At 41.4% G+C, this 138,569-nt stretch overlaps 21 protein-coding genes, 1 long non-coding RNA gene and 1 pseudogene across 25 annotated transcripts in view; 8 read left to right on the top strand and 15 right to left on the bottom strand.

Annotated features, from left to right (window-relative positions):
• The window catches only part of LOC102715722 (EID1-like F-box protein 3), a 1,224-nt gene extending 355 nt beyond the window's left edge, over positions 1-869 (bottom strand). Inside the window, exon 1 of the mRNA XM_040520204.1 lies at positions 1-869. This exon is cut by the window's left edge and continues 355 nt beyond it. Within this exon, the coding sequence (XP_040376138.1) occupies positions 1-869 (869 nt within the window).
• Positions 870-19,593: 18,724 nt separating this feature from the next.
• Positions 19,594-20,254, top strand: LOC121053907 (atherin-like). The gene has a single exon (XM_040522423.1). It carries the CDS (start codon positions 19,594-19,596, stop codon positions 20,050-20,052), a length of 459 nt encoding a protein of 152 aa, XP_040378357.1. The 3' UTR covers positions 20,053-20,254.
• Positions 20,255-20,379: 125 nt separating this feature from the next.
• On the bottom strand, positions 20,380-26,138 carry LOC102713138 (4-diphosphocytidyl-2-C-methyl-D-erythritol kinase, chloroplastic). The gene is made up of 11 exons (XM_006644793.3): positions 25,853-26,138; positions 24,484-24,579; positions 24,318-24,386; positions 23,498-23,602; positions 23,326-23,382; positions 22,977-23,177; positions 22,120-22,212; positions 21,958-22,057; positions 21,712-21,811; positions 21,174-21,259; positions 20,380-20,759 (listed from the first exon to the last, which is right to left on the bottom strand). The coding sequence occupies exons 1-11, from the start codon at positions 26,042-26,044 to the stop codon at positions 20,647-20,649; spliced, it is 1,212 nt and encodes a 403-aa protein (XP_006644856.1). The 5' UTR covers positions 26,045-26,138; the 3' UTR covers positions 20,380-20,646.
• Positions 26,139-27,258: 1,120 nt separating this feature from the next.
• LOC102712865 (probable E3 ubiquitin-protein ligase RHC1A) lies at positions 27,259-30,075 on the bottom strand. The gene is made up of 2 exons (XM_006644792.2): positions 29,994-30,075; positions 27,259-28,570 (listed from the first exon to the last, which is right to left on the bottom strand). The coding sequence occupies exon 2, from the start codon at positions 28,563-28,565 to the stop codon at positions 27,573-27,575; it is 993 nt and encodes a 330-aa protein (XP_006644855.1). The 5' UTR covers positions 28,566-28,570; positions 29,994-30,075; the 3' UTR covers positions 27,259-27,572.
• Positions 30,076-33,429: 3,354 nt separating this feature from the next.
• On the bottom strand, positions 33,430-35,625 carry LOC121056731. Of its 2 annotated transcripts, none has more exons than XM_040529998.1 (3): positions 35,302-35,625; positions 34,997-35,225; positions 33,430-34,056 (listed from the first exon to the last, which is right to left on the bottom strand). In XM_040529998.1, the coding sequence occupies exons 1-3, from the start codon at positions 35,464-35,466 to the stop codon at positions 33,932-33,934; spliced, it is 519 nt and encodes a 172-aa protein (XP_040385932.1). In that variant the 5' UTR covers positions 35,467-35,625; the 3' UTR covers positions 33,430-33,931. The 2 variants fall into 2 exon arrangements, with proteins under 2 accessions (XP_040385932.1, XP_040385933.1); XM_040529999.1 differs by having other exon boundaries at positions 33,445-34,076.
• A 1,478-nt stretch (positions 35,626-37,103) lies between these two features.
• LOC121055703 lies at positions 37,104-37,904 on the top strand. The gene is made up of 2 exons (XM_040528616.1): positions 37,104-37,277; positions 37,692-37,904. Exons 1-2 carry the CDS (start codon positions 37,104-37,106, stop codon positions 37,902-37,904), a joined length of 387 nt encoding a protein of 128 aa, XP_040384550.1.
• Positions 37,905-38,886: 982 nt separating this feature from the next.
• On the bottom strand, positions 38,887-41,930 carry LOC102712588 (basic leucine zipper 23-like). 3 transcript variants are annotated; one of them, XM_006644791.2, is made up of 3 exons: positions 40,385-41,930; positions 40,197-40,289; positions 38,887-40,072 (listed from the first exon to the last, which is right to left on the bottom strand). In XM_006644791.2, exon 3 carries the CDS (start codon positions 39,971-39,973, stop codon positions 39,299-39,301), a length of 675 nt encoding a protein of 224 aa, XP_006644854.1. In that variant the 5' UTR covers positions 39,974-40,072; positions 40,197-40,289; positions 40,385-41,930; the 3' UTR covers positions 38,887-39,298. The 3 variants fall into 3 exon arrangements, with proteins under 3 accessions (XP_006644854.1, XP_015699288.1, XP_015699287.1); XM_015843802.1 differs by having other exon boundaries at positions 38,887-40,015; XM_015843801.1 differs by having other exon boundaries at positions 38,887-40,289.
• Positions 41,931-42,060: 130 nt separating this feature from the next.
• Positions 42,061-45,043, top strand: LOC102712310 (protein GAMETE CELL DEFECTIVE 1, mitochondrial). Its single transcript, XM_006644790.3, has 3 exons — positions 42,061-42,939; positions 43,916-44,105; positions 44,478-45,043. Exons 1-3 carry the CDS (start codon positions 42,230-42,232, stop codon positions 44,703-44,705), a joined length of 1,128 nt encoding a protein of 375 aa, XP_006644853.2. The 5' UTR covers positions 42,061-42,229; the 3' UTR covers positions 44,706-45,043.
• Positions 45,044-46,161: 1,118 nt separating this feature from the next.
• On the top strand, positions 46,162-49,581 carry LOC102712033 (probable glycerol-3-phosphate dehydrogenase [NAD(+)] 2, cytosolic). The gene is made up of 5 exons (XM_040529343.1): positions 46,162-47,198; positions 47,802-48,023; positions 48,415-48,662; positions 48,769-48,908; positions 49,258-49,581. The coding sequence occupies exons 1-5, from the start codon at positions 46,550-46,552 to the stop codon at positions 49,394-49,396; spliced, it is 1,398 nt and encodes a 465-aa protein (XP_040385277.1). The 5' UTR covers positions 46,162-46,549; the 3' UTR covers positions 49,397-49,581.
• Positions 49,582-50,331: 750 nt separating this feature from the next.
• Positions 50,332-52,643, top strand: LOC102711752 (putative glucan endo-1,3-beta-glucosidase GVI). The gene is made up of 2 exons (XM_006644788.3): positions 50,332-50,467; positions 51,473-52,643. The coding sequence occupies exons 1-2, from the start codon at positions 50,401-50,403 to the stop codon at positions 52,420-52,422; spliced, it is 1,017 nt and encodes a 338-aa protein (XP_006644851.2). The 5' UTR covers positions 50,332-50,400; the 3' UTR covers positions 52,423-52,643.
• Positions 52,644-59,647: 7,004 nt separating this feature from the next.
• LOC102711482 (bifunctional endo-1,4-beta-xylanase XylA) lies at positions 59,648-62,297 on the top strand. The gene is made up of 2 exons (XM_006644787.3): positions 59,648-60,088; positions 61,121-62,297. Exons 1-2 carry the CDS (start codon positions 60,010-60,012, stop codon positions 62,065-62,067), a joined length of 1,026 nt encoding a protein of 341 aa, XP_006644850.1. The 5' UTR covers positions 59,648-60,009; the 3' UTR covers positions 62,068-62,297.
• A 3,376-nt stretch (positions 62,298-65,673) lies between these two features.
• Positions 65,674-69,562, bottom strand: LOC102711203 (DNA-(apurinic or apyrimidinic site) endonuclease, chloroplastic-like). Its single transcript, XM_015832783.2, is given in 10 exon segments — positions 65,674-66,043; positions 66,598-66,621; positions 66,624-66,747; positions 67,576-67,656; positions 67,834-67,881; positions 67,983-68,120; positions 68,240-68,347; positions 68,515-68,829; positions 69,296-69,438; positions 69,519-69,562. Coding segments are annotated over 9 exon segments (999 nt in total). The 5' UTR covers positions 69,335-69,438; positions 69,519-69,562; the 3' UTR covers positions 65,674-65,921.
• An 871-nt stretch (positions 69,563-70,433) lies between these two features.
• On the bottom strand, positions 70,434-77,863 carry LOC102715168 (DNA-(apurinic or apyrimidinic site) endonuclease, chloroplastic-like). The gene is made up of 12 exons (XM_040520159.1): positions 77,064-77,863; positions 74,545-74,701; positions 74,358-74,455; positions 74,198-74,262; positions 73,678-73,914; positions 73,308-73,585; positions 73,041-73,151; positions 72,769-72,906; positions 72,625-72,672; positions 71,898-71,978; positions 71,427-71,586; positions 70,434-70,726 (listed from the first exon to the last, which is right to left on the bottom strand). Exons 1-12 carry the CDS (start codon positions 77,861-77,863, stop codon positions 70,605-70,607), a joined length of 2,295 nt encoding a protein of 764 aa, XP_040376093.1. The 3' UTR covers positions 70,434-70,604.
• A 6,609-nt stretch (positions 77,864-84,472) lies between these two features.
• Positions 84,473-85,070, bottom strand: LOC102710924. Its single transcript, XM_006644786.1, has 2 exons — positions 84,761-85,070; positions 84,473-84,495 (listed from the first exon to the last, which is right to left on the bottom strand). The coding sequence occupies exons 1-2, from the start codon at positions 85,068-85,070 to the stop codon at positions 84,473-84,475; spliced, it is 333 nt and encodes a 110-aa protein (XP_006644849.1).
• A 1,364-nt stretch (positions 85,071-86,434) lies between these two features.
• LOC107305167 lies at positions 86,435-88,490 on the bottom strand. The gene is made up of 2 exons (XM_040520276.1): positions 88,121-88,490; positions 86,435-86,501 (listed from the first exon to the last, which is right to left on the bottom strand). The coding sequence occupies exons 1-2, from the start codon at positions 88,488-88,490 to the stop codon at positions 86,473-86,475; spliced, it is 399 nt and encodes a 132-aa protein (XP_040376210.1). The 3' UTR covers positions 86,435-86,472.
• Positions 88,491-90,345: 1,855 nt separating this feature from the next.
• LOC107304933 lies at positions 90,346-92,549 on the bottom strand. Its single transcript, XR_001550985.2, has 4 exons — positions 92,382-92,549; positions 92,164-92,310; positions 91,961-92,037; positions 90,346-90,794 (listed from the first exon to the last, which is right to left on the bottom strand). It is a non-coding gene; the product is annotated as an uncharacterized LOC107304933 (long non-coding RNA).
• A 3,185-nt stretch (positions 92,550-95,734) lies between these two features.
• LOC102710639 (nucleotide pyrophosphatase/phosphodiesterase-like) lies at positions 95,735-100,748 on the bottom strand. Its single transcript, XM_015838057.2, has 13 exons — positions 100,103-100,748; positions 99,857-99,944; positions 98,633-98,902; positions 98,271-98,379; positions 98,053-98,170; positions 97,810-97,942; positions 97,498-97,685; positions 97,220-97,406; positions 97,067-97,134; positions 96,759-96,852; positions 96,451-96,642; positions 96,155-96,235; positions 95,735-95,960 (listed from the first exon to the last, which is right to left on the bottom strand). Exons 1-13 carry the CDS (start codon positions 100,414-100,416, stop codon positions 95,898-95,900), a joined length of 1,905 nt encoding a protein of 634 aa, XP_015693543.2. The 5' UTR covers positions 100,417-100,748; the 3' UTR covers positions 95,735-95,897.
• Positions 100,749-102,573: 1,825 nt separating this feature from the next.
• On the bottom strand, positions 102,574-104,704 carry LOC102710350 (pentatricopeptide repeat-containing protein At1g33350-like). The gene has a single exon (XM_006644784.3). The coding sequence runs from the start codon at positions 104,635-104,637 to the stop codon at positions 103,315-103,317; it is 1,323 nt and encodes a 440-aa protein (XP_006644847.2). The 5' UTR covers positions 104,638-104,704; the 3' UTR covers positions 102,574-103,314.
• Positions 104,705-107,976: 3,272 nt separating this feature from the next.
• Positions 107,977-112,993, top strand: LOC102714606 (protein MICRORCHIDIA 6-like). Its single transcript, XM_015839519.2, has 17 exons — positions 107,977-108,363; positions 108,453-108,527; positions 108,604-108,638; positions 108,735-108,813; positions 109,140-109,229; positions 109,320-109,395; positions 109,489-109,567; positions 109,644-109,778; positions 110,153-110,251; positions 110,475-110,576; positions 110,647-110,793; positions 110,961-111,053; positions 111,196-111,359; positions 111,463-111,910; positions 112,262-112,338; positions 112,439-112,481; positions 112,613-112,993. Exons 1-17 carry the CDS (start codon positions 108,018-108,020, stop codon positions 112,709-112,711), a joined length of 2,187 nt encoding a protein of 728 aa, XP_015695005.1. The 5' UTR covers positions 107,977-108,017; the 3' UTR covers positions 112,712-112,993.
• A 132-nt stretch (positions 112,994-113,125) lies between these two features.
• Positions 113,126-116,464, top strand: LOC102710070. The gene is made up of 2 exons (XM_040520310.1): positions 113,126-114,261; positions 115,889-116,464. Exon 1 carries the CDS (start codon positions 113,257-113,259, stop codon positions 114,250-114,252), a length of 996 nt encoding a protein of 331 aa, XP_040376244.1. The 5' UTR covers positions 113,126-113,256; the 3' UTR covers positions 114,253-114,261; positions 115,889-116,464.
• A 691-nt stretch (positions 116,465-117,155) lies between these two features.
• LOC121055671 lies at positions 117,156-118,331 on the bottom strand (annotated as a pseudogene).
• Positions 118,332-126,954: 8,623 nt separating this feature from the next.
• On the bottom strand, positions 126,955-129,809 carry LOC102709787 (metacaspase-4-like). Its single transcript, XM_006644782.3, has 2 exons — positions 129,291-129,809; positions 126,955-128,085 (listed from the first exon to the last, which is right to left on the bottom strand). The coding sequence occupies exons 1-2, from the start codon at positions 129,637-129,639 to the stop codon at positions 127,181-127,183; spliced, it is 1,254 nt and encodes a 417-aa protein (XP_006644845.2). The 5' UTR covers positions 129,640-129,809; the 3' UTR covers positions 126,955-127,180.
• A 5,019-nt stretch (positions 129,810-134,828) lies between these two features.
• On the bottom strand, positions 134,829-137,509 carry LOC102709508. The gene is made up of 5 exons (XM_006644781.3): positions 136,767-137,509; positions 136,603-136,660; positions 136,417-136,500; positions 136,179-136,314; positions 134,829-135,265 (listed from the first exon to the last, which is right to left on the bottom strand). Exons 1-5 carry the CDS (start codon positions 137,392-137,394, stop codon positions 135,008-135,010), a joined length of 1,164 nt encoding a protein of 387 aa, XP_006644844.2. The 5' UTR covers positions 137,395-137,509; the 3' UTR covers positions 134,829-135,007.
• Positions 137,510-138,569: the final 1,060 nt, after the last annotated feature.

Genomic DNA, 138,569 nt, shown 5'->3' with positions numbered 1-138,569 from the left:
TCGGATTCGGAGCCGGAGTCGCCGTCGTGCTCGCCTTCGCTCGAGGTGAGGCGGGCGAGCCAGCAGCTGCCGTGGAGGTGGCCGCTGACGCAGACGTAATACTCGAGGCGGCCCTCGAGGCAGCCAAGCCTCCGCCACGCGGTGCGCGGCACCATCCCGGCGGCGGCCATGCTCCAGACGCGCGCACCGCAGTAGGGGCAGCGGACGCGCGGGTCCAGCGCGGCCTGGCGCCCCACCAGGCAGGCCCGCGTCCGGGACCGCATGAACCCGCGGAAGACGCCCCGGTAGGCGCCGAGGTCTTCCGCCGCGCCGGCCACCGCGTGCTCGCACGGGTCGGACACGTACAGCATGTCGCCCCTGCACCGCCTGGACAGGAAGCTCCGCCCGGACGTCTTGGAGAAGCGGGACATCCGCGTGAAGTGCCCCGGCACCCCCGACCCCGACCCCGCTGCGCCGCAGCAGAAGAAGAGCATCTTCGCGAGCGCTGGCCACCCGCCGACAATGCGCCCCGGCGGAGGCGCCGCGCCGCCGCCCCCCGCGGCTCCCGCGAGCGATGCCACCATCCTCGGAGCCCGGGAGATGCAGAGCTCCCGCCACAGCACGCGCTCCGCGACGGCGCGCAGCCGCCGGCTCACGCACGCCGCCGTGCACACCGCCTGCGGGTCCCAGTTGATCGACCGGAACACAAGGGACAGCACGTGCTCGTCCAGGATCCCCGTGTTCACGCCGCTGCCCCGCGCCGCCCCAATGCCACCGCCGCCGCCGCCATCCCGGCCGTCCCTCCCTTCCCCAATGCCAGCTCCGCCGCCGCCACCACCGCCGCTCGACGATCCGTAGAACTGGCGCGTGTTCCGCGTGCCTTCGCTCATCGCTCCACACCCTCGCGGCGCCGCGCTTAACGTATCCTGGCGTCGGGTCGGGTCGGTTCGCACGCACGCACGCACGTAGACAAAGGCCCAAGCAATCAGCGGAAGTGCGGACCGTGCAGCTCGCGACGCGGCGGAGGCGGAAACGCCAGGCGGGCGGCATATATACACGCGCGGCGAGGGCTTCTCGTGCTCCCCGAAAGGCGTGGTGTCGCGGCAGGGCGGACCGTCCAGGTTGCCGTGTCACGGTCGCGCGCTTGACAAATGGACCACTCGCGCTCCAAGACTCCTATAGCCAGCCTCTGGCTAGATGGATCGCAGATGCGACCAAAGCTAACTAAAGTCATATCCCATCGAGCAGCAACTTTCTCTGTGTCCAAATATCTCCATCTACTGTACTCCTACTCTGCTCATAGCTCCAACCAAATCAAGTACGCCTATTAACGTAAGGATGTATCTCATCATCGGTACATTAGTGCGGCAATCTCAATCACGACCACCAAATCCTTACCCAAACTGGGTACCGTTCGTCACAACCTGACAATACCCCCCCCCCCCCCCCCGGGGTCGTTGCCACTTCTATACGCATTCCATCTCTATTTCTGGGTGTCCATGTCGCTCCACGCACCAATCAAGCTCGCATTGTTTACACGAGCCGCCGCTGTCAGGTGCCGTCACGTTTACTTAAAACCCATGGCCACCTTTCCCAATCGAGCAGCTGGACGTGCCGCCGGCTGGCTCGTGAGGCGCCCGGCCAAGGGGGAGAGAGGGGGAAAAAAAAACGGGTGACGAGCCGGGAAACAGGCCCGTTTCCGTGGGCGAGCAGAGGCCGCGGGGGCTGCGGATGAACACGTGTCCGTGCCGAATCGCGGAGAGAAACGCCCGCGCGCGCACAGCCTCGGGGGCGCGCTGCGGCGCTGCTCCCAGCGGCCGGCCGCGTGGCGCTAGCCGCGCGCAGACGCCGGGGTGGCGACGCGCGGCGCGCATCCGTCTCCTCCCCCGTCGCGCCGGCGCGGATCGCCCGCGCGCGCGCGCGTGCTGCGATGATGAGTTTTTTTATTCTCCTTTTCTATCCGTGGTTTTGTGCCGGATTCTGGGCTTTTCACGGTGCGTCAGGTGCCGGGGCGCGGAGACCGACACGTGCAGGTGCAGCCGAGCGCGGGTGGGGCGGAAATATCGGCTCGGCAAGCGTGGCAGCGCCGGGTTGGGGAGGCGCGAGCACGTGTCCGCGCGGCAGAGGGAGGGGTATCCGGGGCTGGGGTTTGGTGGTGGGGGATTGGATTGGGGAATCTGGGCCGTACGCGTATACGTGGCGAGCTCGCCTGGGAGACGCTCGGCTCCCGGCCTAGGTCGGCCGACATTTCGCCATGGCCAGTTAGTGCTTTAGTAGGTTCGTTCGTTCATCAGTTCGTTTCACCCGTCGTCTTTTTTTCTTTTGTTGGCTAAAACGCGGATATTGGGGTGGCATTAAGCTGTAATCAACTGCTGTTAATTGTTGGCAATTTGGCATGATTTGCTCTTAAGGCTGATGAAAAGCCGAGGAATGGTACTGTAGGGAGAAGTGATGCATCGGAGGAGAAAATATCTTGTGTTCTATCAGGGTGATCTTTCGTTGGCAGAGAACATGGAGAGCATATTAAAAAAGGATGCAGGATAATACTGAATGATACAATGTTAGTGGACAGTCTTGCTGCAGAGTACGACGAGATTGAAATTTTGTCCGAAACTTTTACCGTATCTTTTTTTCTTGGGCGCATGCTAATATGTTAAAATTTGAATTTCAATCTTAAATTCAAAGTTGATCTTAGATGTTTTTATTCTAATTTATTTTTTAGACTTTGCTACATCACTTATTATAATCGCTCTAATAATAGTTTACTTGGTTCACTGGCTGAATTGATATGTGGGGGGCTTAATTAAAAAACTTGAGGACATGTAACAGATTGCACAAAAAATACTTGGAAGGGATTGGACGAAAACTTAAGAGCATGCTAAAGATGTAGTACTAAACAAAACACTAAGACGGTAAGTTTAGGCAATAGCCCTAGATGGAACCGGTGAGTAAGAGCATTTCCAACGGCTAATCCAAATTTCATCATCTGTATTACCATTTTGATGACCATCTAAAATAAATTCTCTATTCATATCATTTATCACTTTAATAGACCATCCATATTACATCATTCATATATGTTTTATTAATATTTATAATTATATCCTCTCATATTGTTGTTGTTCTATCATCTTGTGATTAGATATTGAGATATAGAGTGAGGAGAGAACATTCATATTTATAGTTTTTCTTTTTAATATGGATAATGATCTATTTTTGGATGATGAGATAGATAGACTATTTTTTCTTCACATCATCTAATTTTGGGATGGATAATTGGATTGATGATTCGCTAGGTTTACTCTCACGTGAGTTCTATCTGTATATATACACTATTATCATTTTGGATTACTGCTGTCTGTTACTCTGTTAGGCAGATAACAGGCCAATCAGGAGTGGAACTAGGATTTAACATCATTGGTGTCATCTCTATTATATCTTTAAATTATTTTATAAATACATATTAAAAAATATCCATTTATAATAGAGTTAATCAAAGACCATTGATACCATCTGACACCATGAAATAGGGCTGGCTCCGCCGGTGGGGCCAATGAACTGATGCAGGAGCGTATAGAAGTAGAACCAACGCGCAATCCTCCTGTACCTTCACCAACCAATTGTACGAACGAGAAAATCGCGTGGGCCTTGAAACTACCGGCAACAGAGTCACGTGGTGCACCTCGTGACCTTGTGTTGGGCCAGACTTCAGGATAAGAACCCAGTTGTGCCCACTGCCAGTGTCCACAAGAAGAAATTGTGGTTACAGTTAGCCAGTTTCCAGTAACACTATCAGTTTTGAGATTACTCCATCCAGTCATAAATACTTTACCCTTAAAATAACTTAAATAAGATTGGGTGAGACCTTTAAAATTTGGAAAATCAGTAGTATCTTAACATTAAAAAAAAGCTATACATAGACTTGCCGTAAAATCATAGGGGTGATTGCATGGAAAAGTAAAATAGAATAATTATAAACAAAAAATAAATTTTGAATAAATTTTTTATATATTTATTCTTAGCGACCTTTAAGCCAATGATGCAAAATAAATTTTAGTGAAAAAATTAAAATTAACTCCAAATTTAATAATAAAAGTTTAAATTTTGACATATAAGAATAAAAAAAACGAAAAGACGTGGGTGATACTCCGTAAGTTTTTTTTGTCCAGAACCTGGTGAAGTACTGTTTATTAGGGCGGATTACACCCAGTTGTTACAACGGGGAAGAGGAGATCTATCAAATCTAAACAGAGACTCCCGGCCTATCTTTTTTCGCTTTTAATTGTGTTTATAAGGTAAAATTTAAATTTTAACCTAAATTAGAGTTGATTTTGAGGGCTTTAACCATAGTTGATTCATTATATAATAAACAATAAAATATATAACTTTATATATATGCGAATTATTGTCGTAAGTATTTAAATTGTATTCAAAAATAATATTTATACAGAAAATATTATATATGTTACCAACAATTTTGGGATGGGAACCCCCTAAGATTTGGGGGCGTAAGCGACCGCACCTCTCGACCCTTATTTGATTCCCAACTTATTTTAATATTGTACGATCATATGCATGATTAATATTTTCTGATGAACAATTGGCTTGCGATTTGGTTTTTAAATTGAATTTGGTTTGGAAACAATTAAGGTGTTGGTGCGAGTGTGTGTAACTAATGTGAGTCAGGTTGCGATATCTGTGCTCGAAAATGGTTGGTTTGTCTCTAGATGTGCAGGTGACTTAAGGTCAATATCAGTCAGTGGTGGCGGGATCGTGACTAAGCTTAGGAAGGAGTTGAGGTCCGGACGATCGAGAATGCCGGGTGACGATATTGAATGCAAGTTGACACATGGTGGAGGAACACCGAGTGGGATGGAATCGTAACGGGCTTCACATGTTGTATGTGTAAGTGCCGGAAAAATCGGGAAGTAAATCGGATCAAAACTGGATGAGAAAAGAAAATGAATTTGCTACGGTACTCGGTTCGGATTAATGTGGCAGGCCGCGGGTTACTGTAGCGCTAGCGCCACGGGTGCTGTAGCGCACGTTCGCGGTTTGGGAAACTGGAATCTAATTGGAAATAGTTTTCGAGGATGAGTCGTATTAGTATAAGGAGTTCTACTCCTATTTGGTGATAGACTTTTCGATATAAATAGAGACCGAGGGGTATGCCCCCGGTGTGCTTTTTGTGAGATTTAGTTGTTGATTCTAGATCGATGATTTTGATAGGAGTGCTGTTGGTGCACTTTGTAAATACCAGTTGATGCAATAAAGTCAAGATCATTCAATCTACGTTTTCGGCTTTCATCTACGGGTGATTTTTTGGATTTCGACGATCTGATCGATGTCATAGTAGTGGCGCGATCCGATGATCTGATCGGTGGCACATGAGCGGCGCGATCAAAGTTGTGGCGGCACAGGAGCGACGCGATCGAGGTAGCAAGCCTTCGTCAATTTCTTCGATAGAGGTAATCCTTTATTCCGCGAAAGATTTTTGGGTTTTGTTTTTCCTTACCATTCACCCCCCTGGTAGGTTTGTTTGATCTTATTCGATTGTACAAGTGGTATCAGAGCCTCGTTTTCTATTTGATCTTCGTCGATCTTTAGATTTGTTTGCCATGGCTGAAAAGTTTTCAAACAAACCTCACATATTTAATGGATCTGATTTTGACTATTGGAAGAAAAAGATGGAATCTTATATTACATCTCAGGGTTATGATATTTGGCTTAAAGTTGATGTCACGCCCGGAGTTTTATCCAAGCCTAAATATGTAAAAGAAATTCGTAAATAACAATTGGCTTAATTAACTCAGGAAAAATCCCTCTAAAGGAATTAATTTAATTAAATCAAGGTTCCAAATCGATTAACAGGATTTAAACTCAAATTGCAGAAGTATAAAATGTGGCCAAACAAATTAATTTAAAACTCGGCAAAAGTGGGGCTTTCCTTTTTCCCTCCTTTTTCCTTTCTTTTTCCCTTCCTTCTCAAATTGGCCCGAAGTCCAATTTTCCTCCCTTCCTTTTCTTTTTCCTTTTTCTTTTTCCTCTCCTCCTTCCCGGGCCGGCCCAGCCGAGCCGGCCCAACTCCCCGCTCGGCCGGCCCAGCCGACCGGCCTCCTCTCCCCGCGCGCGCGTCTCCCCTCCGCCTGGGCTGCCGCCTCGGCCTAGCTCGCCCGCGCCGCGCCCGCGAAGTCCGTTGCCTCCTCCCTCCTCCCTCGTGCCACTGACAGGTGGGGCCCACCTGTCAGTGACTGCGCCCGCGTCGCGCCGCGCCGGCCGAATCCGAGACCGCGTCGCGCCGCCGCCGCGTCGCAACCGCCGCCGCTGCAACAGCCGCCGCCGAGTCCGCCACGTCGCTGACTCGTTCTCCACCGGCCATCCCGCCCAAGCCGGCGCCACCACCCTATAAATCCCCTCCTCACCGCCGCGCTGCCGCTGTTTTCCCTCCACCACCGAGCCGCCGCTGTGCCCCGCCGTTCGCCGCCGACGTGCGATCTCACCCTCTGATGCCCGTCGTCGCTGTCCAGCCGCGCCGTCGCCTCCGCCTCGACGTCGCCAACCCTCCTCCGGCTCCCGTCGCCGCCGGTGGGCACCCCGCGCCCTTCGCTGCCCCTTCATCCTCTCCACCACCGCGCCTCGTCGCCTCACCGCCGTCTGCCGACCTCGTCACCGCACGTCGCAAGCCGCCGCTCGTCTGCGTCACCACCTCCGCCTCGTCCTCGCCGGCGCGACGCCTTCTCCGTCGCCGCCGGTGAGCGCTTCCCCTCCTCCCTCTCCCATTCCCTCCACCGCCGCCGCCAAGCTCTCCCCTCGCTGTCGTCGTCGGACGCCACGGGTCGCCGGCAGTCCCTGCCAGACCGTCGCCCAGCTCCGCCGTCGTCACGCTGTTGTCACGCCACCCGCGCCTTCCCGCGTGGTCGCTTCCCGCGCTCGCCCGTCGTCGTCGTGCCGCCACGCCGTCGTCGTCGTGCGCCGCGCTCTGCCGCCTCCCCTCGCGTCGCCGACGTTCCCGCTCCCCAAGCCGCCGCTTTCCTCCCTCTTCGACGTCGCGCTCCTAGCGTCGCCACCGACCCTCGCGTCGCCGCCCATCGGGTTGTCGCCGTTCGTCGCCGCCCGCCGGTTCGCGCCGCTCGTCGCTGGACGTCGCCCTCCGTCGGTCTCCGTCCGTCGCCCCGAGCGCTGCCGCCCCTCTCTCTCTCCCGGTTAAACTCCCGCCCCGCTCCTCTGTGCTAGGCCGCTGACGAGCAGGCCCCACTCGTCAGCCGACCGCTTCCCCCTTCCTCTCTCGCCTCCCCGGGCCCGCGTGTCAGCCCCTCCTTCCCCCTCTCCCTCACCGACAGGTGGCCCCCACCTGTCAGCCGTTAGCCCCTCCTCTCTCCTCGCTGACGTCAGCAGCCCCATTAGTTGCGCAATAATTGATTTAGGACTTTTCTGTTTAGTTAAAAACCCAAAAAACTTCTAAAATTCATAAGTAATTCATCTAGTGTCCGTTTAGGTTCATTCCAGTTTCATTAAATCCGGAAAAATGCCAAGAATCCATTAAAAATAGTTTCTTTGTCTATTTCAGTAGTTTTATAGCCTGTTTTGTTTGTTTTGCCTTGTTTGTCGTAGGTTTTGACCCCGTCGCAGCGCCGTCCGTTCCCGAAGTCGTCGTTGAAGTTCCTCGTGGGTCTGAGCAATGCAAGTGGCACCCTTCTTTGATCATATTAAACCTATGTTTATAAAGTTCCTCGCTTTACATTCAAACATGCATTGTTTTATGCAAATCTATTTATTGTATTTATCTACTGGGCTATTACCTTTATATCCGTTGATTCCCATTTATTATTGTTATCCCAGGGTTAATTTGACTAGAAATAGGGTTAGAAAATGCTTAGCCATGCTTAGTTCAACTAGCTCACCAATTATTATTTAATTATTGATTAAACTTTGATAGACCTTTAATGGTTGTAATCATTATTAATATCCCGTTGAGGATTAATACAACTAAAATATTGCTTATCGTGGGCTGTGGGTGCATGGTTTTGAGAGTCGTGCCCGTGGCAATTAAGGACCGGTTCTTAGTAAACCCTGAAAGTCTTACACGTACTAACCACAAGCCAGAATGGGCAACAGTGAGACTCGTAATCTAGCTTGTCCCTATTCGACGTACCAAGGCAAGGGTGAGCGTGATGGAGTATGGACGGGCAATCGTGGTGTAACGAAAGCCTCTGCTGCTTCCGGATTCACCAAGGCACAAGAGGGGACTGCCCGACTTGGTGTAAAGGATGGGGTGAAACTTGAAGTGCGGTGCGATTGTCTAGGAAGGGTTAGGTGAAAGGTCTTATTATGGTTTCTGTACTGAGGTATCGTGCTGATACGTTGGGGCATGGTAACATGCTTGGGAGCCATGTCTTGTGGGTAAAGTTGTACACCTCTGCAGAGTAAAACTATTCGAATAGCCGTGCCCGCGGTTATTGGGCGAACCGACAGATTCACTGGGATTAGTTGAACCTTTAATAACTTGATTAATCTTGGAACTGGTTTGACCTTGCGCAACGTGGTGTAACGTTGGCAGTGGTTTGGGTCTGTCGCAACGTGGTTTAACGTTGGGCAGAGGGTTGATCCTGTCGCTACGTGGTGTAACGTTCGACAACGGTTTGGGCCTGTTGCAACGTGGTGTAACGTTGAACAGCGGATGTTTATTTTCAAATGTTTACTTTACTTTTATTTCAGTCTTTTTTATCTACTGTTTTGCTAAATTACTGCAGCTTTGTGCAATTTAACCTTAGCCTATCTTTGACACCCTATTGCATTCATTATTCTCCCTCTCTGGGGTGTTACTTGTTGAGTACGGTGGTTTGTACTCAGCCTTGCTTACTTTTTCCCCACCAGAGAAAGGGCCAGAGTTCCAGTCAGAAGGTTGTTTCCAAGGTTGAAGTGAGGTTCAGTCCGCCGTCGAGAATGCATGTGGTGTGGAGCCCTCTTCGCCAGCTGAAGCTGAAGATTAGATGGTTTAGTTTGTTTTCCTTTTCCGCTGCATTTCGATAGATAATTGTTTTTATTTGTTTTTAAGTCGTGGAACTGTGTATTGATTTGTCATAGTGTGTACTCGGGCTGATGCCTGGACCGAGATTTAATACATGCTATTGTTCAGAAATTTGGTGTAAATTTCTGGGCGTGACAGTTGATCAACCTTATGAGATTCCTGAAAGCATTGATACTCCGGCTCTAAAATTAGAATTTGAAAATAATTGCAAAGCACGCAATATTATTCTGAATGGCATTTCTCGCTCCGATTTTGATCGTGTTTCGCATCTTGCAACTGCTAATAAGATTTGGAAAGCTTTAAATGATTTTCATACTGGAACTTCAAATATCAAAGAGTTGCGAAAGAATGTTTTCAAAAAGGAGTACAAAAAATTTGAGATGAAACTTGGAGAATCTTTGGATGACTATTTGGCTCGTTTTAATAAAATCTTGAGTGATCTTAGATCTATTTATGCTTCTTATGATGTTAACTACTCTCAATCTGAGATTGCTTGTCACTTTATGAACGGCTTTGATATGAAAGTTTGGGATGTTAAAGTTACTTCAATTCAAGAGTCTGTTGATATGAATGCTTTAACTTTGGATATTCTTTATACTAAATTGAAAACATATGAGGTGAATATTCTTTCAAAAAGGACTGATTTGAAATCCACTGCTTTAATATTCTCATCTAGATCTTCTTCTGAGTCTATTTCTTTGGCAACCTTTGCTGTTTTTACCGCCTTGTCCGATGATCAACTGGAAGAGATCAGTGAGGAGGACTTGGTTTTGGCCGCTAATAGAATTTCTCAAGCTGTGAGTAATATCAGGATCAGGAGAAGAGGAGGACCAATTCAATGCTTTGGATGTGGTCAACCCAATCACATCCGTTCTTAGTGCCCCAAGCTTGGAAGAGGTAAACAGGAAGAGGTAAACAGGAAGAAGCTAAACCTCAAAATGCATCCAAAGATGTCAAGCAAAATAAGAAGCATCTCAAGAATATGAAGATGAAGAAGTATTATCAAAAGGCGTTGGATGAAGCTTTTGCAGCTGTTCAAGAAAACAGTGACGTTGAGTTTGAAGATGGTGAAGAAGAAGACAAGAGTGTGAACATTGCTGGTGTTTGTCTCATGGCTAAAAGTTTTGAAGATGACAATGAGGTAACTAGTCCTTCTAGTGTTGAATATTTTCAAGAAGTGATTGCTAGACTTAGTTACAAGATTTCTAAATTCGAGAAAAAAGTTAGTCAACAAGAAGTTACTATTGATTCTCTTAATATTGAAAACAGTAAATTAAAATCTCTTGCTTCTAATGATGATGAATGCAAATCGTGTGATGTTTTATTTGCTGAAGTGAATGTTGTAAGAGAAGTTAATCAGAATAATTGCAAAAAACTTAATGTTGTAACTAAGAAATCTAGAAAAATTGAATCTTGTCTTGCTCTTAGCTTTACAATGAATACTAGATTGGTTGATGAATTGTTCTTGGCTAAGAGAGCTTTAAACAAATATCGAGTTGTTGTGTTTGCTAGTTCTATGTTTAACTTGATTAGCTCTAAAAGAATCAAGCAATCTAGTGCTAAACCTTGCTTGACATGCCCTGCTAATGAGATGAAACTTAAACATGTTTTGGAATGTGTTAAACAAATGGAGGAGGTTGTTAAAAGAGATGAAGTGATTTCTTGCAATAAATTGTGCTAGTTTAACTCAAGAGGTTTCTTATTTAAAAAGTTCTTTGCAAAGATTTTTTGATGGAAAAAGGAACCTCAACATGATTCTTGATCAATCTAAAGTTAGCACACACAATCGTGGTTTAGGTTTTGATCCTCATGTTCACTTTTCTATACATACTCCTACTGTTTTAACTATTGCTCAAAATGGTGAAATTTTGATTGAACCTGAACCTAAGACCACTGTATTTAAATCTGCTGGCATCATTTCTTTCTTGAGTGCTTCTTCATCAAAAGTTGTGAGTGCTAAACATGTTGTGGATGCTAAAACTGCTTTTAATACTAAATCTGTTGTAAATGTCAAACCTGTCTTTAGTACTACATCGGTTGTTAATGCTAAACCTACTGTATCAACTTGTGCTTCAACTCATCGTGACAAGTATACATGTTCTTCTTGTGGCAAAGATGGCCATATTGTTGGTTTCTGTTTTAGACTTACTAGAAAGCAGAAAAAGGAACGGGAAATTGCTTTTGCAAAACAAAGATGGAAAAAATTGGCTTTTACCTCGAGGCAGGCGGTTAGACTGCAGCAGTACCAGCAGTCAGACCGGTGCTATAACCCCCGTCAGAACGGTAAAGCTTTGGTCAGACCGCAGGTTCCTAAGCAACTAAACCAGCCTCGGGAGCATTTTTCTAAAAGGAAACATATTGAATTTTCTACTGGTTATGTTCCTGTTAGATCTGGTCGTGTGTCTCAATACTGGATTCCTAAATGTTTATTATCTAACCCCAGTACTGAGACGTCGGCATTTGCTTATGCATAGGCATTTTTTGCGAGGAAGGAGAACGTGTGGATTGTGGACTTCGGTTGTTCGCGACATATGACCGGTGATAAAAGTTGGTTCTCCTCTCTCGTGAGGGCATGAAGGAAGGATTCAATCATCTTCGGTGATGCTTCTACTAGTATGATCACTGCAACTGGATCTGTCAAGGTAAGTGACAAATTTACATTGAATGATGTCGCTTTGGTTGAAAATCTAAAGTACAATTTGCTCTCTGTTTCTCAAATTGTGGATGAGAATTTTGATGTTCTGTTTAAGAAAAGTGGAAGTAAAATTTTTGATTTTTCTAGAGATGTTGTGCTTAATATTTCTCGATATGGAAGAGTTTCTAAAGCTGATTTTGAAAGTAGTATTTCTTCTCAAATTAGTGGTTCAGATCTTGTTCGTGGTTTGCCTAAACTTAAAAAAGATATTGATTTGGTTTGCTCGCCATGTCGTCATGCTAAAATGGTTGCATGCTCGCATACTCCTACATTTTCTGTGATGACGGATGCACCAGTACAGCTCTTACACATGGACACTGTCGGTCCGGCTAGAGTGCAATCTGTTAGAGGAAAGTGGTATGTGTTGGTTATAGTTGACGATTTCTCTCGTTATTCTTGGGTTTTCTTTATGGTTACCAAAGATGAGGCTTTTGAACACTTTAAAAGTTTGTATCTTCGGTTGGCCATTCAACTTCCTGGATCTTTAAGAACCATCCAAAGTGATAATGGTGGTGAGTTTAAAAACGCTTATTTTGAGAGGTTTTGCAATGAAAAAGGTCTTGAACATCAAATTTCGTCTCCCCGGGTTCCTCAACAAAATGGTGTGATTGAAAGAAAAAATCGTTCTTTGGTTGAGATGGCTAGGACTATGCTTGATGAGTACAGTACACCTAGGAAATTTTGGGCTGAAGCTGTTAAAACTGCATACTATATTTCCAATCGTGTTTTCTTGAGATCAAAACTTAGAAAGACTTCTTATGAGCTTCGTTTTGAACATACACCTAAGATTTCTCATTTACGTCTTTTTGGGTGTAAGTGCTTTGTGTTAAAGTCAGGGAATTTAGATAAATTTAAATCACGCTCTCGTGATGAACTTATGTTAGGATATGCTGCCCATTCTCGAGGTTACTGTGTACTTGTTTTAGAAACTAACAAAATTATTGAGACTTGTGAAGTTACTTTTGATGAGGCTAGTCCAGGTACTAGACCCGAAATTTCAGGTACAATATCACAGGTTCAGGGGGAGGATATATTTGTGGAGGAAAGTGATGACGACGACGACGACGAAGTGTCGGCTGCTCAGACCGGTGGCACAATGTCAGTCAGACCGCAAGTAGCAGAGCGGTCAAACAGGCATGGAGGATCTTCCTCATGCGCTTCAGGTGCGGATGGTGGTGGACCTCCAGAAACTTCTAGTTCGTCAGAACAGGGTACAGAACATGAAAATTCATCTGAAGCCATTGCTCCACTTCATATTCAACGACGACATCCTCCTGAACAAATAATAGGTAACTTGGGTGAACGTACTACAAAGTCGAAGGTAATCACTCGTGATTTTCATGTGAATTCTGCTTTTTTTTGCTAATTTTGAGCCCAAAGATGTTACTCATGCCTTAACTGATGAATCGTGGATTAATGCCATACATGAAGAACTTGAGAATTTTGAAAGAAATAAAGTTTGGTACTTAGTTGATCCTCCTGTTGATCATAATATTATTGGAACTAAATGGGTTTTCAAAAATAAACAAAATCAGGATGGTTTAATTGTGAGAAACAAGGCTAGACTTGTGGCTCAGGGTTTTACTCAAATGGAAGGGTTGGATTATGATGAAACTTTTGCTCCTGTTGCTAGAATTGAAGCAATTAGACTTTTGTTGGCTTTTGCTGCTTCAAAAGGTTTTTAAATTATTTCAAATGGATGTTAAAAGGGCTTTTCTAAATGGCTATATACAGGAGAAAGTTTATGTGAAACAACCACCTGGTTTTGAAAATTCTGATTTTCCCAACCATGTTTTTCGTTTGTCTAAAGCCTTATATGGCTTGAAACAAGCACCTAGAACATGGTATGATAGGCTTAAAAACTTTTTACTTGCTAAAGGTTTTACAATGGGAAAAATTGATAAAACTCTCTTTATTCTTAAGCATGGTGATAATTAATTGTTCGTTCAGATTTATGTGGATGATATCATCTTTGGTTGTTCATCTCACCCTTTGGTTATGGAGTTTGCTGAAATGATGCGCAGGGAATTTGAAATGTGTATGATGGGCGAGTTGACTTATTTTTTGGGATTGCAAATTAAACAAACACCTCAAGGTACGTTTGTGCATCAAACAAAATACACCAAGGATCTTTTATGACGTTTTAAGATGGACAATTGCAAGCCAATGACTACACCTATAGGACCTGCTACTGTGTTCGATCCTGATGAAGCAGTTGATCAAAAAGAATACAGAAGTATGATTGGATCATTGCTTTATCTCACTGCTTCAAGACCGGATATACAATTTGTTGTGTGTTTGTGCGCTCGATTTCAAGCTTCTCCGAGAGCTTCACATCGCCAAGCGGTTAAACGCATCATGAGGTACTTACAACACACTCTTAAATTTGGAATTTGGTATTCTACTTCATCTTCTATATGCTTGAGTGGTTATTCGGATGCCCGATTTTGGAAGCTGTAGAATTGATAGAAAGAGTACCAGTGGTACATGCCATTTTCTTGGTACTTCATTGATTGCATGGTCTTCTCGAAAATAATCTAATGTTGCTCAATCAACTGCTGAATCTGAATATGTTGCTGCTGCTAGTTGTTGCTCCCAAATTTTGTGGCTTATTTGAACCTTGAGAGATTATGGTCTTACTTTTGAGAAAGTTCCTCTCTTTTGTGATAATACAAGTGCTATTAATATTGCTAAGAATCATGTTCAACACTCACGCACTAAGCACATTGATATTCGTTTTCACTTTTTGAGGGATCATGTTGAAAAGGAAGATGTGGAACTAAAATTTGTTGATACTACATTGCAATTGGCTGATATTTTCACGAAACCTTTGGATTCTTCTCGATTTGCTTTTCTTCGGGGAGAATTGGGAGTTATTCATCCTTTTGGCATCAATTGAGGGGGAGTTTTTGGCTCTGTGTTGCATTCATATTTTCTTTTTCCTCTTTTGATTTTGTTTTTGCATACATGTTTTAATTAATGCATGGTGTGTTTTAAAACAAAAAAAAACAAAAAAAATAGGAAGAGCTTTGTTTCGTGCCTTTAGTATATTGTCGTACTTGCTTGCAATACTTGTTAGAGAATATGATTAGTAATCTAGCTTGTGTGCATTTTTGGTTTATACATGAGCTTTTGATATTGCTTTTAAGGGAGATGATGCATGACACTTAAATTCTATACTTGAATTAAGTACATATGCAATATTGATGATAGCATATGGGTTGTTTTTTAAATGCTTATATATATGCTTTATTGATTTGTTATTCATCAATAGCTTTTTAAATAGCTCAAGAGAATAAAAAATATCTATGAAAAAAATGAATACCGAATCCTTGGACAGTCTTGACGACAAGGACGTATTCGATGTGAGCAAAAATAATGGGTGCCGAATCCTTGGAAACAGTCTTGACGACAAGAACATACCCGGAATAATTGAGAGAAAAAAATTGAGCAAAAAGGCTCAAGTAAAAAAGGTTAAAAATTCTCTTGGTAATTTTGTGCTAGAGCTAATTTGAGAAAGAGTGATAAATGCAATGGGTATATATGTACAGTATTTATTTTTCAATATATGTGCTTGTACCGATGTTGCATTATAACTTTTTGAAATGATGAATTCTTAATGTTGACTTGATCTTAATTGTCATATCTCAAGTTCATGGTTTTAATTTAGTGCATGCTTGTTAGTTAGCTAGTCACTTTTTCTACCTTGTTATTGCAATACAAGTTCTTGAGTTACTATTGATACATTGCAAAGCTCTCCGAGAAAAAAAATGAAAATAAAAAACCTTCATTGATGAATTCATTGTCAAAAGGGGGAGAACAAGGCAACAAAATTTCTTTTTTATAATTGTCATACTCAAAGGATTTTTTTTCTTATCAAAAGTGAGATTTTTCCTTGAAATTTTTTTTTGCCTTGCATGCTTTTTGGAGTTCACAAAAACAACAAAACAAATTTTGAAGTGTTTGTCAATGTGTTCATCAAGGGGGAGATTGTAAGATCATATGCATGATTAATATTTTCTGATAAACAATTGGCTTGCTATTTGGTTTTTAAATTGAATTTGGTTTGGAAACAATTAAGGTGTTGTGATATCTGTGCTCGGAAACGGTTGGTTTATCTCAAGTTGTGCAGGTGACTTGAGGTCAATATCAGTCAACGGTGGCGGGATCGTGACTAAGCTTAGGGAGGAGCTGAGGTCCGGACGATCGAGAATGCCGGGTGACGATATTGAATGCAAGTTGACACATGGTGGAGGAACACCGAGTGGGATGGAATCGTAACGGGCTTCACATGTTGTATGTGTAAGCGCCGGAAAAATCGGGAAGTAAATCGGATCAAAACTGGATGAGAAAAGGAAAGGAATTTACTACAGCACTCGGTTCAGATTACTGTGGCACGTCGTGGGTTACTGTAGCGGAATCAGGTTACTGTAGCACTAGCGCCACGGGTCCTGTGGCGCACGTTCGTGGTTTGGGAAACTGGATTCTAATTGGAAATAGTTTTCGAGGATGAGTCGTATTAGTATAAGGAGTTCTACTCCTATTTGGTGATAGACTTTTCGATATAAATAGAGACCGAGGGGTATGCCTCCGGTGTGCTTTTTCTGAGATTTTGTTGTTGATTCTAGATCGACGTTTTTGATAGGAGTGCTGTTGGTGGACTTTGTAAATACCAGTTGATGTAATAAAGTCAAGATCATTTAATCTACGTTTTCGGCTTTCATCTACGGGTGATTTTTTGTATTTCGACGATCTGATCGACGTCATAGTAGTGGCGCGATCCGATGATCTGATCGGTGGCACATGAGCAGCGCGATCAGGTAGCGGTGGCACAGGAGCGACGCGATCAAGGTAGCAAGCCTTCGTCAATTTCTTCGACAAAGGTAATCCTTTATTCTGCGAAAAATTTTTGGGTTTTTTTTCCTTATCATTCACCTCCTCTGGTAGGTTTATTTGATCTTGTTCGATCCTACAAATATAGCTATGATGGTTGGACATAAAAGTTTGGTTGAGGTTATATATATATATATATATATATATATATATATATATATATATATATATATATATATATATATATATATATATATATATATATATATATATATATATATATATATGTATGTATGTATGACCGTAGAGCTTACTAATGTAAGTGTAGGTAAAATTATAATTCAAAAACTTAGTTTTGGAGTTGAATTTAGATTTTTTTTTCATTATACTTTCTTTTTTAGCATCCACTTTTAAATAATTAATCTACATATATAAACAAAGTTTTATTTATTTATTTATTTTCGTTAATAAGTCACTCTACGACTTATTAGGTATAGACAAAACAGTCAGGCTCACGTCCTGTAGCCAGGTTGACACATTTATTTTCAGCCTTTTAAATAAGAGTTGATTTTAGAGTTTTACCATCATAGTTTATTTTTCAGTTTTGGTTTTTAGTCCACTGACATATATATATATATATATATATATATATATATATATATATATATATATATATATATATATATATATATATATATATATATAAGTGTTATTCATAGATTATTTTTCATTTGGATACACGTTGTTTCAATTTTTCCATTAGAAGGCCCAAAAATAGCCTCATGCTCATAAGACTCCAAAACTGTGCGGCACTGGGTGACTGGGGTTGGTCAACCGCAATTTTCACATTTTGATTATTTTGAAAAACTTATTTTATAAATAGATCTGTGAAAAAACTTATTAACAAATAAATCTTTTTGACCGCGTCAACGTCATTGGCGCCGTAGTGGTATAGGACGGCGCAGTCTATTTATAAAATAAGTTTATTAAAGGGTTAAAATGTCAAAATTCCACGTTGGTCAACCGCAGGTACCATCCTTTCAAATCAGTATCCCAAATTCCTGCTTTCTCAGAGGGCATGTAGCGTGTAGACCGCCAAACTACCGAAAATTTAATATACCGACCCTTTCAGAAAACATATTTAAATAATATATCGTATTAAAAATTAATTAAGAAAATGGACCATCAGCTTAAGGTTGGCGCCGAGCTATAACGTCTTAGCGCCACTAACATTAGCTGAGTTCCTATATGATGTGACGAAAAATTATCAAATCATCCGAGCTCAGCGCCATTGTCTTTGACGCTGAGATCTGTACTATCAAATAAATGTGTAGCTTACAGTAGTAACAAAACTAGTTTGGTGCATTGTTTGAGGCCTTCGAATGGCTGCGTTCAGTTTACAAACATTTTTGGGAGAGACATCGACATCAACACATACGATCATAAATTTAAAGTATTAAACGTAGTCTAATTACAAAACAAATTTCAGATTCCGCCCACGAGACGAATCTTCTGAGTCTAATTAATCCATCATACACACATTGGCCACTGTAGCACTTATAGCTAATCATATACTAATTAAGCTCAAAAGATTCATCTTACGATTTACCTCATAAATATGTAATTAGTTTTAATGTTCATATATATATTTAATGCTTCATTTAAGTATCTAAAGATTCGATATAATGCTTCTGGAAAAAGGTTTTGGAAACTAAACAGGGCCAGGGTCATGGTTCAAACCACCATTTCTCCATTCCCGCTGTTATACAAAAATATTAGGAAAATAAGTAGTTTGCTTGAACTTAAGTCATTGAGCTATAGGGCAATGCAGTTCACCACCGCACCACCACCACCACAAAGCTATCGATATATTTGGAAACCATTAAATATGTAGCTTTCTAGCTCAGCTCAAGCCTCGTGGCGCTCAAATTGGATGATTCGGCAGATTTTTTTTGGACGCGCTGGATATGAGCTTAACGCTAATGTTTATGGCGTTGAGACATTATAGCGCAGCGCTAACCTGATTAGTGCTAAGCTGACGGTTTATTTATTCAATTAGTTTTTGGTACTATCTAGTCTCTAAATATGTTTTCTAAAAGAGTTAATATATCAAATTTATTTAATTAGTTTTTTAATATCCAGTGAACATCAACCAGCCAAACTATTTTTATATAAAGATGGCAACAGAGAATTATCGTCGAGGGTCACCATAGCGTCCCATCTCCTGTGGCGATAAAATTTTCCCATCTCCGCCCCCGCCAACCATAAAACCCATCTCGGATCACCATAATAATTATTTTCTCGTGGCTTATAGAGTTGACTATTGTTGACTAAGGTTAGCCTTATATACCATGGATATTGGGTTTCATTTTTTTAGACCAAACCACGTATAAAGTCTATATTTTATCCCTCTACAGTGCAAACCGAACACTGTGGGGAACAGATACAGAGAGTGGTGTACATTAGAATCATTTTATTCCCCATAGATGTATATCTTTGACTATCACCATCTCCTAATAATGGATGGATTCACTATCAGAGGTCGATAGTCGGATCCCCGTGGTCACCTCTGCTCCTATACAAGTTCTGTAGTGCACTGTACTGGTTCTAGGTACCAGTAGATTGTTGGTATACTACTCCAGAGATCCGACCGACCGACCACATCTGCGCGGCTGCAACAAAGCTGCATCCGCGGGGGGGGGGGGGGGGGGGGGGGGGGGGAGCTCGCGTCGCCGGAGGCCAAAGTTGCGGATACGACACGAGGGAAGTGGACAGCGTGTGCCTCCCTGCGTGGGCGGTGTCGTCCCGTCCCACAAGGCTGACATGTCTCCATCCATCACCGATCCACCACCACCAGTCCACCACGGGAGCGAGCTCGCACGCGCGCCGCGGAATCGCAGGTGAGCTGAGCTGAGCTGACTCACCACCCCCCTCCTTCCCCAAACCGTCCGTCCTGTCCATCCACCCCCGACCGGCGGCGAACGCCGACGTCGCCGGGCCTCCCGCGCCGCGAATTCACTCCCCACCTACGCCCGCGCTGCTGGTGCTCTGGTCCCCAATGGCGGCGGAGGCTCGGGCCGAGAGCCCCGCCGCGCCCGCGGCCCCCGCGCTGCCCGTCGTCGCCGCCGCCGCGGCCTCCCCGTCCCCGGAGAAGCGCGCGCTCGCGGGGGACGCCGGGAAGGAGGAGCGGCCCGAGCCGAAGCGGCGCCGGGCGTGCGTCGCCGCGCTCGACAGCCTCCCCTGCGCCGCGCCGCCGCTGGCTCACGGGGACGGGGACGGCTCGTCCTTCTCCTTCCAGCACGCCCGCGGCGGATTCGTGGTCCTCGAGACGACTCCCAAGTTCGGGTCCTTCACCCCACCTGCGGCTGCCGTCGGCCCGAAGCCCGCGCCGCCTGCCGGGCAGGGCTCGCCGGAGGAGGAGGACGACGACGAAGGGTTGCCGTCTCGCGAGGAGGCGGAGGGTCAAGACGGGAATTCTCAGCTAGTGGGGCCCGACGGTCAGGGGCACAAGACATGAGTGTTGACTTAGCTTTGACTTTTCAGCAGCCGTGCAAGTAGCTTGCAGCGGCAGCCAACTCCTAGTCTATTTTTGTGTAAATTGGTCTCAATATTTCTCCCTCCTGGTGTCGATGCAGTTGTGCATCACCATTGTTGCTCTCTTGTTTTGTAGTCATGTGTTGTTTCATTTTCTTAGGGAATGGAAAGCTTTCTTGAGATGATGTAACGCGCGTGCCAGATGAACTTCACCTGTTGGCTGCAGCCATCACTCCTAACTAACACTTGTTTCTTTTGTAAAACCAAACCTGGTGACTTTTCTCCTCACAGAAAGTATTAACAGTGTCACTCGATGGTTTAACTTTTATTTCCAAGCAACAAGTTTCTACGCGGATGCTGCAAATATACACAGTAAACTCTCTCTCCTAAACTTAAATGGTTCAAACCAAAATAACTGGTTGCTTCAGTTGAGCGTAATGATAACATAATGCCCCGTTGACAAATTGTCAAGGTGTAATCATTCTTTTCCTACCATTTTAAAGCTAATCACAGTAAATGCACACCTGTCTCTCCTGTATAGCCGCAAAAAATGAGATCTAATGTAGAACCCACTCGATCAGTCCGCAACGGATGCTACCTCCGGTGGTAAATCTTCCTTGCTAAACGTGGCTTTTGAAGAGATTGGTTCTCTGTACCACTCGTTCTCATTACGAGTGAGGAAGAAGGCCTCTGCACCGAAAAAAAAAATGGAGCGTTCAAAATGATAAGACATGCAGGTTCCTATAATTATACTCCGTAGCTATTTTTCTTCTCTATTTAGATTTTAGAGCTCTAGTTTTGTCGTAAAGTCAGCAATTCAGCTATGCCTTTTGACTGTATTGAAATGGAAACTTGAACACAATGGAGGTGATTGTTTAGCTTATTCAAGGAAAAAAAACCAAAGGCATTTGTAAACAAAAAATAATTTGTGGATACTAAATTTATATAAGTATTCTTAGCAATATAAAATCTAAGGCTGAAAAATAAAATGCAATGAAAATACCCAAAATCTACTTTAAATTTAAGGTTAAGAATTCAAAATTTAGCTTATAAGCATAATAAGCAGAAGTGAAAAGGGGCTCAATGATGGGAAACTTAACAAACCTGACACAAAAGTATCCTTGTAGTCATCATCGTCATACACAAATGCTGGCGGATCTGGTGAACCAATTCCAACAATTGTGCTTCCACTGCTTGCAACATATAAAATATTGTAACACAAATTCATGATTAAACAATGTTCCATGAAACATAGATATACTTGATGTATGTAACACATAGCATCCACCTTAGACATGTTTATGCTGCCAAAATTGATAGATATGCTTAACATAATTTTTTGAATTTTGGCATTTTTGATAATAATGGTGATACACAACCAAAATTTCATAACTGAAGCTCTAAAATTATAGAATGACTAAATAAACATTATTTTTTGACTTTTCACATTTTAGATATCAAAAGGTAACAACATAACCAAACAATCGTATTTGAAGCTCTCCACACTTTCCTGAATCCCAGGAAAGGAAGCATACATACCACGATGAGAAATAATGCTATTTTGCGAATATGGCTAATTTGGGGGAAAAGAGACAATTAATTCATCAACTAGCTTAAGCGACCGAGAATGTGGCCTCCATACCTTCCTGACATAAAAACAGCATCATAATCTCCTCGGTTAGCTGCAATTATACGTTTCTTTAACTTCTTTAGTGATGGCAACACCTCAAATGCTGGAGGTTCTGGAAAAGGGCGGGAACATTATTTTTTACTAAATGTTAGTTTTTAGGGAATGCCTACTGAATGTAATTAAACAAAACACACTAAATATAGTAGAAGATACGGTACAGGACTAGCATACAACAATTGCTTAAACCAAATTGCATACCTAGATCATTCACACAGACATCTTGTGATATCCCGTTCTCGGTAATTTCCTTGAGCAATGCCAAGGGATCAGCTTGACTGGTGTGTTCTAACCGGAGTCGCTTCAGTGCAAGTATTTTAGTAAGCATTTCATTTCAAAACTCATACTATAAAAATATGTTACCTTGTAAACTTCAGCTGTTGAGCATGCTTCAGGTGGCTTCACTAGTACCATTGGCAAATTTGCTGGCAAGGGATTCCGAATATCTTCAACAATCTTCACACATTTAAGTCCAGAGTTGGAGATTATGGTCACACTTTTGCACCAAGGAAACATTGATCAAAGATATATATCTCCGTACCAATGTTATCAATAATAATAAATTAATAACTAAACAGGTAGTTTTCCAACCAGCAACTTATTATAATCCCTCTCTAAGAGAGCATATAGTCCGAACATAGAGCAAGGAGAGTTTTATAAATAATCAATCAATAACATAAGGTGAGCCAATTGCAATAGCATGAGCACCTCCAGCATTAATAAGTTGATACCAACATCACAAGAAACAATGTACTACCTCCGCCTCAAAATAGAAAAAACTAGTGCTGGATTAGACATTCTAGTATTATGAATCTGGACATATTCATAGTACTAGGATGTCAATCTAGTACTAGTATTTTTCTATTTTGAGACGGATAGAGTAGTTTGCAAACAGTTTCAACAAATCGATCATATTCTGGTGCAATAAGTTCCATTAGTTGACGGAAAAAAACTTGGATGACAGAACTCTAGAAGTCTAGAGCTACTGTACTTTTGAATGACTGAACTGTACTACGAGGGCAGTTATATACAGAGATGAAAGATCAATATGAAAAGATGACCTCACTCAATACACATCAACTTGAGCAAATTAGGGAACACCATACATGCTGAAATGACCTAGAAACTATTCACAGGAAAGAGGGACTGAAACTGGAAACCCTATTTCTGCTGCTAGCAAACAATATTGTATTAAATGATTAGATGCAGCTGTGAAATACCTCTCCTCTACCAGTACAATATGCTGCACCTTGTGAAAAGAAGAAGGGAATATCCGATCCAATCTCTCCAGACCACTCCTGAAGCTCCTTTTCTGAAGCAATGCAGCCACTAAACTGGTTGGCGGCCCACAGTGCTGTTGCAGCATTACTGCTTCCACCACCAAGACCAGCACCAGTAGGGACCTTCTTATCAAGATGTATCTAATTCTCAATTAAGAGAAAAGTAAACATAAGCCCCAGCATACTAAATAAATAATAAATAGAACAAAATTCACTATCTATGATAAGAGCAAACTTTGTATTAGTAGCAAAAAAGAATTCCTTGGTAAAAATACAAAACTGGTGTTACCCAAAAGAAATTGTCAGTCCCAGTTTTCTTGCGGTAAAGATTGAGTGCCTTGATGATCTGCAGATTCATGAAATAGAATAGTAAAATTAGTCAGGCTGCATATATATACATAGCATTTATTAGTAGGTCGAATAATGTAAAAAAAAAAAACTTTGGATGTTTGGCCACATACCAAATTGCTTTCATCAACTGGGACACCTGCTACATTGGTTGACAAGCGATCTTTACTCTTACTTGGTGACAATGAGAATTTGATAGTATCACCCAAACTTATCACCTAAAAGTTCCTCAACAGAAAAGACAAAAGTGAAATCAAAACAAATTTATGCTGTACAATAAGTCCATGATTACACTTATTAGAAGGAACCTGTAACATAATGATACATTAGATTGCATGCTATTATTGCAGACAGTACAATACAGACCCCTGTAAGTTATGAGTGTTATTTTAAATTGCACGAACCAAAAAGGGTGCAGATCAGCATGTGAATGTAAGTTCATAAAATCCTTGTCCTAACTCCTAACACATAAAAATCTGTTTTCCCTGCTGTACAAAGCAGGTGCAGTAGCTGAAGAGTTTAACTTAGTTTAAACACAGAAGTTGCTTGCATGTTACAAATCTTGTTTGTCATTCAGAACCAACATATTTATATTTATGTTGTACCCCATGGTAGGTTGCAAAGAGGGAGGGACAGAGTTTCATATGTTGCTTTGATGCCAGGAAATAAAAAAGAAAAAATATTTTGCACACTTTTCCCATGGTGCTCATATTTTAGTACACTACTAGTAAGTTTATGTTTTCTATGTTTTGCCTTTTGACATGTTAAATCCCATAAATTCCTGCTCGCTGCACATAGTCTCTAACAATGTCTTTTATCCTAGCAAACTATTTTTAAATACTGAAAAATATGGGCATCTTATGAACCATAAAACACCATTGTACATAACATTCATGAAAGAAATAGCTAACCAAGTATGGGGGGAAAACTCACATGAAACAGAGAAGCCAGATCATGGAACCCATCTGGTCTCTTCCCCGTCATCCTCAAAAACACGTTAATCTAAGCAAAAAAAAAGGCATATATAAACTGAGTTTAAAGCATAACATAATCAATCAAGTTTTAAACTATTCATATAATAGAATCGCTGGGTACATACTTTGCAAGGTGAAAATAAGTTGAGCCGTGTAATCCCCACATCCTGGTCAACTTGGTCTGCTAGCTTGTTGAACTTTGCTTGTGGATCATAAACAACCTAAAGTACATACCATTATAAAATACATATTGCATAGGAAAAGAACAAAGCTTCAGAAGATCTTTTAGAAGCTCCCTAAAAACATAATTCTATAAAGGAAAGAATCATCAATAAGACATTTAAGCATGAGCAAACAAGTTCACATAATTTCTAGTATGGTTACCTAAGGGGCATCATCATTAAGAAACTGGACCCATTATGGAATCCAGGAAAGGGAAAAGAAATGTGAGTGCAGAGGAACATGAAGAAAACATAATAACGCATGAGGTTTCGAAGTGTAAGGCAGCCACCCATCTTATCCATGTGGCACTTTGGCTCTGCCTGCTGATTACGATCAAATAAGGGAAGTTCTGCTCTCTATCATCGAGTTCACGCTGGGGAGAGAGATCACGGTGGGCTGTGATGCTGCGGAAGAAGCCAAACGTGGCCCTGGCTGTGACCAGTGAAGTGACATTGACAACGAATGTTCCACTGCAACCCCGAGGGAGATGGAATTCAGAAATGGAGGACTCAGGGATCGAGTGAGAGGATAGGCAAGGGAGTCCTCCACGACGGCATCCTTCGCAGTACCAACAGTTCAGCAACAGCAGATTGCAACACCTTTAGCTCACACCCGCTTAATAGAATTTATATTATTCTAAAAGAAGACAATGCCGGTGGCAGTGCCACCCCCACCATTTATTTTGTTGTGATTGGATTTATTACTACTTATTTAGTTTATTGTGATTGGATTTATTACTAAATACTTATAACTTACATTTTTGCATATTTGCACAAAATTTTTAAATAAAATGAACACTAAAAAATCAATGACTTTGTCTATTAAAATACGGAGGGAGTACCTTCTTTTACTACTAACTACTCCCTCTTTCGTGCTTTGATACTACCAAATAGCCGTGCATATTAATTCAAGTTTATTTCATCTCAGGGTGACATCTATAGGGACGAATTGTTCTAAAAACCTTGCAATTACTTGTTCCAAACAATGCCAGTACGTGTATAATTCATATTTATCATAGCAAAACACGGATATTTAAGCCTCTCCAAATCAAGCTGACCCCTACGATTATGAGATTCGCCTATGAGTTCAGCGTGATGTGGACCACCGGAAATTTCGTTCTCCGTGTTTCTCGATCGGGTGCATTCATCCTCCACTACGAACCAAAACGGATGAACAGCATAGAGAATACTACGCCTCTTTCGCTGCAATCCAAACTAATCCCTCCCAATCCCAGCAGGTAACAGAGGGAGCGAGGAACCACAACCAGCTCACCTCCACTTGCCTCCTCCCTTGCTCCGCCGACGCGGCGACTCTCAGGCCCAGCGCCCGGCGGCGACTGGCAGGGCTGGAGCCGAGCCTCGCACTGGGAGAAGCAGCGGCTGGCCGGGCCGGGAACGGGAGGCGCGTGCTGGCGCGGTGGGACGGGTAGAGGCTCTGGGACAGGAGGTGGGTGGAGCAAGCCATGGCTGCTGCTGCTGCTTGGAGATGACGGGTGAGAGGGGCTCTTGGAGATGACGGGTTTGAGCGCGGCTTCGGTCAAGAGGTCGTCGACATGTGTTTGGAATTTGGAGCTACTCGTGATCGGGTTTAGGTAGTGTAGTAGTAGTGGTCAAATACGCTGATGAGAGAAAATAATGACTAAAATTTGTACGGATATACTTTGGCCCCATTTAGTTTCCAAAAATTTTCATCTCAAAACATCACATTAAATATTTGGACACCTAAATAGAGTATTAAACATAGATAAATCGAAAAACTAATTGCGCAGTTATGTGAGAAATTGTGAGACGAATCTTTTGAGCCTAATTAGTATATGATTAACCATAAGTGCTACAGTAGCCAACATACGCTAATGATAGATGAATTAGGCTCAAAAGATTCGTCTCGCGGTTTTTATGCCAGCCGTGAAATTCGTTTTTTTTTATTTTTGTCAAAAACATAAACCGACATCCGATCAAACGTCTGATGTTACACGCAAAAATTTTCATTTCACCAACTAAACACCCCTTTCTCTTGTCAAAAGTATTTACCATTGAGAGTAAGATTTGACCAGGTTTTAAAAATTCGGATAAATAACTTTATGTTATAAAAAATATAAAATATAATAAGTTTATTATGATAATACTTTTTGAGGATAATTTTTGTGTATCATTTGTTTCATATTTAAACTAAGCGTTTAAAAATTTATCGATGGTTGAAATTTTAGAAGTTTAATCAAATTTATCCTAAACAACAAATATTTTTACCCGAGGCTGTACCTAAATATTTCATGCTTTGACCCTGCTTTGATGGTCGAAATAGATGAATTATCTGTAGAAAATTTAACTAATGATATAAATAAATAAATTAACTTAAGATGCATTCTACGAAATGAAAATCCAAAATTCAACGGGGCAAGTTTGCCCAAAAAGTAGTACTAGTAGTTTGCTTGCTGCAGCGAAGGACAGAATGGAATATGCTGAAACGGCGTGCTTTCCACCTCGTGCCAAAACTCGTGTTAGGCGTGTTGCTCAGCAATCACAAATTCACAATCACACATGCTGACGGTTCTGCTGGTAATGGGCACTCGACTATTGAACATGCATGCTTTTCTTATGCTAAGGATCGAGGAGAAAAAAAATTCGGCATGCATTATTTTGATTGGATTCTGCTCTTTAGGATTTGTTCAAGTCCAGTAGTTCGTTTGAATGATTAAACATATTACAGATCACTTGTAGTTTACTACAAGTCTATAACGGACAGTAGCATCCTTGGCAGTACAGCAATAGTTCATTGCTCAGTAGTGGATGTACAAGTTATACAGCTCCAGCACAGGCGCTAGAACTACACATGCAACACGAGGTGGGAGTTCCGGGCAAGAAGCCTTCGGTTTTCTTCGGAAAGTAGCCACATCCACTGATCCACACGACACCTGTAAACTATGAACCTTCTCTTGCAAGAGGTTGAAGGCGAGAGGAATGAACAAGATATGTTCTGGGGACTTGCAGGAAGTTCAGTAGTCGTAGTGCCACTCAGAATAGGTCATTTGGCCAGCATCATCATGGACAGTAGGCTCACCAGCACCAGCACCAACGCCTCCTTCGTACATGTAAGAACTGGAATCAGGAGTAGGTGAATCAAATGGCCAGAGAAACGAGAGAGAACCGGGACTTTCATGGTTTCTACTGTCGTCGCTTCTTGCAACATGATCAACATTAGATCCGGCAACCCCATGGCTAACGGCCTCGTTAGAGTGGGTTGAAGATGAACGGGTGCTGCCTGAATGGCGTGAAGATGACGGCAGCGGATGGCGGCAAACAGGACAAGAATTGTGCTGAACCAGCCAGGGAATAATGCAGTCAGCATGGTACAGGTGCTTGCATGGCATCTCGCGTGCCTCTGTTCCAACCTCAAACTTGTCTGTGCAAACAGGGCAGTGCGGATCATCTCTAAGGTGCCTTAGGTTTATCTTTACCACAGGCATAGAGTCAATTGCGGACTGTGGAGCTGGTGGCGGTCCTTGATGGTTATTATGCAGAAGCAGCTGCTCGAATAGAGCTTCAAGACTGGGACCGACAAGAAAACGACTGAAATTTGGACGATCTGAGCCAATTCTGCGGCCTCTCCTGAGTACACCTGCTTCTTCACTACTGCTGCTTACATGAGCAGGTGTATTGCTGCCAAATATCAGCATTGATCGAACAGCAGGCTGCCTTCTTTGATGACTGCTTGCCCCTCTCATACCATGGAAATCCAATACACGATTTCCGCCCATTTCTGCCATCCGTTGTCGCATAAGGGCAGACATAGCCTCCACCATTCCAAAACTTCTAACTCGACGCTCATCAAAGCTCGGGTCAAAGATACCATAGGTGTTCAACATACCACCCATCTCACTAATTTCTTGTATAAAACCATCATTGCAGTTGGGGCATGTCATATCTTGTCCCCTAATACGAATTGGACGGCGGCAAGCATAACACCAATGTGTGGCTCTATTTGGCATTTTGTCTGTGTGACAAATTAACCGAGCAGCATTAGAAAAAGTCTGCTAAAAAGAAAGTACCAAGGAAAAATATATACTGAAAGAAGTAATCCAAGGCTACAATACAATGCTCTACGGTATACAGATCACACTTCCTCCGAGGATGAGGGAACAATTACACCCAATCGAGGTCTGTAAGACTGCTCACTACGACCGCTAATTTTGGAAATGAAACCCAGTCCGAGCTCTGTAGGGTAAACACATTACTAGGATTTACATAGTATGATCTACACAACTATTCAAGTACATATGCATGTGTCTGGGTTGGGGTGGTGTGGGGATCAGTGAGTCTAGACGTCCAGTGAGTTCTTACTGTTCCAGTATCCATTTTTTGGGGGGGAGAGAGAGAGGCGGAAGTTGCCTCCTTTCATTTTATAGAGAAGAAATAAAGCAAATATTTACAGATAGTATTCCAGTATATTCAGCACACACTATACTCTATACTTAGTATTCATGGACTAATATATATCACTCCCTCCATATGCAAATGTTAGACGTTGGTTAGTTCAATTTTGAACTAACCAATGTCTAACAAAAACAATGGGAGGGAGTACCTAATAGTTACTGATGAATCTAAACACATATAGATACTAATAAATCTAAACACATATATAAAACATAATAGTTGATCCATAGATAAATCTACGTAGGGCTAAGTATGAAACTGAGGGAGTACTATATTTAGGGATATGATTCAGTTTCCACTTGCATAATAATCACTAACAACATGGCTCACGGCCTCACGGGACAAGGGCCAACTATCCTAGTAACCAAAAAATTCACCTTAATTCTAGCCTGATACTGCACAATTGCTTGTCTCTTGCCTCTCTCCCCCGAGCAACCTGTCAGCTAACAAAATTCGCTAGTATTGTAGTGGACCTACCGTGTGAGTGTGTGTTCAGAGATCCCGCAGCAGATTTTCCCCTTCAAAATAGTGCAAGTTGCAGCAGATAACAACACTACCAGCGTTCCTCAAACCCAGTTTAAAAGGGGGTAAAGACATGTGCGCGACGTACACAGCCTTGGAGCCACGCACTCCCCCTCAAGAGGGCGGAAGAACTCGCACCCTCGTAGCTTGGTAAGAAACCAGAACCGGTAGCCGCATTCCTCGAAGGCTTTGCGCCCCAAACCCCCGTCCAAGGAGATTACGGGCCGCCATGTTTGCATCGCCATCTAGCGAACACCAAACCCCACCCGCAACAACCAAAATCCCGCGCTATATGGCGTGAGATATAGTTAAAGAAAAAAAGAAAAATCCCCCGCAAAAAAAAATGAAAAATCGGCCGACGAAGCGCAGACGAACAAATCGCGTGCAATTCACCGGGCCAAGAAGGGAATCGGAAGGAGCGAGAAATCGCAGGAGGGAGAGACGGGAAGGGGGTTCGATACCTTGCTCCTGTCGGGGGGCGGGCGGTTGGGGAGGTGGGAGAGTGAAGACGACGAGGAGGGAATGAATGAATGATCGATCGGGTTTTCGGTGAGCGAGAGAGAGCGGCTGGCCGGCTGCGCTGGCTGGGCCTCCTCCCTATTGTAGCCCGGCCGCGCCGTGGAGTGCAGCGCCGCGTGCCGGGGCCCCACTGCGTGCGCTGCGCGAGGACGCGAGGCGGCGTGGCTCCACCCGGCACCGCACAGTCCCGCTCCCACGCCGCACGCGCGCGCGCGACGCTTTGCTGGGCTGGGCTTTAACCGGGCTTCCGAACGTAACTGTATTCTACACGGGTTAAATAGACGAGAGAACCTTGCCCCTCTCCTGCTGGGTTGGAGCAAGTTGGACACTGGGGCCACGTACGGTTAACTTAACCCATGTTTTTCGCACGCACGTTTTACGGTATATTTTTTATAAAAATTTTCTATACAAAAATTATTTTAAAAATTATATTAATATATTTTATATTATTTTAATAATTAATAAGTAATTAATTATGTATTTTCCGCATCGGGTAAGTTAATTTATCTGCCCCTTACCGAACGCGGTCTAAAATCAATTATTACGTAATAGTACTAACTACTACGTATAAGTTTATATTAAATTTTATATATACTACAAGGGAAAGGCTATAGGATGAAATATTGTTCATTCATTTAGGACGGGATACGATGGAGGCATTGTGATCAATGGTCAGAGGCAGGAGATAGTGTTCAGTACGTAGGTAAGTCGGGGTATAGTATTAGTTTTTAGAGAATAATTGTTTGAAATAATTGTTGTATGCATGAATGGTCTCTAAAATGATCGAAATAATACATGTCGTTGGTGTGTACGCGTGCAGGCGTACGTAAGTATGTGTGGCAGGAGCATGTGTTGATGTGTTAGTGGTGGTACTGGAGGCGACGCACTACTCGGTGCAGCTGCAACTGCCCAGATGGCCAAGATGGATAACGGCGCCAGGAAAGCAGGGGCACACGGAGGAGATGCGGCGGGAGACGTGGCTTGTTAACGGAATGAGGCCCTTGCCACTGCTCATCTTTCTCTTGTCTCTGTCGTCTAGTTTGTTGTCCTCGTCTATTTAATCAGTGTTGGTTCTGTATCAGCTACTGTCCAACGAGTATCAACATGGCGCCGATCAGTGTGATACTTGATGGTTATATATTCAACCCGGTAACAACTGGTATTGGATGGTACTTGACGGGTACGAGTGATACCTATGAGATATTAGATCTAATACCAAAGTAGTATTAGATATGATACATATCACTATCAATTCGTCGCGGGACAGAATACCATACAATTGCAACTCCCATATTATAAACTAACTAGTAGTTGTACACGTGCAAGATACGTTTCTCACTATGTTATTTTTTGTAGTTGTGCACGTACAAGGCACGTTTCTTACTAATTTTTTCTATGACATGTCATACAAAATATATAAAAATAAAGTTAATATGCCACATAACTCTCCCTTTATATTGTGATCTGCATATATATATATTTAACCTAGTACCATCAAATATAATATTTTTATATTGTGAACAAAATATTATAGCATGAACTATCATGTTGCTAAAGGTCAAAACATAACCATTCGGTAACACCATGGCTAATACAATGTAACAATTTAATTAAGGTCGCGTTCGTTCGTCCATATAAGTTAATTTAACACCCTCGCTTTTCGCGCGCACGCTTTCCAAACTGTTAAACGGTGTATTTTTTACAAAAATTTTCTATAAGAAAGTTGTTTTAAAAAATCATATTAATATATTTTATATTTTTTAATAATTAATAATTAATTAATCATGTATTAATCTAGTACTACGTTTTCCGCACCGAGGTAAGTAACTTACCTTCACCCAAATAAACACGGCCTAAATCTATCATTTAGCATTAACAATACACTAAATGATATCTCATGCGGCAATAGGTATGTTGCTTTCACACTCATTCTCTTGACATGTCAACGGATGTATCAATGAATGTCTCCTCAGCTCATAGCTATCCTACACATACATTTATTATAAATTAGAATGTTATGTACTATTATATTATAAATAATAAAAGAAAATATTTTGATGCTAACCTTGAAAGCCGGCAATTGTAGTTCATAATTTCTCCATGCACGCATGAAAAGAAGAACAAGATAACCAGATAGTTCACTGGCAATATTCAATAGTTATTTACCGTTGATTTATAAAAAAAATAAATTGGGCGGTTCACTGGTGAAATTTTGGAATAAAACATCCCTATTGTGAATTGGCACATTTAGAATATTTATTTGACTCCAAAGGTTTATATCTTCAGCCCACGTAGATGTAGGACATTCTATGCGCATGGCTTTTCTTAAGTGCTCGATAAGGCATAATAATTTTTTGACATATCTTTAGAGTACCTAAAAATATCATGGGAATTATTAGTAGATGAATGTATTTCCATGTTTGCAAAATTCGGTGGCTGATTGTAGCTGAGAAGTTGATGCGCGGTAGAGGAAGGGGGGTCAACACTGATCGTTGCAGATCAACCAGAGGACAGGAGGCTCAAACAACACGGCAAGCATATAGTTGTTTACAGCAAACAGTCTCTTTCAGTTATCAACTTTTGCACCGTATAAATGGGACGCCAGAAGAGGTGGATACCAGTAGCCAGCCAGGCCAAATTAGGAAAGCAATATCAGCGAAAATTGGAGACATCTGAGGTAGAAGAGGAAGAAGCAGAAGAACAGAGGCCTCGCATGGCGATGAGAGCTCGCATCTGGTAGCCAAGGATGACTTGCCTGTGGCCTCATGCAGGAGGTTTCAGAGGGATGCATTTTCTGCTTCTGAATGTGATCTCACAGGCAATCTCCTTGGCAAGCCTGGGTGACTCTTATCCATGCCATGCTCTTATCCTTCATACCATGCTTGAAATAAATAGTGGCACATGGTGTCAGCAGGCATGGAAATTGGTTGCTGGAGATCTCTTTTCTTTTTTTGCTTAAAGGGGAAAAAGAAAGGACAGCAAGGTTGCTGGAGATTGGTTGTATGTGAACCATGCATTGAATTCTTACCATGGAAATTAATAAATGTATAAAAATTCTGAAAGGGAAGGGGAGATAGCAAACCATGAGAGAACATGAGTGGAGGTATTGATACCTTCTAAATTTTTTCCACCCTCGGGGTTTATAACTAAGGAGCTAACATACAAAACCGTTTTCTCAAAAGACCAACTCTCTCAAGAAAACGGCACAACTTTCTCCCTGGAAAGAACCAAAAGGGTATTCTTTTCTGTGCAAATCCCCTCGACAGAGGACCCAAAAACCACCTTAAGATAATGAGAAAAACCACCATAAAATAGTTTGATGGTTAAAAAATTATTATAGGTCCAAATTTAGAAATTTCAAATATAAGCCCTTGAACAAGAATGGATGGTGGTTCTATTTGCTTATATTCAAGGCTGGAGGATAGACAATGCTGGTTTCTATTTACTGGAACTGAAAACATGATGCTTTACCTAGTTCAGCCAAACGAATTTTTAGATTCTGCACTTCAGTTTCACTTTCTTAGTTGCTTCACAGCATTTAAAATTCATTCATCATTGTTCTTTTAGCTTATTGATTTTCTTATAGCTGAAAAATGCTCATATCTCCAACTCCATTTGTCTGCTCACTGATGATATAAACTCAAGACATGGATAGACATTTTCTGGTTAAAGCTATTATATGAACATGGTTATTACAGGTGTTAGGTTTAAAATGACCCACTTGTCAGAATGCAGGTGCCAATCATGGTGCAGAATAGTAATAAGTAGTTATGACTATGAAAAATACAGGTGCTATGAGATAATGAGGCACTTCTTGAATCCAAAGTTAAACTCACAGAATCCTTATTGAATCCATGATCATGGTGCAAGCAAAATATATTTAGTACCTTTTCAGCAAAATGGTGACGGTGAGGCTACGACTACGATGATGGTGAGGCGGAAGGCAGGGGCGATGGTGGCACGACAGCTGCAGCGGTGATGGCGTGGCCGGCGGCGTCGGTGATGCTAAAGAAATCAACCATGATCTGAGATATATATTGATCAGGTTGAATAGATTACTTGAAGGCCATTAAACTTTAAATTATAAGCACGAAGTAATGAAATTACTTGAAGGCCATTAAACTTTAAATTATAAGCACGAAGTAATGACAATTTTGAATAGAAGATTGCTATGTAAAAATAACAATGGTTATTTTGATCAGGTTGAATATACGGACCACACAGTCAAATTATTACTAACACTAATTTCATACACACATCAAATCACTAAAAAGTAGTAATTATCAAGTCCAGTCCAGGCCAGTACTAATTATTTGGTGGTGATTTCAGACTATTTCTGTTATTAATGTACATGACCAAGCTTGGAACTAAAAATTATAAAAACATAACTGGAGGAACCCATATGTGTACAGATCAGACCAAAAATATATATGAACATAACATCTGTGAGTTCATTCACTGTATGATCAAGCTTGCAGGATATAACCTTATCTTTAACCCAAATAGTCTGTACAACATGCAAACAAATTGTACAACGTCTAGGAGAACAATAAGGATCAATTCCTTTCATTCAGCAAAGCAAAACCATCTATCTAACATATCCAATATCTTTTGGGTTGGATAATCAGTTAACCATCCTTTCATTGAGCAAAGCAAAACCATCTATCTAACATATCCAATATCTTTTGGGTTGGATAATCAGTTAACTAACACAAATGATTTTACACTTAATTTTGTTTCTGTGCAGTTGCCCATGACACATCTCTAGTTCCTCAATTATGAACAGAAATTATGTCCTGAAATAATTCAACACATCAGCAGGGAAAACACAGGTGGAATGCGATGCAATCTGGCAGCACAATCGTTAGCAGGTTGCCACAGGATACAGCAGTAACCAATTTTCCCTTTGTCTTCAGCACGAGAGGAAGCAAAATGGCGGCCTTACCATCCACAGGTTGTAGATGAGCTTCTTCCTGAGCTTGACGGCGCGGCGAAGCTCCCGCTGCGTGCGGCCGGTGACGCTGGTCTCCCTCGCCATCCGCTTCTGCACCTTGCTCCTCGTGCTCTTCCCCTTGGTCGTCAACATCAGCCACCGCCACAAGCCGCCTCCCGGCGGCAGCACCGTGGCCGTGGCCGCGGCCTCGCTCCCGCATCCCGCCGCAAATCTCCCGGAGCTGAATCGACCGCACGCGTCAGGGGATCACAGGCTCCCGGAGTGTGTGTTGGTGGGGAAAAAAAAGAAGAAGGCACCTGAGGTGGAGCGGGCGTCGTCCTGGGCCAGGCGGGGGTGGCGTCCTGTGTCGGGCAACGGCGGCAGCGTCCTGCGCTGGGAAGGGGCACCGTCTTGGGCCGGGAGGGGGCGGTGTCCTGCGCCGAGCGGAGGCAGCTTCCTGCGCCGGGTGACGGCGGCGGCATCCTGCGCCGGAAGGGGGCAACGTCCTGGGCCAGGCGGAGGTGGCGCCCTGTGCCGGCGGAGGCGGCTTCTTGCGCCGGGAGGAGGCGGTGTCTTCCGTCGGCCGGCGGTGGCGCTGGCGGTTTGCGTTTCACAGCAATAGCGGAGAGCGTAGTCTAAGGGACGTGTCCTGCGCAGGATCGCAAGAGACAGACGTTTTAAAATATTATGGGTCATTGTATCTATGCATCTAAAAATTGATATAGTATAAATCACGTGTATATTTGGTGTGTGGCTATAAATTAATTTTAATTATAAGGTTAGCTAGAGCATTCCCAACAGCTCATCTATCTCATCTTCCATCTTAAAAATAGATGATGAAGAGTAAAAGTTGAGCTCCAGCAGAACATCTATCCCATCATAGGTCATCCATATTTGGAGAGAGAAACTCTATATTTAGATGTTCTCTCTCCAATTCTTCAAATAGATATGGAGGATACCATATATACATGATCTGCTGAAGTACAAGTGGATTTGAAAGATGAAAGTGTTTTAGATGATCATCCAAATGAAGATATAGATGACCAAATTTAGATGAGCTGTTGAGTACGTTCTTAAGTATTTAATGTATCTATATTAAAGTACACATATAACTAGCTTTTATATGAGAACCAACGTAATTCATTTTTATTCTCTCCTCCACGCTAAAGCTAAGATTTTTCAATTCTCTCTCTATTCCGCGCTAAAGCTAAGCTTTTTTTTGTGGAAGCGAAGTAAATTACTGGTTAGTAGTACTACTATCGTACCGAGCCTTTCCCTTCTGAAAAGCTTGATCAAGAACCCTCAAGGTTCTATACTTCTGTATAGCAAATGGGACTTTGGTGTGTCATTGTGTGACAATGAGTGTAGTAGTGTTACAAAGCATCTTTTGCACTAATACGACATGATGACATGGATGACGGATTTCGGAGGCTACTGAAATTGACGTCAGAACCCAGAAGTCTGACGAATGTAAGAAAATTAACAGAGGAACTTTTACCCTGAGAAAGCAAGGTTAAAAGCATCTTTTGCACGGTTATCAGCTTTGAATATATATATATATATATATATATATATATATATATATATATATATATATATATATATAAGATTAATTAGATCTATATCATTACAAATATACCAATTTAAAAAAATATCATTATAATTTCTATATTTATATTTATATAAATGCTATTACAAATTTTCCTTTATTATAGTTATGCCATTTTATACGGCCTGCAGACTATTGGACCAACGTATAGGTCAATCTAATTTCGTATTGCCTAAAATATCCCGGTCTACGGCTCACTGCTGCGTGGGCCCTCCCCCACAGCCTAGCCTCGTCTCCTCGCCTGGCCCCGAGTCCACGGCGGCGGCTGTCGGCGCGTGCTTTTGGGAGGAGTCCGGAGCTCGCCGGCGAGGGATCCAGCAGCTCCGGCGCCAGCGACCACGAGCGCCCGAGCCCGCGGCCTCACCCGAGCAAGTCCTCGAGCGGCGACGACGCTGCGCAGTCGGCGGGGAAGCGGAAGGCGCGGGAGGCGGGCGGATCCGGCCCCGCGGCGATGAGGGAGGCTACTGCATCCTCGAGCGGCGACCTTACTGACATGTGGCGCAGGTGGGAATGGCAGAGGGACCCTACGCCGGCGACGTGGCGCTGTCGCTGCAGGTGGTGTCGTTCCCCTGCGGCGGCTTCACCGTGGCGTGGGGCACCAACCACGTCGTGGTGGACGGGAGCGGCCTCAGCTTGCTCGTCAGCGGGTGGTCCGAGCTCGCGCGGTCCGGGTCCAGGGATGTTGTAATTTTCATGTGGCTAACCTATCAGCTGCTGCTCTGGTCCTCTGCTTTCTGAAGATTCAAAGTTTTGGAACAGTAACTGAAGAACATACAACGATGACACACAGAAAATTTTGTGCTGCGTGAGTGGCAACTTTTCTCGATTCATCTTGCTGTTATTAATACTCCAAACTCCAGGAGTTAGTTACAACTAAAACTTCCAAACATCCCACTCAAATCCGACTGGACCGCGCCATCCCACGGTCGATCCTCGCAGAACTTCAGCTACGACTTAATCACCGAAAAACAGAAACAAAACTAAGACTGACGGACTAATTCTACTAGTACGTTCTGAAACTTTCTTGCGAACACAGCCAAGTCAAGCTTACTTATTTGACTAAAGCAAAAACAAGTTAGCTACAAGATTATACATCAGGGGAGCTCGCCGCCGGAGCCAGGCCGAACCACGACCGCTCCGTGTTCTGCCCGTCCGCCGTCGTACCGCGTCTCCCTCGACAAGGCGTTCACCCCGTCGATCGGCGAGCGGCATGTCAACGTCTTGACGAGCGATGAGAGCTTCGTCCTGCGCCTGTACTACATCGAGGCGTCGGAGAAGAGAGGAAAGTGTGGGGCGTGGGGCGTGCGCTGAGTGGTCGAAGAAGAGAGGAAAGTGTGTCGAAGCGTGGGAAGGGGATGACGGAGCGACGTAGCTGGCCGGCGGCATCGGGGCTCAAGTCTGTCGAGGAGAAGAAAGAAGAAAGGGAAGACAGGCCCACGTGTCAGACATGTTGAGATAGGGGTATTTCGGGCGATACAGAAATATAGTGGACTGAAGGTGGGTCCAGTGTCCTTTACGGCATAGAAAATGACATGTCTAAGAACACCTCCAACAACTCATTTAAATTTGGTCATCCATATCTTCATTTAGATGATCATCTAAAACACTTTCATCGTTCATACCTCTTTGTACTCCAGCAGATTATCTATATATAGTATTCTCTATATCTATTTGAAGGATTAGAGAGAGAATATCTAAATAGAGTTTTTCTTTTCTAACATAGATGACATCTAAATATAGATAATAAGATAGATGTTCTGTTGGAGCTCAATTTTTACTCTTCATCCTCTATTTCTAGCATGGAGGATAAGATGTATGAGCGGTTGGAGATGCTCTAAGATAAAGTAGGAATTGTAATGGCATATCTACAATTTGATAAATTATAATGGTATTTTCTAAACTCGTAAATTTATAATAGCATAAATCTAATTAACCCTATATAATAGGCTGCAGAAACTAGTTCCGACTTCCGAGCATAGTGAAGGCTAGACACTCAGAAAAATGTTTAGCAAGAACAAATATGTACGTAGTTGAATGCATGCATAGTAAATACGGAAGCACAACGAGCCATTTCACAGGCTCACAGCAGTTGCGCTTCAGAGGATACTTCGGCAGCGATAGTTTTTACTCGACAGATGAATGATTCTTCTCTTGCTGTGCTTGAGGAATCTAGTTCTGTGTATTCTCTAGTTTTTCCTCTTGACTAGCCTGATAAGCAACTTATGGTAATAAGAAACATAACCTTGATAGAATTATGTCCATCATGCAAAAAAAAGGAAAGAAAGACATGAACATACATTTTTGTCTCGTTATAACAGCTACCTAAACAGCGGTATATTAGTATTAGTATCTGGAGGAAAACAGGTCTAGCAAGAGAAACCAACAGAAGGAATAAAGTCCAGCTCATCTTCACACCTGCAGTATTCTGCAGAACTAAACCACATTTTCCCATACTGGCTATTGGCCTCTTCTAATACTACTATCATACAATTACAGCACATATGACACTTCATAAATCATAAGTACCAACAATTACAGTCAGCAACATCTTCATTGGTAGACTACTTTCAAACTTTTACTCATATCATAGCCACCATTTTATTTGAGAAGGCTATAAGAAGGGACAGGTATACCCGCAAGGTTGCAACATCAAGCAACCTGACCTGGCATGGATCTGGAAAATAGCTATGAAGAACTTGATAGTGTCATTCAGTCAATGACGCAGTACTCAAAAAACTTGGAATGACATCCACTGTATTCGCCATTCCGGGAATTTCAAGTTCATGGGAAACAATACCGGTTTCGTCAATCCCGCAATCCACAATCGTTGGTCTAGAGCTTTCTTCCCGGACTGCTACCTCAGCGCCAGTGTTAATGCGTGGGGAATGGTCTGTACAAGTAACAGAACCAAAACTGCACTGCTTCTGGAATGGAAAAGTGCCAATCTCTGCATCAATCTTGCCTCGGATATCAAACAAAAGGGCTCTTAACCTCACCACCTCAGCCTCAAGTGATATATGCCCCTGCAATCTCCTCAGGAGCTGCTGATTCGTGGTGCGAAGTTTCTTGACTTCCTCCTCCAAGAAGGCTGCATGCGCTTTCTTCTTCTCTCGGTACTTGCGCACGGCTTCCCTATTTCCCAGAGGTTTGCGGGTCTTTCTCAGATCTTCTTCAACATTATTTTCACCAGAGGCTAAGACTTGAATGTGTGTGTGGAGGCACGTGTGCGTATGCATAGCAACTGATGGACCCGGTGGATTGCATGTGTGTGAGTGGGTACACGTAGTTGTGTTCTTTAAGATTTCATCAAAGCCATGGGAGATCTCGGGATGTGAAAACAGAAGGTGGCTCGGAATTGGAAGGTGAACCTCTTCGTCCATTGTCACAAAATGTGCCAAGTAAACTCTCCTCCTATGGTTTAACTGGGCAAGTTGAAGAAAAGTGCCAAAAGCACTTTAACAACTCAAGAACTAGGTGACCTTGTTCCATAAAAGCTTACTGATTTAGCACAATCTTATTTGAGCAAGAATGAAACTAAAACAAATTCATGTAACCCCTAGATTATCGATTAGTGATTTAATAGTCAAAAGATCATGTAAGTACCAAATTCCCATGATGGCCAGAAGCATGAACATATGGACAACTATCACCACTAAATGGTAAGACCTCACAAGACTGCAATTAGGACAAAAGTTCCTGCATAAGTGTTTGGTGTCCAAATAAGAGAAACAGCATCAGTATTTGAGAACAGACTAAATCAAGAAAGTAAACTCAAGAGGTTAAACAGGTACCCAAACTCCTGAACTCCCGAAGCGCATCAAGATCTCATATTGACGAGGAGAACAGTCTAGAATTGATGGATAGACCTCGCAAGAGAAGAAGCCTTCTTTGCCTTTTCGCTACACTTTTCAGTCCGTCTCCTCTCCACCAATCTTCGTTAGTGTTTGCTTGCCTCCTCTACTCTTTTATTTTGGATATCTCAGAGGTACAGCAACCATAAAAATAGAGGGAGGAAAGCATTAGAAAGTGATGTTATTGGAGGAGTGGAGAGGATAGAAAGGCAGCGAATCCTAGTTCTTGTGACTATTCATGGGCATTTCTTTCCACACAGTGATTTAATGTTGAGATTCTTTTGCTATTCATTTCAACGAGCAGCATTTGGCAAGATGGGATTCAGCTAGTATTCCAGCCACTTGAAAGAATTATTATCTTAGAATATGATTCTTTTTGAAGTGTGCGACTATTCATGGGAATATTTTCGGACAAGAATACAGCAGGTCCAATGACAATTCGAAGCTATGTGCATTTCTTTTATCTTCTCTAGTTCCTTGCTACCAACTACTAACAGTTTTTTTTTTCAAATACGCAGGCGATCTGTGTATCATTTCATTAAGCAAGAGAGAAAGAAGGGGGTTTAGGATTTAATTCTAGAAGCCACATACCAAAGTCTTACAAAGGACAGAGAGAAACACAAAACAAAACACCCATGCCGACCTCCCACTACTAATAATATCTTAAAGAATTTGCCAATCAAATCATTGGTAATTAAATATTACACCGAAGGTCTCACTAACATTTGAGTCCAAGGGATGCACGCATGGGGTAAATTTCTAAAACGGTAAGAACTTGACGTCATATGAACTATTTTAGCTGTTTAGTTAGCAGTTATAAAAAAGATAGTTACGAATCTCGTGATCCCAATGGGCTCTTCTGTGTTACTTATACTGTTAGAATCCACATGGCTCCTTAATAATATCACAAAAAACAGCTAGATTGAAAGTGACATGTGACAATAACAACCAGTTGGGGTGCGGCATGCTGGCACAGTAATAATGCCCACGGCCCAAGAACCCAAACTAAATGTTATATGCAGTTTGGATTAGGATGGAGCAATAATTGATGTCTTTCTTGTATGTCGTCAATAACAGCAGTGCTGGCGTGCTGCTGAATTAGAGATATATCAAATCATGTGGCATTAGCAATATAGCGCTAAGCAAAGCACTAGGAACGCATGAGATTACTTGCAGGTTCTGATATTATTCCTCAACAACAGGCCAGCCATCACAAAGATGTAGCAATATCGAATATATAAAAGAATCTTTTTGTCCCGACGATAATCCAAGAAAAGCTACCAACTTCTGAATGAGACAATTGCTATGCTTTCTGCCAAGTGTTTATTTAAGGCGATTTCACTCGAATCTCTTACCGTGCTATATGCTCCGAGTTCGTGTGTTCTTCTCTGTCTCCGGTGACTTCTTCCTCCACCGAATCACCGGCGCATCCTCATACAGAGAAGCCGGATCCGCAGCCGACGAACAGCACACAGCCGAAGCTCACCCCCCCCCCCCCCACCCTTTGTCTCACGCCTTTCGCCATTTCTATTCGCATCCACCGTCAACGTAGGCGTCTTCGGCAGCGAGGGCGGTGGTTCATGGTGGGGGACAGACAGCGCGAGAGAATCGGCGCAGCGGGGAGACGATGAACACAGGCTGCGTCGCCGGCGAGATCACCGGCGACAGTGCTAGTAACGGCGAGGCGGCGCTAGGGCAGAGGCAGATGCGTGATGCGTTGGATCTCTCTATCCAACGGCCGAGAAAAAACGAGTGGTTTTTTGGCCAAAAAAATAATTAATGTAAATGGGCCTTCGAGGTTGCTCGGCCCAAGGCCTGGCAGCGTCGGCTTTCCTACCCCCCATTGAAACCACGGAAGTGCCGCAGCCCAGTCAGAAGCGCGGAGCCAGCAAAATGCTCGCCCTCCGCAAAACCCTCCTCCCAGCGCCGCCGGCCGCCGCCGCCGCCGTCGCGTCCAGGATCCCCTCCCTCCTCCGTCGCCTCTCCTCTTCGCCCGGAGACGGGCAGGGCGGGGACGAATGGGGCTCGTCCTGGTCCACCGGCATCACCAAGGACCACTTCGACGGCTCCGACGCCGCAGTCGGCCACCGGGTCCCATCCCCGTCCGCGCCGGTCTCCCCTGAGCTGGCGGCCGTCCGGGCCATGGACGAGGAGGACGAGATCATCCGCGCCGTGGAGCGCGACAACAGGGAGGCCAAGGCGTTCGTGGACTCGTGGGGCAACCGGTTCCGGGAGACGTGCGAGCTGCTGAAGCAGGTGCGCGAGCCGGGCTCCCGGGGCGCCTACCTCAAGGACTCGGAGAAGCAGGAGATGTACCGGCTGCACAAGGAGGACCCCGAGACGTACACCGTGGAGCGCCTCGCCAAGGACTTCCGCGTCATGCGTCAGCGGGTGCACGCCATCCTGTGGCTCAAGGAGATGGAGGAGGAGGAGGAGAGGAAGCGCGGCAAGCCGCTCGACGACTCCGTCGAGATCCTCCTCGACAGTTGCCCAGAGTACGTGAGGAGTTTGTTTACTTCCTAAGCTTTTTTTGTTGGCAATACTAATTGGATCAGGTTCTGATGGGATGGATCCATTTGAAGGTCGGGAACACCTGGCATAGTTAACATCGTGGGTTTAACCTGCAATACTTTGTTTTGTTTGAGAGAGGAAAATGTTAGAAACATTCCTAGGTACGGAGTACAAAACAACACCATCTTGTTAGTAAACCGATGGTAATAAGAAACATAAAGAGGTCCAGTTCATCTATACAATCCTGAAAAGTCTGCTGAATGTTGCTTCAAGTAAAATTATTTCTGTATGGAATTGCACATTTCACTGGATAATATCTTCTATTGTAACCAGTTAGTTATGATTAAGTTAGAACTGTGCGATCTAGGATAAAGTGACTATGATTAAGTTAGAACTGTGTCATCTAGGATAAAGTGACTTATTTCTGTTTCAAGTGACAATTGGAAGCTGCACGACATGTATTTTGTGCTTAGCTATGTACTCAGAAGAATGTGATTATGTGTGAAATTCTTATCGAGGGGGTGAGGATACCAAGTGGTCCAGAACCCAGTATGAAGTGATGATATTATTTATTGAGGGCTTAATGCTATTTGTTAGAAAGAAAATTACTATTGGTCTCAATTCCTTGAGTCCGTCTTAGCTTCCTTATTCTTTTATGACATGTATAAGAACCAATAAGCTGTTGCATGTCAGTTTGCATATGATTGAACATAAAATTTTATGATTTCAATACGCCATATATAGTGATATCACTGGTTTACAAACTGTCTATAGTTCTTGAATTAACCTGCAGCCTGAAAGTTCATATTGCTTTCAGTGCTTGAATCATGTAGAATTTTCTTCTGATGTTAGCCTTGTTGCGTGCAGTTTATGTGTTTTTTTCTTTTAACTTTTTCTGCCCCTCCCATAATATTCTTCCTGAGATATGGCAACATCTGACTTATTTTGCTCTCCTCGTAGGTTTTTCAATTCCCATGACAGGGAATTTCATGTTGCAACACTTCCTTATAAACCCGACTTCAAAGTTATGCCTGAGGGCTGGGATGGCACAACCCGAGATCCTGATGAGGTTCTGTATGAGATTTCAATGAAGGAAGACCAGATGCTGTACGAGGAATTTGTTCAACGGTTAGAGTTTAACAAGAAGAAGGTGAGGGCCTTACATTTTGATTTCTCCCTTTTGTCATCTTTGATGAAAGAATTTGGCGTGGTATACTGTTGTCTTTGTTTTTGTTTAGGTTCAATTAGAATTCCTGCTGTTTATTTGTAGTGATTAGTGAGCTTGATTTTCTCTTTGATTTGGAAATGTAATCATGAGAGGATCCATGATAATAATTTGCTTCCTTTTATGTTTAAACATAAAACGCTGGGAACTATGGAGTATCTTCTGTGTAAGATAACTCTCTGTGAATGTGAAAGATGCAAAAGTTGTGATGTTTAAAGACTTAATTACCATTGAGTTGTTTTCACTATGTAATGAGTAATAGGATTTTGATCTCCCCCTTGCATTTTTGGATTGCAGGTGGCAGGCGAGGTGAAGTGCCATAAGTACAGCAGAAGACGGCCAGACGATGGATGGACCTACATGGTTGAGAAACTTGGGGCTCAGGCAAAGCGTGGCACAGGTGGGGGCTGGAAGTTCGTCAGTTTACCTGATGGATCAAGCCGCCCGCTAAATGATATGGAGAAGATGTATGTGAAGAGGGAGACTCCAAAACGGCGGAGGAGGATTATGGCACCCTTCAAGTAACAAGATCCTCTATTTGCTGTTATGCAGGTTTTCTTAACACTCCTTTTGCATTCTTCAGGAAAGCAGACATACTGAAATCGATCTCAAGTCTTAACCACCAGTGTTGGTCCTGTCCTTTTGCAGCATAGGAGGTGGTTCTTGTATTCATGTTATTTGTAGCAAGTTCCATTGCCCCCTTTATGTTGGAACTGTTGGCATGTCATTATCACCACATTGCCAGGCAGCACACTTGATAACCTTGGATAGCAGCCAGGCACTTTGTAGTCAACATTCATAAATTCACCTTTTGCAATGTGATGCACAGTTTTGTTTAAAGCAAGCAAGCATCCCATAATTAAGTTTCCTACAGTCCTAGCTGGATGGGAGGGCTAAAATACATTTGTGATACGGTGAGATGCCTTTTGTTGTTTACAATCAAATCCTACCTACTGTTTTTTCAAGCGCATCACACCTTACAAGTGTGAGTTCAATATATTATCAATTAGCTTAGGTGATACTGTTATAAGTAAGATGGAAAACATTCAAGATCTCTTATATGGTTGTGTTCAACAAATCCCCAGCTACTTACCTGTGCGTGCAATATGTTTGGCACGCATGACGCATGGTAGGCATGCACCCGTCACTAAATTTTGTTGCTCTCTGTCGTCACCAAATTTGTTGCTCTGGTCGTCACTATGAGTAACGTGACAAGGAGTTATTTTCTTAGAGCAAGTTCTAACTGTCTATAATTCATCTATAGATAATTCATACAATAGCTATGTATAAAATATATACTATCATATTTCACCTGTCATATATACATTGTGTCTTGGAGTTTGTGAGGTAGATGGCTATAAATCTGTAGCTCGTTGTTTTTCTCTCTCCTCTCTTATCTTTTTAAAATATATTTATAGCTGGCTTACCTGCTCATGATCGAATCGAAAGCATGGTGGTGAACTTGGTAGGAATGCTTTCTTCGTGTACTACTCTAGCAGAGTACTCAGGATTCCAATGCTGTATCAAAATAGAAATACTTTCAGTATTTTCTATTAATTACTTTTTATTTAAAAATCGTTCTATTTTATCCTCGCAGAATCTTACTTATTGATTCATTTTATATTTTGAGACGGGTGTAGAACATCCCGATTGTACTACTTGGGCGGACGCGTCCGTGAGCCGTGAATGCGCGGCCATCGAAGCAGCCGTCCCTCCCAGCTGACGCGGCACGATGCCAGTGCCACGCGACCACCCGCGCGACGACGCTCGCGAAATCGATCCCGATGGTCCCGATCCACCGCGCGACCGTCACCTCACCTCACCCGGCGCTGGCGGTTTCGCTTTGCGCTTGACCCCGTCCCCGTCCTTTCCCACCAACTCACCTGCCTCCTCGGCTCCCACCGCGCCCTGTGCCGCACAGCGCGTGCCGGGCCACCACCACCACCTCGCTTTTCCGCCGGTCGCTGTTTGGCTTGTCCTCGCCTCGTTCGCGACGCGACCCGACCTGCGGAGCCGCAACAGGCGGCAACCGTCTGTCCCGGGTGGTGGCGCCCCGCCGGCAGCAGCGCAGCTAGAGGCAGGGTCGCCTCGGTCTCTCCGGCCGACAGTGATTCGGCGGCCAAACCTACCGGTAGCAACCAAAATTTGGGACTCAGATCGCGTCACACGCTGGGGGAAAAAAAAGACGTTTTTTTTTTTTTTAATTTTCTGTCTTTGTTGGGGGATTGCCGGATTGGTTCGTTGGCTCGCCGATCCGTAGTTAAGTACTCGGTTATGTAGCGTGCGCCGTTGGGCTCTCTGTGCCTGCTCGGTTTTTTTGCTTGCGGCGACAAGGGAAGGCGAAGAGGAGGAGGAGGAGGAGGGGAGCAATGGGAGGGGCGGAGGATGGGCCGCGCGGCGCGGCGAACGGGCACGGGAATGGGGCCTCGGTGGAGGAGAAGCTGGACGAGCTGCGGCGGCTGCTGGGCAAGGCCGACGGCGACCCGCTCCGGATCGTCGGCGTCGGCGCCGGGGCATGGGGCAGCGTCTTCTGCGCGCTGATGCAGGACGCGTACGGCCACCTCCGCGACAAGGTGCAGGTCCGCATCTGGCGCCGCCCGGGCCGCGCCGTCGACCGCGCCACCGCCGAGCACCTCTTCGAGGTCATCAACGCCCGGGAGGACGTCCTCCGCCGCCTGATCCGCCGCTGCGCCTACCTCAAGTACGTCGAGGGCCGCCTCGGCGACCGCACCCTCTACGCCGACGAGATACTCAGGGACGGCTTCTGCCTCAACATGATCGACACGCCGCTCTGCCCGCTCAAGGTCGTCACCAACCTGCAGGAGGCCGTCTGGGACGCCGACATTGTCATCAACGGGCTGCCATCCACGGAGACAAGGGACGTCTTCGGGGAGATTGGGAGGTACTGGAAGGAGAGGATTGCTGCCCCCATCATCCTCTCGCTGGCGAAAGGGATAGAAGCCTCCCTGGATCCCCTGCCACGGATCATAACTCCCACACAGATGATTAGCAATGCAAGTGAGATTCCGCCCCTTTTCTTTATACAATCTTGCCATCACGTGATCCGCTCTTTTCTTGAATTAAATTGTTCTCCGTTGTTTGTTGGTGCTTATCCGCAACCATGATTATTCTCTAGTCTGCTATTGGCAAATGCAATTACCAAACTTTGCCTTAAACTAAGCAAGAAATTTGTAGTTTTGTATGAGTTCAGGATGAATAGTTTGTTTACTACAGTTCTATACTCGAAACACAATTTACACACACAAAAAGGCTTATGTTGAACATATAATGGCATAAGTCTGAAAATGGCAAAACTGGATGGGTCAGAATTTGCCTTTATTCATGTCTTCTGTTGTTCGACAGTCCTTTAGTGGTTTAGCCACAATATATGTTGTCTTACATGAATTAGTATCACACTAGTTTCTGTTATTCAACATTAAAAATGCACTTTTTATTTAGATCCTCGTTTTTTTTAATTCAGTTCAGATTCCTGTGTTTAAACCTGATCCTTTGTGGTGTGTGTTAACTTCTGAGTGTTCATGCTTGGTATTTCGTAACTGTTTTGAGCTATATCCTTTCGATTTATGTCTGGAATTTATATTTGTTTCGTTTTTGCTGCAGCGGGGGTTCCATTGGAGAACATTCTTTATCTTGGCGGCCCTAATATTGCTTCAGAAATTTACAATAAAGAATATGCAAATGCTCGTATATGTGGAGCTGACAAATGGAGAAAACCTCTTGCTAAATTTTTGAGGCAGCCCCATTTTATTGTGTGGGATAATAGTGATCTCATTACCCATGAAGTCATGGGAGGTTTGAAAAATGTGTATGCCATCGGTGCCGGTAATTTCTATTTCCTATTTCCTTTTTGACTGTTTTTTATATATTCTGTAGCCACGGTAGAGCATATACAGTTGTTATACTTAGCATGGGATTCACTCCATTATGTTGGAATGCACCGGTCAGAACTAGTTGGTGTTCTGCATACTCTGTTTTCTTGTACATTTTCAGAATGCACTGTTACCTTCCAGATACACTGTTTTCCCTAGGAAGAAATATGCCACAAATTCAAATGTAGAAATATGGGTGGTATAGTTTGGGTTTATCTATGATGCTATGCTTTACATTGCATTTTAATCATGTCACTACCCATATAGATAGATGCATACTCGTCCACATTTTTTTTTCTTGGCTTATGCTTCAGTTACTTTTCTGATACTTTGTTATCTTGTAGGTATGGTGGCAGCTCTAACAAATGAGAGTGCAACCAGCAAATCCGTTTACTTTGCACTATGCACATCTGAAATGATTTACATAACCCACCTTTTGGAAGAAGAACCTGAAAAGCTTGCTGGACCATTATTGGCTGACACATATGTTACATTGCTGAAGGGTCGTAATGCCTGGTACGGCCAGAAACTAGCTAAAGGTGAACTGACTCTAGAGATGGGTGACAGCATAAAAGGCAAAGGAACCATTCAGGTCTGCCCTTCCCTCTTGGTTTATGAAATATCAAGAACTCAGGAAATGATGCACCTTATGATGGTCTGATGGGCCATTTACTAATTTTGTCATCATTTTATTTCAGGGTGTCTCCGCAGTCGATGCATTTTATGAACTCCTGAGTCAGGATAGCTTAAGCGTAATGCACCCCGAAGCCAATAGATCAGTTGCACCGGTTGAGATGTGCCCTATCCTGAAGGCACTATATAAAATTTTGATAAAGAGGTTAGCATGTTCAGCATGTATAAAGTCTAAACCCCATAACCAAGCAAAGTTCCTTTAGTCCTTATTGAATTTTTACTCTAAAAAATGTTCTCATCCCAGATAGTAATTGCAATCACGCCAGGCATTTTAAGTCTTAGTTCTCTTGGTCGGTTGTTGTTCTCATTGTCATTGTCATTTTGTCGAGGCACTAAATCAATGTTGGGTAAAATGTATGCAATAGATTCAGTATATCTTTTTCAAGTTTCCGGTGGCTCCTTTTCTCCACCGTCATACTAATAGTAATAGCAGATAGTGGGATCATAGCTTATCTGTGCCACACCCTACTCAATTTGTTTATTTGTATTTTCAGGGAACTTCCACCCGATTCGATCCTTCAGGCCATAAGAGATGAAACAATGTATGATCCACGCGAAAGAATTGAGATGGCGCAGGGCCATTCACTTTACCGACCATCTCTTCTTGGTCAACCGAGAGGATATGCCAAATAGGCAGTTCTTCCCTTTTTTTTTTTTCTGCTAGACATCCTGTAACTCACAGGCTGTAAGCTGTGTGTGGTAGTATTTATGCTTGCTGTTGCTGTTGTTGTAACACTAGTAAGTTCCAACAAGAGACGAGATCTCCAGTTGATTGCTTCAAGACTTGCTGAGCATGTTATGTAGTTTGATTTGTTAAACCGCCTGAAATGTGTATATACAGATGATGTTTTGTGTGAGCAAAATAAGAAATGTGCAAAAGAAGAGGCAAAAGAACAAGTTGTTCAAAATAACAGTAGTGTTTTGTTTTGGTCCAGGACGCCTCTACAATTGCATGAATGTGACCATGCAAAGAAATCTTCAGCGATAGTAATTGACTCTTTTTAAGACGACGACAAGTACCAATTGATTGAGTAATGATCCTCCGAACTTCCAACAAGATCGGTGTACCACCTGCTCGAACAGACAGCACACCGATTTCAAGCACTCAATTCGACACTTGCAACACAGGTTCCTCTCGCATCCACCGAACCGATGCCTAAACCGATCCATGGAAACTGAGCCATCGTGCCACTGAATTCCTGAACAGCGACATCACCAAAGGAGTAGTTTGCAGTCAAAGCAGCGGACGCTATAGGTGACGGGCAGTTCATTGGAAAAGGTCCAACCATACTACTGCCCCACCTGCCGTTACTGAACACACACGCACGCACGCACACGCACCATGGTTTTGACGTACTCCAACCACGTAAAAACGTCTCACGCGCGCGCGGGGAGAGCGGTTCGGTGTCCGTATGATCATGAGACGGAACACGATCGATCTGTCCCCCCCACCCCACTCGCGCGCTTCTCCCGGGTCGTGGGGTCCTCCCTCCTCGGTAGTTGCTGCCGCAATTTGCAGTTTGCAAAGCCCCCACTGTACATATATAGTCCAATGTGGAGGAGGAAGGGAAGGGAAAAGAACTCTCCAGATCGTTTCTGCTGCTGTTGCGAAAAGCCAAAAAAGGAGCATCGGCGAGATGGCTGCTTTGTGGGCTACTGCCTGCGCCCTGCTGCTGCTGCTCTGTGGCTGCTCGGTTATTTCAGGTGAGGCGAAACGATCGATTCATTGGAACCTACTGCTTGATTCGTTGCTTTGGTTTGGTTGTTCGTAGTAGATTGGGTGTGTCTCTCGTGTGTTTCGGTACGAGGCTGGGTGTGATTCATCTGTAATCGATGCTCGCCTGGCTGTGCCATTGATCAGTTTTGAGAGCATATTTGCGACTTGCGATTGTCTGGATGCGGTTTATGTCGATCGATCGATCTTCAGTGGGATTTCTTCGTGGAAATTGTTCTTGTCGTTGGTTTTGGTTCATTTGTTTTGTTCGTTATATGTTGGTATTACTGTTCGGATCTGCTATAATCTTCTTTAGAAGTGGTATCCCTGCCATATCTTTGCATACATGCACGGACGTATCATTGGTTGGATCAAGTAGAGAGATTTCGATGTGGTATTTTCTACGAAGGGGACACAAAGGGAAATATCATGGCGTATTTTGTTTTTGTGTCGATTGAAACCACCGTCTTCAATTCGTTTCAAATATTTGGTCAAGTGTCAGCAATGCAGAGTGTCGATCTCTCATGGTCATGGAGAGCTGAGGCAACCTAATGTTTGGTTGTAGTACAATGCACTCCTTAATTATGGATAGTAACTTCTGATCCACAAGAAGTGCTGTTCCTAGTTTGCCCTTTCCATTTCAAAATAATTGTTCCTTTCATGAAAACGGTAATGACATCATAGCCACATGCGCCTTCGCAGCGATAGTTGGTAAGAAATCTATCATCAAAATGTCGTTTTAACAGTTCAACTTGTGGATCTAGGAAGGCGATGACAATGTTACATGGTTATCTTTTGGGTTTTTCGATCTAAAAGTCAAACTGAAAAATAAATTATAATAAAAAACATTAAAATTAATTTTAATTTTAAATTTAATTAAAAAATTAAATTTTGGCTTATAAGTATAAATAAATTATAAGCAAAAGTCAAAAGTTATGCGGTTAGGAGTTTCTTGATTACCATTAAGTGTATCGCATTGTATTGATCTCGTGCAGGAGTGGAAAGCATTGGTGTGAACTATGGCATGATCGGCGACAACCTCCCGCCGCCGGACAAGGTCGTCGCCATGTACAGAGCCAACAACATCACCGACATCCGCCTCTTCCACCCGGACACCACCGTCCTCGGCGCGCTCCGCGGCTCCGGCCTCGGCGTCGTGCTCGGCGCGCTCAACGAGGACCTGGCCCGCCTCGCCTCCGACGCCTCGTTCGCCGCGTCATGGGTCCAGTCGTACGTCACGCCCTTCGCCGGCGCCGTCCGCTTCCGCTACATCAACGCGGGCAACGAGGTCATCCCGGGGGACGACGCCGCGAGCGTCCTCCCGGCCATGCGGAACCTCCAGTCCGCGCTGCGTGCCGCGGGGCTCGGCGTGCCGGTCACGACGGCCGTCGCGACGTCGGTGCTCGGGTCGTCGTACCCGCCGTCGCAGGGCGCGTTCTCCGAGGCCGCGCTCCCGACGATGGCGCCGATCGTCTCCTTCCTGGCGTCCAGCGGGACGCCTCTGCTGGTGAACGTCTACCCGTACTTCGCGTACTCCGCCGACCCGTCGTCGGTGTCGCTCGACTACGCGCTGATGTCGCCGTCGGCATCGGCGGTCGTGACGGACGGCGGGGTCGCGTACACGAGCATGTTCGACGCCATCCTGGACGCGGCGTACGCCGCTCTGGATAAGGCCGGCGGGCAGGGCCTGGAGTTGGTGGTGTCGGAGACCGGGTGGCCGTCGGGCGGCGGCGGCGCCGGCGCCAGCGTGGAGAACGCGGCGGCGTACTGCAACAACCTGGTTCGCCACTTCGGGCGCGGCACGCCGCGGCGGCCCGGGAAGCCCGTGGAGACGTACATCTTCGCCATGTTCAACGAGAACCAGAAGCCCGAGGGCGTGGAGCAGCACTTCGGCCTGTTCCAGCCGGACATGAGCGAGGTCTACCACGTCGACTTCTCGGCGTGATCATCTTTTAACTAGGCAACGGCGGCGACACTCCATGGCTCACCGGACGCACGCATCCTGCATGCATGAGTTACTCTGAAGCATTTTAGGTGTTAGTAGTAGTATGGTTTACTCTGGACAAAGATAACCACCAACGCCGCCGACATGTGCATGCTTCCACTGCATTCCTGAATTCTGCTGTTCATTTGATTCACTATATATTCAGCTTTTTATCTGATTCACATTCTTGCTTCGAGTTTGTACACTACGTCGCCTCCACTCCAACGGTGGCGACCAGTAGTTCGAACCTTTTGACTATGCAAGTTCTTCCATCGTCCCCGCGAACGCGAACGATCAGCTGCTCAGCTATGATTGCGGCCGCTACCCGTTCTCCCGGCCAACTACACACGGCCCGCGCACGTTTTAACGGGTCTCTTCAAACTCTTGGGTCCACCTAATCATCAAAAAGTCTATATAAAAAGTCCATATACATCATCTCCTAGTAATTACGCGTGTGTTTGACATAAGAGCAAAAAATCAAACGTTTGATTAGTAGCAAAAATGCAAACGTCTTCCCTGCGCTTTCCCGTCCTGGTCTTGAACGGCAAGGATGTACAGGATGGAGGAAAGAAATGGCTGCAGGAATTCTGGCGGCGGCGGGGAGGCCGCTATGTCGCGCCGACGACGGACAAATGGTTGGGAGCCGGCGTGGGCGGTTGTCGGGCCAAGATCTGCTGCTCTGAGAAAGGGAGCCGAGAGCAGAGAGTTCTTTTTTTCTTGCAAAATACGTCTCAAAATAAATAAGCTGTAAGACTAGATAGTATATACCCTAATATTACGAATATGAAAGAATCAGTTCAGATTTGTAGTTCTCGCTCTAGCTTGATAACCCTTATCCTTTTAAATAAGGTTAAAGTCAAACTTTAAAAACTTTGAATACTATTAACTTTAAAATTTAGTTTGGAGATATTAGAACAATATAAATCTTAAAAAAATTAATAAAAATAAAAATATTTGTTTGCTATACATATTAAAACAAAAAATCTCAATAAAATATAGATTTTAAGACCGTATCTTTGTTCGTAATAATAAAAATTATTAAACATGATACGTCTTGTTCCCTCTTACTCCTGCGTCCTAAAATAAACCTTTGGCTAATTTTTTAACTACAGCAAAAACAACACATTTACGAGAGATATAAAACATGCAATTGTAGGTGCATTCTTTATGATTATTGATATTGATTAGGCCACCACGGTTATTGGCATATATGTCACAATTATCATTACCAATAGTTTTACTGTGATTATTAGCTAATATATCTCAATAGCCGTAACATATCGTGCGTTTTTTTACACCTAAACCGTGACTATCAATATTATCATGCAAGTATAACTACCGGTTAATATACCGTGATAATCGTATGCTATATCTATCATGTGATTTTCACATCAAAACTATCATGGTTCAATTCAATGTTTTGGGTTTAAAATTTTGAAATTTTTTATTTATAATCACACGATATTGCAAACCCCGCCCGACACATAGCACCTCCATATTTTCGCTTATACTTATAAGACAAAATCTGAATGTCAGCCTTAAATTTAGAATTAATTTTTATGTTTTTTCATCAAAGTTTAATTTTCAGCCCTGACTTTTTGGATTACTCAGAACAGGTATATAAAAATTTTATTTATAAATTATTTTTCGTTTATAAAAATGACATTTGACTTTTTTTTCCATAAAAATGGCAAACAATCACCCCTCTCCCTCTGGTTTCACGGGTGGCTTCACCTCTCATCACTCTCTCAACAGAGACGCACTCTACTGCCCGCTGGTTCTTGTTCATCGTATATGAACGGAAGCACTACTGCTTTACCACTGTTCCATCGACCATGCACATCTGATAGAAAGCAGCCATTTTGGACATACGGGGCGGCGAATCGGGGCCAAACAAACAACCAGCCGGAAGCACTGCCTGCAAGCAAAGGAAAGGCTGCGTCCCTAGCCTATCGGAAGTGTACTCCTTCTCCTACTCATCACCGCTGCCTCCAGGACTGATTTGACACGCTCAACTTTATCGGAAGGCGTGCACGCAACGCAAGCATCCAGCGTCCTGGCAGCAGTAAGAGAATTTGAGAACGTTTATCCAAATTATATTACCCATATTAGGCCCTTTTTAGTTCAGGGAAAAAATATTTTAGATGTTATATTGACGTTTAATCGAATGATGGAAGGGATTTTGGACACGAATGAAAAAGAAATTCATAGCTCGCCTGAAAACCGTGAGACAAATATTTTAAGCCAAATTAATCCGTCATTAGTATATATGGGTTACTGTAGCACTTATGACTAACCGTGGAGTAATTAGGCTCAAAAGATCCGGCTCACGATTTTCCTCAAATTGTGCAATTAGATTCTTTTATCTATATTTAATGCTCTATTTAGATGTCCAAAAATTTAATGTGGTGTTTTTTGAGAAAAAATTTGGAAAACTAAACAAGCCCTTTTCGTGATTGGCCATCTAATTCTCTTTGGCCGCGTTCGTTTTGTGCTGTAATAGATTAGTACATGATTAATTAATTATTAATTATATAAGATTAAAAAATAGATTAATATGGTATTTTAAAGCAACCTTCTAATAAAAACTTTTCATAAAAATACACCGTTTAGCAGTTCGGTTACAATAAAAATTTTTCACAAAAAATACATGGTTTAACAGTTTGGAAAACGTGCGTATGTAAATGAGGAAATCTGGGTACGAAAAGAGGTATAGCCGAATGCAACCTTTATATATGAGTTATCACTTCAACAAAACAACCATATTATATCATTAATATATATATTTTATAACCACATTGCCTCATATTCTTTATGGTCTCTCCTATTAAGATTGAATGTTAAGATATATATAGTGAGGAGAGAATCTCTAAATAATTCTATTCCTAATATGGATGATTTTTTTTTCTTTGAGGATAAGATAAAGTATCTGTTGAAACATTTTCTTTCCTCTAAAATACTCTATTTTCACGATGGATAATGTTATGTGGTATTTTTTGGGAATGCTTTTAAGTCCGGTTTTCTTTTAGTTGGACATAGATGGAAGATTATTTGATTTTTGGATAGTTATTTTTATATATAAATAATAGAATTAACTAATATAAATTAAAAAATGCACTTTAGAAATGTAATATGATTAACCTATATGTAATTTTTTTAAGATACCTATTTAATAATTTGAAAAACATATGTAAAAAACGACAAATAATTTAACAAAAATAACACGTCCTAAACTTTTCTAGCTCCCATCATCGACCGCCCGAATGCCTCATCTTAATCTTGGCTACTTCTCTCTCCGGAACTGTGGGTTAAGCTGCTTGGTTGCTTGTAGCTATGAACGGATCTAGCGTGGAGATAATGAGGGCTGGAGTCCCAACTGCCCCGTTAAAATTATGGAAACCCTCTAAAATTTTAGTAGTATATCATAGATAAGTAAAAAAACTAAAACTCTATTTAATTTATTCAGAGACTACTTAACATCTTTTATAGAATAGATAAGTAAAAAGAGGCTAAAACTCTACTACTCCATCCAAAAAAAGACAATTTCTGGGTTTTATAAATTTAGCGTTTGACTATCCATCTTATTTGAAAAATTTATTAAAAATCAAAAAAATTAATCATATGTAAAGTACTATTCATATTTTATCATGTAGTAATAATAAAAATATTAATCATAAAAAAATTTTAAATAAGACGAAGAGTTGAAAATTCTATCAATAACTCATAAATTCGTTTATTTTGGGACGAACATTGTATTTAATTTGTTTAGAGATTACTTTAACATCTTTGACAACAATTTTCATCATTGTTAGGTCGTGTATAGTTTACGAAATTTTTTAGGTTAGGTGTTGCATCGAATGTTTGATTGGATATTGGAAGACTATTTTGATGACTAATTAAAAAATTAATTATATAGGATGTCAGAAACCACGAGACAAAATTTTAAAGCCTAATTAATCTGTTATTAGCACGTATGAGTTACTGTAGCAGTTATGATTAATCATGGACTAATTAGGCTCAAAATGTTCGTCTCGGAAATTCCTTCCAAATTATGTATTTAGTTATTTTTTAACTATAGTTAATACTTTATACATGTGTCTAAAGATTCGATACGATATGTGAAAGGGAAAATTTTTAGAAACTAAACGCGGAACTTTAGTGGTTGTTTGGATCCAAAGACTTTTTTTATTCCCTTATCGCATCGGATGTTTGGACGTTAATTAGGAGTATTAAATATGGACTGATAACAGAACTAATTGTATAAATAAAGGTTATTTTATTAGACAAATTTTTTAAGCCAATTAATCCACGATTAGCAAATGTTTACTATAGCATCATATTTGCTAATCATGGACTAATTAGGCTCAATAAATTCGTTTCACGAAATAGTCCAGAGTATGAGATGAATTTTATTAATAGTCTATATTTAATACTTCTAATTAATGCCTAAACATTGAATACGAGTATTTACTACTTAGAGCAAATTTAATAGTATAGCCAACTACTAGCTCTAATTTATCTATAGTCAATCTAATAGCCAATTCATACAATAGTTAAGAGCAAATTTAATAGTATAGTCAACTACTGGCTCTAATTTATCTATAGTCAATCTAATAGCCAATTCATACAATAGTTATTTATAAAACATTAGTACATGGCCTCACATGTCATACACACTCTGTCTTAAAGTCCGTATGCAGCTAGCTATAAATTAGTAATTTACCTCTCTTCTCTACTCTTTTATCTCATTAAAATATGTTTAGATATTGTACATGCTACAGTACTGATTTATGGACAGTCCTCCATCGAGATATCATTTTCGAGATTTGCCGTGTGACATCCTAGAAAAGCACGCGACTGCTGAAACTCCGTGTCACATCCTATAGCGTCAAGTCTCCGACCTGGACGACTGCATGTCTGCAACTGGCCAGTGGCATCCACTGTACCGTGTGTTCTTCTTCGTGGAGTCGCGGACAGATATACCGGTACTACTGGTCTGCTGGTTTTATACGTCGAGCTCCAGATAGGCAGATACTACTGGTGTTGCCGATTCTCCATCAAGCGTGCCTTCTGCTTGCCTTGTCGCGGTAAAAATCTAATTTTGCTTGTGCCTTAAACCGTGTTCCTTTTATAGATAAAAGATATTTTAATTTTTATAACTATTTAATAATATAAGATAATGAAATCAATTCATTAAAATCTACTTAAAAATGAGATAATAAACTTTATATTGAATTTATTTGAAAATAATATTGTTTAACAATTTGAAACGTCTTATTAATGTACCATTGCATTCCTACGGATATATCATACTCGTATATGATTTCATCAACTTATCAACACGTATGTTGCTACGATGTCATGTAACCTCAATGGTGTCCTCTAAATATTTCTTCGATTTCGAGTTCAGGCTTCAATATACAGTACTGTACTATTCCTAGTGCATACTGTATAGGTAGCAAAGTACACTCCCTACTTGGATAGCGGTACGATACACATGGGTCCTGTTTATTTATTGATGCCTTTTTACCGTGCTCCCGCTTACCCCTGGTTCTAAAATATAAATATTTTTAGAATTTAAAATCTTGTATCTTAATATAAATATTTCTACAGTAATTCCAATAATTTCAATCATCCCAGTGATTCAGAGCCAATAAAGATGTTTAGAAAGAAATCTAATCAATCCAAAATTTAAAATTAATCACTGAAATAACTAAAAGATATTTTTAATATCTTCTTAGTATACGGTAAACAATCATAAACACATATGGTTAGAACATAAGTAGTACCTCTCCAGAGGTAAGAGCTCAAATAAATCTTAACCATTGATCATTTATCAGTTTTTTCAAATAAAAATACTTTAGCTATATCAATTAAAAGATCACGGTGCAAAAAGGAAAAGAAACCAACACTATTAATTGTTCTTTTAAAACTTAATGCGTAATTAGTCATGCTTGCCAACAATTAGGGATACTAATTTGGCAGTGGCTGAGCTTAATTTTACTATGGCTAAAAAATCTGGAATGTGAAACTTATTTCTCCCATTGGGTTCGATATGGTCTCCAGAATATGTGTTTGACTATGCTTTTTACAATAATATATATTTTATTATAATATATTGTCATTGTATCGTTAATTGATAGTCAGAGTTATAATAGTTTGTTCTAAAACAAAAGGAATATATAGATTCAGATAGAGTAATAAATACTGCCTCTATCTCAAAATACGTGTAGTTTTAAGGATGAGAGGATAAATTAAGAAGAAATAAAATGACCTATATTGAATAAGAGAGAGTTCGTAGCAGAATAGTAGTTGGGAAAATCCAGAACAAATTTGATATGGAAGGTACTTGATAAGTAGTACAATATGATTGCATTTACTTTAGGACAAAAATTAAATATAGAAATACATTTATCAATTAAGAAGGTAGTATCAAATTGTAAACTCATGCAATATCAAGTTTAGTGTTTTCCAAATTTAATACTTCCAAAAGTCAAAAGAAGAAACACAAATTGTATGCTATACAGATCCACTTATATAAACTGCATTATGATCCTGGCATACCCATATGTGCAGATGGCTGACTAGATTTTGTGTGCAAATCCATAATCTTTATCTTTAGTACAAAAAATGTGCTCTCTATCTTTTATAATATAAATTATTTTAGATTTATTCTAAATCAAACCAGTTTAAATTTAACAAAGTTTATAAAGAAATATACCAACATTTTTAATAGAAAATAAATATACTACAAAATTAATGATTAATTTAATTAGTCTGATTTAGTGTCATGTATTAGTAAATTGTTTATAAACTTGGTCATCACTTAGATGGTTGACTTAGTAATAAAACAGATGGAGTATGTTGTACAGTACTATAGTAAAAAAATTGCATTGTAAGTATTGTTCGTTGAAACAATCCCGTCACACTCCAGTAAAATACTCCTACTTAAATATTCAAGTCAAACCCATAGTTATCCAAACAAAATCTTAAGACAGAATTATTGCCAAGTCAGTGGTGTACTCCGATAGAGGCGGATAGGGAAGCACATGGTCAAATTCCAAGCGGCAGAGAGGCCTGCGGTCGCGCACAGGCTTCGTCTTGCGCTGACACCTCCAAACCGGCAAAGGCACGGGTAAAAATCCCTCGTTTTTTTCTCACCATCTCGCCCTTTTTAATCCCCCAACCCCAGGTCTCCTCCTCTCCGGCTGCGAAACCGACGACGGCACCAAACCGCCTCTCTCCCTCTCCCTCTCCCTCTCGGCCTTGCCGCCGCTTAACCTTCTCTCAGCTCCTTTACCCCCGTGCTGCCTTTCAGTCGAGCACGCTGCCCGTTCGTGAGGGCGGCGGCGGCTGCGGCGACCTTTTTATTCGCCTTTTGTATCGGATCGCTTCCTTCCTTCCCCCTCGGCGTGGTTTGTGGGGCGACCCACGAGGCCGAGGACGCGGGCGGCGGAGGGTAATCCGTGGTTTTGAGGGAGCCAAGATTCGATCTTGGTGAGACGGGCTCGGCTTCTCGGCGGTTTCTTTTTTTCTTTTGTTTTTCCCATGGGGGAGAGGCGGTCCGGCTACAGGGACAGAGGGGGCGGCGAGCAAGGGAAGTATTGGAGGCCACAGCGCCCGCACGGTTCGTCTCTCGACCTTTGCTATCTTGCTGTTTCTTTTTTTCTTCTAATAATACAGTATCAACGTTTTCACGTTGTGTTGTCCGGATTCCTGCGTGTTGATGGGGATTTTAGAATGCGCGGAGGAAAAAAAAATGCCTGGGTTGGGAACGAAGCCCTCTCTTAAATGTGGTTAAGTTGTTCTTGGCAATGTTGTGATAGGGTAATATATTGGCCTATTGGGCAAAATTGACTTGGTGGGTAGAAACATCACGTAAGTAGTATGCATGTCCCTTTTGGTGATCTGTGTGCAGTACCCCGATCGGGCAAATACATTCGCTAGGAGGATTGAACTCTGCAATGAAAATGATCGAGTAGATATCGATTGCCTTCTTCCTTTTTTTTATGGCTGGCTTTGCGATATTTTTTTTTGGACTTTGATAACACTGATATGATATACTAAGAAATTTTCACTGCATGTTGCTTATATGCATCTAATACTTCTGATTGATTTATGTGTAGCTATGACGATTTTACTTAAACGCAGCATTGGATGCATGCTTTTAGCAGAGATCTTTTTTTACGATGGGCTAATTCTATAACATAGTCATACCATGCGATGTGTACATTTTCCTGTGAAGCGTCAGAATTTAAAAAATGTGCCGGAATTGTGTCATCTGGCAAACCCCATATCATGTACTCGTTTTTTTTACCAAGTATGCTTCACTCACTTGTGAGAGAAGTGCATTGAATTTTAAAAAAATAAAATGAGTTAGGAGGCAACCCCAGTTTATGCTCTAAATTGTTTTAATATGCAGCACAATTTTTATCCTAACCATGAATTTGTACATATTATTTTGATAGGATTAAGCAAAATTCATCTTACTGTTTCGTCTTGTCATTATTTCAGTCATATTCTTATTATATTTACCTTCTTCTTAGTTTTATTACATCCTAGTACCGTGCTGCTATCACTCTATGGGTGAAAGGGTATTACTTTTCACAGCACATAATACTCGCATGCTCATGAAGCATGGTCTGTTTGTGATTTTCAGGAGGTGGAAATTTCTCAGTACCATTGTGGGAAAAGAAATTCTGCACTGATGCTTGTGGAATCCCATGGGGTAAACTGTGTGAAACCAAGAAATTGATGTCACTGTACAAAAATGTGGTTGTCTGGGATGATTCAGCTGCATTAGAAGCTTTCAACGATGCGAAGTCTCGTTTCTGTGCTGTATACCATGGCCAACCTTGTGATATCCCTTTGCCTGACCCAAACATGTATATTGACATGGTTAACCCAGATGAATATATTGATCCTGAATTGGTGGCTGATCTTGAGAAGTCACGACGTTCTGTTCCCAAAAGGGATAATGCAGCTCCAGATGGGTGGGACTCCTTTATATTTACAGATAAGCCAGTTCCAGCCACAGGATGGGGTGATGGGGAGACAAGCAACACACCTGGCCGGCAATACTCTGTGAACTGGAATAATCAGGTGGAACAGCCGACTGAAGCAAATTGCATGCAAAGTTCAGTAAATTGGGGTAATAATGTCAGTCAGCCTCCTCAAACAACAGTTCAGCAAAGCTCAGGAAATTGGGACATGTATGTTAAACAGCAAGGTCAAGGTAGCAACTGGGAGACACCAACCATGCCCTGCAGCTGGGACATGAAGGGTGACTCCCTGGATGCATGGAAACAGAATTACGGCTGGGGTTCTGCAGCTATAGATTCATTGGACAACTGCAGAGATAACTATTACATACCTGACAGCCAGGGGTGGTCTTATGGACGCTGGAAAAGGCGGAACAATGAGGCAAGCAGAAGGAATAACAGGAATAGAGACAGAGGAGGTCCCATTAGCTCAAAGGCCATGAAACCAAAGTATCATGCTGATGAGCATAATGGCGCCAATAATAGCTGGAGGCACTGCCGAGTAAGAAATAACATGCATTACTCCTATGAGAATCCTGGTCGCAACCAGTCACTTGCAATGTGAGGGAGACCAATGGAGAGAGAATGAAGACCCCTTTAGATTATGTTTCCTTCTTTCTTGAAGGTACTGTAGATAGTAGTAACCACCACAACCTAGTGACAATTTTGTCATGCAGTTTGCAATCTCGCTGTACATATCTATATATGTGTGTTTGAGCTGATTCATTTTTGTTTACTGGCTGAATTGCAACTTCATTGTTGCGAGGTGGGAATGAGGATGGTCTGTTACAACTATTTTTCCTATGTTGTATTGTGGTTTGAAAGTTGCCCTCATGCTATGTTTTCTGGAATGAATTCTGAAGTGGACCACTTTGTGCTGGACCATAGCCATAGGTGTATTGCGGTTTGAAACTTGGTTGATGTTTCTAAAAGGAATATGCACCCCTTTCTTTCTTTAAGAGTACGAGGTTTCAGTTTGTGCAGTGCAAGTGAATGGGAAATGCAGGAACACCTTGAATTTCGAACGGACAGCCTACAACGAGTTTTTGATTGGAAATGTGGCCACCAAGTTTTACTCTGTTATTTATTCAACACGGTTGGCTTTTTTATATGGCAAAATTTGCTACAGGGTATCGAAAAAACACGTAATTAGCCAGTGGACATAGTAAGATCACGAATTTACTGCAGGGCATCACAAAAGTACGATATTTAGTTATAGGGTACTCTGGCCAATTTTTTATTATTTTCGGAGTCAAAAATTATAAAAATGACGAGATTGCCCTTGGTGGCCAACCCGTTATGCGCCCTTATCATCGCTGGGTTGCCACAGTCGCCGCCTGCTCACTCGCCCTGTAGGCTAGGATTCGGGTGTTGTGCGGCACCGAGACCAACTAAGTCTGGTTTGACTAGACCCAATCGACATAATGGGTTGGCCGCCGAGGGTAATCTCGTCATCTTTAGAATTTTTGACTCCGAAAATAATAAAAAATTGCCAGAGTGCCCTATAGCTAATTACCGTACTTTTGTGGTGCCCTGCAGCAAATTCATGATCTTACGGTGTCCACCAGCTAATTACATATTTTTTCGATGCCCTGTAGCAAATTTTGCCTTTTTATATATATGTGGTTATTTATCTTATTTAAATATTGTGTGTAAATACACAATTATAAGTCATGATTAAAATTTATTTAGTAATAAATCAAATCATAACAAAATAATTAATAATCATGTTATTTTTTAAATAAGACAATCGGTCAAACGTGGACTCAAAGTCAACGACATCAAATAAAAAAAATAATAATTGAGAATCCACCACTCATTGTAGCTGAGGAAATTTGGTCTGCTCATTACATTTTCCCAAACAATATCTACTGCCACGTTCCAAAAACATGATGCCCAAATTTATTTTGAAAAACATATAGAAATGCTTATATTTCAGAACAAGGGGACTCATTTTGAAAACACGTAGAAATGCTTATGTTTTAGTATAGAGAAATTTATTTTGAAAAACACGTAGAAATACTTATGATGTGTTTGGTTTGTGGACTAAGTAGAATGAAATATAGTCATCTTAGGATCGTGTGATAATTTAGTTCTATTTTTCTGTTTTGTTGAAGGGACGAGCTGAATATATTTTTAGTTGGTTGGAGAAATATGATGATATAGAGTAATCATGTCACATGTTTTGATAGTGCAATAGATGTGAGATGGCTGGACGTGGTTATCTCACATATTATATTTGTGAGGTTACCTCCCACAATGATAATTTCAACTAAAATGATAAGCTTTATTCATATTTACTATATTATCTTATTATCTTTAGTTGTAAATTTAAAAAATAGAAACTAGGTACTTAATGCTACCACTCTGCAAATCATCATAATTTTCTTATACCTCTAACATTTTTTTATGATCCAAAAAGAAGGAAGAAAAATATCGAAAAATCAATTAAAAGCCATTCCTTACCCAGAAACCTACCCAGCCTCTCATTGATCCCTCTCTGTCCTCGTCCGAGGCTCACCTATCATTAATCCTAGCTCACTAAATCTCTCATCCGGCTTGCCATCATCCTGAGAGCAAGGCTAATAATATAGCCAACAAGCTCACTATAAGACTCCTTGTAGTCTTTTTATAGCCCACTCATATAATGGTTAGCTTTTCATCTTTAATAAAGGACCCACATGTCTCTCTCACATGGTGTCTGGGTTCTTCTTGTGCCTGAGCTGGCTATAAGCTTATAGCCAGCTTCTCCTCTATCTCCTCCCTTCTCTCTTCCACATCAGTATTTAGCTGGCTTATAGCCAGCTATTATACTTGCTCTGAAGAGAAGCAACTAGGGCTGAATAACGAGCTAGCTCGGCTCGGCTCGGTCCACCTCGTTAAGATAACGAGCTGGCTCGGCTCGGCTCGTTATCGTGATGAGCTAAAAACCCAGCTTGGCTCGGCTCGTTATAAAGCTCGAGCTGACTCGTTAGGCTCGTGAGCCATGCATAAAAAGTTAACCTAAACAATTTTTCAATAGGTTATATAAGCAAATTTTCATTTCAAACATGTAAATCATATGAAATTGTATTTAAATATTAAAGTTTAAACCAATAAATCACATGGTGAACCTATAAAGTACTGAACACATGCATTCCAGGGTGAAATCAATGAACGTCGGTGAATCTTGTGTCTTTGGTCTAGCTCGTTAGGCTCGCGAGCAGCTCACAAGCCAGCTCGAGCTGGCTCGTTATCTCTAACGAGCTAAAATGCTAGCTCGGCTCGTTAGAAAAATAAAACGAGCCGAGCCGAGTTTATTACGAGTCAAACGAGCTAACGAGCCACGAGCTTTCTGTCCACCACCGACTACCGCCAAACATCAATAAATGTGTCGCCTCGACCGATCTCCTACGCCCTTCCTTCTCTCCTTATCGTTCCTCACGCCCATTCCTATACTCCCTGTGCACGCCCGCCTTGTGCCTGCTGCTGTTGGTTCGCCTCAAATATGCCCCGGGCACCGCCGCTGCTCGTGCCTCCCTCCGTCGTTTCCCCGACACTAGAGCCGCTGCCACCTCTTAGGGATGAAATCCGATGTCACCCCTGTTGTTGGTAGCCTTTGCCTGTGCCGATCTCCATCAATACCATGAGCAGTCGACCCTACAGTCGATAGTTGTCGCCTATGCCAATCTCTATCCATACCATGAGCAACGATGCTGGTGCCCTACCGCTTCCTTTTGCTGCATCCTTGCTCGCTTGCCGGTGAGCATCCGTACATTCGCACGTCCTCTTTCTCAACTAAAACTTAAACCTAAAACTTAAACCAAACACATACTTATATTTCAAAACAGAGGGGGCAACATGAGTGCCAAGCCGCCCGCACCGCACACAACATGAATTTCATTTTCAGCATAAGCTTGTTCTACATGTTCTCTTTCTCGGCAATAAACATTTATTTTAAATGTATGTATCTAGTATAAAAAAGCAGAACTGATACGAAAGAGAGTTCAAATGTTGGTGAAAAGTGGATCAGAGACCGCAAACAATTGCATCGCTTCGGTATACATGGAGGCGAGGTTGTTAAGCTCACGATCCTGAATTGGAACAAGAGGTCATTAAAATCAGGATTCGAAGGTCTCTAAAATCGTATGCATAAAAATCATTGAATCTACCTACTTATATGATGGACGAGTTAGTCGAATCAGACCCCTTAATTACAGTCATAAAATCATATGATGCCGAGATTTTGACAACGTTGCATGGAGGCTCAGAACGAACAGTTACAAAACAGGCGTAATATTCACGGGCATGGATATGCAGACCATCTCTACAACAGCTCGCATCATTTCACACTGGTCAAAGATTTATCCTGAAGCATTTATCAAGTGATTATGTACAGTTGGCTTCAGTAAGCTCTCGCATTTTAGAGTCTCGTCAATGCTATAGCTTTAGTACGAGGCCGATTGGACTGTGGTCGCTGAATGATACATCAGGAAGAATGTATGAATCATGAACCTTGTCGGTAATCGATTCTGACACAAGAAAGTAATCTAATCGCCAACCTGTTAAATGAGCACAAAACATCAGATATTCAGAACCAGGGAATTTTTTCAAAGGGGAGAAAAAAAGAATAGGAAAAAAATTTCCATCGCCTGAGATATGGAAAATGTTAGGTATAGTTTATTCAAAAGAAATATTGGTTGAGACGATGACCCAAGAAATTGGACATCTACTTCTTATTTTATAAATTACAGTCCCTATGATTACTACCAGAGAAAATCTAAAAAATACCATTGACAAACATGTCTAAGATAAAATTGCCCTAAGATGTCTGCATTTTCAGTATAAATGAGGTGTAAACCCCAATATTACAGTAGATCTATAATCTTTTTTATCAATGATTACCTAAAAACTAACACCGCAAATGCTAAGATTTTCCCCGTCTGGAAGTGTCACCCTTTTTCACAGGATCACAGAAATGGACGAGGTACTAGTAGTTGTAAGTAGTAAGATACAGTGGTGATTGTAAGACGTATTGTTTCTTATTTAGTAGTTCCAATGCAAAAGTTAAAGCAAATCCAAGGCAAATTTATAAGAAGTCCACACATGTACTGACCTTTGTTGGTTATCCGTTGGTTTTCCAGAAGGTATAGCCCACAGCATTAGGGTGCTGTTTTCTGAAAGTATCCACAAAGCCTCTGCTAGAAAGATTTGTCTCAAATGACTCTCTCTCTTCAATTGTGAAGCCTGCAGACTTGGTTTTTGCCTGAAAAATGGTTCAGAATGAGGATCTGTGTACAAATACAGGACATTCTGAAACAACCTAAACACTCTGCTCTCTGACTACTTGGTCTGCCCAGCCTAAACACTCTGCTCTCGAATGATAAATAATAATAAAAAAAGGACCCTCAGCTCTAAGGGGAGAGACCAGTATTGCAACTAAGAAGAAGCACCTGAAGGCTGAAACCGGGGGCACGAAAGGTCATGAAAGCCGTATAATAGCAATTAAATATTCTATTCAAGATTATGTTTTGATGCCAAGATTATCTCTCTCCCTTTAAAACTTCAGTGTGGCCCTAACTGAATGGCAAGGCGATCTCTATTTCTCCAAGGAATATTTTCAAGCAATACACAAATATACATCAAAACCTGGACCTCTTAAGTTTATCTAAACATGTCATAGTTGTTACTGCTGTAAGTATGGGAGCAAGAAATTTAAACTAAGCCATTTTCTATAAAAAATAAAATAAATGCTGAAAGAAAATATGTCACGACATGACAATTGCATTTCATTTCTAACTTTTACTGCTACAGATCCTCAGAAAGACATGGTAGAACAGTTTAATACACAAACTTTCATTTCCAATTCCAAAACAGTAAAAGCACCCATGGAACAATGCACCCTGAGATTATCCTGGGTTCTAGTACCATTGGACAATACACGAACTAATGGATGAGTATAATTTGACCTTGCACACTTATGCAGAAAAAAAGTTCAACTTGGTCAAAGATAAGGCCAAACTTAGCTAGCATGTATAAACATAAGGGCATCTTTGTTGACTGAGACATTGTTCAAAAGGAAAAGAGAACTCACTGGAGGATTGTGAATGTCAATGCTCTGACGAGCACAGTTAAGATCACCAGCAACAATTACTGGTTTGGACTTTTCCAGTATCTGCGGATCAAAGGTATAAATCGGCTTACATTACAAAGTACTATTTCAGTGATCACACTGTGAAGCTATTCAATAAGATATTGTGGAGTTGTGGATAGGGACCGTGACACAACTCCACAATATCTTATTAGATTGGAAACAGCAAATTAGATTGGAAGGCTGAGCAAGCGGACACACTTTTAGATAGTTGCTGAAACATGGATCCCAGTTATTGACCCTGTAAGTCTGGTGATCAAGATGCAAAAAAATAAAATTAGACTGAAGCAAATGCTATAAAATACTATAAAATCAATAGTAATAATACTAAACAGGAGGAGCATTCTTACCAATCTACGTAAAAATCGACCAGAATTTGGAACATAGGCATTTACCAAGTAAAACCCATCAAACTCCAAAGTAATAACCCTGCCCTCATGATCATGTTCGGGTATGCCAAGTCCATATTGGACAGAAATTGGTTTAACCTGTAAGTGCAATGGAAGCACAACATAAGTCATGCTATCATATACTTTTCATCAAAATATTTTTGCATCTAGAATTAGTATGCTCGATAATCTGGAACATAACCACATAAATAACATACCTGTGAAATTACCGCAGTCCCTGAATAGCCAAGCCTTGAGACACTGCATGACCAATAGCTGTTGTCATAGCCTGCTATCAGATTCTTAAAATTTTCAATATCCTTTTCCTGAAAACATAATGAAAATGCAGTACAGTATATATATTAACCATAAATTCAATATGTAAGACCATATGTCAAGTGGTTTGGAATAAAAACCCATGACTATATGAGTGCACTGAAGCAACCCAAGAGGTATAAATTAACAGTCTCGTGAAAGGAACACAAAGACTTGCCTCCAAATGCGTCTCTTGAAGACATAACACATCAAAATTCTCTCTCTGGGCCAAGTTAGGTGCAGAAAAACCTTGTGTGGTCACAACATCATGAAGCCCATTAACATTCCAGGATAAAATTTTCATGCACTTAGTATCACGGCTAAGTGGTGGAGGCCTCATGGTCCTTGGATTGTATGCAAGCCATTCTGGTAATTTCTCTCTGTGTGTAAGTTTAGTCCAGGGCTCATGACCTTGGGGAGGATATCCACGCTGAGAAGCCGCAAAGCCTGACATGCTCGACATCTTTGTCCTTGTCAATTCCACAATCCTTGTCTGCCTGATTCAGGAACAATTCAGCCACTATTGCAAGCACTTCGGAAAGTAATTAATCAAGAACCTGTTATTCCGACAAGAATAGCCCTTGCGCACACTGAAAGAACGTGTTTCTACTACTCGCCTACTCGGTTCCCAAACAAGAACAACGCCGCACTAGAGCTATGACTTGGTAACATAAGCTATAATAACGAGGAACCGCCTCCGAAAAAAATGCCCTAGCAGAACCCTTTTCCTAAATCCAGTCCAGAACCGACTCCACGCTCTCCGAGAATCGAGGACTGGTTTTTCTCCGTCCAGGATTCTACCCGATTGTCCAGGACCCCACCCGACTAGCCGTCACGAGAACAATCAGGACGAGACATACCCCGGAAATTCAGAAGCAAGACAAGCAGAGACATCCAGATTCTAGAAACAATCTAAAACTACGCATGCGGAAGGGGGAAAAGGAGAGGAAAGGGGATACAGCCGGAGCCCGGAGAGAAGAGGCGCGGATCGCCGCCATGCGTAAGGTGCAGAGAGTGAGAGAGAAACCTTGGGTAAACCTGTGGAGACGATAGTATCGAGTTCGGGAGGAAAGCCAAAATGTCTCGCGGTTTACTGCCTCCGCTGAAAAGAGGAAAGAAGGAAACCCTTCGCATCAGATTTTTTATCCCAGATTTTTGTGTTGGGTCCGGCCGTGTTCTTACCGGGCGTCAGTGCCTTCAAGCGAGGCCTCCGAAAATCGTGATGATTTGTGACACCCAAACATGTAATTCTGTCGTCAGTATCGCCTCTTTATCAAGACCAACGCGACGGATAGCATAGTCAATGCCGTCGTTGTTTAGCTGCAAAATGGCTTGTTAACTATTGGAAAAAAAAAGGAGCTCATTTTATTCTCCCATTGAACCACTTTTAACACCTTAGAACTGTTTTTTGCCTTACCTCCTAAACTATTAAAAATATTCACTTCACTACTTCAAAATATTTCCCTTTGTTGCTATTAATAATACAAATGTATTTTAAACTGGGTATGTCTAGAGCCAATGATGACACCATTATCAAAGTTCAAAAATGTTTTCAATTTTTATGACTATTTGCGTGAACTTCAAAATACTAATTTAAATCAATCTAAGGTGCTTCCAACCTATACAAACAGTTAAAAGAAATCTTAAAGACTAATGAGACATAAGTTGTAATGTATCTATCGTCCTAACAAAATGTCCGTGGAGAATATGATTAATATAAAGAAAAACAAAAATAGAAGTGTTAGAGAGCGAAGTATATCATTTTTAACAATTCAAAATGTAAAATGAGCCAAAAAATTGTTTATGGGGCTAATTGCTCCAGTGAAATAGTTTGGAAAAGTAAAATGAACTTTTTTTCTTAATTATTAAAAGATAATATATGTGTAAAACTTTCGTATACAAATTCTTAGCGATCTAAAAGTAAAGATTAGAAAATAAACTGAAAAAAATAAACTCTAAATTTATGTTTTAAATTCAAATTTGACCTATATGCATAAGCAAAAAAAAGATAAGGGCTTAAGTGCAACAACGCTACGAGTAGGACGCCACCAAGACTCGTTTTCCCTACAGGTTCACATCAGGATTGCCAACATTGGATTGGTGCAACAAATCCACATCAATTTGACTTGCATCACTACAACGTACTGATACAAAATCACAATGCTCTAACATAACTATGCGAAGTTGCTAACAGAACAAGTGGAACAGGAAAACACTGCAAACTAAAGCCAGAAGCCAGATTGGGTTGCAGACTTGCAGGTATGCAGCCTAGAGCTTCAATATAAGGCCTAGTGGGCTGTGATCACTGGCAGATATGTCTGGAAGAATATATGAATCATGGACTCTTTCTGCAATAGACTCTGATACAAGAAAGTAATCCAGGCGCCAACCTGCCAAACGATGGAAAAAATGCAACATAGTCAAATAGTTATCACGCTCAGTCTTATGTTACATGGAAACAAAGTTAGCGTGCATGATCTGGTGTGCAGACATAAATACACATAGGGACAATATCTACTTCTGCTCTCCCAAAATAAGTTCATCTTTCTAGTTCAAATGAACTAGAAATTAGAAAGATGAATTTAGTCTAGAACAGAGGGAGTATATTTATATCTGTACTAGTCTAAAAGAAAGCAGTGGTGGCAATGAATCTGCTAACTCCACCAACTCTATTTATATATTTTTTTACCAACTACTAACTTCATGTGTTCCTATTTTACAAAATAGTCCGGTGTATTAATCCCATCTTATTTCATCTCTAAATCTCTAAAGTACGAGTATATCATGCAAAGAGCTCATATTAATTTGTTCCAAACAATGCTAGCATACATATAATTCATATTTATCCATAGCAAAGCATAGGTATTTAGCTAGTGTTTAATAACACTAGTAACATGTATGACTAAGAAACTAAATCCAAGAAGTAAATTGCAGGGTGATGACCCAAATGCCAATGCGACGATGCCACATGACTGTTGTTTTCCAGTTATCATGATATCTATGTTGTTATTAGTTAATTAACTAAAAATTTGATAAATATTTTCCATTACTTTCCATGGTACAATAAACCACTTAACATTGAGCACACACCTTTGTTACTCTTCCGTGCATTATGTCTATAGCCCCAGTAACTGTATGCAACAACATCAGGATGCTGATTCCGAAACGTATCAATAAACCCTTTGGACAAAAAGTTAGTCCCAAATGATTCCCTCTCTTCATTTGTGAAGCCTGCACTTTTACGATTTCCCTGGATAGGAGCATTAACTATAAGCCAGCAAAATGTTAAAAAAAACAAAAAAAAAACAGAATGTTTGGGGAACTACACATATGTTCTCACTTCTCAGATGTTAGTATGGCTCCTTTTACCTTTGATGATAGTATGGCCCCTTTTACCAACAATATAAACATTTTAACAACAAATGAACAATGTGAACGCTGTAATCTACACCAGTGTCAGATCCCATATGTCGCATATTAGAAAGTTAAGCATAAGACTGCAATGCTTTTGCATGAAACAGTACTGGCTTATGTGGGTGGTTGAAGCAAACAATTACTTACAGCAGGATCATGTATATCAATCTCCTGATGGGCACAGTTAAGATCACCAGTTAGTATAACAGGCTTTGATTTTTCCAAGTCCTACATAATCATAAGAATTTTGTCAGATTCTGTTAGAAGTATGTCAATTGGGACTTGGAAGTACATTTATTGCTACTGAAACCAGGTAAATGCAGGATAGATGACACAATCTGAACGTAATCATGCATTTATAACATGCAAGGTCGTTATGACAATCCCACCAAAGCATCCTAGCATTGTGGAGTTTAGAGCCCTTACTCTGAAAGTCCAAATACATCCCAAACAAACTATCAAAAATGTTCAAATATGACAACCTCATTGGTGTAAGTAAAATAAAGGATCAGGTGACCAATAAAGAGAATTTGATGCATAATGAAATAGTTAAGAATGTTCAAGCTCTAATAAAATCGTTCATTTATTTTAAATTCTAGAAAGATTTGGTATGTAGAAAAGTGTATGTGCATCACAAGAACTATTCAACCCCTATTGCAACCACAACTATTAAACAGCCACCAGAACTACTTGTACTAGTGAACGAACATGTCAATATGCCATATGAACAATAAGGAGCAAGACAACATGAAGGAAAAAGACAGTGCCATAAAAAAGTACATAGGTAGAATGCAGCGCCATGTTTATTTTTATCACAGAATATGGGTAACAAAACTAATTTGTAATAATAATCAGAGGAAAAAGGAAGGCATACTTTCATGTAGCTACCAAGGCTTGGATCCCACTCTGTGACCCTGTAAGTCTGCAACAATATATGGTCATGGATTTTTACTCAACTTCAATTATCAACTGTCAAGTGACGTATACCAGACTGAAAATAAAAGGGCAAATGAATTACCAGTCTTTTTAGACCGTCACCAGAATTTGGTACATAAGCAGTTAGGAGGTAAAAATCATCAAACTCCACTGTGACAACCCTCCCTTCAGTATCATGGTCTGGTACACCAAGCCCATATTTGATTGAGAGCGGTTTCACCTATAGAAATATGCAAGATACATGATAAAGACACAAAGTGAAGCAAACAAACAAGCATGAGGATATGATGCACTAGAGGTTTCAAACATTTGGCAATGACTGGGGATGTAGGATGCGAGAATAGCAGTGCACACCCTTGAAATTATTGCAGTTCCTGAATAGCCAAGCTTTGATACACTGCATGTCCAGAAACTATGGGTATAGCCTTCAAGCAGGCCTTCCTTAATGACTTCAACATCCTTCTCCTGCTCAAAATAGTGCAGTTCCTGGTTAATAAACTATAGCAGTGAAGGATGCAGAAACAATTCAGAGAGGATAAAAGATATCATCTTTCTAAGAAAGACTTTTTGTCCAATATTACATGGTTATCTTGCACAAGAAAAACTAAAACTATATCTTGCCTGCATTTTTGTCTCTTGTAGGCATAATATATCAAAATCCTCCCTCTGAGCTAACTGATGAATAGAGAAGCCCCTTGATTTTACTAAAGCTTTCAACCCATTGACATTCCATGAGAGAATCTTTAGTGTCTTTGTATCCTTGCTAAGAGGTGGAGGCCTCATGACCTTAGGATTATAAGGAATCCATGAAGGTTGTGCTTTTTTGTGTACAAGCATAGTCCAAGGTTCCTCCTGGTCTACACCAAGACCCAAGCCTGCCTTAGCAACGGCACCTTGGACTGTGATGGATTATGTCATAGTCAGCCAACAGAGAAATAAACTTGAAAATGAAAAAGTGATTAAGCAAAGATTAATGAAGGAATGAACATACCAACCAGTGTTTCCTTCTGGACTGATGTCTTGCTTTGCTTGACGTTAATCCTAGATTTCTGCTCATGAGTGGTTCCTTTAATTGACTTTGTCTTTGTTCTACTTCTCTTGCTAGGAGTTTCAGAAATAACCTCAGAACTTCCTATTTTTTGTTCAACTTCTACTGAAGCACCACCTTTTCTTTTTGAAGGTACTTCAGACATACCAACCTTCTCAACTGCTGAAGTTCCCTCTTTACCTGCAGAAAGGATGTCAACATCCAGTTAATAACTCATCCTTGAAAAACCATACAGTAGCACATAGCTACGGTTAGGAGCTAGCTATTTCTCTGGGTATTTGCATTAGAATTTGTAAGGGGTAATTGAGCAATGCCTTATGTTAGTGGTACAGGGGTCAATATTGGAGCAATGAGTTTGTGAAAGCAAAGATATTGGTTTGTCATTTCAGTTTTGAAGAGCAAGTATTCATTTCAATGGTATTGCTACAAATTCGCAAGTAAGACACACCATTCCCTTGCTCACCCAGAGAACTCATCAGGGTTGATACTAAATCTTTCTTGTTGCCTCTTATAGGAATTCCCATCCTCCTTAAAGTTCATAAGAACTAAGTTAGAGGTAAATCAATTATCATAATTGGTAAATGATTATAAGGGAAGGATGTGGACATATGGCAAATCTAAACCTCGTGATTTCCCTGAGATCCTTCACTGTCATGGATTGGAGTTGATCGGGGTCATTCCTAATTTGCTCAATGTCCAATTTGCTTTCAGCAACATCCTCCTATATGCAAAATAGAAAGTAATCCAACCATAAACAAGTTACCGTGGATAATGCCACCTCTTTAGTGCAAAGCACATAAAAAGGCTAACCTTTTCCAGGACAAGTTCTTCATCTTTCTTGATCTCAGTCTTCTTAGAGGCAGCTCGGCGTGAATAGGTGGCCCGAGTTTGCGCCATCATCAGATTTAGTCTTGTCAAGGCTAGTTTGCTGGAACTGAAATTTGCACTTGAAAGCCCACAGCCACACCTACATAAACAGGTTTCAAGTGATTCCTTTTAAACGAATGGCTAAAGTTTCCTTGATGCACTGAAAGTAGCAAAAACAGCACATCATTTGACAGCGCCTTGAGCGATTCGTACTGCTGATATGTGCAAACGAGTTAAGTGGAAAGGTGAAAGGAATTCCCAAGGGATTCGTACTGCTAATATGTATATCCTCAGTTCCTCACCCCGTGCAACAATGGAAAAAATGATCTCAGGCCTAGCCCATAGCACATTTCTGCGACACTGTCGAGGAGAAACAAGGAGCTCGGACTTCGACTCGTCACCAAAGGTAAACCCTAGGTGCACGATGACCCATATGCAGCACGGCTGCGGACGGGGGCGCTCGAGGACCGAATCGAAACGAGAAGAACAAATGCGCGTAGGAGCGGGGAGAGCGGGAGAAGCGGGGGATGGGAGCCGTACCCGTAGAGACGGAGGAGGGAGCCGCCGCGCAGGAGCAGTGGTGGCATCGGCGGGCGGGCGTGCGTGCGGACTGCGGAGGCGCCGCGTCGTGGCCGCGCTAAAGAACGGCAGCGGGGCGACGCGCGCCGTGGCAGCCGAGCCGATGCGGAACACGTTCGCCGTCTCTCTCTCTCTCTCTCTCTCTCTCGGTGCTGGATTGACGATGGCCATCCGGCCCGGCCCATCTTGGACGAGAAAACGTTTTTCCCTGCGAGCCAGCCGTCAGCTGAAAATCGCGACTCGTTCAGGAAACCAAACACACGAGGTTGTATCCGTCATGCGGGCCAGGGGCGTAACCGAACACCGTCGTTTACGAATTATGACGAGATTTAGTTTAGATTATAGCAAATCCTTAGCATGATTGTATTGTATATTTCCAGAAAAAGATATTTATAAATAAAATTTGTATATACCTATTCTTATCGTTTATCATCTAAAAATCAATGCTGAAAAATAAATATAAAATATTATGAAATCAACCTTAAATTTTAAATTTAAATTTTAGCATATTGATATAAACAGAAGCGAGAGAACATGAATGCTTCTCGAATAGTAGTATCACCGTGCCATGAACTTATTAAATTTTTATAAATGTATTATTATAATATAAAATTGATGATCAAAATTTTAGAAGTTTGATCCATTCTTATTTTAAACTATAAAATCTTATGTTAACCTATAAGTATTTCCAAAACGTGAGTGCTAAAATGCCACTCTTCCGAACTTTCGTTATATTATCACTTTTTCCAATTTTCTCGTACACGTTTTGGATTCTCCCTCTCTCCTATCTGGAAGGGGCCAAAAGGCCAACATAACATGTACTTGGGCCGTGGTGTTGAGGTACGTTGGTCCAAGCGGCTGCAATTGTGACCGACTCCGCCCCGTTTCCCCAACCTCAACTCAGCGGAGGCAGAAGCTTGTTCGGCCACACTTGAAGCTGCAATAAATCATGGAATCTCACGTATGATCCTAGAATCTCACGTGTGATCCTGGAGACTGACTGCCTGGATCTTGTCTCTGCCCTTAACACTATGGAGTTTGATAGAATCGCTGACAGAGCTGTCTTCAAGGAACTACGTTTTCTTCTTGCCATACGTTTTCTTCTTGCCATGAATTTTGTAGTTACGGATATCAAGCATATCCATCGCTAATGTAATTCTTGTGCGCATGCAATTGCCAAGGACTCGGAACGGCCGAATGTTTGGTCTGTTCCCCTCCCAGAATTTGTGAACAATTTGATTGATCGTGATTCCACTGATCGTCAGGTTACCTAAATAAAGTGAGCATTTGCTTAAAAAAAAAGACACCAATGGCATGTTTGGCAAAGACTATTCACCCAAAAAGAAATACAGTAGCGAAACACTATATGCAGAATCAGATCGGGATCATACACGAGTCCTGATGGATACCCGTAGATTTCTTGATACCATACCAGCTGATGTTTTGCTGGGGGCCTCTCGCCTGTTGTTTTCAGGCAACTAACAACTTGTTATTATATCTTGAAGCAATGAAGCGTATTGGGAAGCAGTAGTGCCCCTGCCTTTAAAGAAAAGAAAAGGGAGGAGTAAAGCGCCATGCTGAGGACGGTGATGTCGCAGAAAGCACGTTACCAATTACAACAATTTTTGCAGTCAAAAGAACCGAGATTCCAACAATTTGCAACGCCAAAAGAACCACCACCACCACCACAATGTTTGCAACTTCAATCCTAATCACAGCGAGGAAAGAGTGAACTAGCTAAAACGATTTACAGCACCTGAATCGTGTCAACCGATCGACGGATCGGCCATTGAAGAAGAGCGTACGTTAGTACGTACGTACATGCATTGCATTACAGGAGAAAGTGCTGCAAGTATCTGAGCCCGTCGTCGATGCTCACGTACCTACACTGCGCCATCGCACCGAACCTCACCTTCTCCAGCAGCTTGTCCTCGCCGGACACCTCGAACACCACCTCCGCCTCCATCGCCGCGGTGCCGCAGCCCGCCGCGGGGAGGGGCTCCGTGGCCCAGGTCTCCCCCTTCACGCCGCCGAAGACCGGGCGCGCCCTTGCTGCCGGCACCTTCGCGTCCATCATCTCGACCGCCGCGGGCGCGGGCGCGGGCGCAACCCCACCGAGCCCCGTCCGCACGGCCGTCAGCCGGATGCTCCAGTGCTCCCCCGGCCCGACCACCGCGTTCCGGCCGGTCAGGTCGACCTCGAACTGGAAACGGCCGCTCCTGGCGAGGGCGTCGCGGGCGGCGACGACGAACGAGAGGGTGTTCTCGCCGCTGGCCGCGAAGATGTCGACGGCGAAGGTGACGTCGTCGAGAGCGAGGCGCGGGGGCGGGAGCTTGCGGCGGCGGGCGGCGGCGGAGCGGAACAGCGCGAACAGGCGGCGGTACGGGGACGGGCCCCGGCCATCGCCCGGCGCGGGGAGGAGGCCGGGAGCGGCCGGGTACTGGGAGCGGCAGAGCTTGGACCAGAGGTACTCGGCGGTGAAGGCGTCGCGGCAGGCTGTGGAGACGCAGGAGGCCGACGCGAGCGACTCGGCGTCGAGGAAGGGGCCGACCAGCCGGAGCACCTCCCACGGAGGTTCCGGCGCCGCCGGCGCCGCGCTTACGCCAACACGACGCCTCTTCCGAGCATGCGAGATCGATCCGTCACCGTCAGCGCTCATGTCCACCGGCGCGTGAGCCAGCATCAATCTTGCGTGGAGGTGGAAGGCGAAACAGAGTTTGCCAAAAGAAATCAATCGGTTCGCCAAAAAACGGCTTCCTTTATATATCTCCGCGGTTTCAACCGATTTTATGTAATCCGGAGTATATATGAGTTTGGATGCTGTACGAATGCACGGCGCGGCGATGGGGGCGCGCGCGCGCGAGGGGGTGGCGCACACGTGGTCCGGGAGGAACACGGTGGCGCGGCACGAGGAAGGCGCGTGGCGCGCGAGGGGTTGCCTTGGCGTCGAACGTGGCCGAGAGGATGGCCGCCCAAGTAGGTCGTTCCCATGCAATGCAAGCGTCAACGACGAGGATTGGACACTTCATCATCCGTTGGTCGTTGTGTTGTGTTTGTTCGGTTCCGACCGGGTGCGGAGGTAGAAAATTAATTTATTGAAATAACTGGAGTTAAAATATACTAATTTTACTTAAGTGTTTATACCATCTTAGTTATTTAAATAATATAACAAAAAGATCATCGGGTCGGTTGACCCCGGCAGATATCCTGTAGCTCCGTCCCTGATTCCGCCCTTCTACGAAAGAGATCCTTCGAAATCTTTCGACGTAAATTTAAATTTTTAGAGTTAATTTTAGAATTTATTTACTATAATTTTTTAAATCCTTTAACAACAACAATGAATGAGACCCAACAAGAACGAGGCGTGGAAACAGAAGTGTGCGCTGGCTGTTGGAGATGAAGTAGAATAGCCCAAAGAGGCAATGGTACCAGGATGAGTGGGGGGCCTCTGGAAAGAATATGGACTTATGATCTTTCGCAATCCTACTTAACATTTATATACTTTTATATGAATTATATAAGATTTCAATCCATAATTTTAAATCTAACTCTTAAATTTTGTACGCTAAAATAAAATAAACCCATTATCCACCCAATTACCCAACGCTCAAGGAGATGCAGACACAGAATGCCGCCAGTAAGGACTTTGATGCCAAAGAAGTTGGACAAAGATCGGGAGTCCACGATCCCCCTTCCACTGTGGCTGCAATGGCCTTGCTAGGTGGGGAACGGTTATTAGCACATAGATGTATATACACCCGTGTGCTTGTATGTCATCTAAATAGTCATCAAAAAAATATGAAAAAATTTAACAAGATAGATTAATATGAGTTATATCACTCTACAAATATGTAAGTTTAAATTCAACTTCTACAAGTTGTAGCAAAAAACAAACAAAACTGAAACTAAGTATACACATATTCATAATTATTTTTGTTATTTTTGCTACAACTTGTAGAAGTTGAATTTAAACTTGCATGTTGGTAGAGTGATATAACTCATATTAAACTATCTTATCAAAAATTTTCATATTTTTTGGTGACTATTTAGATCACATGCAAGCAAGTGTGCTAAAAAACTGCTTCCTTGCTAGGTGTAGATCCTAGTGTGGTTGATTCGTGTTGTTTTATATTGTAAGACTTTCTAGTTTTATTCAAATTTATTTATCAATGAATATATAATTTATATATGTGTCTAAATTCATTAGCATTCATATGAATCCAGACAATACTAAAAAGTCTTACATTGTAAAACGGAGTGAGGTATTTAGTATTGTGTTGTGCATGCGTGGGTGAACAAGTGAAGGATACCATCCTTATCTTTTTGTTTATATTTATAATTATAAACTAAAATTTAAATTTTTAAATATATATTTAAGTTGATTTTAGGGTTTTTTTATTATAATTTATTTTCAGTAGATTATTAAAAATACACATATAATTTTTTTATTAAAAACATATTTTTTATTTACGAAGATATCGTTTGAGGGCCACTTTGCAATGCAATCTACCGCAACGGTTAAAATGGGTTTAGGAAGGGTTGAATCGTGCAGATTCCGGCCTAATACAGGTCCGGCCCGATACAGGTCTCTCAATCTGGTAGGGTATCTCAAATGCGAAAAATATGGGCCAGGATGTTAAGACGGAAATTATACGTTTGCACGAATACCTACTTCCCTCTTTAAAAAATCGATACACAGTTGCAGGTCAGATCAAGCGTATCATACCGGTATGTTTTCTCTTATGCATAAATGTTGGTAGTATGAATCATCCAAAATATAATCTAAAGATTTTTGATTTGTTTTGTGTGAACATAAAACAAATCATATAAGAATGATAATTTTACCATATGTGATAATATACCGAAGGCAACGCTTCGGTGCATTTTACTGTTAGTATTATACTCTTAGTATAACTAATCTCGTCCATTGATTTAAAAGGATATTTTCATACTTTGATTAATATTTGATTTGTATTTATTAATTATTTTATCACTTCAAATATTATCCTAGTCTAGGTCTGCATCGTTCATTCTCTTCCTCGAATCTGCATCCCGCCGGAGACAGGGGCACGCGCCGTAGGCTCGGACTTGGCGGGGGGACGCCGCCGCCGCGGTGCCAGGAGGGGTAAATGTCGGAGGCAAAGATGGGATCCATAGCAGGTATAGGCGGCGGAGTGTAAGTGGTTGCGACGGTCGCATTATGCACGGATCGAAAAAGCCCAGCAACTAGGCCCACTTACTATCCCAGTAAAAAGGATGATATTACCCCTCAGAATCCTACTATAAATAAAATTGTTGGTAGTATAATTTAATCAGTCGTCCGATAAAAATAGATCAGCGGTCTGAATTAAATTATACTACAAGTAAAATGCACCGGAATCGGCCCCCATACCGAAAGGCACCATATTTCTAGTATATGCATTCGGTAGCTATAGCTACTATGTATTTAAATGTACCAAAATTTAGCAATATTTTATTAAAGTATTGCAAAATTCTCACATAATAATACTTATGTGCCCTTTTTTAATTCATACATACCTTTTTGTTTACTTGGAGATTGGACCCCATTTACTGTTATCTTGTTCAAGCAAATCCATTCCTACTTAAAACTTTGGAAACAAGATGGAATATCCTATATCCTATTAAATTTTATAGAAAAATGATTCATTTCTACTTATTTCTTTTCCTTCATGTAGGAGAATTAAATGAGAAAGTATACCCCGGCAATGCAGATAGAAAAGGAGAGAAGATAAGAGACGAGAAGACTTTATTAATTGTTGATATGTGCTGTACTTATTAAACATCTTCGCTCATGTTGCCACCATTGCCACTAGTGACTCAAAACAGGCTATCGTCAATGGTCAACCTCACAAAGTACACATATCGCAAAAAGACAAAGCCAACGCCTTCTTTCTCGATTAGATCAAATTATTGTTATAGAGAAGGAAATGTGTATCCTGCAAACATAATTCACATAACATGAGGAAAAATATTAATATAACAATTAATTTAAAAAACACATAGGTGGGCAAAGTGCTTTCATGGAGATTTGTATAACCTCCGCCCCAAACTCCCAAATATAACTATATTTGTGGATTTTTATATCCAATATTTGACTGTTGGTCTTGTTTTAAAAAATATGAAAGGTTAGTCAAATATAAAGTATGATTCATGTTTTATCATCTAATAATAATAAAAATAATAATCATAATTTTTTAAATAAAACGAATGAGCAAACGTTACTGAGGAACGGAGAGAGTAACTTACTTCCACAGCCGGATCCAGGCTGGAAGGACCTCTTGCAGTAGTCATAAACATACTTGACCTTCTCCATGCACACTGACTTCTCAATCTCCTTGGTAACCTTGGAGCACATGCATGGACCGTTTATCTTTCGAACTGCATTACAACATGCCTCCGAGGGTATTATTTTTGGATTTGCAGGGCATGTCACGTATGGCACACACACAAGCAAGTCCTTCAGATCATCGTCACAGCCATCATCTGCCTTTGTATCGGCGATCACAGCCGATACAAAAGCCATAACCAAGAACAAACCAAGGAGTTTCCCCATGGCTCTAGCTACTTTCATGAACTAAAGTAGGATTTTCAATTGGTATGAACAAAGCAAGTGTTGTTCTTTTTTTGTTTGTGTATCTTCAGTAAGGATAGTTGGATTTATATAGAGCCATGCACCAAGAGAAAAGAGTGCGTTTTGCTTGGAACTGTATCCGTTCGATGCAAAACCGATGGTAAGGAGAGGGCCTATGCATGCATGTAGACAAGTGGCACTATTTCTGATTTTTTTTTGGACAAATGCTATCATTTTATACCTGTGAAGATATACAGATGGCGTCATTTTTGTTGTTACGTACATAAATATGATATTTATTGCTACGTAACAAAAGTCTGTTATTTGAAATATTTGCATTTTTGAATCTTATAGTTAATTGCCTCATTTATTGAGGACATAAATGTGTAGATCGATCCGTGTATTAATATTGAAATGTTTAGATGTTATGTATCTTGTACGCTTATTTATTGACGGTGTGCATTGATTTATCTAATAAGTATAAAAACAATTAACAAAATAGTATTTTAATGCCGAGAGTTTTATGTCTTATTATTAGGGGCGATTGTGCTTTTGATCTTATTTTAAAGGCTAACAACCAATTTAATTTTTTTATTTTGCTCGTTTGATCCTATTTTCTAAACCCTATTTCATTAAACCAAGTGGACGATGTTGAATTCGAGGCAAAAATATTGCTTATGCCTGCAGTTATTTGACCCTACTATCAAAACTTTTGTTTATTTGGCCCAATTTTATGCAGTTAATGTATGTAAAATGTTTAATGAAAATTTTGATAGATTTAAGATACATTTGTTATACATATGTTCATTGTTATACATATATTAGGATTTCTTGAAGCTTGAAACTGGTTGCCTTGGCTTTGTGTGCACCCTGGTAGAGGACACGTGGTCAGGGTGGATCAAGGGAAAGAAAATTACACAGGACTAGAGTCCTTTACTCATCGGGACTCTGCTTTGTGCATATCAGAGCAAAATATCTTCTTCCCTTCTTCGATGATCCCTCTTGTTCATGTTAAGTATTCCCTGTCCATCCAGATTCCGGACACCACGCCAAGCGGCAACAACAAAATCTCTCTTCTTCTATGCGCACGAAACCTGTGGTGTCCTGTGTTGGGGCACTCTAATCACACTGACCTTTGCTAAGCCGAATTAGTCATCAGTCTATTTCAGCCATCTCATAGAAGAGAGTACTGCAGAGGATTTCATTTAATAAGACCAAGCTAGGACGCCGCCACTAACGTTCAGGTTCAATGGGGCTAGCAGCGACATTGTGGTGGGGCTATGCATGCGCAACAATTTGGCATGGCGGCGGTGGCACGATGATCATGCAAGCGTGGCTGGAAAGGATGGGCAAGGGCCACAACAGTTATCCTCATCTTTTGGCTTATACTGTTAAACATAAACAAAACAATTTATTAATAATAAAAATAATTTATAAGTAAAACTTTTATATACATGTTCATTAAAGAGTAAAAATAAAATATGATGAAAAAAAATCTTAAAATTATCCCTAAATTTAATTTTTAGCTTATAAGTATAAGCGTAAGTAAGATTTGTCTTGACAAGTGTCATGCCAGGAAGCAAAGTCTTTCAGTGAGATAAGCCGTAGCAAATTTCTTTAGGATCAATGCATGTGGTGCATGAGGCCCAAAGGCCCATGCCAGTGTAGAGAGTGGTCTGGACCTTGTTCATCGGATCAGATTAAATGTTTAAAAATTTTAATCATCAATCAAATCCGGTCACATCCGTTAGATGATAATCTGAAAGTATGCACGCAAGTCAAAAAGCCCATACACAACCTCCTCCCTAGCCTTCCATGCACTGCTCGCGTGTTTGACAGATGAACGAAAAATTAAAAGTTTGATCAATAGCAAAAGTGTTGTTCATCTTGTTGCTTCCTGACACTTCGGCACTTCACAATGAAATTTACAAGACCTATCATGGATCTAGGATGTGCTGACATCCTGACCCAGTAAAGGTCTCCCAAACTTGTTTTAATTACAATAATATAATTGCACATAAGCAATCCATCAAGCATAGCATGCAGGTCTCTAGTAGAGACTCTCTACTCTCCTACGTACACGAATGTTGGCACTATGAATCATTTTTTATTTTTATGAGGGAGTATGAACCATCTAAAATAAAAGGTGAAGAAAAAATGGTTTGTTTCGTCTTTACAAATATCCAGTCATGTTTAACTTTAACGATAAATATATCATTACAGTATGGATTTGTTTTGTGTTAAAACATCTATTATAACAGAATAGGTATACGTGCCTTTTCTAGTCAGATGGATTCTTTTAGTTTCTTAGCCACCAGGCCCTGTTCAATCTCATCTCGTTGAAACGTAGAAAGAAATTTTGTACAATGCATGAGGCACAATCGTACCTTTGGAAAAAAAAGAGGATAAACCTTGTTTATTTAAATGATTCATTTCCATCTCCTTCTTTTCCTTCCTGTGGGAAGGATCCAATGAGAAAATATACTAACAGCATACGGAGTATATAAAATAAGAAAATATAGGAAATAAAAACAAGAAGATGACTTTATTTATTTATCTCTAAGAGCTCTACATTATTAAATATCCCGGCTACATCAGCCACAATTCCCACAAGTGACTCAAAGCAGATTATTGCCAATGAACAGCCTCACATATTACTCATGCCCCAAAAGACAGTTTCCCGATGAGATCCGACTATTGTCACACTGAAGGAACTGTGTAGCCTGCACATATAAAAGAAGAAAATAAATAAATAAATATCATGTACAATTCATAACACAAAATGCTTCCCTAGAGGTTGAAGATAGATGAAATATTATTTGATTTTTAATAGATATTTAATAGTATAAATAATAAAATTAACTACTATAAAATTTAAAATCTACTCAGAAGATGAACTTTCATATATAATTTTTTATAAAAAAAAGGCAAAAACCTCAAAATAATCTAGGCTAAAAAACATAGCGATTTATATATGTAGGAACTTACTTCCACACTTGGAGCCAGGCTGAAGTGGCCTCTTGCAGTAGCCAGCGACATAAACGACCTTCTCCATGCACACCACCATCTCAGTCTCCTTGGTGATCTTGGAGCACAGACATGGGACGTCTGCCTTCTGGATCACACCACAGCATGCATCTGAGGGCGGTATCTTTGGGTTTGCAGGGTACAAAACGTATTGCTGACACTCCGCGGCTAATTCCTTAAAACCGCCGTTGCAGTCATCTGACTTTGCTGTGGCCACCATAGCCAATAATACCAAGGCCATGATCAAGAACAAACCAGAGAGCTTTCCCATGGCTACAGCTATTGGATAAACTGGGCTACACCTTCTTCCCTCTTGGTATCGACAGGATGGTGATAACGTTTTGGTGTGTGTATCTTTCTGTTGGGATAGTTGGGTTTATATAGAGCCATCAAGGGGAAGAGTATACATGCATTTTGCTCAAAAATGGTAGCCGCCATTAGATACAAAATCAGCGGTGAGTAGAGAGCCTACGCATGCATATGGGCAAGTGTCAATTCTTGCTCTAGTTTGTGTATACAAGTGGCAACATTTCGATCTACTGCTATAAGTCAAAATAATTGAACCATTTTGTGTTTAATGCATACACCAGGAACGCATTAATAGAGAAAGATTTAGACATGTTTGGTTTATATTTAATTGACACATTTATTGAAGATATAGGAATCTATGTATATATGAATTTGAGCATTTATTGAGAAAGATTTAGATATTGGTGTATTTAATTTCACACATTTATTGAAGATATATATATATATATATATATATATATATATATATATATATATATATATATGTATATATGAATCTCCACATTAACTGAGAAAGATTTAGATATTAGTGTATTTAATATTTAATTTGTTCATTTATATATATCAGGTATGTAACTAGATGCATCTATTAATTTTAAAAACAATTAAATAGTTTCTTAGTGGTAAGAGAATTGGTTATTAGAAATTAATGGTAACAAAATTTACAGGAGAAAACTATGTTCATATGAAAACTAATTTTTGACGGCTTACCACAAATCATGCATAGAAACCTCTGTCTACTAATATTTTAGCTTTCATATTACTGCATTATTTCAGACAGATCAAAGTGACAAGGGGAAAGTCAACGGACGGGTTTTACTGATGTCATTTTAGTCCTAAATAGTCACAACCCCTCTAGGATTCTACGTGGTGCTAACGTGAAATGCCACGTAGACGTTGATGTGGCATTATTGCTCATCAAACAATGAGATCCATCTAAGAAATGAAATGGAAAGTTATTAAGTGTGTTCTATTTGTCAATGAGCGATGATGCCACATCAACATTAGTGTGGCTTGCGACGTGTGCGTCCTATAGGGTCCTAGAGGGGTTGTAGCAATTTGGTATTACAATGATATACTTTGACAAATTCTAAGACTTAGATGTACATTTTAAGAGTTTAGAGACTTAATGACACACCACTGCAAGTTTAAATACCCCACTTATACTTTACTCTATTCTATTGTAAATAAATGTACATGTGGATATCATATGTGTGATAATATTATTTAGGAGAGAGCCAGCTGTATCTCCCTTTATAATGTACTAGACAAAGTTTTAAGAACATTATATGACTGAAGCCAGAAAATGGCATATATGATCATTTATCCGTGATAATGCAACTGGCAGGACAGGACACACAAGATTAAGCGAGGGAACCAGGAACATGATAGCCTGCAAAGAAAAATACGTTCAAAATAAGCGTCAGTCATGGTCATGGGAAGTTGGGAACAACAATATATGCTTACTCAATATCTTTGAATTGAATTAGCATGACAAGAGACCATATATATTTAAACTAGGAAAAATATTTTTTCCTCTAGGGGATGCATGTTCCCACATGTTTGTATATGTCTACTAAAAAGTTGTAAGAAGATTTATTTGTTAAGATAGATTAATATAAGATATATTTCTCCATAAACATGTTGTTTGAAATATTCAATCTATGAAATAAATATGACGTTGAATAATGCACTCAGTACTCACATTTATATTCATTTATTTCTAAGAGTTGTAGCTAGATCAAATTTAACCTTTTATGACTTAATTTTTAGCAGTCTTGTCATTTCGCTTATGCTTATACTTATTAGCTAAAATTTAAGCTTTCAACCTTAAATTTATTTTTTTTGAGATTTTTCCATCATATTTTATTTTTATATCGCTAAGGACATGCATATAAAATTTTTATTCATAAATTATTTTTTATTTAAATATGTTTTCTTTTTCTTTTTCCCTGAAAAAACTAAACCACGACCCTCTAGGTCAGATTGAAAAAAAGCCTCCTTTGAACCATCATAATTGCCTAGCTTTTGGTAGGGATTGTTTTTCCAGACACCATTACATGTCCAGACTTAAGTTGATCTACAATGTCCGATCAAATATTCAAGTTTGATCAATGGTTTTGAAAACTAATTGATGCTTCCAGCTTCCTTGCCTAGCTGCCACAATTTACAAGACCACACCGTAGATGCTAATGCCCCAGGCGATTATCAGTGGCCGAGCCAGGGCCGGGTGACCCTGAACGTACCGGTGCCCGAGCTCCATCAACTAATGCAGCATATTAGTGCCTAATTAATTATCATGCTTATTCCCAGACATATATAGACATAGTGGGTATTACTTAATTAATTTTGTAGACAATGTATGACTTAGTTAATTGTCGTGTTTAACACAATAGCAAGATGAATTAATTGTTGAGGATTGTGAAGTTTACATGTGTCATTTTCCACGGATTTATATGTGCTAGATATTCGTTAGATAATTAGGCTTGCTCAAACTCAAAAATATTTCTAGATCCACCAATATGATGTTGCATTCATTAGTTATGTAGGAGTACTTCCCTTAGTTTTAATGTAAGTACGCCCACCTTGGCCAACAATTTTATCCAAGAAATATATTTAAAAACTTAGAAGAAAAGAAATCAGAGTAAATAACGATATGCACAATTATTACACATATTAGGTAGTTATGTTAGCATATCTTAAAAAAATTGCCGTTTATTATTATTATTATTGAGATGTAGGGAGCATGATAGAAGTTGGTCCTCAATCGGTGCAACCACCCCCACAGCAGAGCCACCACTAAACAGAAATAAGTGAAGCAAGTGCATATATCTGACACATAAATAAAAAACAAACAAAAACGTAGTTATTGGTATATATAGTTAAAATACATAAGGTCATTGTTAAGTTTGTTTAGGCTCAGAAAAATTCTTAGATCCATCACGGGCGATTATTACGTACTGATGATTGTGTTAGTGTATTAGATTTTTTTTTTCCTTTTGAACGACTTACTTCCACAGTTCGAGCCGGGCTGGAAGGGCTTCTTGCAGAAGTTGACGACGAACACAACCTTGTCCATGCAGATCAGCTGCTCGACCTCCGGGGTGACCTTGCTGCACACGCACGGCATGTTCGCCCTCTGGACCGCACCGCAGCATGCCGGCGACGGGTCGATCTTCGGGTCGGCCGGGAACATCACGTAGTCCTGGCAGTTGGACATCAGGTCCTGCACGTCGCCGGTGCAGTCGCCGCCGCTCGTCGTCGCTGGAGCGTCCACCGCCGCCGCCGCCGACGACGACGACGATGTTTCTGGCCTCGCTGCCGCCGCGGCCATGGCAAAGAAGCCGAGCAGAACCAAGCACACGGTGGACAGCCTTGCCATGGTTAATCACGATGCGTTCTGGTGTTGCAATGTGCCGACTGTGTGATTGTTGCTGCGTGGTCTAGCTTAATGTGCATGGGTATATGTATAGGCATCACGGTTTGCAAAATGACAAGTACCGTGGAGATCATGGCTTTACTACTTAATTTACCAGGCTCCTCGCAGCTAATCATTCTTAAACCTTGGTTTTACCAAGGCCAGCCATCGGATACGATACGGCAAAAGCACAAAAAGGAGCCAAAGCCAATGTGATGTGTGGCAACTAAATCCTACTATGGATTAACCTTATGCTTCCAATATAAGTTGTATAACAGTGATCGAGCTGTTAAGCGTGGTGACAGATGGTGTGGATCGATTTTACCGAGGAAATGGAGAATATACACCAGAAATATCCGTACGTAGCCTCTCCAATTACTAACCGTAGTTTCCATATCCTAAGTATATTAAGATAATAAAAATCTATAGTGTAAAATTTTAGAAACTTAAGATATATATAATTATATATTGATATACCAAATTTTACACTAAAAATATGATACATCGAGATATTTTAAAATTTTTTTAAAGAATGGCAAAAAAAAGGTATTTAACTAGCTCGGTAAGGTATGTCGAGTGTCATACCTTGCCTAGACAGTCCTCCGCCGTAACTACGGGCTTTTCTTTAATCACTGCTTAATTAATAGTGGCTGATAATCTTTTTTTTCGATGTGTAGTGATTGTTAGTTTAGTAATACCAAGGTTCCTAAATGTTAAAACATGACAAAAAACAAATAGAAGGGTGCAGAAAGAACTAAGTTACGTAGCATGTATTACACTATATATCATAATTGGGTAAATAAAAGATACGAAGAACAAAATATTAGATATTTTATATTAGGTAACTTATTATCCGAAGTAAAATATACATTGATATTTATTAGTAATTAATTATATAAAAAAAGGTATTTGACTGGCTCGGCAAGGTATGTCGAGTGGTATACCTTGCCTAGATGGTCCTCCACCGCTGTGCCTCCGATAACTACAGAGTTATTGGTGTCCTCAACCAAGAGCCAATGTCGTGGAAAATGGAATGCTATTGCCGGATGGAGAGTGTGCCACCAAATGATTATTCGAAATACAGATGATTAATCAGAATTGTATATAATTTTAACATCTATTTTAATAGAGTAATTTTACCATCATTGGTAAGGTACCAGGAGGTAGGTACCAAGAGGTATCAAATTTTACGTTAAAAGCTTGATATCTCTCGGTACTACTCAAGAACTATAAAATTACTCATATTAATATATTTACACATATGATAATAATATTTGTTTTGAAGAAATGTAAATGCCTAACATTACATGAAATTTACATATTTATATTATCATCAAATTTAGCAACGATGAACGGGTCACATAAGTATTTAAATTTTGGCTTATAACCATAAACATAGAAGAAAAGATAAATGTGTTTGTGTTTCCAGTCCCGTTACGTTCTTTGGCTTTGTTCCTTGTAAACTTTATTTCTCTTAATACTGCACAGCTCTTTTGCGTATTCTGAAAAAACACAGGCTACAAGGATTAACATGCAAAGGCTTGAGAGGAGTATAAATGTTACTATTGAAACTTTTTAAGAAAATATAAAGAAAGGACGGAGTATAAATGTATAGTACCCGTGTGCACCACCGGTACCAGCTCTACATCTATCTATCTATCTATCTATCTATCTATCTATCTATCTATCTATCTATCTATCTATCTATCTATCTATCTATTATAATATAAAGACAACCCGAACCACGTTCGCTCTGGGGGCTAGAAATTCCCACGTTAATCGGAGAAAAATAAGAAAATAAATAACCGTTGGATTGTGATAAATCTATATCGATGGTTGTGATTTAATAAGCTGAAAAATCTGGTATGTATGTGAGACCTCCAAAGAGACTCACACATGTACGTATCTGTTTGTTTTCAAGTTAGATACCGGATGGGACTACTATAAACAAATCGTAGTCTGGTCCGATTAGAAATTAAAAAAGCACTATAAAACAACAGCCTCGATTACTTTTTTCCCTCATCAACTTTCATTAGACGTAAACCAGGTCGTCAAATCTTCACGGCATACAGCAGGTTCGGCTATTGCGCTAATCAGTCAAACACTTTGATCACCAGGTCATCAAATCTTCACGGAGTAAAGCAGGTTCGGCTATTGCGCCAGGCAGCCAAACACTTTGATCGTAGCAGCCAAGCTACAGGTGATTTTCTAAGCCTTCTTTCAGTGTTAGATACCTGGTATGTTTGTCCATGTCTCCTTCTTATGTTCCTATTTACATATTAATCAAAAATTCATGAGCAATATAATAATCATGATTATCTTTTTTATTACATTAAAGGCAAAATAGTTATGGCATACAAGAAGTTAAGTGAGCTAACAACTAGAGACAGACATGGAACATCAAAGTTAAAGTCATGAGACTATGGGATTCAATAAATTTGGTAACAGATGAGCTACTGAGTCTTAATATGATATTGTTGGACAAACATGTTTTTTCCTTCTCTTATGTAAACAATCGATTTCGCATATTTTACAAAAAAAATACTAATTGCATCTCTGTTTTATCCATAGGGAGATGTTATTCATGCAACTATACGGAAAGAATTTGATAGATAACTACATATCAAAGAGAGTTCAATCTATATATTCAATAATTTTAAGGTTCAAGAGTACCAAAGATATCGTCCAGTAGACAATGACCTTAAAATTACTTTCCTATATAATACGAAGGTCAAAGAAGTGAAAGAATCAGTTGAAATTTTTCCGAAATATTACTTTGACTTTGCTACCATCGACACATTACAAGATCGAGCAAATAAAGATCAGCATCTATCAGGTAAAATATATTGTATATGTGTTTATTTTAAAAATATGGTATTACCAATACTTAATTTTGAATCTCTTAAATATTGCAGATGTTATTGGACTTCTTACACAAATGAAACCAATTGAAACAAGGATCACCAGGAAAAGCACTCCTAACCCACGACCTAAGACGTCGCCAGAAACATTGTGTACAAGGAGATCTTCTAACTATAAACTATAATTCTTTTATGATGTTAAAGTTTTGAGACAAATGGTGTATTTAGTAAGATTTATTTGATAAGAACTCCTCTTAATCATAAACAAAGCTTGCTTATTCATGCATAAAACAATGATCGTTTTGTTCAAAAACCATATTTGAAAATTGACTTACTATTCTCAAACATGTACCAAGTAATATAGACATATGTTTACTATGCTGTTTTCTACAAGCATAACAAGAACGTATGCTCGATAATTATGTATATACTATTAAGAAATCCAATTATTCGACAACAACCAGTAAAACTATTTTTACAATAAAAGTTAATTTATAAGCAAAAATCTCTATTAGCCGCATCTTGCACGGTCGAATGGTCATAAAGCAAAAAAAAAAAACCTTCAGTCCTTACCTAATGGACTGATTATTGGATCCGTGATGAGCCCTCCAGCATCGATCAGATGCTGCTGCACATCAGTAGTTGTAGACCTACATCCTCCGATGTAAAAAAAAGAACATCATTTTGGCAGAGCAAATAGATCAGACCACAAATCTGGATGGAAGATAAGAGACATAAATGGTAAGCAAGGACGGGAGCTGGCCACCATGGAGTACCGGTTCACCATCAAGAATGGTCACTTCGGTAACCAGATCGACAGCCTTCACTCGCAGCCCATGCCGCAGATCTGCAGCTAAAATCGATCGGTAGTTGCATAAACGAATCTGACCCTAGAAGCACCTCAAGATCTCTAGCACAAAAACCTGTAGAGGGATTACAACGGCTAAGGTGAATCTTAGGGGGGCGGCAACTCATGGATGGAGAAGGCACTGACCTGCTGAACTCAAGGAGATCTAGAGGGAAATCAATAGGCAAGAGGAGGTTGGAAGAAAATAATAGAAGTGAAGAAGGGAAGGTGACGCTCAACCACAAAATCCTTCTTTTATTGCCTCAAAGCATTCAATGGTTCAGCCTCTAATAAATGCATAGCTAAAAGGTGATATTACATAATGAAACTAAAACTTAACCAGTGATACCTCCGTCGCTATATATATATATATATATATATATATATATATATATATATATATATATATATATATATATATATATAACTTCTTATTTCTGCATCCAACATTCGAGCACTCCATCTTATTTATAAATTTTATGTAAAAAATTAAATAATTGTCACGCATAAAGTATTATTCATATTTATCATCTAATAACAATAAAAATATTATTTGCAAAATTTTTAAATAAAATGAAGAGTCTAACATATCCAAAAAGTAAAAAATATATGCAGATGAAGTATAAAAGAAATGTCTCTCTTAATTATTAATTTAGAATTATGTAATTTGGATAATAAATGTTTAAAACTGAATTTAAACGGTGTTTACTACGAAATGCATACACGGGGATACAAACGGATAACACACTTGCAAACGGAAATGGTAATTAATACATGTGAGGCTGTTTAAATATTGAAGAATGTTTTATTTAATCATCAAATTTCCATGTTTACAACGAATCTGTATTTGTTCAAAGTAAAACTAGAGATATAAACAGACGATGCACCTGCAGATGATTGTTTTATTTAATTATTAAATAACCATGTTTGTAAATTACGCATCTGTTCCAACTAAAATTAATATAATTTAATGTAGAAAATGATCATAATTACATTTATTATTATATATACATAAAGAAAATTACATTACAAGCTAGCCGCGCAATTGTGCGGGTTAAAGACAGCTCGAAAACGAAAACAAGACTCCACGTTCGCTCTGGGGCCTACAAATCACCATGTTAATCGGAGAAAAAAAATGTGAACCACGAGATCATGGTAGTGGGTGCATATTATAACGGTGTAGATTAATAGTAGACTACAAATTACCATGTTAATCAGAGAAAAAAAATATGCACGGTTAGATCATGGTGGGTTCAGATTATAATGGTGTAGATTAATCGGAGAAAAAGAAAAAATATACACCATTAGATCATAATATATCTAGATCAAAATAAAAAAATTAAATAACAGATACAAAGATTTACTAATTAAAAAAATCCGAGTAGGGACTAGACAGTTTGCACCAAAATAGATAGAATCCTACCAGGAGCACGGATTAGCGAGCGGCATGGCCATCGTTGATGCCGCCATGGGCGCCACACGTTTGTACTAAGTTAATTCGATTTTAATTAATTATTCTCTCCGATAAAAAATAGATTATTTAGAATAATATTTGATCAAACTTATAAACTTCCAAATATGCATAATTCCCTAAATTTTTAATTTATATATAAGACAACTGATACACATAGATTCTACTGAAAAAGTATTATTATAATATCACAAATTTATTCTATTTTAGAAATTACCAAGTTAATCGAAAAAAATTACGCTGTAAGATCATGGTGGGTCTAGATTATAACAGTGTCGATTGGTAGCTATAGTTGTATAAGAAGTATAATTATATATTTAGAAATAGAAAATAGTATATTTCTAATAGCATAAGACTAGATCAAGTCTTAATTTTAACGGTTGAGATCCAACCATATATTACAATATATTCAAGTTGTATGGCTAATATAGAGTAGCAATAGGACACAATAATACCAGATTTCCCTCCCTAATAAATACCAAGCAAACTTAATAAAACTATAGTCGGATTAGCCAAATAGTTCAGCTAGCCAACAAAATTGTGAAAGAACAAATCTCTTCAAGGCGCTATTGTCGCTGGATTTGATCCTTTCAAAGTGCTATTGTCATATGATTTCACCTTTTTCCATTTGTTTTCTTCCTCTCACAAAAGCCTTTTTGTGTGTTATAGCCCATCGATCTCTCTTATTTCTCTTATTTCCTGTTTAAATATTAAAGAAATTTTGTACCATATATATCATTACCACGCTCTCTCTAGATGGTAAAATTTACCGTCTTAATTAGAGAAAAAGAAGAAAAGTCTTATATTGTTAGATCCGGTGATCCCATATTTAACGATCAGGATATAATAGTGTTAAGTGAGTTTAAGGGGTGGTAGTTCATAGATTCTCATACATAGCTATGGTTCCAAGCTTACGATATACCACAACACAATTAACATATGTTTAAATAACAAATACAAATAGAAAAATATTCAATAGAATTATACCTAAATAGACAACAATTAAGATAAGTAAACAATCACATATTTTAGAGATTAAAGATTAAAACAAATATGAGTAAAACATAAAATGACTTAAATCTAGCCACGCAAATGCGCGGGCCAACCTGCTAGTTATATATATAAAGTAATAGAAAAATGAGGCTCCACGTTGTCTCTCACGGCCTAGAAATTCTGAGATTAATCGGAGGAAATAGGAGAAAAAAAGAAAAAGATATTTTTTAGAGATAAGAACGCAAAAAAAATTGAATCGGACAATGAGAAAGAAAAAGGAAAGAACAGCAAACTTGAATCGGACAACGAGGAGAAAAATATTTTTAAGAGATTAATTGAAGAAACATAAAAGAGAACAAAAAATATCAACCTAGAGATAAAAATAGAATTGCACTGGGCGCATGTGACCTCCATGCATTGAGAACCGGGACGTTGGATTTGGATCGGGCAACGAAAAGAGAAAAAAGAAAAAAATATTTTATAAATAGGACCAGGAAAGAAAAAGATCATTTAAAATAAATAATAATAATAATAATAATAATATGACTCCATGCGTAATCAATTTAGAAAAATCCAAATCTCGGATATAAAGAAAAGAGTCCATGTGTAAATACACTTTAGAAAAATTTAAATCTTGAATTAAAAGTTTTAAAATAGTTGATACTGAGGGAAGAGCACATCTATAAATGCAATTTAGAAAGATCCAAAAATTTTGTTGAAAATATAAAAATTAAATAAAGATAAATAATAAAAAATAATCCATGTGTAAATAAATCTCGGATTCAAAAGTTTAAAATAATTGATATTGAGGAATGGTCCATCTATAAATACAATTTTGAGTCATCTAAAATTTCAGTCAAAAAGAATCGGATTAGAAATACAATTTCAGAATTAAAAATAAAAAAATAAAAAAAGCTCATGTGTAAATACAGTTTAGAAAAAATTAAATCTTTAAATTAAAAAAATATAATATAGAAACATTTAAATTCAAATTAAAAATTAAAAAGTAATTATTATGTAAATAAGAGACCTTGTGTAGAGTCAATTTATAACGGCTAGCCGCCCATATATTGCGCAGGCCTCCGTGCTAGTTTATGCGTAATTTAGCTTATATTTACAGTATACCTGTTACTAACAAATGAAAAAAAACTGACTACAATAATCCCCTCGAGTCACTTTAAGCTGCAGGTAAGATTGGATCATCTGGCTCCCTTCACAATCCTAAATTGGTCCCGGACCGCCGTCGTGTTTGAGTTTACAAACTGAAAAAAGGAGAGTAACAGTTGTTCAGGGATGCTTAGATGCAGCCATGCTCCATTACTTACTCATACAGTGCTATCTCCTTTTGTTTTAAAAAATCATTCATGTTAATAATTTTGTCCCTTGTTTCACCAGTTGGAATCTTTCAGAATGAGAACAGAGAAAGGAGAAGAAAAAATAATAAGATAAGACTGACCTGAACCAATATATCAGTTTTTGTGGCATGTACCCTGGCATATCCAAACTCTGAAATCCTTGATAAGCTCCAGCTAGCCCGCTGAATAAGTGAACAGAAAAAACACAAGGTTACCACTGAATAGTAAGTATATCAGGATTCAGACATTAACACGTTCTTATCAATTAGGAATTAAGATTGTCTATCGAGTTCTAACAACCTTTGTTAACACCACCATAGTACCAATACTACGTATTTCCAAACCTATGACGTATAATTGCCTTGGAGCACAGCACACAGAAAGAGATGACTCTTACACCAATCTTAGGGAAGCCATCCAAGCTGAACCCCCCTGCTCCAACAATGGCATGAACCGGTCCGGTGTAGTTGCTGTTGTCGTAGGTATCAACTCCTTTTGCGTCTTTCTTTGGCATGCCTTTGCAGTTCCCCTGGTATATTGCACATGTTCTCTCGTAGTTGTGGACATGGCCGAAGAAAACCAAATCGACCTGTTCATCATAGATCAAAGCATCTTTGTTTAGTCAAGTGTTTTTCCAGCTATGAATTTGTGAAGGTACATTCAAACCTGAACTTTGAGTGTGGCTAAGCTGCATTCCAATCTTACCTTGTAGTTAAGTAAGAGTGGCTCAACAGACGCAACGAAGTTTGGGTCGACGCTGGGCAGTATACCGCTGCTGGATGAGTACATCGGTCTATGCCTGCAATGGCCATTGAAATGACAAGTGCAAAGTATTACTTCTTTCTACAATCAGACAGTTTGCATTCCTGGTTATGAAAGCATGCCAAGAACAAGGTGCAACCTCAGGTTGCAACATTTTTCCTTTCATCTCTTTGTTTCAGAAAATAATTTCTCTTGCTTGATTGATCTCTAGGCATAGAAGTTCTGGATGAAGAAACGATCGTTTAGCTTACCCGATGAAGATCACCCATGGTGTTCTCGATCTATCAACCGATGACAAATCCTCTTCCATCCAATTGTACTGCTCACACAACAAAACATGGAACCATAAACATGTAGGATGTGCCTGATACAGGAACAAGAAAAAGGTGCCGTTGATTGCTTACTTGCTCCGACTTCTCTGACCACTCGTGCTCGGTGGACATCACAATGAAGTGAACGCTCCCTTGCTCGATGGAATACCATGGCTTGTCCTTGCCGGCAGCAGGCATGGGGAAGTAGGACTCATAGGCGACTCCGCATTCACCGCCTGAGTCCGGGGTTGGATACACAGATCCAGACCCTGCATAGTCTCTGACGATGAAAGCGTCGTCAGCCTCTGCTCATTGTGATCCTCCACACCTTTGAAGTGAAGGTGCAGGGTTTCTGGATGGCAGGGAATCACCTCTCGTGGTTGCCAATAGCGGTCATGTAGGACACCTGCGAAGCGAGCGGCGTGATGAGGTGGAGGAAGAAGTCCCACTCGACCAGGAAGCCCGTGGCGTAGCTGATGTCTCCTATGTGGAAGATCGAGTCGACCTTTCCGGTTTGCATCTCTGCAGCCACTGCTTTGGCCACCGAGGTCGATCCAGGCTGCAAATACAGTGCAAATTACAGAGGTCGTCGTCATCATTATCATCATCTGAGAGCACATATACCATATGGAAATATATGATGTAAAAATGATAAGTTTGCATGATTGCTGAATCTCGTGTACCTGAATATAGTGTTCCACGGATGGGTCCAGTGGAGCCTTCCCCATATCGCCAAAGATCACGAAGGAAAGCTCCCCTGAACCTGCAGCTGGTGGGGTTCTGAATTTGATTGTGTCACTCCAACCAACAGAATCACTGGACAGCAGCACGGGCAAGGCCGTATTGAGGATGTTACTGACAAGTGATAACTGGTAGGACTACTAATTTTTGCAGCCAAAAAGTAAAAAAGAAAAAAAATAGTGTACCTTCCGTAACGGTAAGTGTAGAACTGAGAAGGCTGGAGACCGGTCATGACTGCCGAATGGATGTAACCTGGATCATGCCACCCGAAATCCTTTGCAGGGCTCGGCAGCACGGCAATGCCTGCACGTCGGAACTCTCATTTCATTTGAGATAACAAGCATGATACTACTAAATTTAATCCCTTTTTTTTTCACCACAATGGTTAATTACTGCTACTCACTGCACATGTCCTTATGAGTAAATGTCGTGGCGACAGAAGCAGCAGCCTTGCCACTCCCGTACTGAACCTGCTGCGGCTTCCCGTCTCCACTCACCCACGTAAGCTTCATCTGATTCATACAGCGACCCAAATTACAATTGCGTTTGCACCGCATATTCTCACTAATAAATATAAGCTAAAATTTAAATTTTCAATTTTAAATTTATATTTAAAGTTGACTTTGGTTTTTTACTAAAGATTATTTTTTAGTCTTGCCTTTTTATATCGAATATAAAAGTTATCTGCAGTTATGTTTTGTTTACAAATATATCGGGCTTTTCGTTTGAAAAAACCGAACAATCACCCTGAGCTTGAATGCTCACCGAGGTGGCCTTGGAGTCGACGCTGGAGAGGTGGCCGTGGAGCGGCTTGGCGGGGTTGGCGAACGGGATCGCGCCGGAGCGCTTGAGGACGCACGGCGTGGCGAAGCCGCCGGAGAAGAGGACGAACTCCACGTCGGTGCGGAAGTTGACGACGTGGAACGCCAGCGTGGCGGCGCAGGTCCGGACCTTGCAGCTGCCGGACGCGCGGCGCTTCGGGCACGCGGAGCTCATGCACCGCAGGTACCCCGGGTCGCTCGTCAGGTACTGGGCCTGCACGCGGTGCCCCGGTTAAAAATTTGGGCCCATCTCTTCTTCTGGGCTGTAAATTCTGTTGCTTAGATTTAACTGGGCCTACATTTGTTGCTTATCTGCTAACAAGATGATGGTCCTATTAAATTAAAAATGGTAGCTTATATAATAGATAAGGTTGTTTCTGATGAACTGATACTACGAGGTTTTCTGATTTAGTCATGCTGTCATGCACGTGTGTGTGCAGCACCATGCTACATGCATGTGATGTGGCCATGAGCCATGAGATGTAGTTGACATGAGCACGCTTGACAGGAGGGGAACACACAGGAAAGTTAAATCAAACAAAGTTAATCAATAAGCCATAGGTAAATAAACAAAAAGTGAATGTCTGTGTGCAAGCACTAGAACACAGGTAGTTAGTTGCACATGTTCTTTGGTTGGACTGAAACTGGTGTTCTTGGTGGAGCACACTATTTAGATCTAACTATACTATATAAATACATGATACATAAACCATATCTGATTTTTTTTCATTAATTTGGGTGTACATCTGTACAGCCATGACGACCGCTAGGTCCGCCGACCCTGACTCCTTGACAAATAGGATTGCTTAATTCACAAATGGTCATTCATGTGAGGCTATATATATAACACACGCATGATGCATTGAGCAGCAACTAATGATCTAATTGGCATGTCGTTATCAACATTTTGCCATCGCTGCTGCCTTTCCTTGGACTCAACAACCTATTTAAGGAAGTTTCAGACATAGTGGGCATCAAGGAGTTAATATGCCAAACGCCGTATATTACGTACTATGCTTCTGACGAGCATCAACACGGTTAATTACGTTGGTGTGTGTCAACTAAATCCAAATATTAGTGTATTATGGCGGAAGATGCAAACTGCTAGCTAAGCTAGGTCAAGCAATGAGCACAGAAAAAGCAGTTGTCCTTGGATGCAGAAACTCACCTTGACAGGGTAGTGGCACAGAAGAGGGAGGCTCGCAAGGTCACCGGTCTCGATGTAATTGACACCGTTCAGAGGACACCCCAATACACTGCATGCACATCCATGAATTTACTCACGTGAAACAATCCATCAGATGATCGATATATGTGCAGATGAGTGGCATTACCAGACATGCGCCAAATGGAGCAGATGAGAAGTTAACAATATGGCGATAGCGAATTGCATTTTTTTTTTCGTTTCGTTCACCTGGAGTTGGAGGGCGTGATCATGGCGAGCCAGTGGGAGCGATCGGGCCTGAGGATGCCGGAGACGGTGACGTTGAGGAACGCCTCGTCGGGGAGCGGCGCGCCGCCGGTGCTGACACTGATCGCCAGGTACGGGCTCGGGTCCAGGCACGACCCCAGCGGCTTCCTGTTCACCGTCCTGAACTCCGACTTCCCCGCGTAGCTGACGCGCATCGTCTCCGCCGCGGGAAGGAACGCCGACGAGGAGCTCGCCGCGGCGCCGCAGATGCCGCCGATGAGCACGAGCAGCAGCACCAGCAGGAGGAGGCGCGCCATGGAGGAGCCGGAGCCGCCGCACCCCCACCGTCGTCCGTCGTCGCGCGCGCCTGCGAACGCGGGGCCACGCTTGACCAACTAACTGACAACCGCACGCGCACGTACGTGTGGCTGGCCTGGCCACACCCTAGACGCACGCTCAGCCGCGCACCACGCACTGACGAGCTAGACGAGGCCGTTATATATAAAAACTTAACCAAAAACACAAACAGGGAACACCTCGCTAGCTCGACTTACGGGAGAAATGGAGGAAAAACACCGACGTCAAACACACACGGCTCTCCTGTACGTTGTGCTGATCCCATCCACCACCGTACGTTGTGGACGACAATTAATTTAACGAGGAGACGTCGCGGCGGACGCTTCTGGCTTCTGGCCGAGGAGCCACCATCGGTGACATCCGCCGCGCCTCCGAAAGGGAAATATATGGGAGCTAGCGGGGGAGACTGGAAAGAGAGAGGAATATGCTGTACGTCGCGGCGAGCGTGGCGGGAACGGGGCGGAGCTGCCAATTCCTTTCGCCGTCCGCAACAACGTCGCTTGCGCGCGATTGCAAACTCGCCCACGCCCCTCCATTTGCAACAACATTTCACATGTGCACGAAAAACGCCCGAAAATACGTCATATCCGTCTTTTCGTTACGTTTATAAGTTTATTTTTATTTGCAAATATATAGCTTTTTACGTGACCCCTTCGTGTGCACATGACTGTTTACCTGTCAAACGGGCGAAAAGAGGGACCTGTGTTATCTGTGCCATGCTGCTGTTTGCCTGCGTGCAGTTGATGGTGACCAAGTGGAGTCTCGTGGCGTCGCCTTTAGGGTGGTTCCAACCGAACGCATCGGCGGATGGAACATGTGCGGTAGCATTGGTTCATGACAGTGTTAGGCGCAGCGAGCCGGGCACACATTAATTTGCCGCCCGGTCCGACTGCTTTTGCTTGGGGGCAGCTAATGGTTCTCGATCGGCTTCTCGCTGTCTGTCCAATTGCCTTGCTGCGAGGACAAGATGATTGCCAAATTGCCTTTGATATAATACACCGATATCACGGATGAGCTAAAAAAAAACAAGTGTTTCTTTAGGTTGCTACTTGCTATAGTTCTCTTGATGTTTCAGAAGTGTTTCTGCTTCTTCGTACAGCTTCGTTTGGTATTGTATATCTCATGCACGCGCTGGAAAGATTAAATAGTGACTTGGCGTGGACGTTCTCCGTCAGTTCTTGTCAACTGGGATGGAACAAACCCAAGGACGTCACGCCATCGATCGTGCACGTCGCGTTACTGTGACTTGCAGAACGTAGTTAAGGGAACCAAATCCAAATGGCGATTGGTCAGTCGTGTTACCGTTGATTGATTATGTACCGACCAGCGTATGATCATTTCTTTTACTTCCTAACTAGGTATGCAGGTGGTAATGAGCCTAACTTTTATCCAATAAAATTTAAGGATTAGATTTAAAATGATTAAAAATAAAATTCTATCAAATTTTGAGCCATAAATATTTAAGGAGTAAATAGGTCGTAAAAAAACCCAAGAGACTTGTACCATTACCACTGCTAGCAGCACTTTGAATCTCTGATATGCTAATAGCTATTGCATCAGTTTCTTATGGCCCACCTCACGAGTGTAATATGAAAAAGTTTGCTTGTGATACTAGTGCTCAAATATTTTTATAAGTAAACTGCAATCTTATCACTTTTTATTACATAAGTTTCACTTTATGCCACCTTTAAACATACCTTTTTTTGGATCAGGTAAATTTACTATTGTTGTTTTTTGAACAACACAGAACAAGCCATGTTTAGCATCCCTTTTGACAAATATATGTACGGTACCTAGGTGGAAGTTCGCTGGTATATTAGAGCTAATGTGTTTGACGTCATTAATATGTACTTAAAAATATTGTTTGAGCTGGTCTAAACCGCAACAATGTCATATTTCTATAATTTAAATGAAAAATATATATTTACGGGTGGTCCAAAGTAAAACTTGAATAATAAAATGTGACCCAAATTGCAATTCTCTATTTTGATTTCATTTTGGCCATGAATTTTCACTAATGTACTGCAAGTCTTGCAAGTAGAGCAATTTCATGATATTTCATCAATTTGTTTGCACAGAATGCCTTTTTACATTATTCAACAATTTATCCACTCAAATATAAGTAATATTATTCAACAATTGATCCTAATAGAATATCCAATGGACACAACAGGAACTTTTTAACTTGCAAGTTATAACACAGGAAAATCTGCAATCTATGCTAAAATTTAACAGGAGTTGGATTACAAAGAATATCACCTGGATAAAGCTTTCAGAATTTATTGGAGATACAGGACTTGTAAAATGTTAACGACAAAACATCCTAGGTGATTGATCAACTGTAGAGTTTAGTGAGAGTAGTAGGACCAACTCAACCGTTGAGCTGTTCGATTATGTTTGGAAAGCCGTTGACAAGAAGTCATGAAAACCATTACTCAAGTATGTCCTTTGCTATCATCCGATCCATATAAACAAGAGGAAAAACCACTAAAGAATCAGATGACTATGACTGCACTACATAGGAGGCTATCCAGAAGACAAGGATATCAAGCAAGCCATTAGTTTGCACTCGAGTAATCTCCATGCATAAATCGAATCGTCTTCCAATAGGTCAGTTCAAGATCCTGATCAAACAATATATCTTAATATCATTGATTATCCCAAATTCTCGATGCAGCACTGAAAAGATAGAGAAAAACATGTATTCATTCCACCGATGCCCTCAGACAGATTCACCAAGTAGCATGCAAAGTTAACCTCTGAATACCTCAGCAGTGAAGCTAATCAAAAGAGGCTTAGAGTCCTCCATTCTGTCCCAAAACTTTCAGGCTATGGTCCTATGGAAACCATATGAAAAATCAACTGACCGTAGGAAGAGTAAAGCCCTGTGTTTCACCCACCCGAATGGTGCTTGATCCTCTGCTCTTCCTCACATTACGTTCTGCCATCAAATTCCTAACCCTTATCACGTCTTCCCACCGTCCACCCATAGCATACAGGTCAGAAATCAGTGCATATAATCCACCATTTTCTTCTGGTATCTCCATTGTCAAGGCTTTCTCCATTCCCTCCACTGCAATGTCAAAATTTTTGAACTTCTTGCATGCTGCTAACAACGAAGTCCAAATGATGATATTTGGCTCCATTCTCATGGTCTTGATAACCTCATAAGCCTCCTCCAGTTTCCCAGCCTTTGCATAGAGATCAACAATGCAGCCATAGTGATGTATAGTCGGCTCAAGGCCATATTTGTCAACCATAAGTTTAAAGAACAACTTCCCTTGATCCACCAGTCCAGCTTGCCGACATGCACTGAGCACAGCTGTGAATGTCATCTCATTTGGTTGAACTCCACTCAGACTCATCTCCTCAAACAGCTGGATGGCCAGTTCACCGCCAAGATGCACTGCGGCCCCACAAATCATTGCAGTCCAGTGCGTCACATTCCTCGAAGGGACTCGCCAAAACAAACGGGATGCATAATCAAGGCAGCCAGTTTTGGCATAGCAATCAATCAAAGATGTTCCGAGGTGCATGTTGAAGTTGAATTCGTGCCGCACAATATATCCATGAATGGCCCTGCAGTATACCGGAAGCAAGCCAGCCGATGCACAACCCGTGAGAACGGTGACGAGCATCACATGGTCTGCAACAACTTGGGTGGTGATTGTCATTGTGCGGAAGAAAGCAAGGCCATCGGCTAGGTGATTGTGGGAGAAATAACATGCAAGCATGGTCGACCAAGAGGCCGCGTCCTTGTTAGGGATGGAATCAAAGAAGGCTCGCGCGGAAGCGAGGTCGGACGATCGGCAGAGGGACCAGAGCATAACGTTGACGACGACCAGGTTGCAGGTGGAGGATGGCATTTCATCGAACAGGTGGCGGGCGAGTGCGGGTGAAAGGAGTGAGTAACCGCGTAGGAGGGAGGAGGCGACGTGAGAGTAGGCAAGGAGATTGGACCTGAGGAGGTGGGCGTGGAAGTGGGAGAGCAGGGGGAGGGAGGCGGCGGCCGTGAGGTGCTTGACGACGAAGACGGCGGCGGGCCAGGCGAGACGGTAGCGATCCTCGAGGCGGGCGGTGTCGCGGAGGAGGGAGTAGAGACGGAGGGCTGATGAAGGGCAGGAGGCGTCGCGGATTGCGGCGATGAGTTCGCTGGCGGCGAGGCGGCGGGGAAGGGACATTGGGGGTGGAGCAAGGGCGTGGCGTGGCGTGGCGTGCCGCGGCGGCGCTGGCGAGTTCGGTTTGGAATTCGGGCGGGGGCGGGGGCGGGGGCCCCGAGGCGACCGGCTGGTTTTTCTTCCGCGTGTCGGTGGCTCGGATCTGGTCAAGCAAGCGGAATCGCTCAAGGCCCATCCAGTTGCTTTGGTGGGCTAGTGTTTTATACTAGTATAGGAATGGCGTCTTTTTTCAGTACAGCCCAAATTGTTCTTTTTCCACTTAATTTTACATGGATTGGGCTATATCTGGCCCATGATGCTCCAAGGGATACATAATTTTTGGCCCGTAAATATGCCCATAATGCTCCTAGGGTCTAGATTATTTTTGGAATCTCATGCTTATCCCTAATTTGATTTTCTTCCATTGAATATGCAGGTTTACCGGTAGTAGGCTTCTGTGATTGTCATCAAGGGAAGGTACCAACACAACATCTGAAATTGAAGAAACTTCCAATATAAATCTCTCCTAAGTTGGCGATAAAGAATTGGTCATCTTTAGCTAAAGATCACATTGAAGAAAGCATCCCCCTTCAATTCTTGGAGGTTCTTGATCCGATCCAAGAAGCCCATACCAGTTAACTGCAGTTCCATCAACAGGAGAAACGCAATTCGTCATACACGCGTAAGTTTTCTTGTCTCCATTACGTACTATTTTGCATCTGTGGTTACGTTCTTATATCTGGTAATTTAATGGTGGTTGTACAATCATCTGGCTTTATTTGGTTAACACTAGCTATTGGTGATAGATCAGATTAGATTTATATTGAATTCCTCGCGTGGCAAATAGAGCCCTATTATATTTTGGATAAGCCTTACTTCAGAAATATTGGCAAAGTCCTAGTCTGACTCAGATAGAAGTGCGCCGCGGACAAAAATAGCTTTACTAGTCTTAGGCCTCTTTAGTTTTAAAATGTTTTTCTCAAAAACATCACATCAAATTTTTAGACACCTAAATAAAACATTAAACATAGATGAAACACAAAATTAATTACGTAGTTAGGAGAGAAATCGGGTGACAAATCTTTTAAGCCTAATTAGTCTATGATTAGTCATAAGTGTCATAGTATCTACATGTGTAAATTATGGACTAATTAATCTCAAAACATTCGTTTCGTGTTTTTAGGCGAGCTATTAAATTCGTTTTTTTTATTCGTGTCCAAGAATCCTTCTAACATCTGGTCAAATAAAATATCTAAATTTTTTTTCGCGAATTAAACGGGGTCTTAGAAGGGAAAGTCAAATTTCAAATCAAAACTAGTACAGGCCCTAACAAGACCAACTGGCTTTACGTGATCATTCAGCGGCAACTGGCTTTACGTGATACTACGGGTTAAACATAAGATGTTCACGTATGTTTTAATGTGTTTTGGTGCCAACCGTATCCCTCTTAGATGATATATGCCACTCCTTTTGTTCAATAAGCAAGTTCAAGTTTTTTATGCGAAAGTTGTCTTCTGATCCTGTTAAAACCAAAATTTGATAAAATTTTTTATTGGATTTGGATAAGGAAAGTCACAGTCACCGATGCAAATTTTATTCCGAAGAATTCAAATTCAACAGGAAATCGTGAAGACCAAGACATGTTGGCGTAAATTTATCTATTCATTGGAGTTAATTATGATTTTTTTCAATTATCTCTAAGAGACCGATCGGGACTTATTATCTATTAAGTTTCGTATCCAATAGGGATTAGAATTAGAGTCAAAATAGGATTTGTTATTTCCTTTTATCTATTAGGAATCGTGTGTCATATTAGCATGCACTACTATCCACCCATAGATATAAATATGTATGCCCGGGGTCATTATAAATCATCTACTTTTATATATTTATTCATATATATATATATATATATATATATATATATATATATATATATATATATATATATATATATATATATATATGTCAATTACTCTCGATGCATCGCCCATCTTCACCGAGGTTTCATCACCGGCGGAACTTGACACCTGATGCGGGGCTGGATTGTCTCGATCTCCGGCGGAGGGGTAAGTCCTACGTTTCGCCTGCCATGGTAATGGTATCAGCTAGATTGGAACTCGGTATGATCTTCTGATCTGCTGGTACGGTTGCTAGTTATCGTATAAATTTTAGTTTAGATTACTTTTCTATCTTGAGTTGATATGGTCGATCACTTTAGGTGATTCACATTGATTTGATATTTACTATTTGACATATTTAATCTAATATTGTCTTGGTTTGGTCCGATCTATTGGACTACATTTATCAAATAGTTTATATCAGAGCGATGTATCTTGCTCATCGTTTTATCGGAGTACCAGCCGATAAGTTATCATTCATCAGCATGATACCGATCTAGATCTATTTAATATCTAGTTTGACATATCTAGGCGCAGTATTGAACTGTCTTGGTTTGATCCGATGATCTTAGATTATTCCCAGTAAGTCAGGCTAGATATTTTATAGATCTTATTCGACTATCAGTTGGTTATAGCCGATGATCTTTGACAGCCTACATGCTTATTATATTTATATCAACAGAGTAGCCGATTGATTTACTTCACTGCTATCAATCTGCTGATTTATTTAGATCAGTAGTTATTTATGTTGCGTCGGTTTATGGGGATTACATGCTAGTTGGTTTTAGCTGATCGTAGAAAAAGATTAATTGTTTATTTGAATATTCAAGTCTATTTCTATCGAGTTTCCACCCAATCCAAGCATTTAACAGTCAATTCTTTAGCCTATCGGCTAAATTCTACTACTCAACATCCGATCGGCTAGATTTTTTTTTTACATATCGGCTCGATAGCCAATCAGCTTGTTTTATGCTTCATCTTATCGGTTACAGGATCAAACTAATTGGCGCGCTCGTGTATTACAAGAATTTAGGTTTACACTAGAGCAATCCAAAAAGCGACTCCCAGACCTTCGTGTGTGACACGTCATCGTCAACAGATCCCTTCTTTTAGGTACTACCCATCTAGACCGTGTTCTTTAAGCTAGCTTACTTTAACTTTTTTCTTCAATTTTTATAATATACTTTTCAAATTATTAAATATGTCTTTAAAAGTTGCTATATAGAATTTTATTATCGTATCTTTGTAAAATATATTATTTTATCTTTTATACCATAAAAATTAGAACATTTGAGGATGGAAGATAAAAATTGAGTTCTATCAGAATATTTATCTCATCCATGTATTTCTAGATGTCATCCATATTTAAAAAAATAAACTTTATATTTAGATATCTCCACGTAAGTATATATGATAATACGTAACCAAAGACAAACCTGCAACCGCACGACCGCACCGCTAATCTCTTGTCATGTGAATAGGAACCGTCCCACTACCGTGGCGATGAACTCCATGGGCACGGAGGAAGACACGAAGCCGTTCGTCTCCCCGATCACCTCCGCCCCGCAATGCCTCCGTGGATTCAGCACTTGCCAGGCGCCGCCATTGGAGCGCGTCGCGCGACGAGCGGCCGAGCACGAGCAGCAGGGGCCCTGCGTCCTGAACCAGGCCGCGACCGAATTGCCGGAAGAATGCGCCACCGGGCGGAGCCGCTCGGGCGAGAGCCTCGAGGAGGGCACCTCAGCTGCTGCTCCGTCTCGCGCGGCCGCACGGATTAGCAGGAGGTTCTGGAGCGCCGGCGAGTACGAAGCGGCCGGCGGGAGGAGTTCGCCGCAACCGCCGCCTCGAAGTACGCCGCAGTGCAGATTGCCTCAAAAATTTCATCTTTTTTTTCCTGTTCAGTGCTCGCCTCACCCTCTGCTCGTCGCTGTCTGGCAGATGTGCAGAATCGCATGTGCGTCCACCCCAAATTCCTTCACTCGAACGCGACTTCGCACAAATGGCCATTTGGAGGTAAGCCATTGACCGCATCTAAGTATATGTCATGGAAAGATTACTTGTTCATTTCACACTGTTTACCTTCCTACAGCGGTGGCAGAGTTACTGGATAATGCTGTCGACGAGGTGATCAAACAGCTTGTGTTCTCTTGCGTTCCTTCTACGCATGCAGCAAATTTGATACTCCAGGAATATACATCTGATTGAGCATTTTTGGGACAGATAAAAAATGGCGCTAAGAAGATTATAGTGGACAAAGTCGTTAACAACCGGGACGGATCACCAGCTTTGCTTGTTCAAGGTTCTGATTTCTAGTAACTTACTGTCACCCTTGACAATCTTATGTATGTTGTCGTGGTATATGTGAAAATCTTCTGTTGTGCAATATTAAATGGTCTTATATACATCCTGACAAAGTGTCCAAATAACTGCTTAACTGAAATTACTTCCAGATAATGGACCCAAGTAAAAAATTGCCGAACCTCCTTGTCCTTTTCTAGTTGAGTTCGTATGAATCAGAGTGTGTGCTTAATGTTGCACTGGAATTAAATTTTATTGGAAAAAATACAGTATCTTATGTTATAAACATGAAACTAAATTTGTGCACATTTGCTGATTATTATAAAGATGATGGTGGAGGCATGAATCCTGATTCCTTGAGAAGTTGCATGAGCTTTGGATTTTCTGATAAACAATCAGGCTCTTCAATAGGTCAATGTAAGTGTTATTACTAACTCAGTTGCCTCTTATCTTCTCCATAAAGCTTACATTGTTGTCTAATATATTGACATCTATTGCTCTGGCCAGATGGCAATGGATTCAAAACTAGCACAATGCGGCTAGGGGCAGATGTTATTGTTTTCAGTCGCTCCATGAAGAACAGGCAGGCTCACTTGTATTTGCTTCCTAGTACCAACTTGTTATGGCCTTTTAATTTCTTTCAGTTCAAATAATTCGAAACCATTGTTTCTTTCAGCGAGCCTACCCAATCCATTGGTCTTCTTTCTTACACATTCTTGACGGAAACCGGTCAAAAGGATGTCATCGTTCCTGTGGTATGTTAGGCAAACTGATTTTATTTGAAAAAAACACACACGGTTGATTGTCCTGATGACATTCTTCTTTCATCAGGTGGACTACATGTGCAATTTATCGACAGGAGAAGCTAAACCCTATCACCGGCTTGGTCCAGATCAGTTTTCCTCGAATCTCTCTATTCTGTTGAAATGGTCCCCATTTGCAACTGAAGAACAACTGATGCATAACGTATGTTAGACATATTGCCTAGATGCTATTTTATATCACTTCCTTGTAAAAAAGATTTTTTGTTAACATGGCTAATCTACAAACTTCAATACTAGAAGTGTAACAATATGCTTGTTATTTTAATGTTTCATTGCATGATTGTAATGGAAATGTATGAGAGAAGCAATTCCACCATCCTTAGAAAGGTACCGGGATGTACCACATTATCTACTGTAGAAATTCGGTACCTATAGGTATTAGGTATATTGAGGTATCTCAAGATACTTTTTCATGAGACATAAAATTTTTTGTATGAGAAATATGTTTTAGTAGTCATTAGTAATTTATAATCAATTGTGTGCTAATGGTGTTTGAACTGTATGATTGAGGAACAGTTTAGTGACATTGGTCCTCATGGCACAAAGATTTTAGTCTTCAATTTGTGGTCAGATGATGATGGTGATCTGGAGCTTGATTTTGACACCAATGTGGGGGTAAGCATGACTAATTTTATTAAAATTTTAAATTGTAAAATAAATGCAGAATTTTGAAGTTTACTTTCACTTCTGTCAACATCTTCTCTCTTAGTGTAAGCATATCATTTAGACATTTAGTACGAAAAATTCGAACATTACCCATCTGTGTTCCATAATATCTTGCATATGCTTAGATGTTCCATGTTGATCCATCCATCCTTTCCTCGTTTGTTTATTTCAGGATATTCGGATCAGTGGTGCACCAAAGCCAGTAGAAACAACTAATGTTACAAAAAGAATGAACGAAAGCCATTTGGCAAATCAGCTGCGCTACTCTCTTAGGGCGAGTATCACATTGTTAAAGTTTTACAATACCAGTCCATATAATTGGTTTCTAAATTTGCATTTTTCAGGACTATGTTTCTATATTGTATTTGCAACTACCTGGATACTTCAAGATCATACTCCGAGGACAAGAAGTTATGCATCATTACGTTGCATCTGATCTCAGATATAGCCAATGCATTAGCTATAAGCCCCAAGTCTTTGGAACAAATGAGGTTTGTCTTGAACACATACATATCGTTTTGCTGAGTTACATGCACATTACATATTCACTTCTGTAAAATGTAACCATGTAAAGGTGAATACATTACAATTTATTTATTAATGTTTATTTTCTCTGATTACATTCCTTGCCATTTTGCATCCACTTTGTTCAATTCAGGACCAGGTGCTTACAACCATAGGATTTCTAGATGGTGCTCCGACTATCAGCGTACATGGATTTAGTATCTACCACAAGAATCGGCTTATATTGGTGAGCTGTTGATTCCTTTTTAATTCACTGTGTTTGAAGATGCTTTATAGGCCTAAACATCACATTAGTTTTCACTCAACCACATTCTAGTTATCTTGGCCTAGAATTTTATCTTAATTGAAAAAAAATGATGATGTTTCAGCCATTTCACCGAGTTTTGAGTAGCGCAAGCAGCAAAGGTAGAGGCGTTGCTGGAGTATTAGAAGTAGACTTCATCAAGCCCACACATGACAAACAGGACTTTGAGAAGTCCCAGCTCTATCAGAAGCTAATAACGCGCTTGAAAAACATGACAAATGAGTATTGGTACAACTGCTGCATCCATGTTTTCAACTGACCACATGCCCACATTACCGTGGCTACCTATTTTGTTTCAGTAACATGTGCCAAATATTCCATTTGTTTTCAGGGATTTATACAGTCACCTGGTTGGATACCATAAAGTGCCCCGTGCGGCTTCCGGCTCTCCTGCTTCTCGTGCACTTGTGCCGACAATGCCAAGCACCACTGCTAAACCATCGGAGCCGAATCCAAATGATCATCTTCCTCCGATGGTGCCTTCCAGGCCCAACTCATGTGACAAACCCTCGAATGCAATTCCAATTGCTTTTGCTCCTCCTGCCTCTGCACCTGCTGGAACAAACATTGCCGCTACACGAGCACCAACAGTTTGCTCCGAGCTAGATATGCAAATCATCCAAGGCTACCAGACAAGGTCACCAACTGTGGCAGCTTGCACTGATTTGGCCGATACAAGAAAAAGAAAGATGGAAACTCCTCTTCAGATGGATGGCCCCTTCAAACGGCAGAGCACATCTGATTTGGCTGGCAACAACTCCGTGGACTCAAGTAATGAGGTTAGTCCATATTATGGGGGCGATCTTTTGCCTGTTTAAGGGAAAAAACAAGACATTTGTAAAATAAAAATAATTTGTAAATAAAATTTTTATATATGTGTTTTTAGCAATCTAAAATCCCAAAATTAACTCTAAATTTAAAGTTAAAAATTCAAATTTTAACTTATAAATATAAACAGAAGTATGAGTCATATGATGCTTGTGCCCTGCAGGGACACGTTAGCAATTAACCAGGCATTCAAATGTACATGCAACAAGAATACTTTGTTATTAGGATTTCATATATATATTTTTAATCAGACATCATAGTCTATATACCGCATTGTAATCTAATGACTTTGAGTACTACAGATTTGCCAGTATATGGGAGAACGAGAGTTAAATGAATTTTCTTACTTGAAACTAGAGCAGAATATGCTCCGTCAGCAGTAAGTCCCAATAAACATCCATTTCTTTACTTTTGCCATAATTATTCTGGCCTAAAAGTCTCGCCATTTCCTCTTCTTTTGATTCATTTTTTTTTTTCAGATGCTTGGAATTGGAGTCGACAGAGAGGGATCTTTTGCTCAAGGTAATTGCTTGACATTGTGAATCAGTGAATGGTTCAATATCATCACTCATTTATACATACCAGTGCAGCTTGGCTAAACCACACCATGCGGCTATGCTGAACCTGACAAACTTATCTGCTGTACCGAACAGGAACATCAGCTGCGCCTTGAAATTCAGCAAGCGGAGGCACGCTACACCGGCTTGCTGAACGAATACATATCGGTGGCTGCTGTGAGCACACGCAAGTGATCGGGATCCGTTTACTACATGCGAAGACATGTTTTTGCAATATAGCAAGGAACCAATGCACATTAAGCCATGAGGCTTTTGTGATCACTTGGCTACGAGAACACCGTCTCGGTGTTTCATCACCTGTGTCATCTGCCAGATAGCTTAGCCTTAGCAAATTTAACAGTGTACGGTGTAAATAGAGTGTTTTTTTTTTGGGGAGAATTTCAGATTATCACGAGAGCTCCAGCTATTTATTTCTCTTCTGAATTTCAACATTCGTTTAGATATCTAGAAAAAAAATCCATGAAGTTTCTATTTCCAGTTTCTTCGTGGCGAAGCACCGGCGGCGGTCAATACAAAGCACGCTCGACACGCGGAGCGGCACGGGCCATCTCACGGTGGATTCCCCCCCCCCTTCCGCCCACGCGGCCACCTCTCCCCAGTTGCCCACCCACACCGACCGTGCGTGCCTCTGCCTCCCCTCCCCCCACCCAGCCACCGAAGAAAGATCGCGAAATCCGCCGTGGTTCCGCGAAAAAAACCCGAGGAGGGCGAGGGCGTCGATGGAGTTGGCGACGCACGACCTCGCGGCGCTGGGCGCGGCCGAGCTCGCCCGCGTCTCCGCCGCGATCCCGCGCGCGGCGCCGCGGACCTTCGCGCTGCTGACCGCCTGCCTCGTCTTCCCGCTCTCCTTCGCCGTGCTTGCACACTCGCTCTTCACCCACCCGATCCTCCTCCGCCTCCAGGACGGCGACGGCGACTACTCCTCCGACTCCGCCCAGTGGCTCAAGCTCTTCGCCTACCAGTTCCTCTACCTCATCTTCCTCTTCACCTTCTCCCTCCTCTCCACCGCCGCCGCGGTCTTCACCGTCGCGTCGCTCTACGCCGCCAAGCCGGCGTCCATCGCGTCCTCGCTCGCCGCGCTGCCGCCCATCCTCCCGCGCCTCCTCCGCACCTTCCTCTGGGTCTTCCTCCTCATGCTCGCCTACCACCTCGTCTTCGCCCTCACCGTCCTCCTGCTCCTCATAGTCTTCACCCCGTCTTTGTCCCCCTCCTCCCCGCCCTCGCTCCCCTTCGTCCTCATCCTTGTCGTCGTCGTATTCGTCTTCCTGGCGATCCATGTGTACATCTCCGCGCTATGGCACCTCGCCAGCGTCATCTCCGTGCTGGAGCCGCTCTGCGGTCTCGCCGCAATGAAGAAAAGCAAGCAGCTGCTTCAAGGGCGCACCCGCACGGCCGCCGCGCTCGTTGTCTCCTACTTTGCCGCCTGCGGCGTTACCGCCGTGCTGTTCCGCGCGGCCGTAGTCAAGCGGCACGGCGAGGAGGGGAGCCTTGGCCTGAGCTTGCCCGGTCGGGTGCTAATCGGCGCCGTGCTGGTCTCCGTTCTTGTCTGTGTCAATTTGCTGGGGCTACTCGTGCAGAGCGTGTTCTACTATGCTTGCAAGGCCTTCCACAACCAGCAGATTGATAGGAGCGCGTTGTACGAGCATCTCGGAGGGTACCTTGGAGAATATGTGCCTCTCAAGAGCAATATTCAGATGGAGAACCTTGATGCATAAGGGGGGAGGGTAAGAGCTGCTCTCCTGTTTGTTCCATACTAGTTATGGTTAAGATCTTGCTCTAAAAAGAGGGTAGCATTTGCTTCAGGCTCTTGTTTTTAGTTTACTGTGGTGCTTTGTAATATGTAAGTAGTAATAACATGGAATGATCTATGCAATGGAACAGAGATATATTAAGAAAGTTCTCTTTCTTTTGCAAAATTGTGTTCTTGTTTATCTTACTTTCCTGTTATTGATGACTGATTTATGATAGAAGTCTCGAAGAGTGCCAGGGTGGAGATTAACATTCAGCAGTATATCTATTTGTGATTCTTGCCCCATTCCTCTTTACGCCAATGTATAAAGCAGTTCTTGTTTGCCAGTGCAACCATTCTACTGGGTATAATGGCACTTGTAAAGATTCTTGAACTTGTTTAGGGAAATAACCCACAGTTGTTATAAAAAACTGTTTTACAGAGTACACTACTTGGAAGCTGCAGAAGGTTTAAGCAGGGTTGTAGATATCATAATGCTAGTGGGGAGAGATGGAGAGTATATAGCTGTACCTTAAGTTGAACTTGAATAAGATCACTCACTGTTGTGATTGTTAGGACCTCAATACCTCATCCTGATTTTCATCACCTAATTAGGAAGCAGAAATTTGTTGAAATTGACAACCAGTATGTCTAGTCATTGCCATACAAAAATGTACCATGCGGCATCTCTATTGATTACTTTATTGGATTGCAAATAATGACAGGATGCATCAGTTTGTTTTGACTATTAAGTTTGCAAAAATTCAACAGAGGTAATAACTTACTATCATGGCTCTTTTATTCTTCAGACTAGCTGTCATTTTTTAAAATCACTGAATTTATTGGTTATACGGTGGCTTCTATATTTCCTTTCATCAAGTATCTCTGGTTTAAAATCTTGGTTACTATATTTTGATCAAAAGCATGATGGTAATGGGGGAACCTCATGGGTGCTACTATCCTTAATTGTACAAATAAGACAGCAGAACTGCAAAAATTAATAGATAGTGAATCTGTGAGAAAAATCAAGAGCTAAGAGCATTAGCTTTAACAATAACACCTGACTTTCATTGAAAAAAAAAACAATAACACCTGACTTCTGATGAAATGTATATATGGCGTGGTGGGTTTCAGTTGGTCACAACTCACATGCTTGCTGGCTACAACCTACATTACAGATTGTTGATGTCAAGTCAGCTTGCATTATACCTTGCTTTGCCTGCCTTGGCTACTTCCCACAAAAATATTTTGGCTGACTGAAAAGTAGAAGGTTATGACACATCATGCCGTCCCCATGATGTCCATCTATGTTTAATGTTTAATTTATATGTCTAAAGATTCGATGTGATGTTTTTAGGAAAACTTTTTGGAGACTAAACAGGGCCTTAGGCTTTATCTTTTTTCATCAATGTTTAATGCTCAATTTATGTGTCCAAAGATTCGATGTGATGTTTTTGAAAAAACTTTTTGGGGACTACACAGGGCCTTAGGCTTTATCTTTTTTCGTGGATGATTTGTCGATGTCTTGTTGAACTGCTGCTGTTGATTATTCTCATTATTGTTGTCATTCGTTTCTTCAGTGTTGTCAGATCCATCTGTAATGTGTTGTGTGCGGATGACAGGATGTGTGAATGTGGTGACGACCTGAAGAAATATGGTGAGCTGCTCCTGTTCAAGCGGCTGCTCCGGAGTGACAGGCGCAGCTTGGATAACGACAGTTGTTGCTAATTGCCCATCTTCTTGCGGTAGCATCAGATGATTTTAACTTGTCAACTATACCAAACTATCTCCGAGTCAATATAATACCCTGTCTCCCAACACCAGACTGGGTCAATGAATTGCCTCATGAGTTGAGAGTTAAGACCGACAGGAGCTGGAACTGGAGACTGATAAAATGAATTTCGTCGTGAGCTGGACACTCGCGAAGCCGCTGTCATCGTTTGTAGCAGGAACGTGCTTCTAGTCCTTTTCTTAAGGACTGCAGGTCTGCAGCTATAGCAGCTGCCAAAGGCTATGAGATACAGTGATGCATTTAATAGTGTCATACTTACACTTATTGGCACTCTTGGAGTAGCATACGAGCATGTCAAAACCTCAATGGGCAGAAGTTGCAAAGCAAATGCTTAATTTCCTTTGCCAATAACCTATTAATGAAGTTACGTTACCTTGACACACACTGATACACTCCAAACTCTAGAGAAGTGAAACACTGAAACGTGCTTAGTTACACCTACTGGCATTCTTGGAGTTGCATGCGAGCACGTCAAAGCCTTAAAAGGGCAGAGTTTGAATGCGGATGCTTCTTTGGAGTAATTTGGTGCCAGCTTAATCTCCTTCGACAATAACCTATCAACGAATTTGTGTTAGTTTGGCACATGATGCCAAAATTCTTGAGAAGCGAAACTTTGCTTAGTTTCAAATACCAGTATTTTTTTTCTGACGTGGAACAGAAAGGCAGATCCTTGCCCACTCAGAAAAATGAGAAAAACAAGTTGTCATAGCAAGAATGATATGAGTCATTAAACAAAAGTTTTGTTGTCTCCAAATGTTTGTGCCGAGAAAGCCTGAGTATAAATCAAAGTTTTGGCAGATTGTTCCTCAATTTCTAAGCCGTTAAACAAAATGTACAGAAGATGCAAGATGGTTATTGTTCGGCTCTTTCGGAGAAAAAACCAAATAATATATTTACAAACGAAACATAATTTATGAATACAATTTTTATACATATACTTAGCAATATCTAAAAGCAAGACTGAAAACGAAACTATGTTAAAAAATATCCTAAAATTAACTTTAAAAGAAGTTAAGGAGGAATATTCAAATTTTGGCTTATATGAAAAAACAGAAGCAAAAGACTAAGTATTTACTACAGCCTGACAATGGCACGGAGCTACATATGGAGACAGTACAATGAAATTTTGGATAATACTGTATATGGCACCGCAGGCTCTAAGCTTCATCCAATGCTGATACTCCTGGAAGTTCCTTTCCTTCCAATAATTCCAAACTTGCACCACCTCCGGTTGAAATATGGCTCATAACATCGTCAACTCCAACCTTCTCAACAGCTGCAACAGAGTCTCCACCTCCAATTATAGTTGTGACACCCTTGCCACTTAGCTCTGCCAGCTTCTTTGCAATTGCCTGAAGAAGAGAGTTTAAGATCATTTTCCTTATCATGCAACTGCAAAAATGCCTTTAGTGACACATTACCTCAGTTCCCACTGCAAATTTTTCAAATTCCAAAACTCCCATGGGTCCATTCCAAATGACTGTCTAAGTAGTTTCCAAGGCAGAACTGAATGCAGCAACTGAATCTGGGCCAAAATCCAGTCCCATCCATCCATCAGGAATTGCAGAAGCTGCAACAACCTAAAGAACGATCCAATGGCCAAATGAAAGTTTAGATTGTCAACAATCAAAATTGGGTGGAGAGTTTGTTTTTCAAATGAATTTCTGAAAAGCTTCCAGTATATCCTGGTAAGTAGTAATTAAGAGGTCATGAAGTACTAACATTCAAAGGCTAGGATTCATCCTTACCTCTTATCACCTTGGACATCCACAATGTACATCTAAAGTAGGTAGTAAGAAATAAAATACTACTCATATATTGTAAGAGTAGTAAGTAGCTAATACCAAGTAATATGATTACTACCTAGTCATAAGGAATAAACAAATAATTTCTCTCATCTTTCTCTCTCAAGCTAGTGATGGTGGGGTCCAACCATTGTGGCTACAACAACAACTAATATCCACTGACGCAGGATCCACCCTTATTCAGAAAGTAGGTATAGGTAGTAAACATTGGTGATGCCCAGGTAAGAAGGAGCACCAAACTATTCATTTTTGCGATGGTGTCATGACGAGTCTTACCAAGTGACTGCAAAGGATGACCTTGGCCCCGTTGGCAATGAGGTGCTTGATGGTGGGGATGGCGGCTTGGACTCGGGTGTCATCGGTGATGTTCTAGCTGTCGTCGAGGGGCACATTGAGGTCGGCGCGCACGAGCACGCGCTTCTCCTCGAGGTCCGCGGCTGCAAGGGCGCCCATGCTCTTCTTCGCCATTGTCGCCACAGCGCGCGTCCCACGCCGCGACGCGATGTGGGTCACCCGTCGGGGGTCGGTCCCGTGGGCCACGAAGCCAAGCGACCGCACCGGCGGGCACGTAGCGGCCACGCCAGAGCGGGGGAGCGGCACGGTGGCGGCGGCTACGACCCTGCGGGCCGAGGTGAGGGAGGTGGGAGCCGCTGCCGACGGCATTGGCGGGAGTTGGGTGGGAAGCGGGAAGGAGAGTGAAAAATGAATGATACTAGATAGGTAGGTCTCGGAATATAGTTTTTTTGTTTGATTCATGTGTAGGTGACTTGATGCCTCGGGAGAGTATACCGGTGATGGATCAGGAGTTAACTTGAAGATAAGATGACGTCCGGTGGTCAAGATATCATACGAGATACTTAGGCTAGAGTTCAATGCACGTGGTTGATGAAGATTCCATATGGCACACGATAGAGATATTATGTGTGTATGGGATATGGAGTTGAATTCAGATAGAATCCGGATTTGAGAAGATTTGTTGTATTAGAGATAGAGATATGGTTTGTTACGGATAAGGATTGGTTTCTCATGAGATTGGGAGTCCTAATTTGTGCTAGATACGTGGACTTTGCATGGCCACGTCGAGGTTATAAATAGGTACCGAGGGGTATGCCCCCGGTGAGCTTTTTGGTGCCGTTTAAAAGAGAAAATTAGGGTTTCGACTCTATTTCAATATTAGATCGAAAGTTTTTGTTAATAGTGCTTTCTATGCACTTTGTAAACATTGGTTGATCAATAAAAGTCAAGAGATTCAATCTACATCTTGAAGCGTTGTCGACCGGCATTTTTCCAGGGTCCCGACGGTCTAACCGTAGGTAGGCTGGCAGTCTGACCGGCCACATAATGGTGGTCTTATCGAGGTTATGCGAGCGGTCTGACCGGTGGTATAAACGCAATGCGACCGGACGCTTCGGTAAGGCTTTTGTGAAGGTAATCTTTTATTTTCGCGAAAAGATTTGGGTTTTTGATCTAGCTACCATTCACCCCCTCTGGTAGGTGTTTTACTCTGTTGCGATCCTACATAGAATTTAAGCAAGGGTTAGACTGTATGGGTGTATGGGATCGGCCGTATACACCCTAAAATTTGCTATGAATCACCTTAACCATATTTACTGTCTTGTTCATATGGATATGCACGTCTTTAATGTGTTTTGATACGCATGAATATGGACATCATATTGAATTTGTGTTCAGTATGAAACGAATCAACCATTGGTTTAAGAATATGAGCTGGATTATTAATGGTCAGATATGTATAATCATCTATTCTTGGGTTCCAAATGAATCAGTGATGGGTTTAAAAATATGAGCTGGGTTATTAATGGTCAGATTTGGGTAATCATCCCTTCCAAAAACTGCATATGTAAGTACTGATCATGCCATGCATGATCCCTGTTGCATATAAATCAGAAGCAAACATAGCTTTGACAAGAGGAGAGGTACCGGTGGAAGAAATAGTGGCGTTCTTGCTCAGTACTGATCGAGTAAGGCCATGTTGACCGCCAACCTTCGTGTGTTCGTGGTCTTCTTTGTCGTGCAGGTCTTCCTGCTCGGGATGCTGGCGGCGCCATGGGCAGTGGATGCCGGCAGGTCTGCAGCCGCGGTGTACCCGTTTGACTGCTGCCCCTACATCCCCAAGTGTTGTGGTGGCATCGGCGCCACCGCCATGGCCACCAAGCCCAAGCCATGACCAAGTTCATGGTGCATTGATGCTGTCTTGTGGCCTCCGGTAATCTCCTCCGATATCTAGTAGTACCAATGAAATGACGGAGCAAGCAACTGAAGCCTGTGTTGTTTTTTCCGTGTACTTCTACTACTTTTTATATGGTGTAAGTTAAAAAAGTTGATCGTATTGTAGTTGAGTATGATCAAATAAAATGGGAGGAGATCTTTATCAGGATTTCAAGCCATCTGTTCGTACGTATATACTCCGTTTTTATTTGGTGTTATTGACATTTGGATTTAGATTTGACCATTTGTTTTATTTAAAAATTTTATCCAAATATGCAAAACTATAAGTCATGCTTAAAGTTTATATAATAATAAATCAAATCATAACAAAATAATTAAAAATTATATAAATTTTCTGAATAAGACAAATAATGATCAAACGTGGATGTAAAAGTCAACAGAATAAAATAAAAAAAAGACTATGTCATAAGACATAACATACACACAGTCACACGCCACTAAAAGAGACCGATAACAGCAATAAATTCGTGCCCTTACTAAATATACCTATTCAAAATGAAACTACGGCCATGTTCTTCTCCCCCTAAACCAGATTCCCTTGATTTTTGCGTACGCTTTCCAAATTATTAAACGGTGTATTTTTACGAAAATTTTCTATAAAAAGTTGTTTTATAATTATATTAATATATTTTTCAAATCTTTAATAACAATAATTAATTAATCACGTACTTTTTCACGCCGAATATCGAAACTACGAATGAAAGCGGCCTACATGTGTATACTATTTATAGATAACATGATTTAAACTCTTGCGATGTGTACTCTAATTTTGAAGAACTTTTAAGGAATACACACCTGGATATTCCTCATGAAGCTGTGTATGTTACGAATTTCTGGTTAAGAACAAGATTAAAAGTGCCCTTTTAACTATTCACTTCAGTAGTATGTACCATCCAATTTACACTGTTGCTCACTAAGCAATACAATTACACTTTCCAATTTTAATTGTATATTATTTTCTTTTCCTTTTTCTTTGTAGCAAGGAAGAGATAAAGAGTTTTCTTCGTTGAAAATTTTAAAAATTAGGCGATAGTATATGTTAAACAACAAAGACTATTAATGTTTTTCTGCCGTGATTACATTTACACTAATAAGTAGATGCCCAAGCGATCAATGGTGACCAAAGTTGGCAAGAGATAGGTAGCTTAAGTTGCAAGATATAGGTAGATTGTGCAAGATTGCAAGAGATAGAAGTTACGTAGTATGGGGATGACCAGATACCCCTAAAACCTAGCATTAGTCACTATCACACCCTGCCCTAGCACCGTCTGCAATGACACCAGAGAGGGTGCATCTCTAGTTATATGATGGAGTGGCAAATCAATATGTGCACCTTTTGACTTCGGTGGCACGACTAGATGTTTAGTTATTTCTTATGAAGACCGCAAATATAACCAGATGTAGGGTGACGTTGTGCGGCATAGGGATGGTGGAGATGGTGTGGGAGGCAGATCCAATGGCGAGGAGGCTAGCATGGCTATGGCGGTGATGGCTGATGGGACATGATTGTCAGACAAGTGACAATCATTGGATGTGCTCTTTGTGGTCCTTTGAGCGAGAGTAGGACGAACATGAGATAAAGAAAGATAGGAAGGGAAAGACTACACACAAGTTGTCTAATTGGCGTCCATCGTGTAGCTACTAGGTGAGGTCATCTTATTAGTAAGAAAGGGTGAAGCGGTGTGCATGAGAGGGCCACGGGCCGTGCGGCTATGCATGGGTGATGGATGAGCAGGCTGGGCCAGTCTAGCGCGGGAGAGAAGAAAGACAGAAGGCCAAGGTGGTTGGGCTGAGTAGGGAAGGGAAGTCGAGTGGGTCGAGTAGAGAAAAAGAGAAAGGGGTGGCACAATTAAATAGTGGATTTTAGTAATTTTTCAAAGTGGATGGAGGGAAAATGTTAATGGGTTAAACTTTGTTTTTAATTTAAGAAGGGGATTTGGAATCATTGAAAATTAGGGTTTTGTGGCAGGGGGTATTTGTGGTGATTTGAGAGGAACCTCGAGGGTTTGGATTGAATTTGAGGAAAAGGGTAAGATAGCCTTCAAGGGAAAATTGAGTTTTGAATTTTAACCAGGATTTACAAGAGTGTTTTAAAGAAATTTGGATCTCAGGAGGAGAGGATTCGGTACAACAAAAAATTATGAAGGACTTTGGAGGATTTTTTTTAATTATAAAATTTGAATTCTAGAAAATGAATTTTGGTAGGAATTTATGACTGGAGGACTTTTCGAGGAGGGAGATCTTTTGGCACTGGGCCCTTGATTCCACACAAAGAACCAAAATTTGAAAAATATGTTTTTAATTAGAATGGTTTATAATTACCAAAAAAACTGAGGCGTTACAGTCACCCTAGCCAGGTTAACTGGGCAACAAAGCTATCTTGTTCGCATGGATATGCATCGCCTTAAATATGTTTTAATACGGATGGATACGGACATATTTTTACATACAGATGAATGTGGACATCATAATGAATTAATCGTTGATTAAAAAATATGAGCTGGATTATAATGGTCAGATTTGGATGATAATAAATTATTTGGTTTGATATGGAATCAATCAATCATGGGTTTAAAAATATGAGCTGGATAGGATTGTTAATGGTCGTATTTGGATAATCATCCTCTACCCCAAAAAAAACCGCCCATGTTGATCCGGTTGCCATGATCTCTGCTGCATATAAATCAGAAACAAGCTTTGCTTTAACAAGACGGGAGGTACGTACCTGCGGAAGAATTAGTGGTGTGTTCTTGCTCATTGCCGATCGAGGATTCGAGGCCCATGTGGACCGGCAACCTTCGCGTCTCCGTGGCCCTCCTCGTCGCGCAGGTCTGCCTGCTTGCGATGCTGCAGGCGGCGCCATGGACAGTGCATGGTGGTAGGTCTGTGACCCTGTTGCACCCGGCTGCCACCTGCTGCCCCCGGTTCCCCGAGTGTTGCGCTGCCGCAAGCGCCGCCATGGCCACCCAGCCCGATCCATGACACATTCATGGAGCATTGCTCGATCTCTTTGGGGCCTTCGACTACAATCTCATCCAATGATCTAGTACAAATGCCTATGATAGAGCATGCAAGTATGCAACTAATTAAAGCCAGTGTTGTTCCTCCGATCTGCTTCTGCTATGTTTTATGGATGTGTATATAGTATTACAATTGCAATGTTCATCGTGTTGTAGTTCAGTAGTTATAAAATAAAGAGAAATTTTACCGTTCTTAAGTAGGTACTGTGAGGTACTATAAAATTTTGATACTTGTTGATACCTTCTTAAGAACTATAAAATTGCTCTAAAATAAAACGGGAGGAGACTCTTGTTTGATATTGTATTCGTACTTATCTTGTTTTCACTTTGTTGTTTGTTTCTTACTTTAACTTTATGGAAGACATGAGTACAAATCGCTTAAAGAGATGACAGTGCTCATCTTTTGTCTTATTTAATAAATAAGCGAAACAACATATTTTAAATGAAAAAATTATGAATAAAACATTTATATATGTGTTCTTAGCTATCTGAAACAAAACACTGAAATTACAGTCCTTATTATGTTCCATATGGACTCTTTTATAACTTTACCAGTTTGTATAATCCATATTTTGAATATTTTAATCTGTGATTTTACTTGAACACTCTTCTTTTCTTTTTTTTTTTCCGATTAATATAGAAGTTTGTAGTCTCAAAGTGAATATAGTGCATACTTTCAAAGTTGTATAGATAGATAGATAGATAGATAGGCCGCGTTCGTTGGTGCGTGGGTAAGTTAACTTTACCCCGGCACGGAAAACGTAGTAATAGATTAGTATATAAAAAAATATAAAATAGATTAATATGATTTTTTAAAATAACTTTTCTATAGAAAATTTTTGCAAAAAATACAGTACCATTTAGCAGTTTGGAAAGCGTGCGCGCGGAAAACGAGGGGTATAAGTTAACTAAGGGAGAGAGACGAACGCGGCCATAGATAGATAGATAGATATGAGAAAATTGCAAAAAGCACCCCAAATAGATAGATGAGAAAATTGCAAAAATCACCCCAAATAATACTCTAAGTTTGAGATTCCCTACAAACGATGTGTTATAAACTCCCCTCTTAATTCACATTGTTTTTATTTATTACCCTTTCCATACATGCTATATGATCTGGCGTATTTATTGGTCGAAATGTTCTTGGAGCTCACACAACCCAAAGCTCAATAACATGCTCTTGACATATCTTCGTATTGTTATCACAAGTTTTCACATTATAGTCATTAGAAGATGAGTAGTCTTGCACATGTCTCATGGGCCTAATGAAGGTTTGTTCTTTCGGTAGATTCAAGGTTAGAAAGATAGCCTTAGACCACATTCGGCACGAAAAAAGTAGTAATAGATTAGTACATGATTAGTTAATTATTAATTATTAAAAAATATGAAATAGATTAATATGATTTTTAAAGCAACTTTCTTATAGAAAATTCTTGAAAAAATACATTGTTTAGCAGTTCGGAAAAAGCACGCGCGAAAAACGAGGGAATATGGGATTAGGAGATGAAGTGCCAAATGCAGCCTTAGTGTGATATTGTGTCGCCGAGAAAAAGATGGGCTTGGGGCGACATGTGCAATGAGGCAGCCACAACTTAACTCTCATACTTACACGGAGGCTTACGAAGAAAGTATCAATACCAGTCAACTAAGAGATATATCATGTGTCGAAAAGGAGCCAATTTAAAACCAAATTAAAATGGGGGGATTTGTAACGATTGTTTTATATGGGGAATCTTAAATTCAGAATGTCATTTAGGTTGATTTTTATAGATAAATAGATTGGTCATTGATTTTGGTAGGACATATTTTTGGTAAGATAGCAAACCAACCTGGCCCATATAAAACCACTGCCATAGAAGAATGATATAGGAACACCTTACACACACCAGGGATTCCGTGGAAGAATCAGATCACACCTAGGTCCGGGGCGGTAGAGGCCATGTCGACCGGTAACCTCCGCGCGGTGGTGGTTTTCTTCGTCGTGCAGGTCTGCCTGCTCGTGGTGATGGCGGCGTCGTCGACGGCGCAGGGACGGCCTGTGGCGGTGGAGTCGGTGCCGTCGTGCTGCCTCTACCACCCGGACTGCTGCCAGGCCGCCGCCGGCGAGCCCTGATCCCTGATCTCTCCGTCTCCCCAAGGCCCCCAAGGCGTACGTACGTTCGTTCTGCTTGCACATGGTCACGTAGACATGCTTGTGTTCGATGTGGCTGTGTGGTGAACTGGTGGTGTCCTGCTTGATCTGCTTCCTTTATGTTTCACAGAATTTGTTCTCTTATGCTTCCTAGCAATGATATATCCGGCTACTTCAGAAATAAAGTGGGGGAGGATGATTTGTGTCGCACCTATATGTTCTTTTATGTAAAAGAGGATAAAAATGCGGGCATGAAGTGGAGAAAGTTCCAGCACGTCCTCCGTATGACCACGCCAAAGTATGTTTACGCAAAGAGCAATTTTACAATTTTTGAGTAGGTACCGAAATTTTAGTGTAAAGTTTAGTACCTTCTAGTACCTACAATTTTGGTACATGTCGATACCTTCTAGTACCTGCTAATATTTGTAGGCCGTGTCCATTAGTTGGGGTGGGAACTTACGCGAAAACACAACAGCGGAATAACACATGATTAATTAATTATTAGCTGAAAACTTGAAACATAATTTGGTATAATTTTTAAAGCAATTTTTTGTATATATTTTTTAAAAATCACCATTTAGCAGTTAAAAACGTGGGTATGAAAAATGAGGTAATATAGTATGAGAAGAACGGTTAAACAACTTGGTCGTAGTGTATTGTATATGGTTAAAAACGGTTTTCCCAAATAATATGAAATTTTTAACTGTTTTCCCAACAGTTTTAGCCGGTAACGGAAATTCTTGGAAAAGGGTAATGGAAACGATAACGTATTTTTTTCTGACCGTTTTGTCGGAATTCTGTATTCGATCAGAAATTTTCGAAAATTATCAAAAAAAAATTCGGAAGCCCAAAAAACCCCTAGCGGCAAGCCTCATAGTCACAGTCACACAACCCATCTAACTCACCAATCCTAAACAACAATTACTTTCTCGTTATATATACTTAATATGTTATTATTAATATGATGTGAGTATGAAGTGGTACTGTTATGTATCTATTTTTATACTGATTATGCTATATATATATCGTTATTTTCGACATGTATTTTCGTCTACCGACTGATATTGATATATTTTCGTACCGGTGGTTTAATTTTGGAATTCCGACAATACTGATATCGTTTTCGTTTCCATCTCTACTGTTCCGTTTTTGTTTCCGAACAAAAAAAAATGGAAATGTGAGAAATAGTTTTCTGACCATTTCTGACTGTTTTTCATACCTAATACTATATGATCACATTTCTCCATAAATTCTCATTTATATACATATTTTATCACATTTCTCCACAAAATCTCGTATGTACAAAAAAAATAATTCTTTTTGTGCGACATGAGGCATCAGAGAGTTTTTTTTTACGTCTCACCAGTTAAGGATTTACCGATGGGTGCAACCGTGCAAGGACGGTTTTGAACCGGAAGAGTTCAGCAGATTTGGATGAACAGATGAAATATTAGGAACCTAAGCATTGAGAGAAACTTAAAATACAAGATTGATTATTCTACCTTAGATTCTCATACAATACAACGAAGACCAAAAGAAAACAATATGTCAAAAGCAGGAACAGAGCTCAAAGTAGACAAGCAAACTATAGGTCTATTAGTCTATAGGTATCACCAGAGAACCGTCAAACCAACTCAATGAGATATGAGTACCAAGTATCTGTAACAAGAATAATAGGAAATACTATAGATTGGACAAATCTCAAGGACAAAACGTGTATATATAGATACGATATTATGTATAAATGTTTCCTCACAAGCTTATTTCCGTATTCAGATGGCCCACACCAAAACATAGCGTTTAAACAATACAGTCATAGACACGTAGCATCATCATCCCAGGGGAAGCTTCAATCTCTCATGAACAGCTCAACACCAAAGGAAATAAGAAAACAATCAAGTATAATAATACATGTTTCAGCATATAAAAGACACATGAACATGCTCATCGCTGCAGTAAAGCCCAGGCTGCTGAGTGTATCCTTGCTTAGCCAGCAACTCCCGTGCTTTTATCACAAGGTCCTTGTTTGACACATCTCCGCGCTTTTCTGCAAGAATGGTCTGGATAGCATTGCTGAGGGCACCATATGAAGAACCCTGCGGTGTGGTTGCATCAGCTGATGTTTGATTACTTTGGCACCCACTAATCAGAATGCCATTGTTAGGTGCCCATGTCTTAGTCCCAGCATACACCTCGTCAACACTGTTAACCTCTTGTTCTATCGCTGGCTTGAAAGTTTCTTCCTCATTGCCTTCAAGCTTAACCTTCAGAAACTCTTGAGCCAGGGAACCAACCATTCCCATGAGACCGCCCTGCTCGCCTGACTGACCTTCCTGGAATTTCCCAAGCATGACTTTCATGAATTTTTTCACCTTTGGGCTAGCATCATCTCCAAAGATGTTGAACAATGTCATACGAATTGAGCCCACATCAATGTCATCCTTCCCAGTTTTCTCCTTAAGCATCTCAATAAGAGTTGAAAGTGGCAGCGACCTGTTTTTAGTGTGGCCATCAGTTGGTTGAGCATATGTCTCATCCTGGCCATCACCTCCATAGTGGCTCTGGCTATGGCGACTAGGAGGGAGGTGTACTCCCTTAGACTCAAACACATCCCTAACAGTCCCTTTGAGAAATGACCTGAAACCACTGCCAGAATCAGATTGTTCTTCACGTTCACGCGACTGGGTTTGATTCTGCTTGGTACTATTACCTATCTGCTCCTTGGCTTTGTCCAATAGGCCACCACTGTGGCATGAATCAGAGACGATGGTAAATAAGCAACCATTGGGAACCTTTTGCACAAGTTCTCTGAAATCTTGATCTGCAGGTGACAGGTAGCAACAACCAAGGAATAAGTTAAACTTTGTTTGTATTTGACTTGATATGTGAGTTTTTGTTTTGATCATAAGCAGGACTATGGATGGAAAAGGCTAAGTTTGCAGAAGGAAATCATCATCCAAACAGAGAGCAACAGGCTATTTACTAGAAAATAGAATAAATCTGAAATAAACTAGAATCTGGTCAAAACATTTCTTCATGAATGGATAACAAATCTGGTATATGTGATAACAACGTTTACTTAAACATGAATGGAATTGCCTCATACTGATAGGGAAAACTACCATTTATACGAAGAAGGAAATTTCAGACAACAACATCCCCTAAGTTGCAAGATGTATTAGGTTATTTTTGTTTCATATTCCAAAGTACAATTTTTCATTTTAGGTAAAAACATTCTTTGCTTCACCTTAAAAATGTACCTCGGAGGTACTCTCTCCCAGTCCCAAAATGTAAGATTGGACACGCTGTAGTTCAATGATCCAGATTTACTGAACTAGCAAGAGTTTAATCCTGTACTAGGTACCTATATCTTCGAACAGGGAGGGAGTATCCAGATGTGTTGAACTAGGTACTGTCCAATTCTTTACTAGGTAGCTATGCTTTGTTATGGAGAGAGTATTAGATGTTGATAATCAAATGGTCCCAAAATTATGAAGAAAAAACCAGATGCTTGAAAAATAAATGGTCTGTATTTATTTTAAAAAGTTTCTGCCCCTCTTGTCCCAAAAGTATTAGCAGTTAAGCTGCATGTTGAAATCATCTCAGTCCAGACAACAGGGTATAAAAGATATCCAAACTTTTTCTGGGTCATATCCACATAATCGGACTCTTAAGGATAGGCACATCATCTTAGTCGACCAGTCAATAGGGAAGAACCGAAAGAAGACTAATCAGTCTTAAGCATAAGCTATAAATCAACACTACCTGAGTAATGAACTCTCTGTACCCCCAACAAAGCTGATCGAATTATCTAGTCAATCTAAAGCATAGGCTCTAAAATCATAAATTGTTAAGACAATCTAATGGAATCATCGATTATTTAGACTGCACGTAACCAATCCTGAATTAGATCGGCGTTGACCTGCCTCTTCCCCGCTTGTTGTTCACATCTGAAGGCAGGTGTTAATCGGTTGTATCGGTAGTATGAAGGATGAAAAAGAACAGCAGGTGAATCCCCGATCGCACCTGTGATAAGATTCATGTCGCTGGGAACGATGCACTCGTCATAGCCGGTGTCGTCGTCCTGCCCTGTCTCGGCCGGCAGCCTGGTGCCGTGGCCGCTGTAGTGGAAGAAGAGGAAGTCCCCGGGGCGCGCGTCCCCGACGAGCCGTGCCATCGCGCGGCGGATGTTGGCGCCTGTGGGCTGCGTCCCGGAGGAATCGCGGTCGACGAGGACGCGGATGTCGTCCTCGTCGAAGTCGAAGCGGTCGACGAGGCAGCGGTGCATGCGGTCCACATCGTTGTGGCAGCCCCTGAGCTCCGCCTTGGTGCCGGGGTAGTTGATGCCCACCAGGAGCGCGCGCTTGCGGCCCATCGCGGCGGCGCGGATCCTTCTCTCTCCTCTGCGTCGCCGGCTGAGGCGTCGGCGGCCGGAGTTAGCGAGTGCGGGTTCCCGTCGGTTGGTGATCGGGGGAATGATCTTGCGTTTTCCTTTTCCTTTTCCTTTCTTTTTTTTTTTTCCTTTTGCCCGATGGTGCGGTGCGTTGATTGGCGTTTCCGATCTGGCAGGTGGGGACTTGCTGGAAGCGGATTGGTGCAAGCGTGCCGCGTGCAATGCGACTATGCGAGGTGGGTACTCGGACGCATTTACAGCCGACGTCACCTAGTTCGAGTGCTCCCTCCTTTTCTTCTATTTAACATAGATGACTTTAATCTACTGTCATCCATCTTACTTAAAGTTTTTAAATATGTAAAATTATAGTTTATGCTTAAAATATCTTTAGTGATAATAAAATAAACAATAATTATATATATATATATATTGAATAAGACATAAATAGAACCAAAAGTCAAGAGGAAATAGCTTCACAAAACTATACATGATTAAACCATAACAAAACTACAAATTTAAATGTGTTTATCCTGAGACTATAAATTTACGGCATTGTATAGCAAAAGTATATAGTTAATATTATTTTTATCTCAAAATTATAACTTGTATAAAAGACAATAGTTGAGCTGTAAACTTGTACTCCATCTGTATCATAATGTAAGACGTTTTAGCTATAACTATATTTTAATCTGTATATATTGTATACATATATGTCTAGATTTATTAGTATTCATACAAATATATGTAACGGTAGAAAATCTTATATCGTAAAATTTATTATACAAGATTTTTATTCTGTAGTTTTATAATGTGTAAATTGCGCTTTGCACATGGTACATTGTATCGAGTTTCACTTTGCCCTAGCAATATTGAGTAGTCTCACTTTGCACTTGGACCGTACAAGTAAGTTTTCACTTATCACCTGGCTCGTCTAATTAAATTCAATCCAGTACAGCTCACGCCCACTCGTCACGTACTCGAAGGTCCATGATGGCAGGCCCTCCCAAGTTGGCCAGGTGGCTATTTAATTTGCCGACCTCTTATCTGAAACGAGGTATTTGCCATACATATTTGCTCCTGTTGGGGTGTGCCTTGTACGGGTCAGGCTGCGAGCGGCGCCCTTTGCACGGCAAAACGTCTTAATGCGTGTGGTGTGATCAACATGAGAGAGGGACAGTGTCAATGGTGAGCGGGCTACAAGGTCAAGTGACGCGCATAGAAGCCGATTGATGCGAGCTTGCACAGGAGCCGATCTGAAACAGGTGCGGCTAGTGCAGCAAAATCTGCAGTTTGCTAAAACAATAGTAGGTGTTTGCTGACCATCAGTGTAAAAGATCGGTAATTTTTATCTCAGTTTTGGAATTATTTGGACACATTATTGTGTTGTTTTGGTGGGATCAAGTACTTCGAATAGACGCATGGAGATAGTGCAATATCAAAATATTAGGGCTGCGTTTGTGATTTTTACGTTGACATTGTGTGTTTTGCAAAATGGTTGTATATAAGAGTTCATTACATCACATTTTAAAAGTATATAACTTTTTAGTAGTTTATTTTATCGTTTATATCAATACATAGTTATTAAATAATCAAATAATCTTTTATACACCCCCCACGGGGCTTAAAAAAATAATCTTTTATCTAAAGGATACGGCCTATTTGGCTACTTATTAACTTCACTGTTGTACATTGCAATTTTTTTGTGCATGGCATCTCCGTGATTAACAAGTTTTAATAGACATATTTATGCTACGCAAACCTATTAGCAGGTCCAGATTAACATTGTACGTGACAATGTGAAATAGTTGCATATACAGTATTGCTTCTCTTTGAAATATATCTGCAATTGTCTGTTATTATTGATTGTTCACAACTATAGTTAGTTTTGCTGATGATTAATCAGTTGGTGCCTTTTTAGGATGGCAGTGGAGATTAATTTGCACGTTAAGGACATTCAAGCATGATAGAGGGCCTGAAGCAAATGTTGTTGCCCCCAAAAGGTTGCATAAACAGAGTATTAGCTGCATTACTTTGATTCAAATCACGAGAGAAGAAGGATACTATTCATGGGATGGCATGTTCTACTACAGTAGTTCTTCATAATTCCCATCATTTCGCAGTTATAATTGCTTATAAGTCAAAATTTAAATTTTTAAACTTAACTTTGAACTTGCTTTTGTGATTTTTTTCACCATGGTTTATTTTATAACTTTTGTTTTTGAATCGCTATGGACACTTTTACCCGTAAATTATTTTTGTTTGTAAAAACATGTTTTCTCTTTTTAGAAGAAAAGGCAAAAGATGAGAGCCATATACTCTTGGGACTGTTGAAGAAGATTGACGGGGAGGTGCATGTATCAGCCGCTGCCCGCGTGCCCTCGTATCAGCCGCTGAACTGACTTGCTAATCTGTGTTGTACCCGTAAACAGATGAATGCAAAAGGCAAACACCTAGTTAGCGTAGGAGGAGCTTGACATCGTGGCGGGAAGTCACCGTGGGCCTGAGCTGCACCGGATCGGATCAAACTCGATGGGCCTAGTGATAAGTGAAAACTTATTTGTATGGTCTTGGTGCCAAGTCATATTGAGTGAGAGGAGAAACACCAGACACGATCGGTCTCATCTTTTTAGCTTTTTAATTGAAAAAGTCTAACAACATATTTATAAATAGAAAATAATTTATGAATCTTTTATGTACGTATTCTTATCGATCTATAAGCAAAGTCTGAAAAATAAAATAGGATAAAAACATCATAATTAACTTCAAATTTAAAGTTAAATATTTAAATTTTAGCTTATGCTCAGAAAAAAAAGATAGGCTGCAAGGCTGAAGCAGCAGCATCACCATGCATGCCAATGTGTGAGAAAGCATGACAACTTGACAAGCAATAACCGCCGAGCACAATCATGGCAAGGCTAGTCAGTTGCAAGGTAATGGGCCGGCTTAACTACCAATAAACCACATACAGGCTGTTCCCATCATGATAAAAACCATCGAGTGAAGAGAACCGCGGAACCACCGCCAACGGCAACGCTAGCTCATGCAGCATGACAAACAATACAAGGTTGTAACTGCAAGGCCAGGGAGAGCGAAGAAGCAGCAACAGTACAATACCAAGGAGAAAAAGGCCCAGCACATGCCAAGATTCTCGCGGAGATGTGCACACCAAACAGCTAGCGCAAGCGTGCATGCGACCTACATCAGTCCAAAGCTAAGGCTGTGTTCTTTTGAGCATATAAAGATGATAGGGATATTTTTATGATGTTTATAATAAATATTTAATGGTATAAATGATATAATTATCTATTATAACGTTAAAAATCTATTTTAAAAAATGTGAGATGAACTTTAATAGAAAGACTTAAAATAAACATATTGTTGCTAAGTAGTTCAATAAGCGTGCGCGTAAAAATGAGGAAAATATTAAGAAAACTCTTAGCCGATGAACGCAGATAGAGGGAAAATGACATCACTCGCACAACAACCACACACGGAATTTTTTTTATTCCGTTTACTTTTATACCTACATTTGATCACTCGTTTCCTTAAAAAAACATTACACGGTTATAATTTATTTTGTTCCGAGTTATTTTTTCATTAAGTAAACTAGAAGATTGCCCCTTGCAGTTTTACATAGAGTTAGATTTAATATATAATTCTCAAGTGTTGTTTTTTATATCAAAAATATAATTGGTTTCATATACAACTCTTAACTTATATGTCTATAAGATTCGGATTTCATATATAGTTCTTATGTTCTATTCTACAATTTTGGATTTCATATATAAATATAAGTCTTATCTTCTATTTTTATAGATGTAATTGTATCTTATATACAAATTTATTAATATAATCTGAAGTTCTGAACACACCACGACCTAAATGACCTAGATCTTTCTCTTTTTTATTAACATGGTAATTTCTAGTCTCTAGAGTAAACTTGATGCCTCATTTTCGAGTTGACTTTATAATAACTTATATTTTTCACAAATTTATATAGAAAACTTAAATAAGATGAATGATTTGATGTATGACAGTCAATGACATTAAATATAAAATATTGGAGTGGATACAACTACACACTTGTTCCTCTCTCCATTTAGCCCTTGTTCAGTTTGCAAAAAAAATTTTGTCAAAATATCACATCGGATATACGGACACACATTTGAAGTATTAAACGTAGTCTAATTATAAAATAAATTATTCTGCCAAGAAACTGTGAGACGAAACTTTTGAGCCTAATTAATCAATCATTAGCATATGTAGGTATTGTAGCACTTATGGCTAATCACGTACTAGTTATGCTCAAAAGATTCATCTCACGATTTCTCCCATAAATATGTAATTAGTTTTAATGTTTATATATATTTAATGCTCTATTTAGCTGTCCGAAAATTCGATATGATGTTTTTGGAAAAAAAATTTAGGAAGTAGCCTTAACATAGTCGTCGAATGATCGATCACCAGAGCATAATTATTAAAAGACGTTCGTGAGGAACACAACGTTGGTTACATCTTCTTGTTGAAGAGATAATTCAATAGAAGACCTGCTACTAGTTCGTGAGACAATCACCAACGGATTCACGGGCTATTGGACGGCCGATACATTGGTTACGCTTATATATTCCGTATTCTCATTTTCCAGCTCGGTCGTCGCGAGCTCGTGAGGGAACGGAGGAAACCATTATGATACAGCGCATGCGGAGTAATGGCCGAAATGGGTAACCGAGTGGACGTGGCTGCCCGGACCGGGGAGCGGAGAAGGGAGGTGTTGTGTTGGCGTGTAAATGTGTGGTGCGTGCACTGGCTGGGTCCGTCGCTGCGACGCCCGCGTCCTGCCATCTGCGCGCACAGCGGGGACGGGTGAACGGACGAGCAAGCAAGCGAGTGCAAGAGGTGCAGCTAGCGTCACAACTCACATGCGCAGGCTTTTTCTCCCCCTCTCTCTCTCTCTCTCTCTCCTACACATGCGCTTGCCTGGGACGGCACATGGTCTGCCCCTGCTTGCTTCCCTGTGCGAGCCTCTCTCTTCTCGCTTTAATCAAGCCACATGCTCTGGGGATTTGGGTGTGTAGCCCACATCGCTAATGATCGATCGTCACCCCGTCTCTATCTCGATCGAGACATGAGAGAAAAAAAAAGGGACACAGGCACCAAGTGATACGTACGTATTTGACAATCAAGCTTCTTGCCTAATTAGGGACAATAATCTACACCAAGCACACGCATACACACTCGCAAATCAATACCCGTTCTGTATACTACTACTTTCTCTTTCCTTGCTTTCTTTTCCTTCTGCTTCTTTCGGGGAGCTGGCCGGTAACTGTTTGGCCGGCGATGGTCAGATCGGTCAAGCGGAGGAGGAGCAGACGCGGTGGCGCGGGCACGAGACGAGGTGGTCGTTGGTGAGCCCGACCGCCTGCATGAACGAGTGGATGACGGTGGGGCCGACGAACCGGAAGCCGCGCCGCACCATGTCCTTGCTGATCGACTCCGACTTGGACGTCTTCACCGGTATCTTCCGGCTGTATTTGTAGCTCGGCGACAGCGGCTTGTTGTTTACGAACGCCCACACGTATTTGCCGAACGTCCCGAAGTCCTTCCTCACCTGTTTCATCGAATCGCCAGGCACAAGTACACCATTAGATTCTCCCCCATTCTCCCGCTCCATATACTACTAGTAGTATATAACAACTACTTGTACGTAGAATACAAGAATGTGAGTTGGTACTAGGTACATATACATACCAAAACGCAGCAAATATTTAATACTCACTGGTCAGTGTACTTGCTGATAGTATATACGGAACGAACTTAAGCTAGGTGTTAGTTGATTGGCAGTCTAACAGTCCCGTTTAGGAATATGGAATCGCTGTGCAGGAGCGACGCGTCGTGTGCAGCACCCTTTGCCAACCAAAGACGAAATGGAACATTTGCGGACAGCTAATTAGCCGTGTCCCCTTGTAAGGGCGTGAAGCTAGGCTTTAGCCAAAAGGTTAACAGCAAGTACTAGTAGCTTCTTTCTGTCTTTCAGGCTAAAGGAAGTGTCAATTAGCTAAAGGAAGTGTTCGCTCTTTTTGGTTGTATCGTACTTCACCACGCACTTTGCTTTGATTCTTCAAATTACTAGTGGCATTTAAAGGGCCACTGCAGCTGTTGATTGAGCTGTCTACCATGAGGGGGCGTAAGCTGTCAGGGATTCTGTTAGGCTTCGCTTCCACTTAACTGACCTTTCTTTCGCAAGCATTCATTCATTGACCTTGCTTTATCTTTTTGGTAAAGTTTCGGTTGTCAAGTTCTGGTACTGTCCTATCCGGTCTATTCATCAACCGGAAATTAAACACTAGAAAGGAAATGCAAAATATAAGCTGAGGGGAATGGGCTCTATCTGAACTATCTATAGAAAAATTCAGATTTGAGCACATGACACGTCGGTGGAAATAGGACGAAATGTGTTCTTGTTTAAGATGAGAAGTTTCAGAAAGATCATGGTTGATTTGATCGCATGAAGGTGACAGTACCTCGGTAATCCGGCAGGCGTTGTTGACGGCGCCTCTGATGGTGCCCAAATCCAGCCCGAACTCCGCGCTTAGCGACGCCATCTGCTTCTCCGTGTACTTGGCGACCGCATCCACGTCGAAACCGGAGAATGCCTCCCTGTTTGTGATCACGCGCAGCAGCAACGCAAAATCAGCACGAATGCCACGATCAATGGATTCGCCATTTTTAGCAGATTGGGTTGCTCTGTTCGATCCGAACCTGTAGACGTGTCTCCTCTTCAGGATGGAGGTCCAGTCCGCCCCGACTTGCACGCCGGACAACGTGAGCATCTCGAACAGCAACCTGCAGTCGTTTCAGTTGGCACGAAATGTGAGGAGAGCTGTTGCTAAGCAAATCGGATATGATGCTTGTATTGTTCGCAAAGAAGAAGAAATGGCGACTCACCCGTCGTCGTGCACGGGCACACCCCACTCCTCGTCATGGTAAGCGACGTACAGGGGGTCTGCACATGACAAGAGAGAACAAAAACGAACACGTTAGCGGCGGCAGCAGTGGATTAGTTGGAGTTAATTTCGCAGTAACTAATGTTCTGTCGTGTGCGCGCGCACCTGAGTAGGGAGTGATGAAGCTGCAGCGCTTCTCGTCGTGCCCGGTGACGAGCTCGGCGGTACCCGTTGCGGTGGCGCTGACTTTCCCCTCCACCCGGGAGAAGGACGCGGTGCGGCCGTAGTGCGCGATCCGCATCTTGCGCTGCGCCTGCGCCAGCGCGGCGTGCTCACGCTGCGCCGCCGCGATGCTGCCGGCGGGCTCGTACGCCTCCAGCCCCGCGAACGCCACCACCGGCAGCACGGCGCCGCCGGCCTTCTTGGCGGGCTTCCTGCTCCTGTCCAAGCTCCCCATGGCAGCAGCAGTCGCCGCCGCCCTGGCGCTGGCCACCTTGGCTCCAGCCACCCTCGTCGCCTTAGCATTGACCGAAGCTGGAGTAGGTGGTGGTAGAAGTGCCGCCGCCGCAGCGCGGGCGAAGTCGCTTGCGCGGGTGTTCTCCGGCGTGGCCGTGCAGGTGGTTGTAGCCGCAGCATTGTCGAGCGAAGCCGGCATGGAGAGCGACTTCTGCAGGGACTTCTTGAGCGGCCGGGCACCTTCAGGCGCCGCCACGCGGTTACCCGCCGGCTGCAGGACCGGGCGGCCGTCGATCTGAGCGACGCCGCCGGCGGACTTCACGTTGGAGTTGCACATCCTGTCTGGTTACAAAATTGCTCTGAGATGGAGTACCTTAGCAGTTCGACGCAGCTCGTGATTTACTCCGGGAATATATGCGCTTTGAGCAGCAGCAGCAAGGGACGGTGAGTTGCGTTGTGGTGCGGGGCGGGAGGCGGTATATATAAGCCGGGAAGAGAGGCGGAGCTAGCCGGGAAAGGGCCGGGCGCTGAGGAAGGTGGTAGGGACGGAGGCGGAGAGAGGTGAGGAGGAAGGTGGTGGGGAAGGTAGGGACAGGTCACAGGCGAGGAGGAGGCTGTGCTGTCTGCTGTGCGTGCATGCATGCATGCATTGAGTTTTGGAATTATGGAGCCAAGCTCTTGCAGAGTGAAGAAGACTATACTGTATTAGGTGGTTCTTTCCTTTTGTCTTTGCTGTTAGATGGAACGACAACGGGTGGTGATAAGAGGAACGGGCAAGGATCGGTTGGTATTGGTCAACTGGGCTGGTAAACCTCTTCAATTGGCTCTGTATATACGAGCTGCAGGTTGATGATTCGTAGCTGCAGGTAGGCACAGGGCTGCAGTAATGCAATGGCAAATGCAGCAAAAACTAACCGATGTGAAGCAAGAGAGGCGCTGGGCCCTCGAAAGTGCATACTCTGGTTGTGTTTAGATTGAAAAATTTTTTGAGAGAAATGTCACGTTAAATGTTTGACCGGATGTCGGTTCGAGTTTTTAGACACGGATGAAAAAATAAATTTCACAGCTAGCCTAGAAACCGTAAGACGAATTTTTTTAAGCCTAATTAATCCGTCATTAACACATGTTAGTTACCGTAGCACTTATGACTAATCATGGACTAATTAGGCTCAAAAGATTCGTCTCAAGATTTCTTTCATAACTATGTAATTAGTTTTTTGGTTTATTTATGTTTAATGCTTTATTTAGATATCCAAAAATTTGATATGATGTTTTTGAAAAAAAATTTAAAAACTAAACGAGGCCTCAACTACGAAATCTTTTGAAATGGTCGCAATGAATACATTGTACTAGTCTCTATATACGAATTCCGTGTAAGTTCTCGGCCAGAGAAACGTTCCACGTGGCGTAGCCAGAATTCATCTTTCGTTCCATTCCGAACCATCTTGATAGCTCGGCTGCTCGGGCAGATAGTGATGGCATGCGTGGCCGTGCAGGATCCGCCGCTGGATG

The sequence above is a fragment of the Oryza brachyantha genome, chromosome 1 (assembly GCF_000231095.2).
Source record: "Oryza brachyantha chromosome 1, ObraRS2, whole genome shotgun sequence".
NCBI lineage: Eukaryota > Viridiplantae > Streptophyta > Magnoliopsida > Poales > Poaceae > Oryza > Oryza brachyantha.
The sequence above is the reverse complement of the archived record's forward strand: the minus strand, read 5'-3'. Positions and strand labels throughout refer to the sequence as shown.

Bases quoted from the DNA above. Each gene is read 5' to 3' on its own strand.
- LOC121053907 (XM_040522423.1), top strand. From the start codon at position 19,594: ATGGCGGCGGAGGCTCGGGCCGAGAGCCCCGCCGCGCCCGCGGCCCCC.
- LOC102713138 (XM_006644793.3), bottom strand. From the start codon at position 26,044: ATGGCTTGCTCCACCCACCTCCTGTCCCAGAGCCTCTACCCGTCCCAC. The intron at 23,603-24,317 runs GTGAGTTTTCCC...AGGAACTTTTAG, and splicing joins ATCTGGCTTCTCTGTTTCAT to GTGATAAGTTTGGGTGATAC. The intron at 23,383-23,497 runs GTATGTGGCCAA...ATGAATCTGCAG, and splicing joins CAGTTGATGAAAGCAATTTG to ATCATCAAGGCACTCAATCT.
- LOC102712865 (XM_006644792.2), bottom strand. From the start codon at position 28,565: ATGCCAAATAGAGCCACACATTGGTGTTATGCTTGCCGCCGTCCAATT.
- LOC121056731 (XM_040529998.1), bottom strand. From the start codon at position 35,466: ATGCCGCCGCCGTCACCCGGCGCAGGAAGCTGCCTCCGCTCGGCGCAG. The intron at 35,226-35,301 runs GTGCCTTCTTCT...CGGTCGATTCAG, and splicing joins CGACGCCCGCTCCACCTCAG to CTCCGGGAGATTTGCGGCGG. The intron at 34,057-34,996 runs GTAAGGCCGCCA...TGATTTCTTTAG, and splicing joins TCATCTACAACCTGTGGATG to CATCACCGACGCCGCCGGCC.
- LOC121055703 (XM_040528616.1), top strand. From the start codon at position 37,104: ATGGCAGAGGGACCCTACGCCGGCGACGTGGCGCTGTCGCTGCAGGTG. The intron at 37,278-37,691 runs GTAATTTTCATG...ATTATACATCAG, and splicing joins GGTCCGGGTCCAGGGATGTT to GGGAGCTCGCCGCCGGAGCC.
- LOC102712588 (XM_015843801.1), bottom strand. From the start codon at position 39,973: ATGGACGAAGAGGTTCACCTTCCAATTCCGAGCCACCTTCTGTTTTCA.
- LOC102712310 (XM_006644790.3), top strand. From the start codon at position 42,230: ATGGGCCTTCGAGGTTGCTCGGCCCAAGGCCTGGCAGCGTCGGCTTTC. The intron at 42,940-43,915 runs GTACGTGAGGAG...CTCTCCTCGTAG, and splicing joins CTCCTCGACAGTTGCCCAGA to GTTTTTCAATTCCCATGACA. The intron at 44,106-44,477 runs GTGAGGGCCTTA...TTTGGATTGCAG, and splicing joins TAGAGTTTAACAAGAAGAAG to GTGGCAGGCGAGGTGAAGTG.
- LOC102712033 (XM_040529343.1), top strand. From the start codon at position 46,550: ATGGGAGGGGCGGAGGATGGGCCGCGCGGCGCGGCGAACGGGCACGGG. The intron at 48,024-48,414 runs GTAATTTCTATT...GTTATCTTGTAG, and splicing joins TGTGTATGCCATCGGTGCCG to GTATGGTGGCAGCTCTAACA. The intron at 48,909-49,257 runs GTTAGCATGTTC...TTGTATTTTCAG, and splicing joins TATAAAATTTTGATAAAGAG to GGAACTTCCACCCGATTCGA.
- LOC102711752 (XM_006644788.3), top strand. From the start codon at position 50,401: ATGGCTGCTTTGTGGGCTACTGCCTGCGCCCTGCTGCTGCTGCTCTGT. The intron at 50,468-51,472 runs GTGAGGCGAAAC...GATCTCGTGCAG, and splicing joins TGGCTGCTCGGTTATTTCAG to GAGTGGAAAGCATTGGTGTG.
- LOC102711482 (XM_006644787.3), top strand. From the start codon at position 60,010: ATGGGGGAGAGGCGGTCCGGCTACAGGGACAGAGGGGGCGGCGAGCAA. The intron at 60,089-61,120 runs GTTCGTCTCTCG...TGTGATTTTCAG, and splicing joins GAGGCCACAGCGCCCGCACG to GAGGTGGAAATTTCTCAGTA.
- LOC102715168 (XM_040520159.1), bottom strand. From the start codon at position 77,863: ATGCTGGCTCACGCGCCGGTGGACATGAGCGCTGACGGTGACGGATCG. The intron at 72,907-73,040 runs GTGTGCACTGCT...ATATTTCTATAG, and splicing joins GAACTGCAATAATTTCAAGG to GTGAAACCGCTCTCAATCAA. The intron at 71,587-71,897 runs GTAAGTAATTGT...GCTCCTATCCAG, and splicing joins TTGATATACATGATCCTGCT to GGAAATCGTAAAAGTGCAGG.
- LOC102710924 (XM_006644786.1), bottom strand. From the start codon at position 85,070: ATGGGAAAGCTCTCTGGTTTGTTCTTGATCATGGCCTTGGTATTATTG. The intron at 84,496-84,760 runs GTAAGTTCCTAC...TTATATGTGCAG, and splicing joins GCCTGGCTCCAAGTGTGGAA to GCTACACAGTTCCTTCAGTG.
- LOC107305167 (XM_040520276.1), bottom strand. From the start codon at position 88,490: ATGGCAAGGCTGTCCACCGTGTGCTTGGTTCTGCTCGGCTTCTTTGCC. The intron at 86,502-88,120 runs GTAAGTCGTTCA...TTTTCTTTGCAG, and splicing joins GCCCGGCTCGAACTGTGGAA to GCTATCATGTTCCTGGTTCC.
- LOC102710639 (XM_015838057.2), bottom strand. From the start codon at position 100,416: ATGGCGCGCCTCCTCCTGCTGGTGCTGCTGCTCGTGCTCATCGGCGGC. The intron at 99,945-100,102 runs GTGAACGAAACG...ATGTGCATGCAG, and splicing joins ATCACGCCCTCCAACTCCAG to TGTATTGGGGTGTCCTCTGA. The intron at 98,171-98,270 runs GTGAGTAGCAGT...TCCGACGTGCAG, and splicing joins TACTCATAAGGACATGTGCA to GCATTGCCGTGCTGCCGAGC.
- LOC102710350 (XM_006644784.3), bottom strand. From the start codon at position 104,637: ATGTCCCTTCCCCGCCGCCTCGCCGCCAGCGAACTCATCGCCGCAATC.
- LOC102714606 (XM_015839519.2), top strand. From the start codon at position 108,018: ATGAACTCCATGGGCACGGAGGAAGACACGAAGCCGTTCGTCTCCCCG. The intron at 108,814-109,139 runs GTTCTGATTTCT...ATTATTATAAAG, and splicing joins ACCAGCTTTGCTTGTTCAAG to ATGATGGTGGAGGCATGAAT. The intron at 109,779-110,152 runs GTATGTTAGACA...ATTGAGGAACAG, and splicing joins AAGAACAACTGATGCATAAC to TTTAGTGACATTGGTCCTCA.
- LOC102710070 (XM_040520310.1), top strand. From the start codon at position 113,257: ATGGAGTTGGCGACGCACGACCTCGCGGCGCTGGGCGCGGCCGAGCTC.
- LOC102709787 (XM_006644782.3), bottom strand. From the start codon at position 129,639: ATGGGCCGCAAGCGCGCGCTCCTGGTGGGCATCAACTACCCCGGCACC. The intron at 128,086-129,290 runs GTGCGATCGGGG...TGTCACCTGCAG, and splicing joins CGACATGAATCTTATCACAG to ATCAAGATTTCAGAGAACTT.
- LOC102709508 (XM_006644781.3), bottom strand. From the start codon at position 137,394: ATGTGCAACTCCAACGTGAAGTCCGCCGGCGGCGTCGCTCAGATCGAC. The intron at 136,661-136,766 runs GTGCGCGCGCAC...TGTCATGTGCAG, and splicing joins CTTCATCACTCCCTACTCAG to ACCCCCTGTACGTCGCTTAC. The intron at 136,315-136,416 runs GTTCGGATCGAA...GATCACAAACAG, and splicing joins AAGAGGAGACACGTCTACAG to GGAGGCATTCTCCGGTTTCG.